This window comes from Triticum urartu, chromosome 6A, assembly GCF_056163025.1.
Source record: "Triticum urartu cultivar PI428250 chromosome 6A, HENAU_Tu73, whole genome shotgun sequence".
Lineage (NCBI taxonomy): Eukaryota > Viridiplantae > Streptophyta > Magnoliopsida > Poales > Poaceae > Triticum > Triticum urartu.
Genome location: NC_141878.1, coordinates 422,259,520 through 422,403,698, shown reverse-complemented (window position 1 = coordinate 422,403,698; position 144,179 = coordinate 422,259,520).

Below are 144,179 nucleotides of genomic sequence, written 5' to 3'. Positions count from 1 at the left end.
TCCCAACTAGATCTGTACGGCTTCTATTGTCTCCTTTTCGATTCCCGACTCTAGCTCACAGGTATCCATAAGAGCGACCATCCCTGAATGCTTAAACCTATCAATCCTCTCCTAAATTTCTTTCTTTTTGTCGTTGGGCAAGGAGCAATCCATTCAGCACTTTCCGATCGGGACCAAAAGCCACTGGGCTACCAAGAAGTCGGATTCAGTTCAGTCCCGTTTTCAAGATCCGGTTCAGTGTTTGGGGATGGCTTGGTCCAAGCCCACATCCATAGTAGATGGACTTTAGCAGGCAAGTATGCCACCTACTGATATGATTGATTATGACAATTATGATATGGACTGGACGGTTGTGCAACCGATTGTACTGACTCGCTTACCCCCGAGAACACCTAAGACATGGGGGTTATTTACGCGAGTAAGCCTAGCAAGGACCAAGATCTCGATCTAGCCTAGTTGGGGCTTTAGAGTCACATGACACAGTACCAAGAACGGGAGAACCAGTAACAATTGATACGGATTTCCAACCAACGGATCTTCTTACCTTTGGACCGGAACCTTTAGCTGTTTCCTACTCGGTCTACAGCTTGGTTTGAAATGAGGGAGCCATACCGTGTGGTTGAAGCAGAGTACCGTTTTGCAGTGGATAGGGCACTATCTCTATTCATAGCAGCATTGCGTATTGCTCTCACTAGGAAAGGGGGACATAACCCCTACTATAGAGCAGGAATGGAAGGGAATGAGCTCGGCTGCTTCTCCCCCACACTTCTTTATTTCTCCGTGCCCCTATTTAGTTAGTACTTTCGAGTTAAGAGCGAGAAAACGAACTATTTCATTTAATAAAAAAAGTGCAACGGCTGTAGAGTGAAAAGGCCATGAGGATGGCTACGGCTTTGAAGCTCCTTTATCTACCATAGATAGAATGGAAGAGATTTTTCTCACTGCACTGATCCACCAAGGCTAGGGATATCCAATGGGATGGAGCTATTTCCCTTGGCACCTTAGAGTCCTCAGACGATGAACAGAGCACTAGATGCCCTAATCTACTCCTATGCTAAGTGTCTTTGTTTGGTTTGATTTCTTGTGAAAGCGGCTAGCCCCATCACTAAAGCATGCCTGTTCCATATGAAAGGTGATGTAGGTAGGGCTGGTAGGGGAAGTAAGAAATAGGTGAGACTCGTTAATGAAACTAGCCTTCAGCCTTAGATTTCTAAGTTCTGTTTCCACCATTACTAGTGTTTCCTTGCTTTCCATAATAGAAAAAGATCAACTAAACTAAACCAGAGATTGTCGTAGAGATTGGCAGGACTGGGTATTATTCTGGGCGATGAAATGGATGGAATTTCTTGAAACATAACTCACTTCACTTATAATCGAATTTGGAAAAGGGAGACTAGCTGCTGCAATAAATCAAGAAGAAAGCAGGCGCAAAAGAGAAGCTCAATGAGAGAGATTCTAGACCGGTCATGGTCGGGGCTGATCGATCGCTCCTTAAAAGGGAGTTAACTGCTTCGAACCATACATGAAACTTATCTCATAGAGTGAGCTAGCCCCAGATAGCGAAGGATAGCTATTGACTTATTGGGAAACCCGCCTCCAATACATGCTTATCCCAGACCCCCTATTCCTTCATTTTAGGTTTTCATGGCCGATTCAATAACATAGTTCGCACACCTCTTTTCAATTCTCTAGAGATAGTTGTCATTTATCTCTTCTTCCGGGTCCCTCCTATTTGGTTGGAAGTTTCCTGCTCCAGTTGGGAAAGCAAGGGCCCTAGTTTCGTTATTGAGTCTCGTTATGGTCGAATATGAATGAATCCTGGAATGGAATAAAAACATGAGTAAAATGCACCGTAGTCCCTCAATCGAACAGTCAACTAGTTCATATCTAACCTTATGTATTCTTTTCCCGCACCTTAGCTTCAAATAATTGAATGAATGAGTGCTATTTCAGAGTTCAAGTTTAGGTATTAGCTCGCTACAGTTTAGTCAATAGTTCTGTCCCTTTGTTCGGTGAACTAGTTCTGGATATAAGCATTAGAATGAGAGTGGCTACGTATTCGGATTACTTGACTCGCTTTCCTGTTTCCGAATCCCTTCTTGCATACAATCCTAATTCACAATCCGATTCTTGCTCGATTCTATAATGAAAAACAGACCTTGTGCCATGGATTTGATGAAGCTTGAAAGGACTCCCCTTGTTCGAAGCCAAAGATAAGAAGCATACGGGTGACAACCCCAATCCTTATATATCAATCCAATTACTGGAGGAACGAAGAACTAAGTTTGCCTGACGCCCGAAAACAACTTGTTTGTTTTGGTGGAAGAGGAAGAAATAGAGAAAGATCACCGCTTTTCATACGCTAATTCGTGATTCAAAGTAGAGCGAGTGAGGGAGCTATACCCGGGACTCAATCAACATATGCCAAGTGTTCCGTAATCTATGGGCAGCACTCCGTAGGAATGTTATAGTCTAGGCATGTCGTAGTAGTCATTAGACAGAAAGAGGAGAAACTTAACATGTCTTATTCCGAATTCTTGCGGTTGTCATTATGTTCCAGCAAGGAAATAGTCATTCTTTCATTCCGAGCATTCGACTAACGGCACAGATTTCTAGTGCTATAACAGAAATTGCCCTTAACGCGCAAATGAAAGCCCTCACAACCAGATGAGTAAACCTCTACTTCTGGACAGCCTTCTTTCTCATGCCAACCAGATGGATGCGGCCCAGAGCTGAGTGAATTCCCTCTGGGTGAGCGCTATGGAGATAGGCCAGGATCAATGAAAATAACCGAGATCGATCGGTATCCATCGCTCAGAGAGCTGCTTTCTCCCCGATATCTGTATCTGCTTTCGGACGGCCAAACAAGCAAGAAGAAGGAAACTTCCATTTCGCATAGCTGCTAAAGTAGTAGTTTTTGTCAAATCATACTTCTGACCAATAGTATCAGTGGCTTTATGCGTCCGCAACCTAGTTTTGTATCTGCATAGTGAAGGAAAGAAATAAGCATGTTAAGGTGACTTGAGGGAAAGACTGATCCTGATAGACAAGAATGGTATGGTTGGATTGCCAGTGAATAAGCAGCAAGGCTAAAGCAGGGATTGGATTTACTTCTTCTATTGTCAGTAGCATCATTTGCCTTCCACCCTCTCAAGAACTTCCTGAAGCCCTGAGACACTTGTTGCCAATAGTCTGCAATGGAACATTTGCAACAGTTCTTGTAGGCCATTTCTGTAACAGCATATCTCTAAACCCTTCTTGCGGATGGTTCAAAACGAAACTTAGTGGCAGCCCCTATCTTCCCCATTTTCTAGAAGTAAAGGACAATGATCTGACCCAGCTTGCAAGAGGGATAGTAAAACTTAGGAAATAAATCCTCATAAGTTGAAGAAACCAGAACTCTATCCAAAACTTCTCTCACTGGCCTGTCTTGTTTGTTAGTCCAGGCCACCAACCCTTCTCAGTTCCTGTAGTTCAGTTTCAGATATGAAAGCATTAAAAGCTTCCATCCTATTAATATGTATTCTGCCATTGTTTCATGAGCAAATCTGATCATGTCCCGCAAAGGTAGATCAACACTCTGCACAAAGTTAGTGAGCTCTGACAAAAACATAGCTCTTAAATTTGGTTGGACCATAAACATCCACCCAAGCACAATTATCACAAAGCCTCTATACTCAAACACCATGGAGAAATTAACCCTCCCCAATGAGGTCTGCATCCATGACATCCAGATTGACTCCAATAAGCATTCCACCTTTACTGCCACTGGCTGGCTTGCAAAACCACTTGAAAAGCTTTCTGCCACCAATTGCCATTAACTCTTTATCTGAGAACTGTTCTCTCTTAGTTTCTTGCACACAAACTATGTCCACCCACTCTATCACTTCAGAAGGTTGCCCCCTTCTACCTGGCCAGGCCCCTCACATTCAAGATTAGTGTCTTCATGGCGGTATCTGTTTTTTGTTATGCCTCCTCTTAGCTCTGCTCGTAGTGTTCTTGTCACCAACTGGTATACAAGTACTGTGATTATCTAACTCTTCAACAATCTGAGTAATATCCTCATTCTCTGAATCAGAGCTTAACTCGACACTGGAAGACTGCTCCTTCTCATGACCAGCTAACTTCTTTTTCTGAGCAGCTTCATAAAGCAATGCTTGAGCAAGTTCTCTTGCTTTAATAGAATTTATAGACCTGTCAATTTCCTCCTGTGTACTGCCCAACACTAGACCACTATCTACAGCAGATTTTACTAGACTAGCAGAATCAATGGAATTGCAAATAGCATATCTGTTAGTAGAAGACATACCTGGTTCATCAAGATTCTTGCGTGAAGCCATCCTTTCTGCACGTTGCTGAATAGGCATGCCCTCCTTCGGGATCCTATCCTAGCACTTGTCCTCGTTGCTTTAATTCTTGCGTTTGCACCTCATTGAACTTCTCTTGTTCTTTGGTCATTCCAGAAAAAACCTCCATACCTTAATAATAGGGGCTTGTGTATAAAGGAAAGCAGCAAACCGGTCAAAGGCGAAGCTGTTCTATCTCAACTCTCTGACTTGAAGGAAGATGTGGCGGATCTCAAGGCTGGCTCTATTCCAAGTACAAGTTCCGAGGTGAAATGCGTTGATGTGGCCAATCGATATACAGTATAGTTGAATGGTTCGACAAGTTCACATGCCGGAGCTACCTGTTCTCTGCGATTCAATTGGTTCTTCTGCCTTGCCTTCTTATCTATCGGTCCCAAGGTCAAAGAAATAGGTTCAGTGGTTCGACCTCCCAAAGGTTAAAGAAAGACATCGGTATTAAGACCACTCCCTCCGGATGATGATATGTCCCAACCATCTATAGCCCATGGTTCGTTACTCGGGAATTCGGAGAGGTCAGATGAGATAGATGGGTGTGTTCAAAATGGAATGATCCCCTTTTCTCATGTTTGCATTTTTGTTGTCCACAAACAAATAAAGAGTCCAAAAAGACGTACGCATAACAGACTCGGTACCTAGGTCAATGGGTTCAGTGGAGAATTGCGTTACTGTAATAGCGAAGGTATCTATGAAATGCAGTACCAAGGTCAATGAAATTGAAAGGCACCTCTGACAACAGAATCAAAAGGAATTTGCCTGACGAGACCATGAAGGCGCACTTCAACGGGTTTAACTTGAGTGCATGTTGCCTTAGGCGGTCGAATACGATTCTGAGATGTTGAAGATGTTCTTCATAGGATACCGCCTTTACAACGAGATCATCTACATAGCACTCGACAATCTTATGTATTATCTCATCGAAGATCTTAGTCATGGCGCGTTGATATGTAGCACCGGCGTTTTTGAGACCTTTGGGCATAACCTTGTAACAATATATGCCTATTGGAGTGCGAAAGGCTGTGCTTTATCAAGGCAAGCTTCTCTTTCTTTCGCCAATGAAGTTCATATAAGTGTATAGAAAGCCTTCTTTTCACAACCATGCACAAACCAAAGTGCTGCTGAAACGTGAAATCCATGCACCAACAAGTTCCAGTTCATAAGCAATGAAAAAGCAGAGTATATGGGAGGATAGTGGCTAAACTGTTCACTTGAGGAGAGTGGGAAGTGACTAGTCCGATAGGAGAAGAGCGGAAGTGCGATCTTTCGATCCAATCTACGTCGACTAAAATCCATGTCTCATGGCACGAGGGCCATTGCGAGTTGATGTTGTTGCTTTACCGTCACAGTCTGTCCTCAAGAGAGGCATCCATTCCTGGCCAGACAAAGTTCCTATTAGTTCTCTTATAGGAAGCTAGTATACCTGAATGGCCTCCGGTAGCTATCCCATGCAGTTCTTGCGCTATCCTGGCTCTTGCATTTCCAGCGGTCCCCACATAAAGCCTCCCTTTTTTCCTTAATACCCCTTCCTCCTCTTCCCAACCATCTTGTCCTCCTCTCGCTTCACTAATGCTCTTCTTAACTTCTTCAGCTAATTTTTATCCTTCGTAGCTTTGTTTCACTTCTCCTATCCAATCTGGCAACAACTTGCTCACAAGGGTGCAACCACTGAATTTGTAACGACACAATGATTTGAAAAACAATCAAAAGATATGTAAAGAACACAGACAGTAAAGGTAGAAGATCATTTCCGGGTAGATAGGAGAGCTATTAAAATCCACAAACATGAATCAGAGTTTCGACTGGGTTCTCCAGATTTAACCAAAAGAAGACTTTTCTACAAATAAGAGAATTTCTCATTTTTTGGTTTATACCGAGCCAAAACATAGAATTTCCATTGAAGAAGGAAGTAAGTATGTTAGCCGGAGAATCAAGAAATAAATACTTCCCATTCCGATTCTTTTTTAGTTCCCAAGATAGAATTTCTTTGTTTTTGGCAAGAGCGGTGGGTGACAACGTGCAAGACTAGATAGGTTTGGCTTTGATCTGATCAATAGGAATAGGAGGAAGCGTTGGAGAGGTACCAAATGACTGAAGAGGGGAACCCATCTGACCACATGTAGAGCCAGCCCATAAGTAAATTCAAGAGAATTTCTTCATCTTCCAAAGTATGTGAGTGAGGTAAAAATTCCATGGATCGATCTCATCACTCACATCCAACAACTAGTGAAAGATGTAATGATGAAGCTATAGGAGAAGAAAAAGCGTTGGTTTTGATTGGTAATCTTGAGTTGTCATCTTTTGAAAGAGAGTAACTTGCTGGATGGAGAGCAGCTAGGAGAATAAAGTTCATCTTTACCCCATCTTTCATTCCAACTCTATTTTCTTGTGTGCGATCCTTCTTTCTGGTTTGGAATCCAAGAAGCTCAATGGGCCAGTTTCAAGTTTGATCAGACACGAAATCTGGTATAGCCACCAGCCTAGATAGAACGGGCGGGGGAAGAAAATCTAGGAGCGAGCCACATTCAAGAGGGTTGTCAAAGGCCCTCTCAATAGAGCTATTTTGTCATTGAATCGATGGAGGGAAGACTCCTTCGGTAGGTGCCCCCGACTCTTCCAGTTTCTGGGTGGGATCTTATGGCTTAATCTCTGATTGCGCAGGATTCATCTTTGTTTGGTAACCTCAGACCCTGAACCAGGAGTTGGAAGCGCCTTTGCCAGACTTTCCAATTGAACACGATGCGGGCGATGCAACTCGGCAAGGAGAAGGCTGAACCCTGGTGCTACACTACAGCAGAAGCTTTGGCAGTTTACCATGGCTTGATGTTCTAGTTGTCATGCTAAAGCCGTTGATAGCTACTTCGCTTGACGAGCTAAGTAGAAAGACTTTGTGGATGAATCCACAACTGATGGTGCTTTAGGTTGATCTGATCCCTAGAAGGAAGAGTTTTGGGCTTAAGGCATAATTGCTCTATTGCGGCTACCCTGGCTATGTCATCCGATGCTGTTCACAAAGCGGCTCTTACTATAGACCCGGCTAACTCCGAGTTGAAATCGAACCCAGCCCCGGGTTTCCGTCCATCAATCCAGAGCTCAAGACAACCGCGATACTTAAATCGCTCAAATAGCCACCTTAGATGGACACAGCCATTAGAAGAAGAAACTGAAACTCGATGGAGTACCCTAAACCAGAGATCCTCGACAAAGAAAGTCTCGATTCGAGGAACGAAATATCAATAGAGGAACGAAAACCGCAGGGTATGAAATTTGGGTAGGGTTGGCAGGGAAAGTCCAACTGAAACTTTCTTTGATTACCTTTTTTCTCCAACTGGCTCAGAGATTGCATTTGCCCTTAACCGGTAACCTCCTTTTAATCCTTCGTTTAGACCCTATCTATTGGTATTGGCATTGGCTCGAGAGCAAGGACCTTATTTGATCGCTTAGAACTTGATGGAGGGAAACTCACTCGCTCGAGATATGCTTAAGCTAGCTCAGGAAGAGTACTAATTTTATATGCCTTAAAGAGGGGATTCAAAGAGTAGCCTTTTACTAGGGCTTAAGTGACTCGTTTCATATTGCTTACTATGGTCTGGACAGTGAGGAAGGTGAGTTGGAAGATATACCTAATGTCAAATGAGACTTTCTCCTCACCAAATTGAAGCGTGAGCTTAGCATCTTTCACATCGATGACAGCCCCTGCAGTAGCTAGAAAAGGTCTCCCCAAAAAAAATAGGAAAGCTCTTATCCTACATCTCCAAGACAACAAAATCAACTGGAAATGCGAAGTTACCAACTATCGCAGGGATATCACCCAAAATGTCTGCCAGATCCTGATCAGCAAGGTGGAGAGTGATGCTAGTCGGCCGTACATCACCCAATGGTAGTGGCTCGTAGACAGTGAAGGGAATCACAGTAGACCCAAGACCACATAAAGCATGGAAAGTTTGACTTCCTATCAAGCATGGAATACTGAAACTGGCAGGCTCATCTAAGTTGAGAGGTAGCTTATTTGAACGAGTGCACTACATTCCTTAGTAAGAGTAACCAGTTCTGGCTCGTTAATGTTTCACTTCTTTGCGAGCTGGTCCTTAAAGAACTGTGTATACATCGGCACCTGTAAGACACCATCAAGGATGGGGGTGGTAATCTGCATATCTGTCATCATATCCAGAAACTTTGCAATCTGCTTGTCTTCAGTTGACTTCACAAACCGTTCTGGAAATGGTAGCTTCGGGTTGACAGGTGAAGCAGATTGATGATGGATCATTAGGAGCAATAGCTGCTGGTGTAGAAGAACTAGGCTGTGCAGCAGAAGTAGTGGACTTTTGAGGTCCCTGCGGAGAAGGTATTGGGCCAGCTAGGGTAGAAGGCAGGTGGTACATACAACGCTGGCATTGGGGAAGAGGATCAGTTGTAGTCTTACCACTCCGACTAGTAAAGGCTCCACGTGGGTGAACTTTAGGTTGAGGTGGAAGTCTCCCTTGTAGATGGTTGTGAGGCTACCATACGAGTGGTCAATGTTTTCATAGAAGAATCCTTACACTCAATATTGTCACTCCTTTTAGAATACCTGTCTACACCTACATCAGCAAGATGTAGTTTTATTAAGTCGGCTTCCATTCCTTATTCGGAAGGCGTTGGATACTTGATATACGCTATGCTATGTACTCGGCCCACCATTGCGCATGCTGTTTTAGGAAGCATATTTGGATCCTTATTCAGGGAAAGCTCATATCCATCAAAAACCAATCGAAGTCCAGCTTTATCCCGAGCATCCGTTGTTTGCCCCGATTGAAGATCCGACACGACACCCTCTCTTCCATCTCCGGCTTCCTAACCAGATCCGTTTACCCCTGCTTGAAAAAGTGTTTCCATTCGTAGTTCGGGGTTTCCTAGTCCCAGGTTTATTCGTAACCGGCTCCCTATCCAGGTCTTCCTCCTCAACAGCTATCTTTGTTTGACGGTGTTCGTTGCCAATGCAATAGTAATATATGCTTGCTTTCTTCCTGTTCGCATATCCATATCGAAAACTCTTCTTTCGTAGGCACATTTACTTCAATTCAACTACTTCATTGATGAATCAATTTGAGGAAATTCAAAAATACCTTTCTCGCCTTCGCAACTGCCTTCTTTTCTGTGCCTTCGTAGTTTGCCAACCCTATGTTTGATTGCGAGTTCCGGCGGGGTGAGTACCTGGACGGACAAGGGGTTCCTTTTCGATTTCCTTTTTAGAGCTTCTCTCTAGTTCGAATATATAGAACTTCCTTCTTAGAAATGGAATACCTTCACCTTAGAAGGGTGTTCTTCCTACTAGTGAAACCAGATCTGCCTTTTTCGGCTAAGCCGATTCCAATGATCGGACGGACAATACTTGCTTAAAACTAGCACCCTGTTGCCTTGCTTTTCCTCCAGCCGTACCTGCCTCGCCGCTCGTGATACCCAGGAAGGGCATCCCTCACTTCCCAGATCGTCTCGCACTTCTTTTGTCACTGGCACACACACTCTCGTGGGTCTATCACTGAGAAATCCCTTTTCGTCGGGCGGTGCGGTAAGTAAGACTAGTCGATGGACAACTGCTGACTGAATAGGGAGAAGATGCATTTTCCTAGGCTCTTTCTACTTTGCTCATTGGGTATAGCCGTCAGTGATCCACAGATACGGCGCTTTTGGATTCCTAAAGGGATAGGATAGTTCTTTCTGGGCTTTAGAGGTCTCCCCTTTAACCTAGTACTCTTAGGAAGGCCGGGTTAACCTTCTACTAGAACTGTTCTATCTACGAAATTGGAAAGTAGGGTCAACTTGCCATAATATATAGCCCAACTTGATCCGTCTTAGAGTAGCCGCCTATGGAACCGCCCCCGAGTCAACAATGCACCCGATCGCGAGCCTTATATGAGTTTCATAGTCAGCCTGCTCTTTCAAGAACGTGCCTTCTAAACTCGTTGTTCCGCTTGCAGATTGGAGTTTCCTACTGACTATCCGGGTTCTTGATACCACCGGCCGGGAATAAGTACCTATCCCTTACGGGAATCGAACCCGTGTCTTCGACATGAAAAGACGATGTCCTAACCTCTGGACGAAAGGGACCAAAAAGCTATTTTTCATATACTTAAGAGAAGAGAAGTGGTTCCTTTTCTTTCTATACGAAATACTTGATGCACTTATTGAATGGAAACTTGAATTGAGAGAAAAGGTGTGCTACGCTTCTTCATTCTCGTAACTCAATCAATATCAAGAACATAAAGAGTTTGTATAGAGATGGATTTCTCTTCAGTTCCAAGACTTTTTTTTGAATGGCTCGTGTTGCGCTAGTGACACGAGGGTAAAACGCTCGAGTTGGCTTGCTGACTCGAGGAGGGAAAGGCTCCATTTTCTTTAGTGAATGGAGGAAGAAACAACCATAGTAACTATCTATGAAATTGATTGATGGATATGAGAGTGGTGCAAGACCGGGACAGAGGAACCATAGGAATGTTATGTCAGGTTCCTTGCTCACTTCTCAAGCCCAATATCATTCCTCCAACTCGGACTTTCATGCTATAATTAAGAACCCCCCTAAACAATGACAGCGTACCGAGCGGGCCCTACATCTATCGGGGAGCTCAAATCCTCACTAGAGTGAGGCATGTCTCGATCAATACATCTCGAATCTAAAGAGAGAATGTTATTGTTATGCTGTCCCCACTCTGGAGTATGATTGACCATATCATCCAGCGAGTGGTCTTAAGCGCTCAGTGCATCCATACTGAACTCGAATGTGCGCGCTTCGGAAGATAAAGTAATGCGAACTACTAACTGTTATGCTGGCTTGGCCCGATCAAGACTTCTATCCCTCAGAAACTGTCTCGCGTCTTATCCGTGTGCGCGGTTGAGGAAATTGGACTTCGTATTCTTCCTGGGTCTGGCTCGTGGGCCGACGTCGTCTTGTGTTGTAATCGGGGCACGAGTATTCGAAGTAGAAGCGCTAACATTCCCCCTTCCTTGAGAAAGCGCTTGACCCCAAGCCGGTGCATAAGGAAAACGAGTCTTCAGGTCGATGAGGTCCTCCCAAGTATTGTCCAGTGCCATCGACTCGGACCAGCGAATCAAGCCTTGTTCCAGGACTTGATCTCCCTTTATTACTTATACCAACGACTCACCAAAACTTGCATAGGGACAGAGGGATTGTCAGTCTCAGATGGTAAATGAGAGGATACCTGAGACAGTGGGCGGGGGAACAACACGTCGAAGCTTAGAGACGTGAAAAATACAGGGTGCACTTGAGAAGTTGAAGGTAGCTCCCGGTGTTAATATGGAACAGCACCAACACGTGCTAGAATCTTGTAAGGCCCAAAGTATCGGAAGGAAGGGTTGTGGCATTCTTCCCCTAAAAGGTGCACATCCATCGATTCCCTCATCTAGTGTAGTGCTCTGTTCAGAGACCAAGGAAGCTATTAGTTTGAGTTCCTGATTTCCCTGTTGCCGACTAGATTGCTTACCGACTTTCATGATGGAAGAAGATACCGACTTGAGGGAAGGCAGTACAGAGCAGCAGCCTAGGGATAAGCAGGAATTCAGGTTAGCTTTTCTGTTTTCTGAATCTTACCCACCTGAGAGTCCTAGTCTCGAAAGGGCGCCTTGGCCATCCAGCCTTATCGCAGAATTGATCCAAAAGTTGTGATCCGATAGAAGTGGAAAGATAGCAGGTTTCAGAAAGGAAATATTCCAATGGTTAGATTACCTCCATCTCGGTCAACGATGGGGATTTTTCCTTAATTGGTTTCTTCTTGGTTTCTTGATTTTCACATCCGTCTTAAAAAAACAGGGGCCGTGCACGGCGCGTCTTCTGGGAATTGTGACCGTTGGTAGCTTGCTTTTAATGAAAGCTGCTGTTGACTTTGGGTCACTCTACTCCCTTTTCGAAGAGCGTCCCCTATTAAGATTGACGGCTTTGTTATACGGAGCCATACAGATCTATATATGCTTGCTGCGGCCAAAAACCGTGAGGGAAGTAGTAATCACATTTCTATTTATTTTTCTATTCGGGGCTATTATGGCTTTCGATATCTTTGTTCACCCCGGGAACAATTTCCAAATCTTTCCACCGAGTTGGTTTATTTTCCTTTTTTCGAATTCCCTGGCTTCTTTTACCTTTTTGTATTTATTCCAAAAGTGGGGTTCGCTACGCGAAATCCACCCATTAATACCAATTTACTTCTCATTACTATCCACCGTTTTAAGTCATTTTCCTGAACTCGCTCCCATCTCAAGATGGATGGAAGGGTTTCAGTTGCTTTTTCTTTTTCTATCTCTTTTCTTATTCTTAGAGGAGAGGTTTGCCAATAGTAAGGCTAGCACCTCTCTGAAAAAGAAGGAGAATCAGGGGGTGACGTCAGTCGCAAAACCACCATGCACCACAGGTTCTTCGCCAAGTAAATGATGTCTTTTTCCACGCGCTACTGTGAGGGTTGGGATGGCAAATACATCACTAAAAGGTGATGGGGTCGCCGGGATCTTGCTATGGGGGTCCTCCCGTCATGAGCGACCAGTAGGATAGGTCGATGTGAGACATTGGTTCGACTCCAATTCATGACGAGTTTCTAAGGACAGCATTCTCTCGAAGATCAAATGCAAAAAAGCAGGTAGGATAAAAGAAGTCATTTAATAGGTTGAGAGAGGCTATCTCTCCTTTCCTTCTATCTACGATATTTTTAAGGTTATCCCCCTTTATAGGTATGGTTAGCCTAATAGCTCATCAATCTAGGATAACTGGGTTTTTAGTAAATCGAATGGATGCGCCTGTTTATCTTAATAGAGCGAAGCGGTTACCAGGGTAGCGTCCTTCCTCACAGTGGGCAGGCTCGATTGCACCCCATAAGGGCCCCATCACCTTTTATTATAAAACAAGCACAGCACATCAACAGAAACTCTTTCTATATGATAATTTGAGAGTGAAAGTAAGAAGTGGAATGGAAACATGGATTTATAGTTTGATCGGGGTGAGGAATTGGACAGGATCGGGCATCAATCAGTGCCCTCCGTCCCAACGAGAAATGCACTCATGAATTGATGATTTATCCGCCACTGCTGTTGATGCCAGCCCTAGTAGGACGTTGATACTTTCTTATTTAACCCATCCATAAAAAAGGGATCTTTGAAAGAAAAAGTTCTTCCCACCTAGTGCTACTTTCTTACTTCCCCCTTTGCCCAATAACTGAGATCTTGCAAATAGTTACTTAATAGCAAGCACTGATCTAACTTATGCTTTCGAGTAACCTGACGAACGCGAACTACCTTCGTACATTCTGTCCAACTGGCAGGCACACCCCCATATTAATAAGTGATATAGATAGGAATAATGTGATTGAATAAGAACTCTTCTTAGTATCGCGTGCGGAACCCGAAACCAATTCCCACTTCCAACTTGAATGCACGGGGACGGGACGGCTCAATGCACAGGGACGGGACACGGGGCTAGCACTATTTTATGCGGCACTAACCCCCATTTGTGCGGCACTAAGCTCCCAATTTCACTTCTTGGATCTTGGCGCCAAAAAGCCATACATAGCTATCACTTCTCGTACCAAAGCGCTCCCCGGAGGGAGACCCATCCACTAATTAATACCTTCTTCGGAGGTCGAAGATGCCATCCCGCTCCCGAAGAAAGGAGACAATCTATGTAACCTTAGCCCACCTTTTCGAGTACAGTAGACTCTATCGTACCATGAAATGAAGAAAACTAACATATAATGGAGAAATGGTTTTTGAGTTGGGCATGATGAAAGCGGGCACAATGGCATTACTTAGAAGCTATTATGTCCTGTCTTGGCTTTAGCAATAAACTTGTGCGACTGATGACTCCCTCCATCCCTGACATCGCCAAGACTAATGGATAAGGTTTTGCCGCATCTTAATCGAACCGCATGCGGAGCTCAGCTCCTATGAAAATAATAAGAAATATCTAGTTTTGTTTCATAAGTGGCGAGCCAAGGAATAAGAATACCGCCCCCTGATCTGTATAGCCATCCTTAACCAAAAGAAAGACAATCAACATTATCTATTTTATTCTTTCAAAAAGAAGCTGAACAACCTACTGCTTGAAAAGCGGATTTGGCTTATTGCTTCCCGTCCTCCTCCGTTTATCCACTTTTCATAGCTACTCAAGGCTTCTCTTCGATAGTAAAGTATTAAATTCCACAGATCGTAGGCTGACGCCCTTTCCTAAACAATTCTTTTTTACAATCTCTACCCCACCTCTGCTTTTTCTTTAAAATTCCTTCTAAAAACCAGCTCCGGGATTAAGGTTTATCCGGGCATTCATTGTAGAGTAGAAGTGGGCTGCGAGCGCGGCTTGGACCAAAAAGAAAGAAACTGAGCAGAAAGAGCGAGTAATTGAATATAGGAATCTGACTTGCTTTGCTGAGAGTTCATAAGCTATTGATACAGGGTTGGCTTCCGCTTTTGTGATCGGATCTCAATATCTATTTTTATATTCGTACTCCAAGGAAAAAGAATGCAGGCCAAAAGAGGAATGAGTGAGGAAAAGTACGATTTACCGGGAGTCGGATTTTCATAGAGGCCGCAGGTTTGTTACCGACAAGTAGTAGTTCGTTCCTCTTTCTCCGTGTAAAGACGGAGCTCCTATTCTCATATATAATGTATGTGTTCCGAGTAAAGGTAACACGTATGCCCGTTTTGAACTGGAAAAGGTAGGATTCCCCGTGTTTTTGTCCTAAAATTGACACCTCCTCTCTATTATGAAATCCCTCTATCCTGGCGCATCGGTGTATGCTGTAAAAAGGGAGCTATATGCCACGTGAACCTCCCCATCGCTATCCCATTCCAATTCAGCTCTTTCCTTTCCCTTCCTGACCTTGAAACTGGCTAATGCCTTTTATGAACTCTTATCCAAAATCTCTCAATCAAAGTATGTTCCTTTTCAAACCTTCTTCTAGCTCTAGCTTTTCCAAATCCCTATCGTCCGGTCACAGCTCGTGCATCTTCATGGATATCTACTACCATGAAAAGTAGATCGTTTGAGGGAGGGTTCGCTGTGATTGTTTTCAAGTGATCTGCCACTGGTTTTCCTGAGAAGGTAGTCCAATGGCTTCTTCTTTTTCTACACCACCTGGGAACTGTCTTCTTTTTCTACACTACCTGGGAACTGAAGGGCTACTCGGGAGGCTTAAGGCAAGGTCAACCCAATCCTTACCACTTTGTCTTGATCATACTTCCGCTTTCTACCTTCTTGTTTGCAAACTCGTAGCTTCTTCAACACTCAGCCTAAAACAACCATCTTGAACAAGAATCTCTTCTTCAAAGCTGAATCTGAAATCAATGAGTCCTGATCTACACCCTTAGACGTCGATGCACTTACTCCTTACTCTATTTGGACTTTATGGCTCATGACTTACTTGAAAGATTCGTGCAGGTACATATACAACTGACTATACTACTAATAATAATAGTGACTCTGGTTCAACTTCTTACTTTTCTTGATTGTACTTGTACTAAATTAGAGTTGATTGAATAAGGAAGGCTGACACGCTTCTCGGTTGTGGAGTCAGTTCTCGGTGGTGGTGCAAATACCTTCCGCGCTTTTAACCCAACTCAAGCTGAAGAAACTTATTCAATGGTCACTGCTAACCGCTTTTGGTCCCAAATCTTTGGTGTTGCTTTTTTTAATAAACGTTGGCTACATTTCTTTATGCTATTTGTACCCGTCACCGATTTATGGATGAGTGCTATTGGCGTAGTTGGCCTGGCTCTGAACCTACGTGCCTATGACTTTGTTTCCTAGGAAATCCGTGTAGCGAAAGATCCTGCATTTTATACTTTCTACACAAAAAAGATTCTTTTAAACGAGGGTATTCGTGCGTGGATGGCAGCTCAGGATCAGCCTCATGAAAATATTATATTCCCTTAGTAGGTTCTACCACGTGGAAACGCTCTTTAATGGAACTTTCGTTTTAGCTGGTCGTGACCAAGAAACCACCGGCTTTACTTGGTGGGCTGGGAATGCCAGACTTATCAATTTGTCCGGTAAACTACTTGGAGCTCACGTAGCCCATGCCGGATTAATCGTATTCTGGGCCGGAGCAATGAACCTATTTGAAGTGGCCCATTTTGTACCAGAAAAGCCCATGTATGAACAAGGGTTTATTTTACTTCCACACTTAGCTACTCTAGGTTGGGGAGTAGGGCCAGGGGGGAAGTTCTAGATACTTTTCCGTACTTTGTATCTGGCGTACTTCACCTAATTTCCTCCGCTGTCTTCTCCCTAAGTTTTGCTAAAACCGGCAACGTAAAGTTTGTCATTTGTTCTTTTTTTTCATTTTCTTAGGTAGTTTCCTCAAAGTTCTGTTCAGTCCATCATAGAAGCCTGTTCGATACCATTGGGAGTGGAATTTCTTCCTTGGGTGGCATTACTTTAGCCCATAGGTTTTCATATATACACATTAACAACACACTAAGGGATGACGGGACGAATGGTGGAATTAGCAGTTTCAAACGGCAATAAAAGAGTACCAGAAACAAAAGAAGGAGACCAGGGAAGTGGTAGACATAGGTAGGTTACATTTAGACAGGAAAGTGAAGTGCAGTAGTAGTTTACGGGCAAGGAACATCGGAGAGCTAGAACAGTAGGCGGCCAAGCAGAAGGAAAGTCTCATCTGTCTGAGTAACCGAGAGAAGGAAGAGTATCAAACTAGCTGAACAACTATACTAGGCCTAGTAATCCTATTTCACGAACGTATATTCATGCATGGGCTTGCTTTTGATTAAGTAAAAGAATAGAAGGAGAAAAGCTATGAGGGCAAATAACGAGTGAAAAGAGAATCCTTTTTATCGGTGTCGAAAGTCTGCTGATAGCTATGAAAAGTGCCTTCCTTCTATGAGCCAACCATCTTAACTCCTCTTCTTTACTCATACTTCTCACTTTTCCCCTCCCGGGCAAAGAGAAAGGGCAAGTAGATAGCGAGTCAAGGCTTCACACTTATAGCAAAAGTGGAGTGTACACACCATCAGCATGAAGGAAAAGAGCTAACCTTGGGTATAGAGTGCTACTAGTTTTATCTCTCACTTTACTATTTGGGAAGAGAAGACTCTTTTATGGGCAGGAACGACCATTGTACCCAACCACTTGACTGTTTGAGATGGATGGTTTTATCGGATGGGCATTATTATCTTGGTTTAACCACCTTTCCTAGTACCTTCGGACACTACAATAGGTAGAGAAATTTCCGTCTTTCTTAACCTTTATTATCAATTTCAAGTCGTCGATTGTTAAGCATTAACTTCCTGCACCTAACCTCACACCAACTCCTTACAGATCGGGTCTTTAGGGCTCACAACAACTGGGAGGATTATTGATCGCGGTTAGTTTTCTTGTATCAAATGACTTGCCCAAGCTACCTTTCCGACTTGATGAACTAATCATCACAAGCAAGGGAAAGAAAACAAGGCATATTTTACCCTAGTTCTAGAGTTCAAGTAGCATAAACCGGTGCTAGCCCTATTACTGGCATTACTTAGTAGCCTAGCTAGCGCCCTTCTGTGCTATTAAGCATATCTTTACCCTTGCAAACCTACTGTACTAAATGCCTTTCAAGATGTATATTTCTAAACTGACTTAACCTATTAAGCCCTTCCCCCTAAACTTAAAAATCCCTATCCAGAAACCTATCCAGATGCCTTTCTTTTGAAACCTAAGACACCGGTGCTTATACCTATACTTGCAAACAAACCCATCCCTTGCTTCTTTACCTATTACGTATAAACCTCTTCCTACCAGGTGCGTCTAATTTATCCTGGGTGTCCCCACCAGAAAGTCCACCGTTACCAGAGCCTCGGTACCTATACCGGAATCTTAACCATTACCATCACCGGTATCACCTCACCATTACCATTATCATCATTGTTTCCACCATCATCAGCATTGTCCTCAGAAACGGGAATATACTTTTTTAAGTCAGAATCCTTAAAACCTAAAGAATTCATACTCTCACATAAACATAAAGTTAAGAGCACCGGGAATTAGCTGAGCAGCTTTCAAGGTGCCTACTAGCAGTTTGTTTATGCATTCTCTATATCAGTTGCCAGTTTTCCACGTTTCATCTATCTAAATTATTCGGGCATGCTCCAAAAACCAAACCAGGGAACACATTCAAAAGTAAGAACATGAACATAAAAAAATAAAAATAACTCAAATATTAATTTGACAAACAACCAATAAGAGCAATTGCGCATCCAGACATCACGTTTTTCGATTCGAGTTTTGGCAGGGCAGGCAATCTGCGAATTTATGGATCCTTAAGCAGTAGAAGAAGGAAAGTCTGCCTTTTCTTCCACCTATACTACTTTCTTCTTTTGCGGATTGGAGGTTACCACAGGTTGCTTAGGAGGATCTATTTCAATGAAACCAATAAAAATAAGAACTAAAGATCTAATCTTTAAGAACTCAACGATCTTCTATCGAAAAAGAACCCGATGGAATTATTAGTATTTGGGATCTCCTACTCATCCCACCTCATCCGGTCTATTAGGTTCGGGAAGCTCGATCAACCCTGAAGAAATATGTGAAGAACAACATCTTCATTTCGAAAAAGGAATATTCTTTTTCTTCTGTTTTTATCTTTCCAAAGAAAACTTCTTTTCTTGCTTGAAATGACACCAGGAACAGGAGGTGGTTCCACAACTCCATTCAATACCTAAGAAAATCTCTAATACTGAGATCAGCCTTTCAGTAGAGGAGCAACCAATGAGTGCGGACGCATACACCCTTGATTAGGACTAGCAATTAGGAGATCGTCCTCGAACAAAGAGCTGAACTGCTTTTGATTTCTTTGGATCAAAGCACTTCTTTGGCGGAGCACTAAAATCAGTACGGACACTGGGATCGACCATCCACTATTCTTTAAGGCACCTGAACCAATTATGAGAATGAACTAATAGCCAAATGTTTATCATATATAGATGGATTCCTTCCACCGATGCCAACATTGAATTCTAGACGACGTGCTTCATACTTCAGACATACTTTACGAAAAAGGGGAAACTCGGTTGAAATTCTTTCCAGTCGAAGTTTAGTTTTAGAGCCCAAAAACCCTCGATGAATTAATAAATCCATCCTAAGAAAGGGCCATTTCCCTCCGTCTTCCTTTGGGCAACGAAGAGTGCATTCTCCATCCAGTATTTGTTTGATGGTTCTCTATGCTTTCTTTCGGCTGGAAAGCTAAGCTATTCTCAGTGCTCTTACTTCAAGGATAAAACAAACTATCTATTAAAAAAATCCTTATCACTACAAGCTCCAATACCACGGGGTAGCGACAGAAATGTGAATTAGTACCCGTATCTGTTGATACCTGAATTGCTTCCACTTTAGAATCAGCTAGGCGAGAGCCCTGTTGTCCTACTGAAATGGATTCTAATAAATTCACAAGCACACGGATAATGAAGGGAAGCAGATAGAACCTATTCAATCAAAAAACGTATTCTAACGCCTGTATTTAGATAAGAAAAGCGAGTTTTCAATGGCTTGGAAGGGAATCTATCATCTGTCGGTCTAACGGGGGTTATAAGATGGATAATCTCACCAATGCTCTATGACACAGCATACCTGCATCCAAAGACCCCACCTATAATGTCAAGATAGCTCTGTCAACCAACGTTGTTTTATAGATCCAACCTTACCAGATGGTGTTTCTCTTATCTTCTCCTGAATGGGTTACTTAACCCTAGCTATACAGGTGGGCCACAAGAGACGGTACCAAGAGCTGGAGAAGCACCTGGCCCTGTACCTGTGCTGATTGAGTTCGAGAGCACCGATATTTATTGCATTAGGACAGGTCTTGCATTGCTAGAGCTTTTAGGAAGACGAGTAGCTCTCGAGTACGTTTCTGTTTCAGCCACTCCAAATGAGCGCGTTTCACCATGCTCCACCAACTGTTCCAAACTGGCATCCTTTCCTAAACTCAATGAACTAATTGAGAATTCTTCCCTGCCTGGGTGTGCCCTTAATGAATTGATCCGTTGGCGGCTATAGCGAGATCTAGGTCAGAGTCTATCTCCCCATCCCTCCGGCGAGGTAGCAATGAGCTATCAAACGCCAATAGAGGACAGATCCTGTTGTCCATTTGTTTCAGCACCACAATCTTTGTTCGTTCCTACAGCATCTAAATCAGCACTGGGAGCGGTTCCAGATGCACTTTCAGGTGAAGTCACATCAGACGTTTTCGAGGATGTTCTTGCACATTGCAGGGGTATCGAAACCCGTGAAACTGGGGCTACTGCCATTACAATCTGATCGAAGGGATGGCATTAGGTAGACAACAACCTCTCTTGAGCGCCGCCTTGATGGCTTTGTGAATGAAATTCGAGTAGATGTTGTTTCATCCCGCGTATGTCTAGAATCTTGTTAGGATTCGTCTATTCCAGGTCAGGAAAGAGCTTCTGTAAACTATCGTGATAAGCATAGCCTTCGCCCCGCAGAGTGCTATATCAATGGTTCACCAGGCTCAATTCATTAATGGCTTAGGGCCGGTCTTCAGTAAGTCAATCACCATCGGGTGGAGGGGAAAGCCCTACGTCAAGGTCAATGGATTCACCTACCCCAGTCTCAGAACTTTCTAGACTTTCTTACCTGTGTTCTTCTCAACTAAGAGAAGGGCGTGCATCTACAGCAGTGGTATTATCTTCCTTTTTCTTTTTGCATCTTTGAATCCTGGTGTGTTGGTTAGTACCGCCTCTTGGCTAGTACAGAGTTGTGGTTTGATATAGCTACTAGAGAACCTGGAGGCACTCTCTGAAAATAAGTATTCTTCATATGACATGTGAATAGACAACTCCTGGTATGCTCATTTCATTCCTCTTGGACCTAGATCTTCACTTTCAAAAGTGCAGAATTGATGTATCAAAGGCATTTCAAAGGAACAGAGGGTCCGTCTTTGAAGTGAGAGACAATTGGTTTCAACTGTGTCGTAGGGGTTGTATTCTTAGACCTGCCAGGCGGGAGGAACCACCGTCCTGGGTATTGAGCATGTGAATCATGTTATTTTGTAGGAATAGAGATTCTCAGCCATCATATCTTGTTCACCCTTGGCCATGTCTCCTTTCGAGAATGAGTTGGTTTGGGGAGATCATTAGGTTACTGAGATCGAAGTAGTGAGGCTGCTTGAGTGCCATCGAAACCCATTTGAAATTGCAATGACATATTGAAGTAGTAGTTCGTTCAGCACCCGATTAGGTATCTGGAAATAGTTCCTTAGCTCTTTTCTAGTTCGTTAATGACCTCAGCGGTTGAAATGGAATTGGATCCCGGCTTGTTAGTTAATAGAATCTAAATGAAGCACGCGCGGGTGATGAAGAGGGTGCTTCCCGCCTGAAATGGTCAGTGCCGCATTCATGCCCGGCCAGAGCGGACGCGACCTCTCACTGGCGCTGGCATTGAAGCGGCCCGCCGGCCGAGAGAGCGTCGCCCGCGCCGCTTCCGGGTACACGCGGCTGCTCCGCGTTCAAAGGTCTCAAGAGCCGGCTACAACATGCATGTAAAAAGTTCTTGGGAGTCCATGTGATACGTCTCCAACGTATCTATAATTTTTTATTGCTCCATGCTATTTTATCTACTGTTTTGGACTATATTGGGCTTTATTTTCCACTTTTATATTATTTTTGGGACTAACCTATTAACCAGAGGCCCAGCCTAGAATTGCTATTTTTTTTGCCTATTTCGGTGTTTCGAAGAAACGGAATATCAAACGGAGACCAAACGGAATAAAATCTTCGGGAACGTGATTTTATCACTGAGGGAGTCCTGGATTAGGGGGTGTTCGGATAGCCGGACTATACCTTCAGCCGGACTCCAGGACTATGAAGATACAAGATTGAAGACTTCGTCCCGTGTCCGGATGGGACTTTCCTTGTCGTGGAAGGCAAGCTTGGCGATGCGGATATTCAAGATCTCCTACCATTGTAACCGACTCTGTGTAACCCTAACTCTATCCGGTGTCTATATAAACCGGAGGGTTCTAGTCCGTAGGACAACTCCATCATACAACAATCATACCATAGGCTAGCTTCTAGGGTTTAGCCTCCTTGATCTCGTGGTAGATCTACTCTTGTACTACCCATATCATCAATATTAATCAAGCAGGAGTAGGGTTTTACCTCCATCGAGAGGGCCCGAACCTGGGTAAAAACATTGTGTCCCTTGTCTCATGTTACCATCCGCCTAGACGCACAGTTCGGGACCCCCTACCCGAGATCCGCCGGTTTTGACACCGACATTGGTGCTTTCATTGAGAGTTCCTCTGTGTCGTCGCAATCAGGAAGGATGCCTCTTCCCGTCTTTAAAGACGGCACCATTGCTAAGGGAGCTTTGGCTGTCGGCCAAAATCTCCGGCTCAGCGGTTTTCTTATGACCGCCTGTTCGGCTGTTGCGCCGACGATGACCTCTCGGGTCATCAAAAGCAATCTTCACGTCAGCTCGGAACTCGCCGAGCAGTTAGATCCAATGGAGCTCTCTTCCGTAAACGAGCTCTTGGATCGCATCGCCGCCCTGGGGGTCACTACGGATTACGACCAGGTTGGGCTTAAACCCGATCTAAGAGAAATTAACTCTCCCCAGGCCGTGGTAGAGGCGCAGTGCGGCGACCCTTCATCTATTTTAAGGACTGGTTACGTCCGAATTCCTGACCCCTCCAAGTCGGATACCCGCGGAGGGGAGGATGTAACTCGAGACCTGAGCTTAAAATCAGGCAACGGGCTAGACTCATTGGACAACATCCAAGAATCCGGACCTCAGAGTTCGGAAGCTCTTCGGCCTCTGAATCTTAGATTGGGCGAGGTTTCAGAATCAATGCCACCCTCCCACCCGAACATAAGCCATCTTTCCCAAATCAGGCAAAAGCCCGAGGAAACAGTACATCATTACTGGGCCAGATTCCTCCTGGTTATGAACAGGATAAAGGATTACCGTGAGGGAGACGCAATATCAATCTTCTGCAGTAATTGCACGGACGAGGGAATCCTTAACGCCATAAGTCGTCGTGATATTACACGCTTCGCTGACTTGGCGTCCATAGTACAAAAGTACTGTGCGATGGAAAGTGCCTGGAAAACCGAAATAAAATTTTGGGATAATCAGGCCTTGAATAGCAATCCCGTCCGAACTAAGAGGGTGCATCATCATAAGACACCCGGGTTAAACACCAAAAAACCAAAACCCTCTACAGAGCATGGAACCATACTGGAAAGATGGCTTGATGGACCCTGTAAAATTCACAGTACAGAGGACGCCACACCAACTCACAGCCTTAGAGCATGTTGGATACTCCGGCAGGTGGCCAAAATTGGCGAGGACCTCTTAATTTTGGAGGCCACAGAAAACCACCCCGGAGAAACCAATACCGTTCTCACAGTCTTCGAGACCTTCACATCAAATAATACGCGAAAAAGAACACTCCGAAGCCTTGCCGAAGTCTATCAAGTAGCAACAATAAACCCATGGAGCGACACGGCTATTACCTTCAACGCAAGTGATGAACCTAAATTCTGAACAGCCCGAGCACCAGCCGCATTGGTCCTCAGTCCGATAGTGGACGTCTTTCGCCTCACCAAGGTACTCATGGATGGAGGCAGCGGATTGAACCTCATTTATGAGGAAACTCTTCAAAATATGGGACTAGACTGGAGCCACGTTGAGCGAAGCAGCACAACCTTTAGAGGAATAATCCCCAGTCGGGAAGCGCGCTGCACAGGAAAAATCACACTAGATGTGGTGTTCAGCACGCCGGATAATTACAGATCCGAAGAGGTCACATTTCAGTTGGCCCCGTTCAGCAGCGGATATCACGCCCTACTAGGGTGGGAAGCATTTACAATTTTCCAAGCAATACCCCATTACGGGTACATGAAGCTCAAGACGCCCGGGCCGAACGGTATTATCACTCTCGCTAGTGATCCAGACATAGCACTCCGTGCCGAAAACAAGACAGCCGCATTAGCCCTGGAGGCACTATCCGAAGCCTTAGCAGCTGAGGAACTGACTGCGCTGCGCTCCACAGTTAACAGGGATGATGTGATACTCGACAAGAGATCCAAGTCCACATCCTTTAAGCCAGCAGACGAAATAGTCAAGTTCCAAGTCCATCCAACGGACCCCAATAAAACAGCACCCATCGGGGCACGATTAAACCCTGATATGGACGCCGCACTGCAAGAATTTCTACGTGAAAATTGGGACATCTTCGCCTGGCACCCTTCAGACATGCCAGGAATCCCACGCAGGCTGGCCGAACATAGCTTAAATATCCTAAAAGGATTCAAACCTGTCAAACAAGCCCTTCAGCGTTTTTCTGAACCCAAGAGACAGGCTATGGGAGAGGAGCTAGCCAAGCTATTGGAGCCCGGATTCATTAGAGACATAAAACATTCGGACTGGCTAGCAAACTTGGTGATGGTACCAAAGAAGGACAAATCCTGGCGCATGTGTGTCGATTTTAAAGACCTTAACAAGGCTTGCCCAAAGGATCCCTTCCCCCTCCCTTGTATCGATCAAATTATCGATGCCACCGCGGGACAAGATTCATTGTGTTTCCTCGACGCATACTCCGGTTACCATCAAATTAAGATGGCAGAATTAGACCAAGCCGCAACAGCATCCATCACACCATACGGCCCATTCTGCTTCAACACAATGCCCTTCGGGCTGAAAAACGCCGGCGCAACATATCAGCGCATGATTCAGACATGTCTGGCAAACCAGGTCAGCAAGACAGTGGAGGCGTACGTGGATGATGTGGTCGTCAAAACAAGACATGTCGAATCTCTAGTAGACGACTTGAGGCTAACATTCGACAACCTCCGAAAATACGACATCAAGCTCAACCCGGAAAAATGCGTCTTCGGCGTTCCAGCCGGAAAGCTTTTGGGCTTCATTGTATCCGGTAGAGGAATTGAAGCAAATCTGGCCAAGATCCGAGCTTTGTCGCAACTGGATATCCCAAAGGAGCTCAAACAAATACAAAAATTAACCGGATGTGTGGCGGCTCTAAGCCGCTTTATCTCTCGCTTGGGAGAAAAGGCACTGCCCCTTTATCACCTCCTTCGGCGCACTGAACACTTCGAGTGGACGGATGCTGCCATGGCCGGACTTGATGAAATAAAAGCCATATTGGCAACAAACCCAGTCCTGGCCGCGCCAAACACCGGCGAACCAATGCTATTGTACATTGCAGCAACCCATCAAGTTGTCAGCGCAGTACTCGTCGTCGAGCGGGAAACGGACGGACACAAGCTCCCCCTTCAAAGGCCGGTCTACTACGTGTCCACTATCCTCACTCCATGCAAATCACGGTACCCGCATTATCAAAAGATTGCATACGCGGTATTCATGGCATCCCGGAAGCTACGACACTACTTTCAAGAGTGTGGCATAACAGTTGCCTCGGAAGTACCACTCAACGATATTATCAACAACCGCGACGCAACAGGCCGGATCGCAAAATGGGCCATCGAGCTCCTCCCGTTCGATATGACCTATAAGCCACGGCGAGCTATTAAATCGCAAGTTTTGGCCGACTTTGTCGCAAAATGGACGGAGGCCGAGCTCCCTAAAGAGTATGGCACATATTCAAACTGGATCATGCATTTCGACGGCTCCAAAATGTTGGCCAAACTAGGGGCTGGCGTCGTCTTGACGTCCCCCACAGGAGACACAGTTCAATATGTGCTCCAGATCACGTACACGGACTCCAACAATGCAGCCGAATATGAGGCCCTCCTACATGGTCTCCGGATGGCAGCATCCATGGGCATTCAACGCCTAGAGGTACGCGGGGACTCAAACCTCGCGATATCCCAAATAAATGGAGACTTCGACGCCAAGGATCCAAAAATGGCAGCTTACCGCAATGCCGTCCTAAAAATGTCAGCTCGGTTCGAAGGTTTGGAGTTTCATCATATAGCCCGAGAAAACAATCAGGCAGCGGACGTCCTGGCACGCATTGGAGCAAAACGCGATGCAGTCCCCCCCAACATCTTTTTAGAAAGACTATTCAAGCCATCCGTAGCATGGGAGGGGGAACCCACAGATAACAGCCCGGACCTAACCGCACCACTCGACGCCGAACAATCTGACATAATTGGAGGCCCTGCCACCGAAATTACACCTTCAGCCCACGTAATAATGGCGGTCATCGCCCCGTGGATAGAACCGTTCCTAGCCTACCTTACTAGGCAGGAACTCCCAGAGGACCAAAACGAGGCACGCTGCATAGTGCGGCGATCTAAAGCCTATAAAGTCCACGAGGGAGAGCTTTATAAGAAAAGCACTACCGGAGTCCTTCAAAGGTGCATCTCCGAAGAGGAAGGGCGGAACTTGCTGGCTGAAATTCATGCCAGACTCGGTGGCCACCACGTTGCAGCTCGGTCCCTTGTAAGCAAGGCTTTCCGTACGGGCTTTTACTGGCCGACGGCCCGAGCAGACGCTCAGGACTTGGTCCAACGATGCGTCGATCGCCAGCTTTTTGCAAACCAAAGCCATATGCCACCCACCGCCCTCCAAACTATCCCCATCACTTGGCCCTTCACGGTCTGGGGGCTTGACATGGTTGGACCCCTTAAAGGCAGAACCCACAAGAAAAAATACTTACTGGTCATGGTGGATAAGTTCACCAAATGGATAGAAGCTAAGCCTGTTAAGACGGCCGAATCAAGACCTGCGATAGACTTCATATCCGGGGTTGTACACCGTTACGGCGTCCCCCACAGCATCATCACCGATAACGGCACAAACTTCACCTCCGACGAGGTAAAACTCTGGTGCAAAAACATGGGCATCAAGCTCGACTATGCTTCCGTCTATCACCCACAAACTAACGGCCAGGTCGAACGTGCAAATGGTCTTATCATGAGTGGCATTAAACCCAGACTAGTGCGGTCCCTCAAGGAATCTAACACGCACTGGGTAGAGGAGCTCGACTCCATACTTTGGGGACTGCGGACCACGCTGAATCGCACCACAGGATACACACCATTCTTTATGGTGTACGGCGCAGAGGTAGTTCTGCCCTGCGACATAATTCATGACTCACCTCGAGTGCGCATGTATGAAGAAAGAGAAGCCGAGCTCGATCGACAGGACAACTTGGACGCCTTGGAGGAGGAGCGTGACGTGGCAAAAGCCCGTTCCACATTTTATCAACAGCAGGCTCGAAGATATCAAAGCAGAGAAGTACGGGCCAAAAATTACAATGTTGGCGAACTAGTTCTACGCCTGCCGGATAAGAAAAAGGACAAACTCAAGCCCAAGTGGGAAGGTCCATTCATAATCGACCAAGTCCTGACTGGTGGAGCGTACCGCCTGCGAGATGCGTCGGATAACCGACTCGAGCCGAACCCATGGAACACCGCCCGTCTCCGAAGATTCTATACCTAGCGCCGGACTCTGTGTTTGTCTCCTTCCTCTGTCCATCTTTTACATTTTCTGTCTTACATTTCTCTCCTTCCCCTCTTTTCTCTTATAGCCCTTAAAGGCTCATTAAGTGACGCGCTACCCGCGCTCATTAAACCTGGGGGCTTCTTTAACAGAAGCTTATTTATATGGGCTTCACGCCCAACACATGCGTCAAACTTCTGCATATACCTTTTCTTCACCATTATATGCATCGATATGACTTTAAGTTTTGGCCAAGCTGGGTTGCTTGGCTCCTGTGCTTACCCCTATGTTCCCGATTGTTCGGCTAGGCGGTAAAGGGAGCACCTCTGCGATTGTTACTACCGGATCAGCCGGATGTGTACCTCAGACTGGGTGAAGCCGCAAGCTAGCGTTCTTAAGGGAATATTCGGTCGGTGAATGTCGGGGATATACCTTGTGGCGTAAACCGGCCGGAAGTATAAACCAGCCGGACTGGATGACTCACTGGTAACCCGCCCGGAGCTTGGCGGTTCACCGGCTACCCGCCCGGTCTTGGCGGTTCATTAGTAACCCGGCGAAAGGGTCAGATGGATGACGAGGCCCATGGCCCAGAAGGCCAGTTCATACTATGGTGGGCCGGTTTAAGAGGAAAGGCATGAGGAATATTTACCTTACAAGGAGTTAAGACCAGGACTTGTATCCGGTTTGTATTAGAGATAGACTAGTCCTAATCCTAATAGGACTCCACATGTAACCCGCCCCTTCAACATATATAAGGAGGGGCAGGGCTCCCCAAAGAGGGAGGGGCGACAAGCAAGAGAAACAATCTTAGGGCTAGACACAAAGAGGAGAGCCGGTTTACGACGACTCCCTCGTGATGATAATGAGACCTAGTCACAAACATCATGTAGGGCTATTCCGGATGATGTTTCCCGGGGCCCGAAGCTGTCTAAATCCTTGTCTTGTGTGTTGATCCGCCCTGCGTCTCTCGTCCCACTCAACCCCTCTCAAGCTACCACATAGATGCGTTGGCCTCGCGACTAAGTCCTGACACTAAGGACATCCGCCGTGACAAATCCACGACAGTTGGCGCCCACCGTGGGGCCTGCGCACAGTGGTGTTGAGTTCTTGAAGGGATCTCGTCTAGGGATCGAAGGGCTCGTGATTTTGTCAGATGAGGAAGAACCGGCAAGATCGTTGTTCCACGATCGGGAATATGATTAACTTTGGGGCTGGAAGTACAAGGTTTGATCTATCTTGTTGCTGTTACTGCGCACTACGTCCAAGCATCAAATCAGAATTAGTACTAAGTACTAGTGGCCGGTTTAGCAAGTAAAGGAGAAGATCAAACACAGGCCGGCTACTCCCGTCAGGATCAATCTAGTAATACTACTATTCGTCAGGAAGCTACGCTGCTGTTCGGATCCACACGCACGCAGTCAAATGCATAATTGGAAATCAGCCACGACTCGGACGGATTGGTCAAGCCAGTCACGACTTGGAGAAGGATCCAGGTATAACTCGGACGACTCTTGCTGCATTGTGGAGTCGCCAGGGCCTGCTCCAAAATCACCATGGTCCGAGCCGCCCTCGCCTCGCATGCCGAAGCTGCTTTACTGCTCAGAGCTTCGCCTCCGCCAGATCGCCATAAACCGGATGCTACTTCGCCAGATCTGCTAACCCGCCATCCGTGCCGTCGCTGAGCCGCTAGATGTTTGACCCGCCTCAGCCGCTCTTCTCACCGTGAGTCGCCACGGCCGCTGCGCCAGTCCGGCAGTTTCGAGGCTCCTCCAGCCGCGTCTACCTCAAGCCACCGGCTGCCAAGTCCGTCTCTAAACCGCCGCTGGTCCATGTCGTCACCTCTGCAATAAAGTCGCCGGCGTGCCTCCGCCTTCGCGGACCCGTCTTCAAGTTGCCAGCCGATTCTGGAAGTGGAAACAATTACGACCTGGAAGTGGATACTGACCTGGCCTTGTTGCGCTGCTGCCTTTGGCCGGCTGCCGTGGCCTCGGGCCTGACCTCGTGTCGCCTGCCGTCATCTCAACCTTGGACAATTCGGCCGCACCCCTCAACAAGTCGCCGTTGCTGGCCCGCGCATCAAGCCACCGCTGATGCGGCCTCGAGCTGTTACCTCCGCAACTTTAACCTCCGTTGACTTCTGTTGCTTGGTTGAGTCGGCCCTGCAGCCTGATTTCAAATCAACTTCACGAATTCATTCACGTTTGCACCTTCGTTCTTGTGCCATCGGACCAAGCCTTTGCGTCTGCTGCCATGGCCTGCCCGCGCCCTCACCCCTTGGCCTGTTTCTGTCATGAGCCGCTGGCGTGAGAGTTTGCTTTTGCAGGAGTAACAAATATGAGATACAGGAAGGAAGTAGTAAATGAGTTTTACAGCAGTTTGGATCTTCGGTAAGTTGAATGTCAAGGGCTTCAGAGATGGTTGTATCTAGGATGGACTGCCGTCGTCTCAAATCTGCTGGCAGAAGCAAATTACAATGGCAGTAAAACTCAGAGGCTGGGCACAAGTCACCGGACCAAGCGCAGAGCCACGTACACAGTGCATATTCCGATGCTGAGTTATCCACGGAACTAAAATGTGCTTATCCAGTATGAGCACCTGAGATATAAAAATACCAGGTGATATTCGTCCGGTTTATTTTAGCGCATATTAATTTGTTTGAAAACAGTTACTCTGTCTTTCAATATATTTTATGCAGGACAAGGTCCACTACAAAAGTGGCATCGTACCATGGACAGGAGGCTCGCACCGGATTAAATATCATGGCGAACTCTCGCACCTGCACCGACTACCGCTGCCGCGCCTGAATTGTCGATCCGCACTGATCTACAAATGCCGCGGCCGACTCTCCCGTCCGCACCGGCTTACAGCACCGCGGGCGACTCATCTGTTTATGCCGCCGCTGAAGTCGTGGCTGTCTTTCATCGTCCATCTATCGCGACCTGGTCTACATCAACTAGCCGGGACTACGCCTGCGATTGACTCGCTCATCCGCACCAGTTTACAACACCGTGGCCGACTCAGTCGTGATTAATTTCAGCTTCACCATGGTGATCATCAACTCCACGGTGGATAACCCATGGCATGATATATCAAGTGAAATCCATCCAATATATTTTATATTACGTATTGCCTTCTTTAAAAGAGCAATTACTCTGGTTTGCAAAGTTGTTTAATGCAGGACCCTAAACCGCCATATTGGTGCAAATTTAAAGGCCGTCAGAAAATTTCCGGCTGAAAATGAAGATTCTGGTTTAATATCCGGTTCAAGGGAAAGATGTCTCCCACAAAGTGTTGAAGCTCTCAATATCCGGTTCAAGATCCCGGTTCAAGAAGAATTTATCTCTTGCAAAAAGTTAAAAATTGCCAAAGAGGACCTGCTGCCATGATGCGCGGTTCAAACATGGGTATCCTGCCTTATTGGCTTATCATATTATTGATCACTTGGGGGCTTGGTTGTATCCGAACCATAGTCACACCTTTTGATCGGCTCAAAGCCAAATCAATCTGGGGCCAAAGAGAGTGTTGTAAAACAACAACTCAAACATAGGCACCCAATGAGCACAGCTCAAAACGTTACTTGGGGATTCTTTGCTATCGAAATGAACTTAGAATCTAAACTTGTAATGGGCTATCAAGCCATGGCTTGGAAGCCTAGTGTATACACCTAAAACCCTGGGTTAACCTGCCTATTTAAGTAAGTCACTCCGCCCAGGTAAACCTGGTATGACCCTTCGAACTTTGACAAGTTACTCTAAAATGAAGACCCTGAACTTGTCAAGTTAAAACGATGATTGGTTAAGGATTGAGGACCGTCTTAAAAGGCTTTGCAAAAATGGTTTAACTCAGTGGCCTGGCAGCCCATGAAAAGCCTCGAATTTGGGGCCTGGCAGCCCGTGAAAAGCCTCGACTACAACGGTTTTATTTGCTTTTTGCTAAGTTTTGCTTACTTTTGATAAGATTTGTGATGCTTTCAAACCGGCGTTTATCAACCCGGTTAGGCTGTCAACTACAAGTTGTCAGTACACGATCAAGTTATAATCCGGAGACTATCAACCCGGTCTGGTTTGACTACGAGTCGCTAGTATTATATGTGGTTAAACCGGTGTTTATCACAACCCGGTACGGTTTTATCTTAAACCGGCACAATATGGAAGGAGTTATCATACTCAAGATTTGGGTTATCACCCTTGCTAAAAAAAGTTGGTAAACCAACAATGTGATACAATGTCACAGGTATGATATATTTCATATTTGATTATTCTTAAGTGCAGCCTTGGTTATAAACCCGGGTTATATGTTGGGCATTATGACCCGTCCGGCGGCAAACCGCCAGGACACTTTAAACTTGTTGTATGCAGAAACAGATTTGTTAAACTGGCCTGGCCTTTGGACTACAAGTCGCCAGTATATATAAATTTGGATTGCGCCATCGAAATTATGCGCTTATAAATCATTGGGTTATATTATTCAAATAGCCAAACTTGGCTGAATTTTCGTTATGATATTGAATGAATAAGGTTTTCACCGGATTATATTCTCTTGAATAGCCAACATGGCTGGATTTTTATGGTTATTAATAACCGGTATTATTTTCAAAGTTGCTATAGCGCAATGTCTACTATTTTATCAAAGGATATGATTTATTCTACAATGGAAGGAATAGTCCCGAGTCACTGCAGGCTTACAACCTAGCACTTGGGGGCTACATTATTCAAATTGAGATTACATGCAAGTCTCATGTCGCTGCAAGCATGCACCATGACACTTGGGGGCTAATGCATAGTCATTTTTACTAGTCTTATTGAAGACCCGACTCATCATATTGTAATGAGCCGGCCCTTGGGGGCAACCAATTGCTCCTGTCAACAATTCAAGATACACAAGTTTTCGTCCATAATATTGAAGGATCCATTGCTCAGTTGGTAAAACACAAAGCTCTTAACCTTGTGGACGTGGATTCAAGCCCTACGATGGAAGCTACATTATCAGATGTTATTTTCATCGAAGTATATATCAAGTCCCGGTTCATTATTATCTTACTAAGCAGGCCCTTGGGGGCTACACATCACTGCTCAAGTCTACATGATTATATTTATAAAGTCCCTGCTAATTATTGCATAATGACCCAGCCCTTGGGGGCTACACTGATTGAAGTTTTTATAAGCAATTGCAAGTCCCAGGTTGCTGCAAGCATGACAACCCGGCACTTGGGGGCTACATATATGGAGTATTCAGTTTATATGATTGAGATGAATAAACCGGATTTCTTCAAGGTTGCAACACTGATTGGAGCAAGTCTTAAGTTATCACTATATTCTCTTCTTAAGACTTGGGGGCTACAGGTATTATGCATGTAAAGGAGGAACATCTTCAAAATTTTCTATTTTGAGCAGATCAGAAAGATCAATTGTGTGACTCGGCGTTGGTAACAATCATAACCCGGTGTCTATAAACGGTCATGACCCGGGATCATCAGTTCTTATAACCCGGCAATTTTGGAAATGATAAACCGGCAAGTTCTATAGTTTCAAACCGACTGATATCAGTTGAATATTTGAAGACCAATATTTTTGTTAAATCAAGAGCATTGAAGGCCGATTCAAATGGATTCTTTATTCTCAATATCTTCTGCAAGCAAATTGAGTATGAAGCTGGCTTATTAAACCAGATTTTCTAGAAGAAGGAAATGACAAGGATGATCAGGTGCCGATTTACAAGAATTTTTAACCCGGAGCATAACCTGTCAAATTTGCTCTTGAGTTTATGTTGCAGATCAGTTTAACATGGATAAATCCAAATTAAACCGGGGGCTAATGTCGGGGATATACCCCGTGGCGTAAACCGGCCGGAAGTATAAACCGGCCGGACTGGATGACTCACTGGTAACCCGCCCGGAGCTTGGCGGTTCACCGGCTACCCGCCCGGTCTTGGTGGTTCATTAGTAACCCGGCGAAAGGGTTAGATGGATGACGAGGCCCATGGCCCAGAAGGCCAGTTCATACTATGGTGGGCCGGTTTAAGAGGAAAGGCATGAGGAATATTTACCTTACAAGGAGTTAAGACCTGGACTTGTATCCGGTTTTTATTAGAGATAGACTAGTCCTAATCCTAATAGGACTCCACATGTAACCCGCCCCTTCAACATATATAAGGAGGGGCAGGGCTCCCCAAAGAGGGAGGAGCGACAAGCAAGAGAAACAATCTTAGGGCTAGACACAAAGAGGAGAGCCGGTTTACGGCGACTCCCTCGTGATGATAATGAGACCTAGCCACAAACAGCATGTAGGGCTATTCCGGATGATGTTTCCCGGGGCCCGAAGCTGTCTAAATCCTTTTCTTGTGTGTTGATCCGCCCTGCGTCTCTCGTCCCACTCAACCCCTCTCAAGCTACCACATAGATGCGTTGGCCTCGCGACTAAGTCCTGACACTAAGGACATCTGCCGTGACAAATCCACGACAGTGAACTAAAAGATGACCTTTTTTACTTATTTATATACATGCCCCCATATGATTTTCCTGCATTTGCAGTCCGGACATGCACTTTAGGGCATGCCTCCCAGAGAAAGGAACCCCTAACGGAACTATTCTCTCTGGAAGATGTTTCTTACTAACCATGTAATATAACATAACTAGTTTGGCACTTGTCTGATAAAGCACTAATGACCCCTACGCCTGGTCTCCATGCATACCCCGGTTCGCACATAACCGGTAGGGTATTTGGACACACTCCAGACCGTCAGGTCCCGAGGTAGAAGCGAAAAGGTTGGCAATGACAAATGATCTACAATCCGGCTAGAAGGCATTATACATGTCAATTAAAAATTACATAGTCACTCTGACTGATTGTATTCCTCTTCTATACCATCTAACAGGCTGTCTAATTTATAGTCCTATTGGGAATACTTTGCGGCCAATTCTACTTGGCCGTATACTAAGCTTACAGGGATCTCCTTCCCATCAGGCCCCACAAGTCCGACTTCGGCCATGTGGTTTGGGTCAGACCTCAAAAACCGGGTCTTTACCATGGCACAGGCCTCCCTAGCACCTTGCCGGCAGGCCGATATCTTCCACAACCGGAAGCACCGCCGAGCTCCCTTAAGCTTCTCCGCAAGCTCTCCAAGGCCCTCGGGCATGGAGTGGGACTGCCATAAGGCTTGGGCAACGCCTCGCATTGCCTGCCGAACTCGCTCGTGCAGTTGCAATAGCTCGGGAAGAAGGTCACCCGTAGAACCGGGCATCTCCTCTGTAGGACAACCTGTTAGCATACCTACATACACTACTCTGTTAGTCGACTTCCTCGCCGAACTCTTTTTTCAAAAGATTCGCTTAAGCACTTACAAAATATGCCGCGTCGAAGCCGCTGATTCTCCTTAGTGGAGTTCGACAGCTGGCCACGAACATCTCTAAGTTCAACGTCCAGCTTGGTGTTGGCATCCTGAAGATCATTATTCTCTCGCCTCACCTTTGTCAGTGTACTCTCACCGGCCTTTAGCCGGCGTAAGAGTTGTTGTCTCTCCGGATCGAGTCCGGCGCCATCTACAATATGATTTGTAAGATTTGCACCCATGCCGCAAAATACTAATCTTTCGAAGTGTATCTTACCAGAGGGGGTCTCTTTGGGCTCCCCTGCCGCGGCTAGTGCGGCCTCCAGTTGGGCTTTGCACTCTTCCAGCTCCTGGGACAGTACGGTATTCTTCTCTGTAAGAACCTGCATAACAAATGATCCTTAAATCAGTTACTCTAACTGTTTCAAGTCTCGGGGGCTACTGGTATATATATATTTGACCAAAATTTTCTTACCCGTATGTCTTTTACATACTGCTCCATGGCTCTGGCTAAACCATTTTGAGCGGCACGGAGGTACGCATCTCCCGAATTGAAGGCATCTAACTCCTCTTGGGAGAAACAAGCGTCGCGAAGAACTGTCCGGCGACGCCTGTGGTTCATGGCACTCTCCACCACAGAATTCGTGGCAGAAAGCCTGTCCGCATCCTTTGTCGGAGGAGCGTTCGGTGCGCGCCTTGTGCTCGCCTCCGCTTCCGGGCCAGACGTTGGAGCCTGGCTGGTGGAGGCGCGATTGGCAACCTCTCCGGATATAGTCCGGCGAGGTTTCTTCGTCCTAAAGATAGCACGAACGTTAATATGCCCTGAAGGAATAATACCAGGGAAAAAGAGGGTGCACTATACCTTTGCGTCGGCATCTCAGTCCGGACCACATTCCTTTTTACCCCACGAGGCCCTGCGGCCCCTCGTTGGCTAGCCGCCGCAGGTTCGGCCTCCCGCCTCGGAAATCTCCCCTGCAAAGCGCGGTTGTCGTTAGAAAAACTGAAATACGTGAGAATGGAATCCTTCTCAAGGGGATGAGGCTCCGGTCTCTGTCACCTGGGAGGCCGGGATTAACCCTGGGTAATCAGCCGTAATGGCCACCAAGGTATTGTCCTTGCTTAGCTGATGGAACACCCCGTCAATAAGCTCCACCGATATGTCTGAATCCTCTTCGGAGTCCGGATCAAGGGACCGTTCTGGATCCTCGGGCTGTGGAGGATGGCTGTTTATATCCTTTACCTCCTGACGCAGTTCCTGCATTGAAGTCGTTAGACTATATATTTAATCATGGGAATATAAAACAAACGGACAAGCACAATTGTCCACTTACCCAACTTGGAGGGTTGTACATAGTAAATTCGCCCTGCGGGTTGACGCGGCGGAATTCCTCCTCTTCTCCCTTGTACAAAGAGGATAAGATCTTTACTAGAGCGGCAGCTGAGGCTGGCCCCTTACGACCGTAACGGGTGGCGTCATCCTCCCCGTTAAAATCCCACATGGGGTGGCCTCTATATTGAAGCGGCTGCACCCCCCCGCATGATGCATGCGGCCATGACTCCAATCATGGTTAGTCCGGAATGAGCCAATAGTCTTATCCGGCCCATCAGGTAAAGGACGTCTCTGTCGCTTTCTCTCTGAGAGCTCCGCGGACGCCAGCTCAAGCGTTTCTTTAATGGAGCATTGCTGAACTCAGGGAGACCGACCCGGATAGGGTCCGGTAGCGGGACATCATCTATATAAAACCATTCCGAAGGCCAGTCCTCGGACGCCTTCTTTGGGGTCCCGGATAGGTATCCGGTCCCGGCGATGAGCCACACTTCGGCTCCGCCCACTTGATATATAGACCCCTCTTGAGAACGGGGCACCAGGCAGAATATCCTCTTCCACAGCGCGAAATGAGCCTCAACACCCAAAAATAGCTCGCAAAGGGCGATGAAGCCCGCGATATGCAATATAGAGGCGGGCGTGAGATTGTGCAGCTGGAGGCCGTAGAACTCCAGAAGGCCACGGAGAAACGGATGAACTGGAAATCCTAGTCCCCTTACTAGATAAGGGACGAAGCACACCCGCTCTCCCTTAGAGGGATTGGGGGTGCTCTCCGCTTGTTTTCCGCCATTATAGGTGGCGAGTCCGGCTCGGACCGGGACCATATAAGCCTGAGGGAGAAATCCCTTGGCCTGAAGCGACACTAACTCGCTGTGCGGGACGAAGCAACTCTCCCAGTCTCCGGGTTTAGGACTGGAAGGGCGAGGGGAGGAGCTGCGATGGCTGGCCATGTTGGAATGGACCTTTGCTGGAGGTGCTTTGATGATCACTCGCGGAGAGGAGAAGGTGTGGTTTGGATCTGAATCCCCATCCCGTTAATTAGGCGGCTCATTTATGCGGCTAGGGGTGTGGATGTAAAAAACGCCCCGGCTTTTCGCATTCGTTTGACACGTGGAAGATGGCCATTATTGGGCGTGGAAGCCAAGGAGCGCTACATTACAAAAATCGGACATTATTCCTATAGGACACAGAATTTGGAGAAGAACCCGCCTTGCAATGCTGAAGACAATCTGCGCGCCGGACTCGTCGTCATTCAAGCCTGGTCCGGACTCGTCGTCATTCTCCTACCATTGTAACCGACTCTGTGTAACCCTAACCCTATGCGGTGTCTATATAAACCGGAGGGTTCTAGTCCGTAGGACAACTCCATCATACAACAATCATACCATAGGCTAGCTTCTAGGGTTTAGCCTCCTTAGTCTCGTGGTAGATCTACTCGTGTACTACCCATATCATCAATATTAATCAAGAAGGAGTAGGGTTTTACCTCCATCGAGAGGGCCCGAACCTGGGTAAAAACATCGTGTCCCTTGTCTCCTGTTACCATCCGCCTAGACGCACAGTTCGGGACCCCCTACCTGAGATCCGCCGGTTTTGACACCGACACTCACCGAACGTGATCTAGGAGACTTGGACCCTGCTCCAAGGAACAAAAGAGGCGGTCACGAGGGTGGGGGGCGCGCCCCCTGCCTCGTGGGCCCCTTGTTGCTCCTCCGGCGTACTTCTTCCTCCTATATATACACACGTACCCCCAAACAATCAGAATAGGAGCCAAAAACCTAATTCCACCGCCGCAACTTTCTGTATCCACGAGATCCCATCTTGGGGCCTGTTCCGGAGCTCCGTCGGAAGAGGGCCGTCATCACGGAGGGCTTCTACATCATCATAGCCTCTCCGATGAAGTGTGAGTAGTTTACCTCAGACCTTCGGGTCCATAGTTAGTAGCTAGATGGCTTCTTCTCTCTCTTTGAATCTCAATACAAAGTTCTCCCCCTCTCTCGTGGAGATCTATTCGATGTAACCTTGTTTTTGCGGTGTGTTTGTTGAGACCGATGAATTTTGGGTTTATGATCAAGTCTATCTATGAATAATATTTGAATCTTCTCTGAATTCTTTTATGTATGATTGGTTATCTTTGCAAGCCTCTTGGAATTATCCGTTTGGTTTGGCCAACTATATTGGTAGTTCTTGCCATGGGAGAAGTGCTTAGCTTTGGGTTCGATCTTGCGGTGTCCTTACCCAGTGACAGAAGGGGTAGCAAGGCACGTATTGTATCGTTGACATCGAGGATAACAAGATGGGGTTTATTTCATATTGCATGAATTTATCTCTCTACATCATGTCATCTTGCTTAAGGCGTTACTCTGTTTTTAACTTAATACTCTAGATGCATGCTGGATTGCGGTCGATGAGTGGAGTAATAGTAGTAGATGCATAATCGTTTCGATCTACTTGTCATGAACGTGATGCCTATATACATGATCATGCCTAGATATTCTCATAATTATGCACAATTCTTTCAATTGCTCAACAGTAATTTGTTCACCCACCGTAGAATACTTATGCTCTTGAGAGAAGCCACTAGTGAAACCTATGGCCCCCGGGTCTATTCTCATCATATCAATCTCCATTACTTTTATATTGTTCTGCTATTTACTTTGCCTTTACTTTTTACTTTGCATCTTTATATCAAAAATACCAAAACTATTCTATCTATCAGATCTCACTCTCGTAAGTGACCGTGAAGGGCTTGACAACCCCTAATCGCGTTGGTTGCGAGTAGCTATCGCTTTGTGCAGGTACGAGGGACTTGAACGTGGGCTCCTACTGGATTGATACCTTGGTTCTCAAAAATTGAGGGAAATACTTACGCTACTCTGCTGCATCATCCCTTCCTCTTCGGGGAAAACCAACACAAGCTCAAGACGTAGCAAGAAGGATTTCTGGCGCCGTTGCCGGGGAGTCTACGCAAAAAGTCAACATACCAAGTACCCATCACAATCCCTATCTCTCGCATTACATTATTTGCCATTTGCCTCTCGTTTTCCTCTCCCCCCAATTCACCCTTGCCGTTTTATTTGCCCTCTCTCTATCCTCCCTCTCTGTTTGCCTCTTTTCCCTCGCCAGGTCAGAACCAAAAAGAGTTGGGGGTTTTCTCCCAAGTTCTAGTGATTTAGACAATCCTGCTATCTTATCTAGATTTATAAATCGGAATGCTATAGAACAACTTGCCAGAGTTATCAATGAGAACCTTAGTAATTTTGATGAAGATGATTCTGGAATTTTCCGTTATTTACTTGATGAATCTTTGAAAGATGCTTGGGATAGGCTATTAAGGATTCGGGCTAGCTATGTACCCCAATATCAAATTGAGGTTTACTTAAAAAGCTTTTATGTTGGGCTGCTCGCTTTGTTCAAACAAGTTTTAGATTCTATTTTCAAGGGGGGTTTTATCGAAGGGGACCCCATAGATACCTATGAGAGGATGAAAACTATATTTGGGCAGCCCATTCATGAGAAAACTGAAATCACATCTCTCTTGCTCTCCTATCAAAACGAATCTATTAAAGAGATAAAACCTAGCCTAGATGCCAATTTCCGCAACATTCTTAATCTTTCTTCTACCATTAATGGACATGTACTCTGTCAAAATAGAAAGATTAATTCCATAGATAACAAGTTTACTCTCTTTTTCCCTAAAACCAAAGATGGCAATACCTAGATCTATCCTTGCTTGTTATGCCTAGCTAGGGGCGTTAAACGATAGCACTTGTTGGGAGGCAACCCAATTTTATATTTATTCCTTGTTATTTTCTCCTTTTTAGTAATAAATAAATTATTTAGCCTATGTTTAGGTTGTTTTTTTTTGTGTTTAATTAGTGTTTGTGCCAATTAGAACTGTTGGGAAGACTTGGGGAAAGTCTTGTTGAACTTGCTGTAAAAACAGAAACTTTAGTGCTCACGAGAAATGCTGTCATTTTTATTTGAAGAGTGATATTTAGTTAATTATTTTTGAAGATGATTAATAGATAAATTCCTCACGTCCAGAAATTTATTTTAGAATTTTTGGGGTTCCAGATCTTGCGCTAGCTACAGATTACTATAGACTGTTCTGTTTTTCACAGATTCTGTTTTCGTGTGTTGTTTGCTTATTTTGATGAATCTATGGCTAGTAAAATAGTTTATAATCCATAGAGAAGTTGGAATACAGTAGGTTTAACACAAAAATAAATAAATAATGAGTTCATTACAGTACCTTGAAGTGGTCTTTTGTTTTCTTTCGCTAACAGAGCTCACGAGTTTTCTATTTTGAGTTTTGGGTTGTGAAGTTTTCAAGTTTTGGGTGAATTCTTTTGATGGATCATGGAACAAGGAGTGGCAAGATCCTAAGCTTGGGTATGCCCATGGCACCCCCAATATAATCCAAGCACACCAAAAAGTTAAAGCTTTGGGATGCCCCGGAAGGCATCCCCTCTTTTCGTCCACTTCCATTGGTAATTTACTTGGAGCTATATTTTTATTCACCAACATGATATGTGTTTTGCTTGGAGCGTCTTGTATTATTTGTGTCTTTGTTTGTTAGTATACCACAATCATCCTTTCTGTACACACCTTTTGAGAGAGCCATACATGAATTAAAATTTGATAGAATACTCTATGTGCTTCACTTATATCTTTTGAGCTAGATAATTTTGCTCTATGTGCTTCACTTATATCTTTCGAGCTAGATAATTTTGCTCTATGTGCTTCACTTATATCTTTTTGAGCTAGATAATAATACTCTATGTGCTTCACTTATATCCTTTTGAGCTAGATAATTTTTCTCTATGTGCTTCAATTATATCTTTCGAGCTAGATAATTTTGCTCTATGTGCTTCACTTATATCCTTTGAGCTAGATAACTTTGCTCTATGTGCTTCACTTAGATCTTTTAGAGCACGGTGGTGAATTCATTTTAAAGAAACTATTGATCTCTCACGCTTCACTTAAATTAATTTGAGAGTCTCTTAATAGCATGGTAATTTGCCTAAATAATAATATACTTGGTATTCAAGATTTGTGAAACTTTCTTTTGAGTGTGTTGAATACTAAGAAAAGATTGAAGCATCATAATTGTTTTGAGATATGGAGGTGATAATATTAAATTCATGCTAGTTGAGTAGTTGTGAATTTAAAGAATACTTGTGTTGAAGTTTGTGATTCACGTAGCATGCACGTATGGTGAACCGTTATGTGATGAAGTCGGAGCATGATTTATTTATTGATTATCTTCCTTACGAGTGGCGGTCGGGGACGAGCGATGGTCTTTTCCTACCAATCTATCCCCCTAGGAGCATGAGCGTAGTACTTTGCTTTGATAACTTCTAGATTTATGCAATAAGTATATGAGTTCTTTATGACTAATGTTGAGTCCATGGATTATACGCACGCTCACCCTTCCACCCTTGCTAGCCTCTCTAATACCGCGCACCTTTCGCCGGTATCATACACCTACCATATACCTTCCTCAAAACAGCCACCATACCTACCTATCATGGAATTTCCATAGCCATTCCGAGATATATTGCCATGCAACTTTCCACCATCTAGTTCATCATGACACATCCATCATTGTCATATTGCATATCCCGGTACACCGCCGGATGCATTCACATAGAGTCATATTTTGTTCTAAGTATCGAGTTGTAATTGTTGAGTTGTAAGAAAAATAAAAGTGTGATGATCATCATTATTAGAGCATTGTCCTGGTGAGGAAATAATGATGGAGACTATGATTCCCCCACAAGTTGGGATGAGACTCCGGACGAAAAAAAAGAGGCCAAAGAAGCCCAAAAAAAGAGAAAGGCCATAAAAAAATAAAAAAATGAGAGAAAAAGAGAGAAGGGACAATGTTACTATCCTTTTACCACACCTGTGCTTCAAAGTAGCACCATGATCTTCATAGTAGAGAGTCTCTCATGTTATCACTTTCATATACTAGTGGGAATCTTTCATTATAGAACTTGGCTTGTATATTCCAATCATGGGCTTCCTCAAATTGCCCTAGGTCTTCATGAGCAAGCAAGTTGGATGCACACCCACTAGTTTCTTTTGTTGAGCTTTCATATATTTATAGCTCTAGTGCATCCATTGCATGGCAATCCCTACTCACTCACATTGATATCTATTAATGGGCATCTCCATAGCCCGTTGATATGCCTAGTTGATGTGAGACTATCTTCTCCCTTTTTGTCTTCTCCACAACCACCATTCTATTCCTCCTATAGTGCTATATCCATGGCTCACGCTCATGTATTGCGTGAAGATTGAAAAATTTAGAGTATGAAACAATTGCTTGGCTTGTCATCGGGGTTGTGCATGATTTAAATACTTTGTGTGGGGAAGATGGAGCATAGCCAGACTATATGATTTTGTAGGGATAACTTTCTTTAGCCATGTTATTTTGAGAAGACATAATTGCTTTGTTAGTATGCTTGAAGTATTATTATTTTCTATGTCAATATAAACCTTTGTCTTGAATCTTTCTAATCTGAATATTCATACCACAATTAAGAAGATTTGCATTGAAATTATGCCAAGTAGCACTCCGCATCAAAAATTCTCTTTTTATCATTTACCTACTTGAGGACGAGCAGGAATTAAGCTTGGGGATGCCTGATACGTCTCCAACATATCTATAATTTTTGATTGCTCCATGCTATATTATCTACTGTTTTGGACTATATTGGGATTTATTTTCCACTTTTATATTATTTTTGGGACTAACCTATTAACCGGAGGCCCAGCCCAGAATTGCTGTTTTTTTTGCCTATTTCAGTGTTTTGAAGAAACGGAATATCAAAAGGAGTCCAAACGGAATAAAATCTTCGGGAACGTGCTTTTCTCACCGAACGTGATCCAGGAGACTTGGACCCTGCTCCAAGGAATAAAAGAGGCAGTCACGAGGGTGGGGGGGCGCCCCCTGCCTCGTGGGCCCCTCATTGCTCCTCCGGCGTACTTCTTCCTCCTATATATACACACGTACCCACAAACTTAATTCCACAGCCGCAACTTTCTGTATCCACGAGATCCCATCTTGGGGCCTGTTCTGGAGCTCCGCCGGAAGAGGGCCGTCATCAAGGAGGGCTTCTACATCATCATAGCCTCTCTGATGAAGTGTGAGTAGTTTACCTCAGACCTTCGGGTCCATAGTTAGTAGCTAGATGGCTTCTTCTCTCTCTTTGAATCTCAATACAAAGTTCTCCCCCTCTCTCGTGGAGATCTATTCGATGTAATCTTTTTGCGGTGTGTTTGTTGAGACCGATGAATTGTGGGTTTATGATCAAGTCTATCTATGAATAATATTTGAATCTTCTCTGAATTCGTTTATGTATGATTGGTTATCTTTGCAAGTCTCTTCGAAATATCTGTTTGGTTTGGCCAACTAGATTGGTAGTTCTTGCCATGGGAGAAGTGCTTAGCTTTGGGTTTGATCTTGCGGTGTCCTTACCCAGTGACAGAAGGGGCAGCAAGGCACGTATTATATCGTTGCCATTGAGGATAAAAAGATGGGGTTTATTTCATATTGCATGAATTTATCTCTCTACATCATGTCATCTTGCTTAAGGCGTTACTCTCTTTTTTAACTTAATACTCTAGATGCATGCTGGATAGCGGTCGATGAGTGGAGTAATAGTAGTAGATGCAGAATCATTTCGATCTACTTTTCACAGACGTGATGCCTATATACATGATCATGCCTAGATATTCTCATAATTATGCACAATTCTATCAATTGCTCAACAGTAATTTGTTCACCCACCGTAGAATACTTATGCTCTTGAGAGAAGCCACTAGTGAAACCTATGGCCCTCGGGTCTATTCTCATCATATCAATCTCCATTACTTTTATATTGTTTTGCTATTTACTTTGCCTTTACTTTTTACTTTGCATCTTTATATCAAAAATACCAAAACTATTCTATCTATCAGATCTCACTCTCGTAAGTGACCGTGAAGGGCTTGACAACCCATAATCGCGTTGGTTGCGAGTAGCTATCGCTTTGTGCAGGTACGAGGGACTTGAGCGTGGGCTCCTACTGGATTGATACCTTGGTTCTCAAAAACTGAGGGAAATACTTATGCTACTCTGCTGCATCATCCCTTCCTCTTCGGGGAAAACCAACGCAAGCTCAAGACGTAGCACCATGCTACAGCTAGCTGTCCTCCCCCAACTCGTCAATCTCTTCTAGTAGTGCTAGTACTCCATGGCGTGATCCATCGGCAAGCAGGCGGGAAAGTAATCGTATACCTGGTCTGCGGTGAGTGGCATGCCGAGCGACCGTGTGGGGTCGAGCCATGGAGTAGGGTGAGACACGAACACGACAGACATGATTTAAACGTTGGTTTCGCTTGATGGCGCGATCCAATGAAATGAAACATTGGTTGCTCTCCGTTTCCATTTTTCTCCGGAAAAACGGAAACTTTCCACTCCATTTTCATTCCTATTCCATGGTTGCCCCGTTACAACATTCCATCAAATACAAAGGAAAACTAACACGCATGCTGATGCATCTCAATGATTCACAGATCATAGCCAATATTTACTTCACAACTAAAGAAAAAAGTTGTGAGAGCGTGTATGAAAGAAAAACTACTGATGGGGTCACTACGACTTAAACCCTAAACCATAAACTTGATTTAATTTCCTGGCTAGGTAGAACCTGTCGAAGGAAAGACGGCTGGCACCCTCGGATCATACGATGCTTTTGTGCAGTTCCACTAAAATCGTCCTGAGCATCCCTGATGGCAAAGATATTGAAGAAGTGTGATTAGAATAATAGTACTGGCACTAGTTCAATAGACATAAACTCATCACAAGTATAAGCCGGTAGAAGTAGAGAAAGATCGACATGGATATGGAGCTACGGAAGTGGAGCAAGCCGACTCTAAAAGGAAGATGGACTACCTGGGACGTCAAGCTGTAGCTAGAAGGGCGGTTGGGATGCCGCATCGGCCCATACCGCGGTGACCCCCGATTGGGACGCACCGACTGTGGGTTTTCTCCCTCGCCGACATTGACCGTGTCTACGCAGAACATTGTTCCCTTCCCCCAGCTGCGGGATTAGGCCCGTCGTTCTATGCTTGTGAAGAGACCAATCTAAGCAAGCATGCTTGTACCTTAGGCTCCTGCTAGTGTATATATAGTGGTTTTCTTTTTCCCTCCATATCAACCATTTTATATTGCGTACGTGTCATTCAAGAGTGAAATGATGGTTGCTTCTTCCGACTAACTTACTGTGTGATTTGACTGCTCCTTAGTGGCCCCTACACGTACTCCCCCTACGTGTATGCAACAGTCACACGTACACATGGACGCAAAAACGCGCACGACGCCCTAATGCATGCATGTCCGAGCACACGACGGAACACACACGGTCACGCTCAAGTGCTCAACCTACACGTGCATGCACACACATACTCAGTCAGGGTGAGGTAGTGACCGTATAAACACCAGAAAATATATATATTGAGCGCAATGAGCGTATTATGAAGTCCACTGACCGTATTTTTACAAATATATAGTGACAGACAGTGTATTTATCTCATTTGAAATTAAGCCATATTAACCGGAGAGGAGGCAGTATGGACTAGCATTACTTTGTTGTGTCCCGTCAACTTGCCGAACGAGGAGAAGGTTGCAGGACGGGAGAAGCTTGCGCACGGTGGCTCGCAGGACAAGGAGAAACTTTTGACTAATGCAAGCTCTCCCTCGCTCAGGTGGTGGACGTGCAACAGTTAATTCAGTGGCAGATTGCCAGAAGCATACACTATACTACTACTAGTGCTATTATTGTTTGACTTCCCGAATAGGCGAACAGCCAAGCGTAAAGTTTACTAGTACTACTACTATAGTCTATAAAGGTACGTACTATACTAGTACTAGGAACCGGATGGAGGTGCGTCTGCACTCTTATTATAATTTTAAAATGTGATAAAACAATCTTCAACACATTTGGTTCTCTTCGAGGGTTCTCGCATGTGATAATGGAAGTTGATTGCATGGAACACTCGCCATAATTCTCGCTTAATTCTGGCTCATATCTTGTTACAAATAGTAGCGCTCGGTAATATTTCCTCTTTTTTTGTTATTCAGCATGTAAACAGGTCAACAAACCTTGCGGCGCATCTTCGTGCGAACCGTGTTTGCTGCACTTTGAATGTGGCCGAGAGCTGGCTTGATGAAACACCTCGCTTCCTACTACTTTTTTTGCGGGGTACCTCGCTTCCTAGTGACCAGTGTCTTGGCTGATCGTCCTAAGAATTCTTATATATGAATAAAGCTCTCTCATTTACCCGTAAAAAATATTAAGCCATATTAACCGAAAAGGAGGGAGTATGGACTAGCACTACTTTTTGGTGTGTCCTGTCAACTCGCAGAACGAGGAGAAGCTTGCAGGACAAGGTGAAGCTCGCTTACGCCTTTTGACTAATGCAACCTACCCTCGGTGTACATGCATCAGTCCATTCGGTGTCAGATTGTCAGAGGCATACACTGTAGTACCCAACATGCGGAGTACCATCATTGTTCGACTTCACGAAGAGGCGAAGAGCCAAGCGCAGTAGTACGAGTAGTAGTACTAATAGAACCACATGGTGGAGCGTCTATACTCTTATTTTTTATCTCTGATGAAGTACACGTTTATTCCCGAGAAGGGCGGAAAATGCCAGCCCAACATGTAATGAATGATATCGATCAACCAACCATGCTCGAATATATCTTGGCCTCCGTGCGAGCTCGTCTGTGTGTTCTCGCTCCTCGTCTCTCTCAAGGAATGGTGGGTTGGCTCTTTGCCGTCAATTGAGATCGGTTTGCTCACACTCCTGTCCCACATGTCAGTGATATGCCAAGAGGACGTGCGTTGACCGACTGGCCATACGTGTACTTGGTTTTGCACCTTCATACTACTCCTCCCTCCGTCATAGTTTACAGGGCGCGCTTCATTATGATGCATTTCTCTCAATGCATTTCCACCACCAGAGAGACTTTAGACGCGTTTGGTTTAATGCTCAATTAATTAGGGCATGGTAACCACAATCAAGTCCACAATTTTCTCTCCATGTACTGTACTACTACGGAGTGGAGTAAGTGCATGCATGTGTGTACCCGGGGTGGAAGCACTGCATGCACGCATTATTCCCTCTAGTAATAGACGCCGTGCTATAACTACCAATGCTATTTTTCAGGCCGATCGCTAGTCGCCTTGGTCCCACTGATTTTTTTCTTTTTTCTGAAGTGCGTTGTATAAACAGTGACAGATGGAGTAGTATGAGCGGATTCAAAGAAGAGCGTATTGATGGTTGCTTCTTCGGAGCAACTTACAGTGGGAAAGGTGGGGCTTATGATTTGACTGCTCATTACTCACTATTAATGCAGCGCAGCGACCGGGCTGAGTCTCCCATGCGGTTGTGCACTACGCCCTCGGTTCTTAAATATACTTCGGAGTATTTGTCTTTCTAGAGATTTCAACGAGTGACTACTCAAATATTTGTCTTTTTAGAGATTTCAAATGGACTGGCACATACGAATGTATATAGACATATTTTACAGTGTAGATTCACTCATTTTGTTCCGTATGTAGTCACTTGTTGAAATCTCTAGAAAGACGAATAGAATATTTAGGAACGGAGGGAGTACACATACGAAGCAAAATGAGTGAATCTACACTCTAAAATATGCCCGTTTGAAATTTGTAAAAAGACAAATATTTAGGAACGAAGGAGTATAATTTAGTGCATGGCACATGGACCTGGATGATGAAGAGGCTTCTGGCAATGCTATCAAGCTTCCATCATTTGTTTACATAATTGACGTACTATACAAATAATTTTCCAGCGACATGAAATTATACAATGGTGTGAGGTTTCAGCTTTTGTTTCACGTGTCTTGCCATCGATGCTCTTTCGGAAACAATAAAAAACTAACTTCCTTGCTAATGCATGTCAATTATTAGCAGATCAGAGCTAATAATTACATCACAACTGAAGACAGAGTTGTGAGAAGGTGTTAAATTAAAATTGATCCATGGTTTCATTGGCAACAACGTCCCCCCAGCTCTATCTAAATCAACAAGGCATGTTGGGAAAAAAGTAGCTGTCTGGAGCATGCAACATTCCGATCATTTTGTGCTGTTCCACTAAAATAGAGCTGAGTGTCCCTGTTCCAAAGATATTAAGTGTTATTACGATAATAGAGGACTGCTGATGAAACAATAAACACACAAATAGAAGCCAGTCACCTTTGCAGTCTCTCTTAAGACTAACTAGTTGGACAAGATTAGGCTTGGAGTTGGATGAGGAAGATAGAGCAAAACCAATCTCCCTTTGTGCAGTCGCACTGAAATGTAGAGACGTTGCCCGTGTGACATTTTAGTACAACCGCACAAAACACTCTTAAGAAAAAAGTGATTTGTGCAGTTCACCAAAAGGTCGCAATAGCAACGAGGTGAAATGGATAGCCCTGTTTGCCAAAAAGAGGTAGAAAGGAAACAATTACTGGCCAATAACAGTTGATGACACATGCGATGACAACACGGTTGTGTTTGTCTAAAACGGTGTGAGGACGAGAATGCAATATGGAAAGTACGTTGGACGAGCTACATTTTGGGCAAAGAACTATGGAAGATCCACATGCAGCGACGTGGGAAGACGGGCAGTGGAGCAAGGCCGGAGGGGATACCTGGAGGTCGTTGGGATGTAACTAGGTGAGCGGCGGCGGGCGGAATCTGCGAGCAGGTGGCGTAGGCCCTGCCGCGCCGGAGCTTGGTCAGAGAGAACGGCGTGTACCGCAGATCGGGACGTGCTGCCTCGGCACCGTCGAACGGAGAAACGATGCACTTCCTCCCTTTCCCCCGGCGGACGGGATGCGGCCGTATCAGTGACCAACGGTGAGAGAGAGAGAGGCCACCGCAGCCTTGTGTGAGATACTCTGAAGAGTGACAAACTAGGCAGGTAGGCTCCATTGTATATAGTGAGCGGACTACCTTTTTCTCCATAAAAATCATTTTATATTCTGTGTACGTGCCATTGAGCGATATAACTTTATTTAAAAATAACGTGGCAACGCGTCAAGTCGAACTTTGTTTCATGCACGCGTGGTACACGACCTTCCTAGGTAAACAACCGCTACATGCGTTCAAATTAGCACGTGGGCTGCCATTTCATAAAGAAATGAGCTCCACCGTGTACCCATGCGGGTGTGGCTGGGCACGAAGCATGAGTACGTGCACGGTGAACCTATTCTCTTCTTGTATATGTACACCACCTACGTGGGGTTGTGTGAGAGAGATACAAACCTAGAGAGATATAGTGTGTGGGTTCTTGAGTGTTTTTTGGGGGGGGGGGTCAATCAAAAAATGTAACATATGCAATGTGTGTGAAATAGGGTCCTGGATATAACATATATATATAGGGGGCGATCCACGAGAAGAGAGTGGACTTGAGGTGTCCATAGAATCGAAGAGAGGGATGATGTGTGTGTGTGTGCGCGCGCGCGATCGATAAAGAGTGCCATCGAATTTGTGTGTGCCCACGTCAAAGATATAGAGTGGCTGGCCTACTGGAACGTGAGATGGGACATGTGCAGTTTGTCTCTGTGGCATGGATACCTACCTGCAGCGCTCGACTATCGGTGTGTGGTGGGGGAAGAGGGAGGCCCAATTAACTATAGAGGTACAATGGCTGGTATATGTGTGGAGGAGGAGAGAGGCCTACCTCAGGTATTAAGGAGATCGATCTGCCTCATGTATTAAGGGAGATCGATCGGCATCCATGCATATGTGTAGGAGAGGAATAAGGTTGGGAGAGAGACAGAGCTAGAGTGTTGGAGGGGGTGGTAGTGGAGTTGCTTCTAACAAACGGAGGGCACGCCCGCAATATCAATAGGAGAGGAGATGGCTGCTTGTTGTCTATGCACGTGCGTGTGAGAGACGGGTCAGGAGGCATGCACGAATGATGAGGAGGGACTATGTGGCTGTGGTAAGCAGACATAACTACATAGGAAGATCAATAGCCCTTTGTTAGAGAAAGGAGAGACATAACTCGTGAGGTACGTCGATCGATGGGGGGGTAGTTAGAGTCGATCTATGTATATGTTGGGAGATCGATCGGTATACATGCATGTGTGTTAGAAGCAAATGAGGCACGAGGAGAAGGATAGAGAGAGAGGGATGCATGTAGGAGGTGGTACAAGAGGCATACTATATTGAGGGGGAGGAGTGTGCGAGTACGAGAATGATGAAAAGGGTGGTGGGAGTGAGGCATGGACGGTGACAAGAGAAGAGGGGAAGCTTGTGTTTGTGCTAGGCACACCTGGCTAGAGAGGCATATCGATCGATGTGTGCCGTAAAGAAGGAGATGGGGGGCCTACACACACCGTGGGTGAACGACCTAAAGTGAAAAGACGAATTTGCGCGATTGAGCTAGAGAATGCTGAGGGAGGGTGAGAGGGATGCGGGCGTGTGCATGCACAAGAGAAAGTTAGTGCTAGCTACAAAGATAAGAGGGTTGTGTGGGTGTAAAAGACGAATAGAGATCATATATACTTCATTATAAAAAGCGAATTCAGATATTTGAAGAATTTATCACAGTGTTTCAAACCGACGCATATGTGAATATATAAGGGTGATACACATGGTGTGGTTATGAACATGTTATACTACATTTAATATATTTTATCTCTACTCTTATAAAAAACGGAGTTGTTGATGATGGTGTGCCTGCCATCCTGCATTATAGGCCGTCCGATTTATATCTGGCGGATAGCAAGGAAACTATGATGGTTGAAGTTGGAAACAATCCTGATTGTAGATTCTTATTGAAATAGAGAAACAAATTCAAATTTTGTTCGAATTGCAGCGGTAGTATAGACATTTGGAATGCACTAAAATGTTGGTATGAGTAGGTTACATGCATTATACAACAAGCGAAAAAATTTAATCGGACATAACATGGATTCATACTCCCTCCTTCCACCTATATAGGGCGTAATGAGATTTTTAAGACCGCCTTTGCCCATTGACAAGATTAATAGTACATGACATGCACAATGTGAAAATTATATCATTGAAAGAACCTTTCACAGACGAATTTAACGGTGTGCTTTGTGTAACTTGCATGTCATATATCCTTGCTCTAATATTGGTCAAAGTTAGCATCGAAAAATGCATTAGGCCCTAGAGAGATGGAAGGAGGGAGTAGCTTTGAATAGCATTTGTATAGTAAAACGGGGCAAGACTCTCTCTTTGTGTGGTGTGAATAGTTTTATTTTTTTCGTTTTCTTTTTGGTTGAGGGAAGTGCGAACTGATTTGGTACGTACAAGTACAATATTACTACATGTTAGGCTTGTCCCTAAAATTCAACCCGCGTCTTGTTATATCCCGAAAATTCAGATGTCGTGCTCCCAAAACTGGCGCCTTCACAACCCATGCCTTGCTATCCCGAAATTACAACGCGCGCGAAAACCCCCTCCAGCTGCCAAATCCCGACACACGAAATCCCCCTTCTAACCCTAAGCCGAAAGGGCCGCTAGTTTAAATCGGTGGGGGGTACTTTTGTAACACACCCTACATTTTGGACAAGCGCGTCCCTATGTCATGCTTCACCCCCTCCCATCGCCCCCTTTTCGCCATTCGAAATCCCAGGCCGCCATAACCTCTCTACTCCAGCCTCGAAACCCCACCCTCCTCCGTCTGCGACATCACCACTGCCCAGCCGGAGCCTCTTCCCCGACGATGTCGTCCACTTCAACAGCTCGACGTCCCTCGTCCACCTCCCCGGATGAGGATTCGTCGTCCATCTCGCCGTCCTGCTGGTTCAGCCGCCCCGTCCGCCACCTCCAAGGAGCTGCTCCGACGATCGCCTCGTCTACCGCGGCTGCTCCATCCCCACAGCGCCACCTTAACCTGCTCAATCGGAACCGCAGCATCCTCACCGACTCCTCGGACGAAGCCGAGGCCTACTCGGCGCCACCAAATAGGTTGTACACTCATCGCATCGCACCTTCTCCTTAACTCGACCTCCCGGCACCGACGATGCTCCATCCCGCACCCCCATGGAGCGGGTACCTTGAAGCCGGCGCCGTGGGCGAGTTCTCCATGGCGGCTCTCCCCCAGTGCGAGGCCCCTTCGGTGGCGGCGTCCATACCAGCCGGATCTGCTGCTGCTACTCCGGATCTCGCTCGATCGCTCGCTCGCCCAGCTGCTGTTGCTGCTCTCCCCCTCGCTCGTGCTGCTGCTCTGCTCCGATTAAGCCACACTTCATTCGACTCAATCGACTTTTGGGTTAGTCGATTTTCAGGGTTTGGGGGGGGGGCTCACCGGAGTTAAGGAAGAACCACCCGCAGCGGGGATGAGGGCTCGCCGGAGAGTTACCCCACTATCTATCTTAGGGTTCAGGGTGGGGGCGGGGGGGCCTAGAGGGCTGGCCGGGGCGGCGGCGGCGAGTTGTTTTGGGGCGGCGAGGCAGCGCTAGGGCCGGCGGTTCGGCCGGTGGTGGCTGGCAGCTCAGGGGGTGCAGGTTGAAGATGAACTGCAGGCCCTCCCTAAACTACATGTGAAGTGCCTCTCAGCTACCATTGTGTCCAGTTTCGACAGTATCATTCAGATTCCACAGTAAATTTCAGTTTCGACAGTTAAGTTCAGAGTCAACAGTTTTTACCTCATTTGTTGTAGTCAGGTGGTTTTTGGTGATGTTAATTTTACATCCATTTTTCATCATCTATTGGATATGCTATTAGAATCCCACTTGAGATTGACGATGTCTGTCTTGTGCTGCTTCAGCCTTGACGTCTTATGGCTCACCGGAGCTGCTCCAACGACAGAACGATCCATCACAACAGAGCAGTGCCCTGGACGCCGTCTACAGATTCCTCATATCTTCCTCCACACCTCCGACAGCCACCTCTGCCTCAACTGCTTCAGCGACCAACCCAATGATGCTGAGGTCAACACGGCTACGGCAAAGAGGTTGTACACTTGTTGCATCACTTATTACTATACATTCACGTCGATCCATTAGGGCTATTTTGGTTCAACGGAAAAACGTCGATCCACTGGTTGTTACCATCACTCTAAATTTCTACATGCTCTCCTTACATAATCTCACCATATTTTTTTCGTATGCATGTCAGATATTGTACACAGTCATGCTGAACATGTAGAGAAAAAGAGAAGATTTTTGCGCGACAATACAATGTCTTGCAGACATCGCTCCATGGTGGGTTCAATGGAAAACCATCCCCACCCCTCTCCAGAATGTAATCCAGAGGAAGATATCTGTTCTGAGGCGGATTCAGACGCTGCTAACCACTCCTATTTACCCCCAAGGTGTTTGCTCTACCTTGGCATGATGATGTTAGTATTATCATGCATATGTTGCCTTGCAGTGCCTACTTTTGACATCATATATGTCATCTGCTTAGTTTAGACATATTCTGTAATGCCACATGTTTAGTTTCTATATCATATATGGGAATTATGCAGTCTCATGTCTTTTAGCCAGCCATAATATATGTGAAATGTGCAATGCCATCCTGTTTAACCAGGAATCATATATTTGAATGATATCCTGCCCATCCTTTTCTTCATTACATTTCTATTTGTCGACAATGTTTGTACATTAAACTACTCTTCCTGTGAATCAGCCATTTGGGTGGGAGATGGAAAAATCGGGAGTGAAAACAAGGCCTTCAGAGCAGACAGTGCTACCTGTCAAAGCAGATCTCTTGTTGGGTCCCCATAGCTCCTCAGAAATGGATTCAGAGACAGATGACCAGTCCTATTCCCCCACTGAGGTGTATGCCCTAACTTGGCACCGTTATACTGCTCATATCATGCATACGGTGTCTTGCATTGCATAGTTTAGACATCATATACACAATATTCAACACCATCTTCTTAGTTCAGACATCATATCGAATGCCCTTTGTTTAGCATATAAATCACATATGTAAATTAAATGATGCGATCCTGATTACTTAGATAACATGTAGGTGAATTATGTCATGCGATCCTGTTTAGTTATTCATCATATCTTTGAATTATGTTATGCTATGCTATCTAGTTTAGATAGACATCATATATGTGAAATTATGTCATGCAATATACATGTCAACTATTTCATGCCCTCTTTTTTCCACACTATCTATTGCATCTGTCTCTCATACAATGTCTGTACATTCAACTATGTTTCCTGTTTATCAGCCATTTGAATTGGAGCGGGTGATGCCTGTATCTAGAGGGCTAAAAACACGGTCTTCAAATAAAAAGTGCTACCTCTTGGTGGAGATAGCACCCCGGTGGTACATGCACAAGAACCAGCCCTACCACACATAACCCAAACTCTCACATATTGTACCCCTACTGCGATGGATAGAGAACCAGCTTCACCCAATCTAACCCCAACCCCAGCCGATAGTAACCCAGTTCCTGTTGACACAACACCATCTCCACCACAGAGCTCCCAAACAAGAGCAGTTAGTAAGGCAGCTCCAGTGCCCAAAGGGGCAGTACTATCACGGCGAACCCCAACTCCACCAGTTAGTACGCCTATTCCTGTGGAGGAAGCTATAGCGACCAGACCTCAAACGGTCCGATCTCTGTGCATCAGAGTCATCCCTGGATTAGTAATGCTGACACAAACAGTACTTGAAGGATTTATAACAGAGTAGCAATCACACACTTATTAAATCGAATGTCTCAAAAGAGAACTTATTACAAAATAATATGGCTTAAGGCCATCTAATAACGATAACAGCGGAAGGCTTGGAAGAAAAGTGAGTCCATCAACTCCAACGGCATCACTGAGTATAGAACAACGACCTAAGGCTCCTTACTCGTTGTCTGAAAAGTCTGCAACATGAACGTTGCAGCCTGAAAATGGGTCAGCACATGGAATATGTTGGCAATGTAACACATAGAGAGTAGTGAACAGAAATAGGCTATACTACATGCATATATGGCGGGTGGAAAGCTCTATGGTTACAGTTTTGCGTAAAGCCAGTTTTTCCCTACTGCAAAGGAATAAATTTTATTTAACTATCATGGTGGTTGTTAAACATTGAGAGCGTAGACACCCTCTCAATCCCAATTAAACATCATCATTAAAACCCAACAAAATTAATTAAAGTCACATGATGAGATTCACATGATAATCCAAGTACTAGATACTCAAGACGTCCATAACCGGGGACACGGCTAACCATGATTAGTTTATACACTCTGCAGAGGTTTGTGCCATTTTCCCCACAAGACTCGATCTCCTCCGTTGGGATTCTCGCATTACATGGTGTTTGAGAAACGGATGACCGAGACATAGTCTTTCAGAAGCGCTAGCACCTTACGATCGGGTAGACCATTACACCTACTTTCCCCTACATCTGCTAGTCTACCACTGTAAGAGTTCACACGACTTAATCAACTATGCTAGAGCCCATAGTAGCTTGTGGTTGCACACGGAAGTTTCTAGTATGAATAATCTCATGATCCCTTGGAGCCTGGGTGGCGGTCCATAAAGAAAAACAACAGGCAATCGTTGGAATACCCAGGTGCCTCAATCCACCCAGATGTGTGTTAAAGTTGCCACCTTAAGTTGAACCATTAATTAACAATCTCACATCTGTCATGGATACACTCAAACCCAATCCACGTCTACAATCATAGCATGGCATAAGCAAACGTAGAAGTAACTCCCAGAGTTTGATAATACAACAGGTAATAGGTACTACGTCATCTACTTCCCAAAAGCCACATATTAATCAGATCCTATTCATGCAATGGCTTGAGGGTTGACCTAATTCAATAAAACTAGGTAGTAAAAGGTATTATCAAAGTGTTACTTGCCTTGCTGATGATCCGCGAAACCTAGAGATTCGAAGTAGCAAGCGGCGCACTCCGGGTACTCTATCGCAAACAAACAAACAAGCATACTATAAGTACTCATCTAATGCACAGGTAAAACTCAAATAAGAGATCTAACCAGAAGGTTCAACTTAAGAACTCCGGTTTGCAAAAGAAACAGAATGAACGAAACAACAGAAGTCAAACGGCGAAAGAAAACAAGCTTTTATTACTAATCTGGACCTAAGTCAAATTTTACAGAAGAAAAAACTTGTTTGAGTTGGTTAAACGGAAAGAGGGTTTCGAGACGAAACTCTAGGCTCTTGAATCGCCTGATTCTGATAACAAGCGAAAAGTTAAACTCAAACAAAAATCGGATCAGAAATCGTGATAAGAAATAATCGTGGAAAATCCAAGAAAAAGAAAACTGACGAACAAATTAACGAAGAACTTTCGTTATATGAAACTAAACGGTGAACTCGTCCGTTAAAACGAACGAACGAGCGAACGCTCACTAGAGAAAAGAACCGATAAAACCGATCTAATAAAAATAAAAAAAACCTAGGGTTTTCAAGGAAAAACCGGATCGGTTTTCTCCAGAAAACCAGCGGCGAACGGCGCGGCTACCTCGTCGGACTCTGGCGGCTCGGGGCTCCGGCGGGGCTGGGCGGCGTCGGTGGCGGGCGACGCGGGTGACGGCGACGGCGACGGCTGCGGGAGGCGGGGTGGGGCTGCGAGGGGCGGGGCGGGGTGGCGGCGGCGGGTATTTATGAGAGGGGGACGAGGTGGCTTGGGGAAGGGGTCGTCTCGGGAGGCGTGCTCCTCCCGGACTCGGGCGGAGGCGGCGGCTTTGCTCAGGACTCCGGTCCCGAGCCAGTGCAGGAGACGGCGGCGGCGCGGGCTTGGCCCGGCTCGGCTGGGCCTTCGGCCCAGTCAGGCGTGCGAACAGTTTTTTTTAAACAATTCCGCCAAAATTGAGAAAAATTCTAGAAAATAAAATAAAATTGTAAAAATGCCAAAATAAATTTTCACCGCCTAAATAAAATATTTAGAACGAGATGAACATTTTCTTGGCCCTGAAATGCAGTTTTGAAAAACGTGCAATTTTTCCTAAATTCAAATAAAACTAGCCAAAAACTCCGAAATAAAATCTTATTTGATTTTTTTATTAAATCCTCAATATTTCTTTATTTTGGGAAATCCATTTTATTCCCTCTCTCATATTTTATAATGGAAATAATTGAAGATAAAATAAATAAAATCAAATGATCCTATCTTCAAAATTTGAGAAAACTCAAATATGAAAATAACGAAACCCCCAACTCTCTCTGTGGGTCCTTGAGTTGCGTAGAATTTCTGGATCAGGCCAAAAGCAATTAAATTATGATATGCAGTGATGATCTAATGTATAACATTCCAAATTGAAAATTTGGGATGTTACAAACCTACCCCCCTTAAGATGAATCTCGCCCTCGAGATTCGGGTTGGCTAGAAAATAGGTTAGTGTGGTCCTTCAGCAGATCTTCCTCTCGCTCCCAGGTGGCTTCATCCTTGGTGTGGTGGCTCCACTGAACTTTGAAAAACTTGATAACCTTGCTGCGGGTGACTCGGCTGGCATACTCGAGAATCTTGATTGGTTTCTCCTCATAGGTCAAATCACTATCCAACTGAATCGCTTCCAGTGGCACTGTATCTCTCAGTGGTATATCCGCCATTTCTGCATGGCACTTCTTCAACTGGGAAACGTGGAGCACGTCGTGAACTCCCGACAATCCCTTAGGTAATTCTAATTTATAAGCAACTTCTCACATGCGTTCCAAAACTCTGTATGGTCCCACAAAACATGGCGCTAACTTTCCCTTAACTCCAAAGCGCTTAACTCCTCGAAGTGGAGATACACGAAGATAAACTCTATCTCCAGTTTTGTAAACTATCTCCTTGCGTTTAGAATCTGCATAGCTCTTCTTCCTGGACTGGGCTACCTTGAGCCCATCGCGAATCGATTTCACCTTCTGTTCAGACTCCTTAATCAAATCTGGTCCATATAACTGGCGGTCTCCAACTTCGTCCCACGACAATGATGTTCTGCACCTTCTTTCGTACAAGGCTTCAAAAGGGGCCATCTTCAAACTGGATTGATAACTGTTTTTGTAAGAGAACTCCGCATATGGCAAGTTGTCATCCCAACTAGATCCATAATCTTGCGCACAAGCTCCCAGCATATCCTCCAAAATGTGATTGACTCTCTCGGTCTGTCCATCGGTCTATGGATGAAAAGCTGTACTGAACTCTAGTCTGGTAGACTGAGTTCCTCTATTTGATACGATGCTCCTCGGAACTCCATGCAGACATACGATCCTGGTCATGTATATCTTTGCCAACTTAGCACTGGTGTAAGTGGTCTTCACTAGGATGAAATGAGCTACCTTCGTCAAGCAATCGACTACAACCCATATCGAGTCATAGCCTGAACGGGTCCTGCGTAATCCCGTGATAAAATCCATGCCTAGCTTATCCCACTTCCATTCGGGTATCGGCAATGGCTGTAGCAATCCTGCTGGCTTCTGATGCTCTGCCTTTACTCTCTGACATACATCACAAACTGCTACATACTCTCCAATATCCTTTTTCATTCCGGTCCACCAGAAAGTGTCTTTCAAATCCAAATACATCTTGGTATTTCCTGGGTGAATCGAGTACAATGAATCATGGGCCTCTTACAGAATTAGCTTCCTGATCTCCGGGTCATTAGGCACATAAACGCGGTCCTCAAACCATAAGGTATCGTGTTCATCCTCACGAAATCCTTTGACTTTTCCCTTGCTCATCTTCTCCTTTATGGTGGCAATCTCCTTGTCGGTCTTCTGAGCTTCTCTGATCTTATCCATCAGAGTAGACTGAATCTCCAATGCTGCTACATAGCCTCTCAGAACTATCTCCAAACATAGCTCACGAAGATCCTCGGCTAACTCCTTTGGTAACTCTCCGTTCATTAGTGTGTTGACATGGCTCTTGCGGCTCAATGCGTCAGCTACTACGTTAGCCTTTCTGGGAAGATAATGTAGTCTCATATCATAATCCTTGATGAGCTCCAACCATCAACTTTGCCTGAGATTCAACTCCTTATGCGTGAAGATGTATTTCAAACTTTTGTGATCCGTGTACACCTCACAATGGTTTCCGATGAGAAAATGTCGCCACATCTTTAATGCATGCACTACGGCTGCTAACTCCAAGTTGCGTGTAACATAATTCAATTCATGGGGCTTAAGCTGTCGTGAGGCATATGAAACAACTCTTCCCTCCTGCATAAGCACTGCTCCAAGTCCTCGACGTGAAGCGTCGCAATATACTTCATAATCCTTGCGCTGATCTGGCAGAATCAACACTGGCGATGTAACCAAACGTTTCTTCAACTCCTGGAAACTGGCCTCACATTCTTCAGTCCATTTGAACTTTGTATCCTTCTTCAACAACTCCATCATAGGTTTTGCAATTTTCGAGAAATTTTCAATGAACCTCCGGTAGTATCCTGCGAGTCCAAGAAAACTCTGGATCTCTCCAACTGTTGTTGGGGCTTCCCAATTTGTCACAGTGACAACCTTGGTGGGATCTACGGCTATTCCTTCTCTGGATATAACATGTCCGAGGAATCCCACTTCCTTCAACCAAAACTCACATTTGCTGAACTTGGCGTATAACTGATGTTCTCTAAGCTTACCAAGTACCAAACGCAAATGTTCTTTATGTTCTTCTTCATTCTTCGAGTAAACCAGTATATCATCAATGAACACTACGACAAACTTATCCAGAAACTCCATAAACACTTTGTTCATCATGTTCATAAAGTAAGCAGGTGCGTTAGTCAGGCCAAATGACATAACGGTATACTTATACAGCCCATACCTTGTGGTAAAAGCTGTCTTAGGTATGTCCTGCTCTTGAATCTTCAACTGGTGGTATCCTGATCGCAAATCGATCTTGGAAAATACCTTAGCTCCTTGCAATTGGTCAAACAAATCATTTATCATCGGCAGTGGGTACTTATTCTTGATCATCACCTCATTCAATCCTCGATAATCAACAACCATCCTTAACGATCCATCCTTCTTTTCCACTAGAAGTACTGGTGATCCCAAAGGTGACGAACTTGGGCGAATATAGCCCTTATCCAGTAACTCCTCAATCTGCTTCTTAATCTCCTCCAAATCCTTTGCAGGCATTCTATACGGTCTCTTAGATATTGGTCCTATGCCTGGCAAAAGCTCAATCAAAAACTCAATGTCTCTATCTGGTGGCATGCCTGGCAACTCTTCTGGAAATACATCCGTAAAATCCTTTACCACTGGTACCTCCTCCTATACAACTCCTGATAAGGAATTTACTTGAGTCCTATTCGACACATGCCGTGATACATACTTGATCCTTCTTCCCTCTGGGGTGGTAAGCAAAATCGACTTACTGGCGCAATCGATGTTTCCTCCATACATCGATAGCCAATCCATACCCAGAATTACATCCAAACCTTGTGATTCCAAAATGATTAAATCCGAGGGAAACACATGCCTACCTATACTCAATGGCACTTGAAAACATCCTTTACTGGCCATATACTCCTGCTCCTGGTGAGCTTACTAACATAGGTGTTCTAAGAACCATGGTGGCCAGCTTATACTTATCCACGAATCCCCTTGATATGTATGAATGCGATGCACCAGTATCAAAAAGAACGATTGCAGTAAATGATTTAACCAAAAACTTACCTATTACTGCATCTGGCTGGGCTTCAACCTCCTCCACGTTAACGTGGTTCACCTGTCCCCTGTTGAAAGGGTTCGGCTTCTTCCCAGAGCTTCCATTTCTATTTCCATTCTGGGCTTCAGGACATTCATTGGCATAATGTCCAGTCTTCTGACACTTATAACAAGTGACTTGGCTTAGGTCTCTCTTGGCTGGGGTTGATGGGTTGGTATGATTCTGACCGTTGCTCCCCCCATTCCCATTACCATTCTTGGGGCCATTATGATTATGCGAACTCCCTCCTCCATGGGTATGCTGACAATGTCCTCCCGTTTTTGGGGTAAAACGTGGCTTCTACTGAGCTCCTGAATTGTATTTCCCTTGTCCATACTTCCTCTTGCAGTTCTCAATCTGTTGCTGCTTCGCTTCAATCATAACAGCACGATCTACCAACTCCTCGTAGTTGTTGAAAGTTGCTACCATCAACTGCATAGGCAACTCATCCTTCAATCCTTCCAGAAACTTCTCCTACTTAGCTGCATCCGTAGCAACGTCATCCGGGGCATAACATGCTAACTTACTAAAGTCATCCACGTATTGGCCAACTGTCTGTCCTCCTTGGCGCAGGTTGCGAAACTCACGCTTCTTCATGGCCATAGCTCCTGCTGAAACATGGGCTGTACAGAAAGCCTGCTGAAATTGGTCCCAAGTCACCGTGGCTATAGGGTAGGTGACAGTGTAATTCTCCCACCATGATGTTGCTGGTCCATCCAACTGATGTGCGGCAAAACGCACCTTCTCAGCGTCAGTACTTCATGTAGTGGTTAACACCCTTCCAATCTTGCGGAGCCAATCATCTGCTACTATAGGCTCGGTGCTACTGGAGAACACCGGCGGACTCAGTCTAAGGAAACGGGTTAAGCGATCAACAGGTGGTGGTGGTGGGTTGTTGTTGTTGTTCCCCAGATTTTGATTCTGGACTAGCAACTGCATCAACACATTCTGCTGCTGGATCAACTGAGTGAGCTCCGGTGGAAATGCAAATCCATTGTCATGTCTCGGAGGCATCTGATGGATTTAGAGGGGAGAGATTAGAATAGAATGAGGTCTAATGAGAAAACACTACCCATATGCACATGAGACAAACACAAACATTTCACTCAATCAATCAATCAAGTCATACAATCGGTCTAACTATCGCAAAAGTGCTCAGACTACTCTATTTACATGGTGGAATACTACTACTGATGTGCTGGTCTACTAGAAATATTCCTCGGTTGCAGACTCCATGATATCTGCTCCAGCTTCGTCTTCATAGTCATCATCCCTCAGCTCAGAGTCGGTGTCATCGATGATGATGTAGTCTTCCAGGTGAATCTCCTTGGGTTCTTCGTCTTCTTCTACTGGTGTGGGGTCTCCCATGAATATTCCGATCTTCTTAATCAGGTCGTCGTTCTTCTCCACTAGAACGATGATTTCCTCCTCATAAGCTTCACGTGTAGCCTTCAGTTCTTCCTCCAGCTCCGTGATTCTTGTCATCGCCTTCTTCAGATCTATCATGCCTGCGCACATCTGGTTCTCCTGACGTCGAATGTGCTGGTTTAATTCCTGGATAAAAGCTGCGATTGATCTATCCTTCCTGGTGCTGATCATATCCCATTCCTCATCTCGGCGGCCACAAATTTGGTAGATAGTATCCTTGAGATCATTGCGGTAAACTTCTCCAATACGTCCCATGGCGATGTGGGCTGCCATGCTCTTTCCTAGACTCCAGGTTGGTGCATCAAAGGAAAACTCTATGAACTCGATGACTGGCGTGAACGTCCTTCATGGGACTTGAACTTGAATCATCCAGCGCTCCTCCTTGGGTAAAGTAGTGTTGTAGGTCCCGGTGAAGCTTGGTACTACGATGTTCAGGTACTTAGTGACTTCCTTCAGGTGGCGTCCAAAGGGTGTATCTTCATGCGGTTGCGTGAACTTGTTCCTTGCATCCGCCATCCTAAAAGAGTAGAAAAGATGAGAAGTCAGAAATGAGAAGAGAATGGTGATCTAGGTCTTTATCTTAGTGGTCGTGTCCTACAGTCAGCGTGTGCTCTGATACCATCTTGTAGCGACCAGACCTCAAATGGTCTGATCTCTGTGCACCAGTGTCATCCCTGGATTAGTAAAGCTGACACGCATAGTACTTGAAGGATTTATAACAGAGTAGCAATCACACACTTATTACATCGAAAGTCTCAAAAGAGAACCTATTACAAAATAATATGGCTTAAGGCCATCTAATAACGATAACAGTGGAAGGCTTGGAAGATAAGTGAGTCCATAAACTCCAACGGCATCACTGAGTATAGAACCACGACCTAAGGCTCCTTACTCATCGTCTGAAAAGTCTGCAACATGAACGTTGCAGCCCGAAAACGGGTCAGCACGTGGAATATGCTGGCAATGTAACACATAGAGAGCAGTGAACAGGAAATAGGCTATACTACATGCATATATGGCTGGTGGAAAGCTCTATGGTTACAGTTTTGCATAAAGCCAGTTTTTCCCTATTGCAAAGGAATAAATTTTATTTAACTATCATGGTGGTTGTTAAACAATGAGAGCGTAGACACCCTCTCAATCCCAATTAAACATCATCATTAAAACCCAACAAAATTAATTAAAGTCACATGATGAGATTCACATGATAATCCAAGTATTAGATACTCAAGATGTCCATAACCGGGGACACGGCTAACCATGATTAGTTTATACACTCTGCAGAGGTTTGTGCACTTTTCCCCACAAGACTCGATCTCCTCCATTGGGATTCTCGCACTACATGGTGTTTGAGAAACGGATGACCGAGACATAGTCTTTCAGAAGCGCTAGCACCTTACGATCGGGTTGACCGTTACACCTACTTTCCCCTACATCTGCTAGTCTACCACTGTAAGAGTTCGCATGACTTAATCAACTATGCTAGAGCCCATAGTAGCTTGTGGCTGCACATGGAAGTTTCTAGTATGAATAATCTCATGATCCCTTGGAGCCTAGGTGGCGGTCCATAAAGAAAAACAACAGGCAATCGCTGGAATACCCAGGTGCCTCAATCCACCCAGATGTGTGTTAAAGTTGCCACCTTAAGTTGAACCATTAATTAACATTCTCACATCTATCATGGATACACTCATACCCAATCCACGTCTACAAGCATAGCATGGCATAAGCAAACGTAGAAGTAACTCCCAGGGTATGATAATAAAATAGGTAATAGGTACTACCTCATCTACTTCCCAAAACCCACATATTTATCAGATCCTATTCATGCAATGGCTTGAGGGTTGATCTAATGCAATAAAACTGGGTAGTAAAAGGTATGATCAAAGTGTTACTTGACTTGTTGATGATCCGCGAAACCTAGAGATTCGAAGTAGCAAGCGACGCACTCCGGGTACTCTATCACAAACAAGCAAACAAGCATACTATAAGTACTCATCTAATGCATAGGTAAAACTCAAATAAGAGATCTAACCAGAAGGTTCAACTTAAGAACTCCGGTTTGCAAAAGAAACAAAACGAACGAAACAACAAAAGTCAAATGGCGAAAGAAAACAAGCTTCGATTACTAATCTGGACCTAAGTCAAATTTTACAGAAGCAAAAACTTATTTGAGTTGGTTAAACGGAAAGAGGGTTTCGAGACGAAACTCTAGGCGCTTTAATCGCCAGATTTCGATAAACGAGGGAAAATTTAAACTTAAACGAAAATTGGATCAAAAATCGCAATCAGAAATAATCGCGGAAAATCCAAGAAAAAGAAAAACTGACGAACAGATTAACGAACGAACGTTCGTTATATGAAACTAAACGGTGAACTCGTCCGTTAAAACGAACGAACGAGGGAACGCTCGCTAGAAAAAAGAACCGATAAAACCGATCTAATAAAAATAATAAAAAGACCTAGGGTTTTCAAGGAAAAAACCGGATCGGTTTTCTCCGAAAAACCGGCGGCGAACGGCGCGGCTACCTCGTCGGACTCCGGTGGCTCGGGGCTCCGGCGGGGCGGGGCGGCGTCGGCGGTGGTGGGCACGGCAAGCGGTGGTGAGCGGCGGCTGCGGGAGGCGTGGAGGGCTGCGAGGGGCGGGGCGGGGTGGCGGCGGCGGGTATTTATGAGAGGGGGGCGAGGTGGCTTGGGGAAGGGGCTGTCTCGGGAGGCGTGCTCCTTCTCGACTCAGGCGGCGGTGGCGGCTTCGCTCGAGACTCCGGTCCCGAGCCAGTGCGGGAGACGGTGGTGGCGCGGGCTTGGCCCGGCTCGGCTGGGCCTTCGGCCCAGTCGGGCGCGCGAACGGTTTTTAACAATTCCGCCGAAACTGAGAAAAATTCTAGAAAATAAAATAAAATTCTGAAAATGCCAAAATAAATTTTCACCGCCTAAATAAAATATTTAGAACGAGGTGAACATTTTCTTGGCCCTGAAATGCAGTTTTGAAAAACATGCAATTTTTCCTAAATTCAAATAAAACTAGCCAAAAACTCTGAAATAAAATTTTATTTGATTTTTTTATTAAATCCTCAATATTTCTTTCTTTTGGGAAAGTCATTTTATTCCCTCTCTCATATTTTTATAATGGAAATAATTGAAGATCAAAATAAATCAAATCAAATGATCCTATCTTCAAAATTTGAGAAAACTCAAATATGAAAATAACGAAACCCCCAACTCTCTCTGTGGGTCCTTGAGTTGCGTAGAATTTTTGGATCAAGCCAAAAGCAATTAAAATATGATATGCAGTGATTATCTAATGTATAACATTCCAAATTGAAAATTTGGGATGTTACAGAAGCACAACCAGCTAGTCGTAGTTTAGCATCTATCGCATTTGATGTTGTTAAATCATATGTGTGTATCTTCCCATCTTGGAAATATTATACTTAAGATGAAGGAAAATGCCAGTTGCGGGTGTTTGTCCAGGAGTTGTGTGTACGTAATATTATTCATGGCAATTACTTTGCTTCGTCCCATACATCCTACCTCCATGATGGTTATAATACAACAAAATTTCCCATTTTTCTCTATAGAGAAGGACCGATTTAGAAACTCAGGATGAGGTAACCTGTGCTAATACCTCTGCTATCTTCAAGAATGCTTGGTGGCAGTATCGGAATTACCTGAAGAAAATGTACTTCACCGGCAAACAAACTCATCAAATTCCCTTACGTTCTCCTGAGACACATTTACTGGACGATGACTGGGAACGCCTTGTTCTCTACTGGTCCCGAACCAAGAATGTGGTAAGGTCTATGAACTCATTTTCTATTTTAAGTATTATATTCTTGCGTCTTACTGTACTCTGTTCATATAGAACAAGTGCCTAAACCTGAAGAGCAAATGTTCTAATTTAAGACTCCATTGCTATCATAGTTCAAAAAAGCGCTAGGCGTTAATTGTGCATTTTACCACCGCCTTGCGCTTTACTGACCAAAGCGCATGCTTATGCGCAGTTATGTACAGATTATGCGTAGTTATGCGCAATGCGTTTTGGCAACGCCTAGAGCCTAGGCGCGCTTAAGCGCTCGCTTAGGCGCGCCTTTTTTTAACTATGATTGCTTTGCTCTTGTATCACTGTATTTACTCATACAAACTTATTTTTAAATTGAAGGATCCAATCAAAACTCCAATGGCACAACAGGTATGTTCACGCATGTTTCTTTAATAGGTTTTCTCTTATCAATAGTTATGTTGATTTTAATTTCAATTGTGTATACAGTTGACATTCTTATCATGCACATTACTAGCATCACAACAGAGCCAATAGTTTTGTTGTACATGTAGACCTGTGGTACCCATCTGAAATCTTGTTGTGCCGTGTAGTTTCCCACGCTTTGTATTCTTTCACTACTACTTTGTCTTAAACTGATATGATTTGAACCGTGTCTCTATTTTGATTTGTCAAGACAATGGAGTGACCATAGGACATAGATATATGTTTGTTTGATGCTTTTATAATGTACTAGTACTTGGCAATAGAAGACTTGGTAGTTTAATCCTGTCCACCTTACTAATGAACTGGTTCACCGAAATGAGTTTCATATACTAGTACATGCTAAACTTGTTATGTGTCTGCTTGTTTCTTCTTTTAGAATGCTAACAGAATATTGGGGAAGAGTGCTTTATTAAGCAATGGTAAAGGAAGTAATGCAGACAAGCTATTCAAACTCACTGTCTGATCAGTTCAGTTTCTCGAGTCTCAACTACAAGCTGAAAGACATTGATCAGCTGTGCTGCGACAAGAAGCGGAAGGACTGCGGAAGTCCCTGGAGCATTCAGATGCATACTTTCTGGTGCAACAGCAAGCGTTGGAGGATTTTAGCGCCAAACAGGACAAAGCTAATCAGCTTGCTAAGCTTATTGCCAGCATGGTGGATACCCAGGATAACGTTTCTTGAGCTCTTCTAAAGTTGTTTCAGTTATGCTCTTGTTTTGCTGCCGCGTTTATTTGCACTGGTGGCCAATTTTGACGGCCAGTGTATGTAATGTGCTGCTTTGTTCCCTATATTTGCACTGGTGGCGAACTTTGATGCCCAGTGGATGTAATATGTGTAATAGCGGTAATAGGCTAGCGTTAATTGCTTGCTTATTTATTTCCTTATTGTCTTGTTTAGTTGTTTGCTTGTAGTCACTGCTGTTCTTTTTCTGTTTTTTCTAGTGGCCACAATAGCCTATTTTTGGTAACTAGGCCAAAATAATCATGGCAACACATGGACTGTTGTAACCATGGGCCTTCGTCCGGCCGTAGGATCCATTGTCCTTCTATGCGGGCCTTAGGTTCCATGGGCCTTCTACTGGCCGTAGGGTCCATGGGCCTTCTACGGGCCATACGATCCATGGGCCTTCTATGGGCCGTACTATCCATGGGCCTTCTACGGGGCGTATCATCATTTCGTCAATCATGGGCCATACTATTCATGGACCATAACGGACCGTTAATAGGCCGTATTTGATAACTCTATGAAAACAGCCCAACGGGTTTTTTTGACATGAAAATGGCCCAATGAATTAACTCTCCGCAAATGGGCCGACTGTAACGACGGGCTGAATTTGGCCCACAAGCAGAAAATGACAGTAACGGGTCGTATGTATCTGAATGCTGCAAATGAGCCCAAGAATCAATGGGCCCTGAGAAGGCCGAAAGATAACTTGGGCAAGAAACGGCCCAATGGAATAACGGGCTGTTAATGGGTATAAAGTGATACACTATTCATTACGGGCCAGTTTCACCACGGGCCGTTAATGGGCCAAGAGTTACAAAGGTCCTCATATGGGCTGAAAGAAGTCATGGGCCACACATGGGCCGGAAGTTAAAACAGGCTGAATCATATTGGACGGCCCAGATGACGCTACTGGGCCTAATTCGGATAGGGCGTAATGGGCCCTAGGTTAGCGGGATGTAAATGGGCTATATGCGAACATGCCGTTAATAGGCTTTCCGTGGGCCGGCCCGCCACCTTTTGACCAAGTCAAACGGGCCGGCCTTTTCACAGGAATGGGCCTCTGTTGGGCCGTGCCACGTGTCGCCGTATCATAGGCGCCTTCGGTCCAATGAGCGGATGACATCTGTCCCAACGGGGCTGTTAACGGGTTATCGGATCCAAAACCCGACCCGATAGCTTAACGGCGTTCCGTTACGGTGGATGCCACATGTTGGTCACCCTTGACGAAAGCACTTCTGTGACGCGCGATTTATCGTCATGGAAGTGGACACTCCCGTGATGATAATTTTGGCAATGTCATGGAACACTTCTACGACAGCACAGGTATGACTATCTTGATTCTGTCATAAATTTGTCATGGATGTACATGCATCACAGAAAACACGACCTACTGTGACAAACACGTATCATCACGAAAGTGTATTTTTTTGTAGTGAGAACCTCTCCCCATCTAGGTGGGAGGCCATGGAGGAGGAAGCACAAGGGGGAGAACCTCTCCTCCTCTCTCTCGGTGGCACCGGAGTGCCATCGGGAGGGGAATCATCGCCATGGTGATCGTCTTCATCAACATCACCATCATCATCACCATCCTCATCTCTTTTACGCGGTCCACTCTCCCGCACCCCACTGTAATCACTATTTTAACATGATGCTTTATGCCACATATTATGATCCAATGATGTGTTTCCATCCTTTGATGTTTTGGGTAGATATCTTTTGTCTTTGGGTTGATTGATGATCTAGATTGGTATGAGTTGTATGTTTTACTTTGATGCTATCCTATGGTGCCCTCCATGTCACGCAAGCATGAGGGGTTCCCTAATAGAGCATTTCCTCATATAATCTTTTTAGCCTTTTTGCATCAAATTGTAATCATGTTCTCACATTATTTACTCGAATGATATTCAAATACTCATACTATGTCACATTTACAACACTACTCCATCTTTTACAGAAAAGGGCGAAAAGGCTCAAATCCTTCTATATTGGAGTGTCTAAGAGGTTGCGGTTGCTGCATTTTTCGGAGGGACTCGAGTGTGAAGAAGAATTAACCCCCAGGGGGCTAGCTGATGAAGAAGGGGACCAACTTGGAAAGAAATAAGAAAACAAGGAGGGCTAAACAAGAAGAATGCAGATCTGATCGAGAGGGGACAAATCCCTAGCCATCTCCTTCGATCCCCTCCGGGCCTGGCTACACCTCTGTCTCTCCCTCACCTCTCCTTCTCCAGCTCCGGCCGCCATGGTGGTGCACCTCCCATCCATCAGCCCCGCAAGACACCACCGTCGCCATCCATCACAAGCGCCATCTATCCACACCTCATCGCCATCCACCCACCACCAGCACCATCACCACATCTCCCCTCGCTGCACCCCTGCCGTCGTCTTCCTGAACCTCTGCTGCTCCTCTCCTCTGATCTGAATTCTTCTGCCATTCCCTGTGAACCTTGCTGCTGCTCCATACCCATCGACTGACCAAGGACCTGAAGCCCTTCTTCCCTTTGTTGCTTCTCAACCCTTCTCTGTTGCTGCCCTCGATCTGCTTCTTCCCTTACCTTGTTGCTGCTCTGAACTTCTCCTTTCTCCTCTGAATCCCCTACTGCTGCTGCTCTCTCTCCAACGCCCCTGCTGCTTCTCCCTTCTCTCTGAACCTCCCTGTGTTGCTCCTGTGTTCCTTGCTGCCGCCCCTCCTCAACGCCTCCTGCTACCTCTGTTTCTTCTCTGAACCTGAACCCTTGCTGCTCTCTCCCTCTCTCTCTCTGAATTTTCTGTAAGTTGAGATGTGTAAAACTTTATAATGTTCAGATTCTAAGATTGCTTGCAACCTGCTATATATTGAGTTGGTACTTGTCATCTTCTGTTAATTAATATTCTGCTAGTGTATGTGTGTGATCTCTTTTGTGGTTGTTTCTTGACTTGTGCTTGTCCAGTACAAATCATTTTATTGATCTTTGAGTACTTCTTGTAAACCCCCATTCGTATACATGTTTTCACTCGTGTAACTTGAACCGTGGTTAACTATGTGCATATGGAATATATATGTTCATGTTGTGATATATTTCTGTCCCAGTATCATATCTTGTTTACCCTTTTTTTAGTGTTGATCCCCTGTGTTAGCATTTTAGTTTCGCAAGTAATATGAAGGCACCAAAAAGATATTGAGTCAAATCTGATTCTCCCATTGTTTATTTTGCATTTTCTTTGGCGACGATCTCCGGGAACAACCTTGTTTAGCGTAGGTTTATTTTCTTGCATTCATAATCTGAGTTGTGTCACCTAGCTTTAGCAGAGCATCGTTGCAGTCGCCTAGTCCCTATGGAGAACACGACACTCATAGAATGGGGCGTTAAAACCCCACTGCACTTTCAATCAATCATTCCCACTGTAGGGTGTTGCAATCGTTCATGATTCACTTATAGTGGGTTGGTGAGTGACTGAAACACAAACCCGAGTAAGGGGGTTGTTGTGTATGGGAATAAAGAGGACTTGATGCTTTAATGCTATGGTTGGGTTTTACCTTAATGATCTTTAGTAGTTGCGGATGCTTGCTAGAGTTCCAATCATAAGTGAATATGATCCAAGTAGAGAAAGTATGCTAGCTTATGCCTCTCCCTCATATGAAACTGCAATAGTGATTATCGGTCTTGTTAATGATTGCCTAGGACAATTCCACACAACGATCCACCATTATTCCACACTCACTATTTATAATATTTAGTAATATATTCTAACTTCATGATAACAACACCTACTTTTATATTTTAGCTCTCCGATATCACACAAAGTTATCCTCTTCATACCCACAACATAGTTTTATTTCTCGTTGCTAGTTGGAAGCAAACGTTCGGTGTACGTAGAGTCGTATCAGTGGAAGATAGGGCTTGAGAGAATATTGATCTTACCTTTAGATCCTTGTGGGTTCGACACTCCATACTTATCACTTCCACCTTTGGAAATTTCTACGATGATTCCTTGCACTTGGGGATTATCAAGCTCTTTTCCGGCGCCGTTACCGGGGAGCAATAGCGTGGGGTTGATATTCTCGTGTGTGCTTGTTTGCTTTCTTCACTAAGTAGATTTTTGTTTTTCCCTTTTTTCTGTTTAGTTGTGGGTGAAACATACAATTTTTTAAAGAATTAAAATACCAAAAAAAATTACTTGGCTCTCACGCCTAAAAAGTTTTTCAAAAAGAGAAGTGATTGGAAAGTTATGCATTGAAGGAGTGAGGGTCGACCTTGAGCACTTGTGTTCATGCTCACGGAAACAATGTAGAATTTTTCATTGAAGTTTCTCTGTAAATAATTATATCCTTATATATATCCATTGTATTATAAAAATAATGTGCCAAGCTTTGGTTTTAGGATGATTAGATTGCTTGTTTACTATGTGCAGAAGAAAAACAGAAACTTTGGCTATAGCGCGTGATTTTACCATTTTTACTGGAAAGTCAAATGGGTCTGAAACTTTTTGAACATTACTTCTGTATAATGTTTTTAAATTTTAAAATTTATTTCATAATTTTTGGAGTTATAGAAGTTTACTAAACCTTCAGATTACTATAGACTATCCTGTTTTAGACAGATTCTGTTTTTCGTGTGTTGTTTGCTTATTTTGATGAATCTATGGGTAGTATCGGGGGGTACGAACCATCGTGAAGTTGGAATACAGTATATATAGTTATAATATGAAATTGGAATAATTTTCAACAGTACCTAAAGGTAGTGATTTGCTTTATTATACTAATGGATCTCACAAAGTTTTTGTTAAAGTTTTTTGTGGATGAAGTGTTCGAAGAACGAGGAGTTACCGATGTGAGAAGAATAAAGAGAGGCAAGAGCTCAATCTTGGGGATTACCAAGGCACCCAAGTAAATATTCTAAGGATACTCAAGCATCTAAGCTTGGGGATGCCCCGGTTGGCATCCCATCTTTCTTCTTCAACAATTATCGGTATACCTCGTTTTTGTTTCATTCACATGATTTGTGTCCTTTGTTTTTTTGGTTCTTCCTTTATGAAACATTCTAGTATGAGATAGCCCTTAATTGATTTATAGAATTCTTCATGTGCTTCACTTATATCTTTTAAGTAGGATCTTATAGAATTGCTCTTTGTGCTTCACTTAAATCTTTTGAGTATGGTTTTATAGAATGCTTCGTGTGCTTCACTTATACATTTTGAGCTTGGACATTGGTTAGTTTATATTAATTGTAGAATGCTCCATGAACTTCACTTATATCTTTTGGATTATGAATAATACTATCATCTAAATCGGGTTTGGAAGAGTGTCAACTCTAGGAACTAGTGATCCCGCTATTCCGAATGAGAAGAATTTTGCTTATGTGGAGAGTAGAAAAATTTCTATGCTTGTAGATCATGAAAAGAATGCTTTATGTGATGGTTATGTTGTTGAATTAATTCATGATGCTACTTAAAATTATTATGAGGGAGGAATATATGCTTGTAGGAGTTGCAATAGTATCAAGTTTCCTCTCTATGAGCTTAAAGTTTTGAAGTTATCATTGTTTTTCCTTCCTATGCTAGTTGATTCTTGTTCCCATAAGTTGTGTACTCACAAAATCCCTAGGCATAGGAAGTGGGTTAGGTTTAAATTTGCTAGTCATATTCTTCATGATGCTCTCTTTATGTTTCAATTCTTATCTTTTATGTGAGCATCATTGAAATCATCATGCCTGGCTAAAAGGCATTAAAGAAAAGTGCTTGTTGGGAGACAAGCCAATATTTACCCTTAATTTTTTTGTGTGTTATCATGATTAAGCTACTGTATTAATCATGTATTATAGCTTTTTTTTCAATAAAGTGCCAAGTAAGACCTTTGGGAAGACTTGGGTGAAAGTTAATGGGATCTTGCTGTAAAAAACAGAAACTTTGTGCTCACGAGATTTGCTGCCATTTTTTATTAGAGAGTGCGATTAGGTTGATTATTTTTGCAGAAGATTAATAGACAAATTCCTCAAGTCCACCAATTTATTTCATAATTGTTTGAGTACTTAGAGTAGTGATTTGCTTTATTATACTAACGGATCTCACAAAGTTTTTGTTAAAGTTTTTTGTGGATGAAGTGTTCAAAGAACGAGGAGTTACCGATGTGAGAAGAATAAAGAGAGTCAAGAGCTCAAGCTTGGGGATTCCCAAGTCACCCCAAGTAAATATTCTAAGGATACTCATGCATCTAAGCTTGGGGATGCCCGGGTTGGCATCCCATCTTTCTTCTTCAACAATTATCGGTATACCTCAGTTTTTGTTTTGTTCACATGATTTGTGTCCTCTGTGTTTTTTGTTCTTCCTTTATGAACCATGCTAGTATTAGATAGCCCTTCATTGATTTATAGAATTCTTCATGTGCTTCACTTATATCTTTTAAGTATGATTTTATAGAATAGCTCTCTGTGCTTCACTTAAATCTTTTGAGTATGGTTTTATAGAATGCTTCGTGTGCTTCACTCATACATTTTAAGCTTGGACATTGGTTAGTTTATATTAATTGTAGAATGCTCCATGAACTTCACTTATATATTTTGGAGTATGAATAATACTATCATCTAAAGCAGGTTTGGCAGAGTGTCAACTTTAGGAACTAGTGATCCCGCTATTCCGAATGGGGAGAATTTCCTTATGTGGAGAGTAGTAAAATTTCTATGCTTGTAGATCATGAAAAGAATGCTTTATGTGATGGTTATGTTGTTGAATTCATTAATGATTCTACTGAAAATTATTATTAGGGAGGAATATATGCTTGTAGGAGTTGCAATAATATCAAGTTTCCTCTCTATGTGCTTAAAGTTGTGAAGTTATACTTGTTTTGCCTTCCTATGCTAGTTGATTCTTGTTCCTATAAATTGTGTGCTCAAAAAATCCCTAGGCATTGGTAGTGGGTTAGGTTTGAATGTGCTAGTCATATTCTTCATGATGCTCTCTTTATGTTTCAACTCTTATCTTTTATGTGAGCATCATTGAAATCATCATGCCTAGCTAAAAGGCATTAAAGAAAAGTGCTTGTTGGGAGACAACCCAATATTTAACCTTACTGTTTTTGTGTGTTCTCATGATTAAGCTACTGTATTAATCATGTATTATAGCTTTTGTTTCAATAAATTTCCAAGTACGACCTTTGGGAAGACTTGGGTGAAAGTTAATGTGATCTTGCTATAAAAAAACAGAAACTTTGCGCTCAGGAGATTTGCTGCCATTTTTTATTGGAGAGTGAGATTAGGTTGATTATTTTTGCAGAAGATTAATAGACAAATTCGTCACTTCCAACAATTTATTTCATAATTGTTTGAGTAGCAGAAGTATGGTTAGTGTTCAGATCATTACAGACTGTTCTGTTTCTGACATATTCTGTTTTCATTGCATAGTTTGCTTGTTTTCTAGTTTCTATGACTTATATTTCTCAATATAAATTGTAGAAATGATATGGTACAGTAGTCATTGTGTGAGAACAATTATGAACCTTGTCTTTGACAGTACCAAAGTGAATGGTTTACTCTTTATCATACTAACCTATCTCACGTAGTTTCGTTAAGTATTGTGTGATTGAAGTTTTCAAGCTTTGGGTGAGATATCAATATGAGGAGAATAAGGAGTGGAAAGACCCTAAGGTTGGGGATTCCCGAAGCACCCCAAGGTAATATTCAAGGAAGACTCAAGCGCCTAAGCTTGGGGATGCCCCGGAAGGCATCCCCTCTTTCGTCTTCAAAACTATCGATATACCTTACTCGGAGCTATATTTTTATTCGTCACATGATATGTGTTTTGCCTAGAGCGTATTTTCAATTCTACTTGCTGTTTGAATAAAATCATTGGATCTGAATTATTAAATGAAAAAGAATCCTCCCATGGCTAGTTAATTATTTGACTACTCAGTGTCCTTCACTATTATCTTTTGGAGTCGTTTGTCATTTACTCAGGTGCTTCACGTATATCCTATGAGAAAATGGTTGAATAATTGAATATCATAAATCTGAATTTATGTATTTTTCATATGCTTATACCATGGGGAGTAATGACTTCACATAGAATAAGTATAGGCAGTAAACTTATAGAAAGTTAGCAAACGTAGAATTGGTCACTTGAACAATTCATGAAAGAATATTGAAGGAAGAGAGATTGCACATATAAATATACTATCTTGGACATCTTTTGTACTTGTGAGAACTCATTAAAATATGACATGCTAAAAGGTTGATGTCGGACAAGGAAGACAACCTAATGGGTTATGTTTTCTTATATCCGAAATAAAGTATATTGTCTTCGATCATCCAACATGTTGAGCTTGCTTTTCCCCCTCATGCTAGCCAAATTCTTTGCACCAAGTAGAGATACTACTTGTGCTTCCAAACATTCCTTAAACTACTTTTGCCATGAGAGTCCACCATACCTACCTATGGATTGAGTAAGATCCTTCAAGTAAGTTGTCATCGGTGCATGCAATTAAAATTGCCCTCTAAATATGTATGATCTATTAATGTGGAGAAAATAAGCTTTATATGATATTGTGATGAGGAAGAAAAAAAAGCGACAGACTGCATAATAAAGGTCCATATCACAAGTGGCAATATAAAGTGACGTTCTTTTGCATTAAGATTTTGTGCATCCAACCATAAAAGCGCATGACAACCTCTGCTTCCCTCTGCGAAGGGCCTATCTTCTACTTTTATCTTCTACCCTTATGCAAGAGTGATGGTGATCTTCACATTTCCTTTTTACATTTTATCCTTTGGCAAGCACATTGTGTTGGAAAGATCCTGATATATATATCCAATTGGATGTAAGTTATCATGAACTATTATTGTTGACATTACCCTTGAGGTAAAAGGTTGGGAGGCGAATCTATAAGCCCCTATCTTTCTCTGTGTCCGATTAAAACTTTGAACCCATAAATATCACGTGAGTGTTAGCAATTGTGAAAGATTAAATGATAGTTGAGTATGTGGAGTTTGCTAAACCAAAGCTCTGACATAGAACCTTCCTGAAAATAAGATGAATTGCAATTGTTTGATGACTGAGAATATAGTTTGTTAGTTTCAAGAAAGTTTATGATCTATACTTTAACATGTGAATAGCTTGTTACTTGATCATGAAAAGTTTTATGAAGATGAGCTACTGTTATGATATATAATGATGTTATAAAAAGTGATTGAAACTATCATTGATGAAACTTATGCACTTGCTAGCATTCACACTTCATAAATTATTTCTTTTATCATTTACCTACTCGAGGACGAGCAGGAATTAAGCTTGGGTATGCTGATACGTCTCCGACGTATCTATAATTTATGAAGTATTCAGGCTATTATATTATCAACCTTGGATGTTTTATATGCATTTATATGCTATTTTATATGATTTTTGGGACTAACCTATTAACCTAGTGCCCAATGCCAGTTTCTATTTTTTCCTCGTTTTTGAGTTTTACAGAAAAGGAATATCAAACGGAGTCCAATTGACGTGCCAATTTTTGATGATTTTTTATGGACCAAAAGAAGACCCCGGAGTAACAGAGTTGGGCCAGGAGAGTCCCGGGGCGTCCACGAGGGTGGGGGCGCGCCCACCCCACCAGGCGTGTGGTCCTGCCTCGTGGACGCCTCGGGCACCTCCTTGACATGAGACCAGTGCCAAAAATTCCTATAAATACAGAAACCTCGGAAAATTAACCTAGATCGGGAGTTTCGCCGCCAGAAGCCTCCATAGCCACCAAAAACCAATCTAGGCCCTCTCTGGCACCCTGCCGGAGGGGGCCATCATCACCGGAGGGCATGGAGGAAGATCCCGGAGTGGCCATCATCACCATGAAGGCCAAGGACCAGAGGGAGAACCTCTCCCCATCTAGGGGGGGAGGCCATGGAGGAGGAAGCACAAGGGGGAGAACCTCTCCTCCTCTCTCTCGGTGGCACCGGAGTGCCATCGGGAGGGGAATCATCGCCGCTGTGATCGTCTTCATCAACATCACCATCATTATCACCATCCTCATCTCTTTTATGCGGTCCACTCTCCCACACCCCGCTGTAATCCCTACTTGAACATGGTGCTTTATGCCACATATTATGATCCAATGATGTGTTGCCATCATATGATGTTTTGAGTAGATATCTTTTGTCTTTGGGTTGATTGATGATCTAGATTGGTATGAGTTGTATGTTTTACGTTGATGATGTCCTATGGTGCCCTCCATGTCACGCAAGCACGAGGGGTTCCCGCTGTAGGGTGTTGCAATGCGTTCATGATTCGCTTATAGTGGGTTGGTGAGTGACTGAAACACAAACCCGAGTAAGGGGGTTGTTGCGTATGGGAATAAAGAGGACTTGATGCTTTAATGCTATGGTTGGATTTTACCTTAATGATCTTTAGTAGTTGTGGATGCTTGCTAGAGTTCCAATCATAAGTGCATATGATCCAAGTAGAGAAAGTATGTTAGCTTATGCCCCTCCCTCATATGAAACTACAATAGTGATTACCGGTCTTGTTAACGATTTCCTAGGACAATTCCGCAGACCTATCCACCATTATTACACACTCGCTATTTATAATATTTAGTAATATATTCTAAATTTATGATAACAGCACCTACTTTTATATTTTATCTCTCTGATATCATATAAAGTTATCCTCTTCATACCCACAACATAGTTTTATTTCTCGTTGCTAGTTGGAAGCAGACGTTCGGTGTACGTAGAGTCGTATCAGTGGCAGATAGGGCTTGAGAGAATATTGATCCTACATTTAGCTCCTTGTGGGTTCGACACTCCATACTTATCACTTCTGCCTTTGAAAATTGCTACGATGATTCCTTGCACTTGGGGATTATCAAGGATGCGATAGACATTGAATCAGATGATGAGAAATTCTACAAAAGGATTGGAAGGAGCAATGCCTTCATTTCCTATGAACCATTTTAGAATTCACTCGAGTCAGACACTGATGATGATGCTTCAAGCGATGGTGAACCGATCGCCTTCTGTCTCATGGCAAAATCATTGAAGGATCGGGTATCAACAAAACACCATAAATCCATGAACAAATATTCTCCTAAATATATTATACTCATTTCTCTGGAAATTACTACAATGCTTATTCATATGATTACTCTCAAAATGCATAGGTGTCTCACAGATCTTGTCGAAATGTAGCGACCCGATCTCAAACGGTCAAGTCTCTGTGTATTCGTGCCATCCCTGGATTGGTATGCTAGCACACACAGTACATCAGTGTATATATCAAAGTTCAATCACATGTATAAATAATGTAAAACTGATATATACCTCATTAATCTCAGCGGAAACAATTGAACGGGCATGGAGTCCCATCAACGCCAACAACAAGTTGAGTGTAGACCGTAACCCTACAATGTAACTCTTACTCATCGTAGAAAATTCCTGCAACATAAGACATTGCAGCCATGTAGGTCAATACATTGAATGTACTGGCAAGTCACATCATAAGAATAATGAACCTATTTGTACATGCAATTTGGCTGGTGGAAAGCTCTAAGTTTAGTTTTTGCATAAAACTAGTTTTTCCCTAGAATAATAGATATTATTCTACCACTATTGTATAACATAGGATGAGTTGGCAAACCCAACTTAACCCATTCCCAAAGTTTCATTTAAAACCCAACTGTTTTAATTAAGAGTGATGAGATCTCCCAGCATTTCCACTACTAGCACTACACCACGGTAGAGCTTAGGTGACACACTTCTGTGGGAAAAGATCAACTAATCTTCACAAACTATCTGTCAGCGTAGCTTTTAACTTTTGTCTTCGTATCAAGTGTCGGCAAAGGTATATCACTGTTGACACACTAAGTGTCGGCAACCACAAAGCGACAACGTGTCTGTCAGCAATTGCTTAATGACGTGCTATGTGTCGGCATATGTGTTGACCTTAACAGTTTTTCAGTCGACGTAGCTACGTATTTAGCAACCTAAAATGTGTCGACGTAGGTAGGGTATACGCATTCAGATTAAGTGTCGGTGTAGGTGGACACGTGTCAATCGTTAGAAGGTTAGAAACCTGGCGCGAGGTTTCCGCGCGTGAGCGAAATTTTCGACTGTTCGTTGGAAAAAAATCCTCAGTGGAAAATACCCTTCCCCAGTGCAAAATACCCCAAATCGAACCCAACCCTAACTCGTGCCTGCTGCCGCCGCCATCGCGCTCGATCCAATCCTCTGCCACCATCGCCGCTGGCCTCGCGCTCCACCCAGTCCTCAATCCCCCGTCCCGGAGCTCGCACTCCCCCGCCGCCGGCCTCGCACTCCACCCCGTCCTCAATCCGCCGTACTCAATCCCCTGAGCTCCAGACCTAGATCGAGGCGCCGTCCTCGCGCTGTCCATCCAGTCGCCGTCCGCGCACAACCCCCCTCCCCCCGACGTCCAGCCGACGTCATCGCCAATCCGACGACATCCATCTCCGGGCTCCCGCTGCTGCCGCACCTACTGCTGCGGGGCTCCATATCCGGGATCTTGCTGCCGCCGGAGCTCCATCTCTGGGCTGCTGCTGCTGTCGGCCCTACTACTGTTTGACTTCTGCCCTGTGCTATCGGGCTCCATCTCCAGGCTCATGAGATCCGTCCCCAAGATCCGTCTGTCCACTGCCCCCAACCCCAATCCCATTCCACGTCCCCGAGTCCTCGACCCCATCCCTTACTCCCTTCCTTGGAGTCACAGCCTCCAACAACTCCGTCCGTCGTCGCCTTGCACCTCAGGCTGGAGGGAGTGGGCGTTGCTAGGTAAGCACTGATGGTGGGATCCCCAATTTGTTTTCTTTGTTCTTGTTTTTCCAACCGTGAGTACCACCATGTGTCTCTAGTAGATCGAACTGCTAGTTTGCTGTAACTTGAGAGTTGTACCATTGGTAGTTGCTATGGAGTGGTTTGGACATGTTGTTGATCTGAAGCATAACCTGATCCTCCCGGCAAAAAAGAAAGAAAGAAGCATAACCTGATCCCTTCTCACTTAATCAGCACCTTTTTGTGTAAGAAGAGCGTGTAGTATTACAGTGGTTATTAGTTGGATACGTATACTACTGACAAGCAAAGCAATCATACCTTGTTTTATTTTCTAATTCTTTGGCCCGATCTATGGCTAGATTAACATGGTACTTTAGTTCCTAAATTCTAAGCATGCAAGTTTCTGAATTCTAGGTATGCATCAGCATCATGAGTTAATCAGATATATGTGTAACCAGCTATACTAACGATGTTGCTATAATAAATAATAATTCTGGAGTACCACCTCTTTTTATAGCTAGCATGTAGGCTATAAGCTCTCATTGATGCTATAGATGGTCGGGTTGGTTTCAAAATTTTGGGTGAAAATTAGATTCTAACCCAGTTTGTAGCAGGTTTGATAGGTATATAACTCACTATAGAAACGTCAGTTGCACAGTCAAAGGTCTGAAGTGAAATATTCTCATTGGAAAATTTTGCAACTATAAATTATCAAATTGTAAGCTTAAAGTTTCATCACTTAGCAGTATGATCTGTATTCCCATCCTATCTGCATTGTGGAATTATGTGTGCTCTATTATACTTCTATTTGTTTCCTTGACTACAAAACAAGAATTGATTTGAATTTTTTCCACCGGTGTTTTTGTTAGATCTCACGACACTGCATCTGTTGTTGATAGAACGCACCACTTGTGGCTGCTATGTTTTCTCCCTCATACATGGCATCAATGGTGTGTCTGCCTGATCCTGCAACAAGTGTTCACTCTTTGATGAGTCTTCTAATCTGCAATTTATGCCTGGTCCATCTTCATGCTGCACATGGTACTTTGACATGGGCATCAGCCTGACAGGAATCCACTCCAATTTTATTCAAGCTTGCTAGGTTGCCAGATGATGGGTGCCGAAATTTCTTATATCTCATAAATTTGGAAGTCTTGAGAAGGTAATGATGCTTCCCTCATTTGTACTCCCTCTGTAAACTTTCATAAGACCGCTCTTTACAGCGGGCATAGTATTTTGAATATTTGTCAGCTAGCCCACTATCTTTACTTGCCCTCCCCAATTATATTTCTGCAATGATTGTCCATTTATCTCATACGTACTATCAACCAGATCATGCAGTTGTTCCAATATGCCGGGGTACTGATCCACGGGCACCTATGGGACCGGCGGACCGGGTCCCTTTCGGTTCGGCGGGGGCGGAGATCGTGCAAAGAGCGGACCGAGGCGATGCACGCGAGCGATTTACCCAGGTTCGGGCCGCACGGATGCGTAAAACCCTACTCCTGCTTTGTGGTTTGTATTGATTTCTTGCTCGGGAGCGCGGAGTGCTACAGTACACACCCGCAGCTAACAAGACCGAGCGTGAGTGTTCGAACCCCCCCCCCTACGTTGCACATGGGCCTCCTTTTATATGCTCAAGGGGTTACCGACAGGTGGTAACGGAGGTAAAGGGCAAAAATGGAAATGTGATGTGGTGGGCACAGCTACCTGCTACAGTGTATCATACCTAACCCTGACGGCAGGGGACAAGGGCCTTAAATGCTTGTCTGTGTCGCCTAAACAGTGCGAAAAGGGACCGCCAGGGACGCCACCGTTCGCCACGATGGCGATCTTGTCAGCGCCGCTTGCCACCGCACGCCGCTGGCTGCACAGCCTCCTGCCACGTACGCCTGGAAGGGCCCCAGAGCGACACGTTGGTGGATGTGCTAGAGCGCGGGCCTAGGGAGGTGGCTTGCCGCGGCAAGCGCCTTGCCGCTGTCGTTGTCTTGTCGCGTCCGGGAGCTTGTCGCTCACCGGGCCTTGCCGGGGCGCGTGGTGCACCGCGGCAAGTTCCTTGCAATGCCTTGGGTGGCCTTCCCGGCAAGCTCCTCTTGCCGGGGTCTTGGGATGCTTTTGTTAGCCTTCCCGGCAAGCTTCGGGGTCTTGTCTTCTTGGCTTGGACACTTTGTTCTTGAATGGCTCCAAAGCAACCACGGAGGACCTTGGCGGTCACCCGGCAAGCCTTGCCGCGGGATGCTGCGACTGCTCGTGCACAAGTTTGGGATACTAGGGTACCCCTACTCTAGTACACCGACAGGAGCCCCCGGGCCTGGGCCATACACGGTGCCGAGCGCTGTTGGGCTAGGCCCAAAACAGGGCACGGGCACGCGCGGCCTAGGTTACGCTGTATCTTACTCCGTATCCAGCGCGCCCTCCCCGAACGGCACGCGTCGAATGCGGCGTCGTGGGAGAGATCGTGGGGGTTTCTTCATTCAGAAGTGCGGAACGTCCGCCCCCTCCCTCTTTATAAGCAGGGGAAACGGGGGCAGTTCGCACATTCGCCCGTTGCTGCTTCCAATCTCAGAAATGTCCGCCGCTCCCTCGTCTTCCCAAAGCTGAAAGAGAGCAGCGCTCCGCCCCCCCATCGCCACCAGTGCCACCAACGCCGTCCATCTCCTCCACCACTTCCGCCATGGCTCCAAAAGCCGACAAGGGGAAGGTCGTGAAGTCGACCGAGGCGCAGCGGCTCGCGGCGCTGCGGAAGGAGCGCGCAGTTTCCCCCCCCCCCCCAAGCTTGCCGCGAAGGAGCTGAGGGAGAACTACTACCTCTTCTGGTCGGCGGAGACACCAGCGCATCCGCGCACAAAGGTACTCCCCGCCGCCGCTTGGAAGAAGGCCCCAAATGGATACCCCTTCTTAGCTTTGTTCTTCTACTGCGGGCTCTGCCCGCCTTTCTCTGAATTCTTCTGTGACATTATGAATACCTATGGATTCCACCTCCTTGACTTCACCCCCAATGCCGTCCTGACCATGGCAGTTTTCGCACATCTCTGCGAAAACTTTGTCGGAGTCCTTCCCAACGTAGCCCTCTTCCGCCACTTCTTCATACCCCGAGTAGAGAGAGGAGAGGCTCTATCCAGCGGAATCGCCTGGATCTCAAGGGCCGGCAAGAAGGAAACGTATCTGGAGGGAGAATTCCACGGCAAGTGGGAGGAGTGGAGGGCAGATTGGTGCTGGATTGACGAGGAGAGCCCGCAGCCATTCACCACCCGGCGCCGAACCCCAGTAGCACGCGGCAGCGATTGGAGCGACGTGGCCCCGGAAGACGACAGGCTGAAGATTGCCGTCACCAGGATCTTGCGCCTCAGGCTTGTCGGGCTTACTGTTGGCGCTGTTGGCGCAGACTTTCTTCGCCGCCGCATCGCCCCTCTGCAGGAACGGGGGAGACCCACTTGGGAGTTCAAGAACGCGGCGGACATACTAAGTGTCGACATAGGTAGGGTGTATGCTAACTTACCATCTGTCGGCATAGGTAGGGTGTACATGGACAGACCATGTGTCGGCGTATGTGGGGTGTACATAGACAGACCATGTGTCGGCGTAGATAGGGTGTATGCCAACTAGAAAAGTGTCGGCAAGTGAACTTCTGTCGGCAATACCTTTGCCCACAGCAAGTCCTTCAACTCTTTTATCTTCTGTCAGCATATGTGCTAGCTTCAAGTTATGTGTCGGCAAAGGTACCATATGCCAACAGATAGATGTGTCGCCAAAACTTGACTGTGGTGTAGTGTAGATGCTCAAGTTGTTCGTAACCGGGGACACGACTATTCGATTAGGTTTTAACACTCTGCAGAGGTTTGCGCACTTCTCCCCACAAGACTCGATCGCCTCCCTTGATGTTCTCGCACTGCCTGGCGTTTGAGAACAGGATGACCGAGACATAGTCTTTCGAAAATGTTTCCCCTTAACCCACAGATAGGCCGGTACACCTACATCATTCTACATCTGCCAGCCCATCCCGGAAGGGGTCACACTAACTACTCAACTAAGCCAGAGCCCATATTGGCTTGTGGCTGCACACATAAGCTTCTAGACATGAGAATACAATTGATCTCTTTGAGCCTGGGCGGCCGACCACTAGTGGTGCACCACCATGGATTAACCATGCATGCTCCCACTGAACTTCGCCACCATTCAAACCAAATACCGCCCAGGTAGTTCATTTACAAGTCTTGGTCCTGATCACTACTTTGTCACTCATGTCTCGTCATGTTCGCTTCCCAAACCACGTCTACATTTAGCGAGGCAAAAATAAACTTACACGGTGGTGACAAGGATGTATAGATCAGACCTACCTCAAATGAACTACTAGGTAACGACATAGCCATCTGGCAACAATAAATCCTACCATGCAATCCTACCACAAAAGGACTAAGTGCATAATATAAAACATAGTTAATTGAAGGAATGATCAAATGTGAACTTCCCTGGATACCGATAGTTGAATTCTAAAGATCGATAGTAATAGGCTTGGCACTCCGGATAGTCTATCGTCAAAGTAAAATAACATACATAAGCAATCATTCCAGAGAGCAATAATATGCAACACAATCGACTCGAAAAAACAAATGGGAAATCCAACACACATAACTTGCATGCAAATAATTCTAGGTGCTAACAATAAGTGACATAAGGTGCAAAACCGTGATGTGATCCATCGTGCATACTTGGCATAGTAATAAAACTATCATGGACAGATACTAATCGTGTGAAATGTATAGTGACAAAGGTCCAGGTGGTAGGGTTTGGCTACGGTGACACGGTGCAAAAAGAATCACATCAATTGGAACTACGGTTTAGGAGATATGGCCAGTTGAAGTTTGAATTAAAACCTGAATAAATTCAAATTTAAAATTGGCCAAAAGTTTTCCAATCTAGTTCTCTGGATAAAGCTATTCAAGACGAACATTTTGCCGCTGGTTTCGTCGAATTTGGACTTACGGTTAAAAAGATACAACCATTGGAAGATTAGGGGCTAAACTGAAAACTCAGGGACTAATCTATAATTCAAACTACAGCAACTAGGTCCCTGGCCATGTGGCACACTGTGAGAGGCCAGAGAGTGTTCACTACGGCAGCTATACGGTGAACGGCCACTAAATAATAAATACAACTACCACGGCTAAATAAAAAGAAAACCGGAGGTCGGTTTTTCACTAAAACTGCACGGTTTAATAAAACCTTGGTTAACCGTTTTAAACAAAAACAAACAAACAGAACGGGGGGCAGCACACAGCGAGCGGCAGCATCAGCATCGGTGAGGTGCAGGGGACGGCGGTGCGGCATTGGGCAGCGACGGGGCGACGGCTACGGCGGCCTCCGGTGGGTTCCGGCGGCGGCGAAGTGGACAGAGGGGTGTGGCGCGGCGCTGGCGGTCCGGTGGTGTAGTCGGCGGGCGGTGGGGTGGCCTAGATGGGCGAGGTAGAGAGCAACAGCTTCGTGCTCCAGCGAGGCTCTCGGTCAGTGGCTGCGTCGCCCCGGCAAGACCTAGGAGCAAAAATGATGTCAAAATGACGCGGTGGTTTGAGGCAACAAGATTAATGAAGACAAAGAGGGCTCGGGTGTACCACCGCGGGCAGAAACAATGGCGGACTGGCTTGGCTCCGGCGAGATCCGAATGGGCGAGGCGGTGGCTACAAGCGACGAGGGATGACGCGAGAGAGCTGAATGGAGAGAGGGGAGTCCTGGGGTTTTATAGGCGCGGCTAGGGGTGCTGGGAAGCTGTGGATAAGGCCTATCCCGAGGGGAAGGCGGCCGGTGGTTGCGGGCGGCGCGTGCGGTGTTTATCCGGTGCTGCGCGGGAGGTTAGAGATGACGAGGTGGGGCGGGTCCCACCTGTCGGCGAGCGCGGAAGGGGCGCGTGAGGGGAAGGAGCTGGCGGTCGCCCAGCTCGAAGCGCTCCATGCGCTAGGGCAGGCCATGGGCCAAAAGCGCGGCTGGGCCGGCTCGCGCGCTCCTGGGCCGAACAGTGTTTCGGTCCAGGCGGTGCGCCTGTTTTTTTAAACACAAAGGAAAACTGTAGTAGAATAAAGTAAATAAAAAATTTACATAGGCATATTATATATCAAAATGCTCAGAAAAATACCAAGAATAAGATGAACTATTTTCCAAGTTCAAATAAATTCCAAAGAAAATCATAAAAGTTAAACAGTTCTACTGTTGCATTTAAAATCAATAAAAATCATTTTTTAAATAGCAAAATGATTTCAAATTTATCTTCTCCTATTTTTCTATTGTAGGGAATCATTTTACCCTTATTTCTATTTATTTATTTTTAGGAGAAAAATAATTTGAATATAAACCCAAATAACTCCCAAATGGATTTGAAATTTGGAAATCCAAATAACTTCAAAGTGACTTTCAAATTATTTCTTTGAAACTTCCAACTCTCTTCCTTCAAATTTGAAGAAATCATTTTATGAAATCATTGAGTTGCTTACTGTTTCTAAATTTGAAATGTTTCAAATGGAATTCAAATCATTTTCAAACCCCTTTTCATTTTTTTAAATGGAAGAAGTCATATTATCTTCACTCTAGGGTTTTGTGATGAAATGAATTTGAATTCAGGAAGATCAAAATGCAAGATGAAAAGTTTTGGCCCTCTCATTCAACTTTCAAAAAGTTTTCAATTTCCAATCATTTTCACACAATCAATCACACAACAATAAAACAAACAATCATAATAATTTATTTAATATAACATTCCAAAATTTAGAATTTTGGGATGTTACACGAAAAAATGCTGCTGCTGAGATGAAGAAAATAAGGTCCTCGTTGCCCACACAAGTGTGGGTTGCGAAGAAGGAATAACCCTCTCTTGCAGGTGATATCTCAGGGATCTTCACCGTTCATCTGTTACCCTGAGATCTATTGTTGGTGCTAGTTCTTTGTGTTTTCATTTGTATCCTTTTATTCATTGTGTTTTGTGTTTTCTTTTGTTTGGCTAAGTATTTTGTGTCGGACTATGTGTTCCCTTTGTTCTTCCTCATCATAAACATGCAAGTTCATTTGAAGAAGATCTCAATCTGATGTCCTTGGTCGCGAATGAAATCAACTTCGCAATTTTATCTGTTTTTGGCATTTGCCCTTCTTCAAACCTTTCGGTCTTCCATTCAGTTTCCGAGAATTTCGCAGGAAATGGTTGACACGTGCCCATGATCTCACGATCGTGATCTTGTCCATTGAATGTGGAACATCCCATGTTTTTCAGCTGTAGATTTCGGAGGAAGCAGTTTTGCCTACGGGCTATATAAAGCCCTCCTCCAGGCGTCTTCTTCTTTTGTTCTCTCTTAGTTCGTCCTCAAACCCCTTCACGCACTCGGCCCGAGCCTGAGCTCGAAGCAACGCCGTCGACCCGCCTCGCCATGTAACTCCGGTGAAGCCTCGCCATTGTTGGTCACACCAGTGCGGTACTTCTTCTTCTACGCATTACCGTAGTCGATCTCTGCTACCAAGTTAGGGCACACAAATCTAGAGCTAACCCTGTGTATTCCTCTATTCTAGGGCTGTTCTTACCGATGCAAATATTCCTTGATTTATTTTATTGTGGTAGATGTTTAGGGCTCTTTAAGTCATGGCGTGTACAGTTTGTAGTTTTTCCCTCGTATGACTCATCTAAGATCTAGGGTTCATGTATTTTTCGAAAGACTATATAAGTTGTTACTCTGCCTTATGGTGTGCGACAATTCTATAGATGATATATTTCAAATATATACCATGGATTCCTTGTTGCTTCTGAAACTTGTTGTTTTTAGTCCAAATGCTTCTTTGCATGTTTATGACCCTTTCTTGTTTTCCCTTGCATTGTTGTTTTTCTCTCAGGAGTGGTCATGGCTCATAGTTCGGAAGAGTAGTCTGGGTCTGAAGAAGAAATACCTCAGATGCCGCATGTGGCTAAAAGAGCAAAGTTGGCTGGTTAAAGAAAAGCTACTAAGCCGCCAAAGGTTCCGAATAAGAAGTCTGAATTTGAATCAGAGGAAGAAGAAGATGATATTCCCTTGGCTCACAGTCAGCCCGAGGATGAATAGATCATCGACTCAAAGACTTTTTTCTCCAATGGAAATCCCAAGAAGGGTGGTCGCGGTAGAGAAAGAAACACCGCAGCTGAGATATCTGATCCCGAGACTTATAAAACTCCACCTGGAGTTGAAACAACAACCAAAAGAAATATCAGGCTGCAAAGGATTCGCCGTCACTGGGTGAAGAAGTGGTTCAACTATGAGAATGTCTATGGAAATATCAGATCTTGTTTGCATTCACCCCACCATGGAATGACTGCATAGCTGAGGGTTGCCTCGGTCTAGATGATGAAAAAGTCATGCCAAATCCTCCCACAAATGCTCATGTTGACTCACTGAAAACAATTGCTGATTTTCCCAAAGAAGTGGATAAGAGAGCCAAGGCCAAAGCCAAGCGTGATGCCAAGGCCGCAAAGAGAAATTAAGTGGAACAGAGAAATCTTGAGTTGACTCAACAAGACGTGCAAGAGAAGAAGGATCGGGCTTTTGCCCGAAAAAGGAAGTTTGTTTCTCCTCAAGCCTCTATAAAGAAATCTGTTGCAAGAGAATCCAAGAAGGCAGCTTCTGCTTCTGAGTCCTCCGATGAGAATGCTCCCAAAGAAATATTGATGTATAACTAGCGAGCTCTTCTTGACAAGCCATATCAAACTCGTTCACCAGCAAAGGTTTCACCTCCGTTGAGAATGTCACCAAGGCTTGCTCCTGCTAGAGTCTCAGACAAACCTTCGGGTTCTGCTGCCCCTTCTGCGAAGATAAAGTTGTTGCCTGAAGAGAAAGCTATTGTTGCTATCAAGAAGGCCAAATCTAGGGTTCCTGCTTCCACAAAGGAACAAAAGCATGACTTTGAGTTCATGATTGATCTTGTTGAATGTGCTGCCTACGATGCCAAATCAGCTGATTTGAGCAGTTTGGATTTGCCCGATGATGTTATCAAATTGGTAGCAAAACATTTCGCGGAGCTGGGAGAGATCACCAAGGAGCTAAACCAAGCTGTTGAGGATATGAAAACCCTCGAGCAAATGAGGAGAGATGCATGCACAGAATCTGAAAGAAAGAGCCTGAACAAGGAGATTCTTGAGCTCACCAAAGCCCTCACTGTTATGAGGAATAATAAGATTGAGTGGCACACTAAGCTAAAAATGGACATTTCCCAGCTGTGTGATCGAAGGCATGAAGAGATTGAACGTCAAGTGGTAATTGCTCGATGCAGGGAAAAGGAAGAAAAGCGTCAAAAAGCCGAGGCAAGAGTGATGTCGCTAGAAGCTACGTCGGTATTTCCCCAAAGAGGAAGGGATGATGCAGCACAACGGCGGTAGGTATTTCCCTCAGATATGAAACCAAGGTTATTGAACCAGCAGGAGAACCAAGCAACACAATGTAAACAGCACCTGCACACAAATAACAAATACTCGCAACCCGACGTGTAAAAGGGGTTGTCAATCCCTTTCGGGTAACGGCGCTAGAAATTGGCAAACGGACGTGAGGGAGTTGTAATATTGATAGATCGAACGCCAAATAAAATAAATTGCAGCAAGGTATTTTTGTATTTTTGGTTTAGTAGATCCAAAAATAAAAGGCAAATAAAATAGATCGCAAAGGTAAATAATATGAGAAAGAGACTCGGGGACCGTAGGTTTCACTAGTGTCTTCTCTCAAGAAAAATAGCAAACGGTGGGTAAACAAATTACTCTTGGGCAATTGATAGACTTCAAATAATCATGACGATATCCAGGCAATGATCATTACATAGGAATCACGTCCAAGATTAGTAGACCGACTCCTGCCTGCATCTACTACTATTACTCCACACATCGACCACTATCCAACATGCATCTAGTGTATTAAGTTCATGGAGAAACGGAGTAATGCAATAAGAATGATGACATGATGTAGACAAGATCTATCTCTGTAGAGATAGACCCCATCGTTTTATCCTTAGTAGCAACGATACATACGTGTCGGTTCCCTTTCTATCACTGGGATCAAGCACCGTGAGATCGAACCCACTACAAAGCACCTCTTCCCATTGCAAGATAGATAGATCAAGTTGGCCAAACAAAACCCAAATATCAGAGAACAAATACGAAGCTATAAGCAATCATGCATATAAGAGATCAAAGAAACTCAAATAACTTACATGGATATAAAAAGATAGATCTGATCATAAACTCAAAGTTCATTCGATCCCAACAAACACACCGCAAAAAGAGTTACATCATATGGATCTCCAAGAGAACATTGTATTGAGAATCAAATGAGAGAGAGAGGAAGCCATCTAGCTACTAACTACGGAACCAAAGGTCTACAAAGGACTACTCACGCATCATTGGAGAGGCACCAATGGAAGTGGTGAACCCCTCCGCGATGGTGTCTATATTGGATCTGGAGGTTCTGGACTCTGCGGCGGCTGGAATTGATTGTCGTCCACTCCCCTAGGGTTTCTGGAATATTGGGGTATTTATAGAGCAAAGAGGCGGTCCGGGGGGCACCCGAGGTGGGCACAACCCACCAGGGCGCGCCTGGGCCTCCAGGCGTGCCCTGGTCGGTTGTGCTCCCCTGGGAGCACCCCCCCCAGGCGCAGCCTTGGCCCATTAAGTGTCTTCTGGTCCATAAAAAATCTCTATAATGTTTCATTGCATTTGGACTCTGTTTGGTATTGATTTTCTACGATGTAAGAAACATGCAAAAAACAGCAACTCACACTTGGTACTATGTCAATAGGTTAGTTCCAGAAATGATATAAAATGACTATAAAATGATTATAAAACATCCAAGATTGATAATATAATAGCATGTAACAATAAAAAATTATAGATACGTTGGAGATGTATCAGCATCCCCAAGCTTAACTCCTACTCGTCCTCGAGTAGGTAAGTGATAAAAACAGAATGTTTGATGTGGAATGATGTCTAAGATGTCATAGCATATTCTTTTCTTTATAGCATGGACATTTGGACTTTTATATTGTTCAAAGCAATAGTCTAGTTTTGACATGATAACTTAAATACTCAAGCATATCAACAAGCAACCATGTCTTTCAAAATATCAACGCTAAAATAAGCTATCCCTAGCCCATCATGCTCAATCATTGATCCATTCATAAAACACACTCGCATATTAACTACATCCAATGCTCAAGTACGATCATAGTGCCTCCTAGTTGGAGCTTTTATAAGAGAAGATGGAGACACAAATTCAAAAATAAAAATTGTATAAAGTAAAAGAAAGGCCCTTCGCGGAGGGAAGTAGGGATTTGTAGAGGTGCCAGAGCTCAAAGCAAAAAACATAGAGATAACAACATTTTGGGAGGTGTGTCATTCCTACCAACGAAAACAACTTAGAGTTCCCAACACTTTCCATGCTAGATATATCATAGGCAGTTCCCAAACATAAAATAAAGTTTATTCCTTTTTCCACCATACTTTCACTTTCCATGGCTAACCATATCCACGGGTGCCTTCCATACCAACACTTTCCATGGAATTTATTATTTGACAACATAAAGTAAATTCATTTTCATTTCGGGATTGTGCATCCCTAATACCTTTGCCTTACTCTTGTGCACTGACAAGTGAATAAACACTCATCGTGAGAATAACCCATCTAGCATGGAAAATATTAGCCACCCCTCACTACTCCGCGAGCGGTACGAACACACAAAAAGAGAAGTTTATTTTGAAAATTAGAGATGGCACATAGAAAATTTCTTAGAACGACAAAAGAATACTGCATATAGGTAGATTTAGTGGACTCATCTGGCAAAACTGGGTTAAAGGTTTTTGGATGCACAAGCAGTGATCATACTTGGTGCAAAATGAAGGCTAGCAAAAGATTGAGAAGCGACCAACCAATAAACGAATAATCTCATAAGCGAGCATTAAGCATAATTAACACCGAATAATGCACCACAAGTAGGATATAATTTCATTGCATAATTATTGAATTCCATGCTTGCATAGGGAATCACAAACCTTAACACCAATATTCTTACTAAAGAATAATTACTCATCAAGTTGACTCACATATTACATCATCATATCTCATAAATATTACTAAGAATTAAGTTTATTTTGTCCAATGATCTTCATGAAAGTTTTTATTACATCCATCTTTGATATCTATAACTTTGGGACTAATTTTCATGTGTTGCTTTTGATAAGCTCAAACAAATATAAACGAAGATCATGAGCATAATTTTTCTTTCTCTCAAATAAATTGAAGTGAAGCAAGAGAGAATTTCTTAAAAAAATTACTAACTCCATAGCTCATAAAAGTTTAAGTGAAGCATAGAGAGCAATTCTAACAAGTTATGACATAATTTTGGCTCTCTCAAATAGGTGTGTCCAGCAAGGAATCAAGACTTAAAACACAAAATGAAACAAGCAAAGACTCATATGATATAAGATGCTCCAAGCAAAACTCATAGTATGTGACGAATAAAAATATAGCTTCGCGTAAAATACCGATGGTTGTTAGAAGAAAGAGGAATGTCACTCGGGGGCATCCCCAAGCTTAGTTGCTTTCTCTCTTTTGTATAATAGCTTGGGATGCCGGGGCATCCCCAAGCTTAGGCTCTTCTTACTCCTTATTCCTTCATCCATCGTAAGATAACCCAAAACTTGAAAACTTCAATCACACAAAACTCAACAAAAGCCTCCGTGAGATCTGTTAGTATAAGAAAACAAATCACTACTATAAGTACTATAGTAAACCAATTCATATTTTGTTCTTGCATTATATATACTGTATTCTAATACGCCATTTTGCATCATGTTTTTATATCGATAATTATCGCATTATGTGCTGTTATTACACATCATATCACAATAATTATATCTATTCTCTCTTATTTTACAAGGCTTACATGAAGAGGGGGAATGCCGGCAGCTGGAATTCTGGGCTGGAAAAGGAGCAAATATTAGAGACCTATTCTGGACATCTCCAAAAGCCCTGAAACACCACGGGAGTTATTTTCAGAATATATAAAAAATACTGAGCAAAGTAAGTACCAGAGGGGGGGCATCCACGAGGGTGGGGGCGTGCCCCCTGCCTCGTGGGCCCCCTGGTGGCCCTCTGATGCCCATCTTTGGCTATATGGAGTCTTTCGTCGAGAAAAAAATCATAAGCAAGCTCACGGGACGAAAATCTACCGCCATGAGGTGGAACCTTGGTGGAACTAATCTTGGGCTCCGGCGGAGCTGTTCTCCCTGGGAAACTTCCCTCCGAGAGGGGGAAATCATCACCATCGTCATCACCAACGATCCTCTCATCGGGAGGGGGTCAATCTCCATCAACATCTTCACCAGCACCATCTCATCTCAAACCCTAGTTCATCTCTTGTATCCAATATTTGTACCCAAACCTCAGATTGGTACATGTGGGTTGCTAGTAGTGTTGATTACTCCTTGTAGTTGATGCTAGTTGGTTTACTTGGTGGAAGATCATATGTGTAACGCCCCAGATACGACTTTCCCTATTTGTATCCAACTCTTGCCGTCTCCGGCGCTAAGTTATATTTATTTCTCGGGTTCGGGTCTTTGTCTCCGTTGTTGTTTTCTTTTTCGTGCATCTCTTATCTTGTCATCTCGTGCATTGCATTTGCATACATATTCATCTCATGCATTTGAGCATTTTCCCCGTTGTCCGTTTTGCATTCCGGCGCTTCGTTCTCCTCCGGTGGCCATTTCCAGCTTTCTTTCGTGTGTGGGGATTAAACATTTCCGGATTGGACCGGGGCTTGTCATGCGGCCTTGGTTTACTACCGGTAGACCGCCTGTCAAGTTTCGTGTCATTTGGACTTCGTTTGATACTCCTACGGTTAACCGAGGGACCGAAAAGGCCTCGTGTGTGTTGCAGCCCAACACCCCCCAAATTTGGCCCAAAACCCACCAAACTCTGCTCCATGTCCTAGATCGTTCGATCAAGATCGCGTGGGCGAAAACCGCACCTCATTTGGACTCTCCTAGCTCCACTTATGCCTATTTAAACACCCCCCATTTCGGATCTCGTCTTCCTCCCCGTCCTCCTCCTAAAAAAAAACAGATCTCCTTCCCCGCGCCGGGCCGGACGTGTCCGCCCGCGCCGGACGTTGTCCGCCCCGCCGCCGCAGCAAATCGCGCGCCGCCACGTGGGCCGCGCCCACATCGCCGCCGCCGGGCCTGCCAGGCCCGCGGGGAGCCCCCCATGGCCCGAGCGCCCCGCGCCCCTGTGCCTCCTCCAGCGCCGCCGCCTTCCCCGGCTCAGGCGGGCGCCGCCGCCGCGGGCCGCCACCGCCGCCGAGCCGGACCTCGCCGCCCGCCGCCCGGTCGCTCCCCGGCACCGGCCGCCGCCCCGGGCGCCGCCGCCCGCGGTCGCCGCCCCGGGCGCCGCCGCCCGCGGTCGCCGCCCCCTCCTCCGGCGCCGCCCGGCCTCGCCCCGGCTTCTTCTTCATCCTCCCCGACCGGCGACCCCGCGTTCTCCGGCGAGCTACAGTAACTCCGGCGCCGCCTCGGGAAGGGTGCCGATCCAGATCTGGATCTGGGCATCGGTTGACTTTTTCCCCAAACCCTAGCTCATGATGCATTCTTTGACTGCCTGTAACTTTGCAACCGTAGCTCCGTTTTGGGCGTATAATATATCAAAATCTTCGTCCCGACATGTAAATCATTTCATTCCATTGCATCATTTGCATTTGAGGTCATCTTGTTGCCCAAAATGCTGTTAGAAGGAGACTTCGTGAGTTAAATTGCAGATCCGTTAGTTCATCATGCACTTTTGTCATTTTTGCCATGTTCAATCCGTGCATGATATGCCTGTGCCCCTTTGGGATGAATTGTTAAGCATTTTGTCTTCTTTCCAGAGGTGCCACCCATGCATTTTTAGGATGTGTGTGTTGTCTTGTGCAAGCTTGCGAAGAGAGGTACCTGAGATTGTTGATTTCAGGGACTTAGTGATTTTCACTAAGTCTGGGATATTTTAGATCGTGATGCTATATGTCCAGCTTGTTTCCTAGTGATCCGTGCCTCTTTTGAGGATGATCAGTAAGGGAGTTTTGATATTTATATTATTCTCTATCCATCCATGTCTTTGTTTGCATATGTGGAGTGCTGTAGGTTGACTCAATCGAGCTCAACTTTTGCTTCGTTGACAATCTGGGCAGATCGTCAACTTGTTTGCGATTTTGCCGACGCTACCGTTAGTGTTCCATGCATGCTATGCCTTTGTTATTGCCATGTGTAGCTAGCATATTGTGTCTTCTTTCTGGATATATGCTTGCCTTGCCATGACTTGCACCGTAGTGAGTGCATCGAGCTCGTTTACATGCCTTCGTGAGTTAAATTTCTGCATGTCTCAGTTTTCACCAAGTCTGAAAACTGATTGTGTTCGAGCTATGTTCGTGAGCTCGGTAGAGTATTTTGTGAACCCTTTTGGCCCCAGGTCACATTGGGTGTTTTGTTAAGATTGTTGAGTAGCTCCATGCCATATTCTTACTTGTCATGTTCAGGTCATTTATCATGTTGTTTTGCTGCTCCAAAGAGAGCATCGTGATCTGAAATTTCAGGCTAGTGTTAATTTCACTAAGTCTGGAATCTGTTTTGCATATTCATTTTTGCCATGCTTGTTTGAACCTCTTAATGGATGAATTTGCCTATGGCTCAGTGCTAGTGTTTTCTTAACCATCTTGTGTGCATCACTGCCATGTAGTTTGTTTTCATGTTTGGTGGCTGTAGCATGTTCATTTCGTTGCATTTAGTTGCCTACTTGCTGTAAATCGCAGACCGGTGTCATATCTTAAAACGCTTGCCATTTCCAAACCGTAACTCCGATTCCAATGATCTTTATATCGTTTTCAAGAGATTTCATCCCCTCTATCACGGTCGATTTTACAGTGGTCTCATTGTGTCTTAAAGAGTCCTTGGCTATGCTGACTCAGGGACGCTTCGTATGTCATGTGCACTGCCTTGTACATGATGGTGCTGTACGATCGAGCCCGTGTAGGTCCCACCACGAAAACTTCGGACGAAATTTCTATCATGTATTTGTTCTGGCTTATTCCGCAAGCCAACCCTTGGTTTTATTTCGAGTTGTGGCATTCGTTTTGCTTCGACGTCATATGATGATTCCATCCCTCGTTGTTGTATCCCTTCTACCTGATTCTTCGTGGCTTCGCAATTTAGGAATATGTGACCACTTCAAGAGAAGTGCATTCGTTCATTTTGTTCGGATGTGAAGACTTTATGTTGCAATTTTCATTCTGTTGGATTCAGCTTCAATATTTGTCTATCAATGTGCTAATGGTGGTCAACCTGTTCAGGATGGCTCCTCCAACGCGCACGACTCCGAATCCTGATCCGCCACTGCCTCCACCTCCTCCAGAGGCATGGCAAGCTGTGATGGCCGCAACCAATGCAAACACTCAGCTAATCATGCAAATTCTCCAAGATCGCAATCAAGGCAGTCAAGGGAATCAAGGCAGCAATCAGAGTCACTTTGCTACACTCAACCAGTTCCTTGCTAACGGGCCAAAGACTTTCAGTAATTGTGTTGAGGCAACCGATGCTGACGATTGGCTTGTGGATCTGTGTAAGCATTTCGAGTGCAGCAACGTCAGGCCTGAGGACTTTGTGAAATTCGCTTCCTTCCAACTCAAAGATCAGGCCGCAGAGTGGTTCCAGCAGTACAAGGATTCCAGAGGTGGACGTGTTATCACTTGGGATGATTTCCGTCAAGATTTCCGCGCTCATCACATTCCTCAAAGTGTGGTTGAAAGTAAGCGTCAGGAATTCCGCAATCTAAAGCAAGGCTCTTTGTCTGTCTATGACTACAACAAGTTGTTCCAGAAGCTCGCCCGATTTGCCAAGCAGGATGTTCCTGATGAGAAGAGCATGATCTATCAGTTCAGGGGTGGTCTTCGTGAAGAAATTCAGCTCGCTCTTGTCCTCTTCGAGCCGTTGAGATACGATGAGTTCTACAACATGGCACTGAAGCAAGAGGCTGCTCAGTTGAGGTGTGATGCTTCCAGGAAGCGAGTCAGAGATGTTACTCCTTCTTCCTCTACTCAAGTGGCCAAGCAGCAGAAGTATTGGCTTCCTCCTCCTCCATTCCGTCAGCCGTATCAGCAGAAGAGCAAAGGTGGCAGTGGTTTCTCCCACCCACCCAACCCAGGCTTTCAGAACAAGTCTTCGTCTCAAGCTCCAAGATCGAGTGCTCCGTATCACCGTCCGCTCTCAGAGGTCACGTGCAACAAGTGCCAACAGAAGGATCACTATGCCAACAAGTGTTTCAACCAGAGGCGTCTTCCTCCTCCTCCTGTGAGATCGGCAAGTACAGCTGTGGTCAAGCATAACCCCAAGCATGCCAAGGTCAATTTGATGAATGCAGCTCAGGCAGAGGACTCGTCAGATGTGATCATGGGTAACCTTCCTGTTAACGATGTTCCTGCAAAAGTTCTTTTTGACACTGGTGCATCGCATTGCTTCATCTCGAAACCTTTTGCATCTAAGCATGAGTTGACTTCCCAAGTTATGCATAAACCGTTAGCAGTCGTCTCTCCGGGTAAATGTTTGCTTGCTAATCACGTGGTTCCGGATATTTCTATCTTGATGGGTGATTTCAAGTTTCTAGCTTCTCCAATGGTTCTTGGTAACTCGGATATTGATCTTATTCTTGGGATGGATTGGCTTTCTAAGCATAAAGCTCAGCTTGATTGTGCAGCCAGGCAGATTCAACTGACTCATTCGTCTGAGGATGTCATTGTCTTTGCCGCTCGGGATAATACCATCCGGTTGTTTTCTCTCAATGAGAAGGGTGAATTGGATGCTATTTCGCAGATTCCGGTTGTTTGTGAGTATCAAGACGTTTTTCCAGAAGAACTCCCAGGGATGCCTCCAAACCGGCCGGTTGAATTTGTTATTGAACTTGAGCCCGGTACGGAACCTGTGTGCAAACGTCCCTACAAGCTCGGCCCCGAAGAGTTGAAGGAGTTGAAGAAACAACTCGATGAGCAAGAAAGATTGGGTCTCATCCGGCCTAGTACTTCTCCGTGGGGTTGTGGTGTTCTTTTTGTGAAGAAGAAGGATGGTTCGAGCCGACTTTGTGTTGATTACCGTCCAGTGAACAAGAAGACCATCAAGAACAAATACCCACTTCCCAACATCAATGAGCTGTTCGAACAACTCAAGGGTGCCCAAGTATTCTCCAAGCTTGATCTGCGTATGGGTTATCATCAGATTCGTATTCGTGAGCAAGATATTCCCAAGACGGCGTTCAGAACAAGCTTTGGTTCATATGAATACACCGTCATGTCTTTTGGCCTCGCCAACGCTCCTCCGACGTTCTCTCGCATGATGAATTTCATCTTCAACGCCTACACCAATGACTTCGTTTTGGTCTATCTCGATGACATTCTGGTTTTCTCGAAGAACAAGGAAGATCATGCCAAGCACTTGCGTTTGGTTCTTGACAAGCTCAGGGAACATCAGTTCTATGCCAAGTTCTCCAAGTGTGTATTTTGGCTCGATGAGGTTCTTTATCTTGGTCATATCATCTCTGCCAAGGACATTTCCGTGAATCCCGAGAAGGTATCCGCAATTGTGAATTGGGAACCTCCTCAGAATGTGAAGCAACTCCGCAGTTTTCTCGGACTCGCAAGCTATTGCCGAAGATTCATTGAAAACTTTTCCAAGATCGCGAAGCCTCTCTCAAATCTTCTTCAGAAGCACGTCAAGTACGTTTGGTCTCCGGAGTGTGATATTGCTTTCAACACTTTGAAAGAGAAGTTGATCACTGCTCCAGTTCTGACTCCACCTGATGAATCCAAGCCGTACGAGGTCTTTTGTGATGCCTCTCTCCAAGGTCTTGGCGCAGTTTTGATGCAAGATAAGAAAGTTGTTGCTTATACATCTCGCCAGTTGAAGCCTAATGAGAAGAACTACCCCACTCATGATCTCGAGTTGGCGGCAGTTGTGCATGCTCTTTTGACTTGGAGACATCTTCTATTGGGAAGAAAAGTGGACATTTTCACTGATCACAAGAGTCTCAAGTACATCTTCACTCAGCCTAATCTCAACCTAAGGCAAACTCGATGGGTCGAAATGATTCAAGAGTATAATCCGAGTATTGAGTATACTCCAGGCAAGGCCAATGTGATTGCTGACGCTTTGAGCAGAAAGGCCTATTGCAACAGTCTGATTCTCAAGCCTTATCAACCCGAGCTTTGTGAAGCTTTCCGCAAGCTGAATCTGCAAGTTGTTCCTCAAGGTTTCCTCGCCAACCTTCAAGTCTCTCCTACCTTAGAAGACCAGATTCGCCAAGCACAGCTTCTTGATGCTATGGTGAAAAAGGTGAAGATTGGGATTGCCAAGAGTCAGTCCAAGTACAAGTGCTACCACCTTGATGACAAGGACACTCTCTTCTTCGAGGATCGTATTATTGTGCCCAAAGGTGAACTTCGTAAAGTGATCATGAACGAGGCTCACAACTCTCTCCTCTCCATCCACCCTGGTAGTACGAAGATGTATCAGGATCTCAAGCAAGCTTATTGGTGGACTCGAATGAAGCGCGAGATCGCTCAATTCGTGAATGAATGTGATGTCTGCAGAAGAGTGAAGGCAGAACACCAAAGGCCAGCTAGTCTCCTCCAACCTCTTGCCATTCCAGAATGGAAGTTTGACCACATTGAAATGGACTTCGTGACTGGGTTTCCAAAGTCCAAGCGTGGCAATGATGCTATATTCGTCGTCATCGACAAGCTCACCAAAGTGGCTCACTTTCTGGCTATCAAAGAGTCGATCACTGCAGCTTAATTGGCGGAACTCTATACCTCTCGCATTGTCTCTCTGCACGGTATTCCTCAAGTGATATCTTCAGACCGTGGCAGCATCTTTACCTCCAAGTTTTGGGATTCTTTTCAGAAGGCCATGGGCACCAACATCCGCTTCAGCACTGCTTTCCATCCTCAAACAAGCGGTCAAGTCGAGCGTGTCAACCAGATTCTTGAAGATATGCTCAGGGCTTGTGTGATCTCCTTCGGCATGAAGTGGGAGGACTGCCTTCCTTATGCTGAATTCTCATACAACAACAGTTTTCAAGCAAGTTCGGGCAAGGCCCCATTTGAAATTCTGTATGGCAGGAAGTGCCGTACCCCTCTCAACTGGTCTGAAACCGGTGAACGTCAGCTGCTGGGTAATGACTTAATCACAGAAGCAGAAGAAATGTGCAAAGTCATTCGTGATAACCTTAAAGCAGCCCAATCCCGCCAGAAGAGCTACTATGATAGTAAGCACCGTGATCTGGCTTTCGAGATCGGAGATCATGTTTACCTCCACGTCTCTCCTATGAAAGGTACTCGTCGCTTCGGTATCAAAGGGAAGCTTGCCCCTAGATACGTGGGACCTTTCAAGATTGTCAGCAAGAGAGGCGACCTCGCCTATCAGCTCGAGCTTCCTTCAAACTTTGCAAATGTTCATGATGTGTTCCATGTCTCCCAACTCCGAAAGTGCTTCAAGACGCCTGAACGCACCGTCAACTTCAAGGACATTGAGCTCCAAGAAGATCTTTCTTATCGTGAGCACCTAGTTGCTATTCTTGAAGAGACTGAATGCAAGACTCGCAACAAGTCAATCAAATTTCTCAAAGTCAAGTGGTCTCACCATTCCGACCGTGAAGCTACCTGGGAACGCGAGGATCACCTCCGTTCCGAGTACCCGGAGTTCTTTCAGTCCTAGATCTCGGGACGAGATCTTTTCGTAGTGGTGGAGTGTTGTAACGCCCCAGATACGACTTTCCCTATTTGTATCCAACTCTTGCCGTCTCCGGCGCTAAGTTATATTTATTTCTCGGGTTCGGGTCTTTGTCTCCGTGTGTTGTTTTCTTTTTCGTGCATCTCTTATCATGTCATCTCGTGCATTGCATTTGCATACATATTCATCTCATGCATTTGAGCATTTTCCCCGTTGTCCGTTTTGCATTCCGGCGCTTCGTTCTCCTCCGGTGGCCATTTCCAGCTTTCTTTCGTGTGTGGGGATTAAACATTTCCGGATTGGACCGGGGCTTGTCATGCGGCCTTGGTTTACTACCGGTAGACCGCCTGTCAAGTTTCGTGTCATTTGGACTTCGTTTGATACTCCTACGGTTAACCGAGGGACCGAAAAGGCCTCGTGTGTGTTGCAGCCCAACACCCCCCAAATTTGGCCCAAAACCCACCAAACTCTGCTCCATGTCCTAGATCGTTCGATCACGATCGCGTGGGCGAAAACCGCACCTCATTTGGACTCTCCTAGCTCCACTTATGCCTATTTAAACACCCCCCATTTCGGATCTCGTCTTCCTCCCCGTCCTCCTCCTAAAAAAAACAGATCTCCTTCCCCGCGCCGGGCCGGACGTGTCCGCCCGCGCCGGACGTTGTCCGCCCCGCCGCCGCAGAAAATCGCGCGCCGCCACGTGGGCCGCGCCCACATCGCCGCCGCCGGGCCCGCGGGGAGCCCCCCCGGCCCGAGCGCCCCGCGCCCCTGTGCCTCCTCCAGCGCCGCCGCCTTCCCCGGCTCAGGCGGGCGCCGCCGCCGCGGGCCGCCACCGCCGCCGAGCCGGACCTCGCCGCCCGCCGCCCGGCCGCTCCCCGGCACCGGCCGCCGCCCCGGGCGCCGCCGCCCGCGGTCGCCGCCCCCTCCTCCGGCGCCGCCCGGCCTCGCCCCGGCTTCTTCTTCATCCTCCCCGACCGGCGACCCCGCATTCTCCGGCGAGCTACAGTAACTCCGGCGCCACCTCGGGAAGCGTGCCGATCCAGATCTGGATCTGGGCATCGGTTGACTTTTTCCCCAAACCCTAGCTCATGCTGCATTCTTTGACTGACCGTAACTTTGCAACCGTAGCTCCGTTTTGGGCGTATAATATATCAAAATCTTCGCCTCGACATCTACATCATTTCATTCCATTGCATCATTTGCATTTGAGGTCATCTTGTTTCCCAAAATGCTTTTAGAAGGAGACTTCATGAGTTAAATTGCAGATCCGTTAGTTCATCATGCACTTTTGTCATTTTTGCCATGTTCAATCCGTGCATGATATGCCTGTGCCCCTTTGGGATGAATTGTTAAGCATTTTGTCTTCTTTCCAGAGGTGCCACCCATGCGTTTTTAGCATGTGTGTGTTGTCTTGTGCAAGCTTGCGAAGAGAGGTACCTGAGATTGTTGATTTCAGGGACTTAGTCATTTTCACTAAGTCTGGGATATTTTAGATCGTGATGCTATATGTTCAGCTTGTTTCCTAGTGATCCGTGCCTCTTTTGAGGATGATCAGTAAGGGAGTTTTGATATTTATGTTATGCTCTATCCATCCATGTCTTTGTTTGCATATGTGGAGTGCTCTAGGTTGACTCAATCGAGCTCAACTTTTGCTTCGTTGTCAATCTGGGCAGATCGTCAACTTGTTTGCGATTTTGCCGACGCTACCGTTAGTGTTCCATGCATGCTATGCCTTTGTTCTTGCCATGTGTAGCTAGCATATTGTGTCTTCTTTCTGGATATATGCTTGCCTTGCCATGACTTGCACCGTAGTGAGTGCATCGAGCTCGTTTACATGCCTTCGTGAGTTAAATTTCTGCATGTCTCAGTTTTCACCAAGTCTGAAAACTGATTGTGTTCGAGCTATGTTCGTGAGCTCGGTAGAGTATTTTGTGAACCCTTTTGGCCCCAGGTCACTTTGGGTGTTTTGTTAAGATTGTTGAGTAGCTCCATGCCATATTCTTACTTGTCATGTTCAGGTCATTTATCATGTTGTTTTTCTGCTCCAAACAGAGCATCGTGATCTGAAATTTCAGGCTAGTGTTAATTTCACAAAGTCTGGAATCTGTTTTGCATATTCATTTTTGCGATGCTTGTTTGAGCCTCTTAATGGATGAATTTGCCTATGGCTCAGTGCTAGTGTTTTGTTAACCATCTTGTGTCCATCACTGCCATGTAGTTTGTTTTAATGTTTGGTGGCTGTAGCATGTTCATTTCGTTGCATTTAGTTGCCTACTTGCTGTAAATCGCAGACCGGTGTCATATCTTAAAACGCTCGCCATTTCCAAACCGTAACTCCGATTCCAATGATCTTTATATCGTTTTCAAGCGATTTCATCCCCTCTATCCAGTGGCACCCTTGGAATTCCAATTTGAGGCCAGGTTCATGCATTTCCTGCCATATCTTGCATTTTGCATCCCGCATCGCATCCCGCATAGCATGTCATCATTTCATCATATTGCTTGGTCTTGCACGTGGTTGATTGTATCCTTGTTGCTTGTTTGTCTTGTTGGGTAGAGCCGGGAGACGAGTTCGCTACCGAGGAGCCCATTGAGTTTGCTTGTGAGGATCCAATCAACTCTGACAACTGTGCAGGCAAGATGATCATACCCTCGAAATCACTACTATCTTTGCTATGCTAGTTTGCTCGCTCTTTTGCTTTGCCACTGCTACGATGCCTACCATTTGCTTGTCAGCCTCCCAATTGCCATGTTGAACCTATAACCCACCATGTCCTAGCAAACCGTTGATTGGCTATGTTACCGCTTTGCTCAGCCCCTCTTATAGCGTTGCTAGTTGCAGGTGAAGATTGGAGGCCGTTCCTTGTTGGAACATTTATTTACTTGTTGGGATATCATTATATTGCCATGTTATCTTAATGCATCTATATACTTGGTAAAGGGTGGAAGGCTCGGCCTCTCGCCTAGTGTTTTGTTCCACTCTCGCCGCCCTAGTTTCCGTCATATCGGTGTTATGTTCCCGGATTTTGCGTTCCTTACGCGGTTGGGTTATAATGGGAACCCCTTGATAGTTCGCCTTGATTAAAGCTTTTCCAGCAATGCCCAACCTTGGTTTTACCATTTGCCACCTAGCCTTTACTTTCCCTTGGGTTCTGCAGACTCAAGGGTCATCTTATTTTAACCCCCCCCCCCCCGGGCCAGTGCTCCTCTGAGTGTTGGTCCAACCGTCAGCCGCCGGTGGCTACCAGGGGCAACTCTGGGCTGGCCTACCGGAAGTTTGGACAATCTGAGTGTGCCCTGAGAAAGAGATATGTGCAGCTCCTATCGGGATTTGTCGGCACATTCGGGCGGTGTTGCTGGTCTTGTTTTAACCTGTCGAATTGTCTTGTTGTACCGGGTTACCGAGTCTGATCGGTGTGACTCGGGTGGAGGTCTATTCCTTCGTTGACCGTGAGAGCTTGTCATGGGCTAAGTTGGGACTCCCCTGCAGGGATTGAACTTTCGAAAGCCGTGCCCGCGGTTATGGGCAGATGGGAATTTGTTAATGTCCGGTTGTAGATAACTTTAACCAAACTTAATTAAAATGAATCAACCGTGTGTGTTACCGTGATGGCCCCTTCTCGACGGAGTCCGGGAAGTGGACACGGTGTTGGAGTAATGCTTGCGCAGATTGTTCCTCTAGATTCTCGCTCGCGCCTTGCCTCCTCTTCTCGCTCTCTTTTGCGTATAAGTTAGCCACCACATATGCTAGTCGCTTGCTGCAGCTCCACATACTTGCCTCATCCTTCCTATTAGCTTAAATAGTTTTGATCGCGAGGGTGCGAGATTGCTGAGTCCCTTTGGCTCACAGATACTATAATTCCAGATGCAGGTCCAGGTGATTCCGCTCCAGGTGACGAGTACGAGCTCAAGTGGGAGTTCGACGAGGACTCTCAGCGTTATTATGTTTCCTTTCCCGATGATCAGTAGTGGTGCCTAGTTGGGGTTCGATTCAGGGCCTTGTCGCATGTTGGGTTCTTTTTCATTTTGGCGCCGTAGTCGGGCCATGAGTGTTTGATTGATGGATGTTATTTATGTACTCTGATGTGACGTGGCGAGTGTAAGCCAACTATGTTATCTCCCCCTTTTATTATGTATTACATGGATGTTGTAATGATTGCCTGACTTGCGACATTGCTTTCAATGCGGTTATGTCTCTAAGTCGTGCCTCGACACGTGGGAGCTATAGCCACATCGAGGGCGTTACAATATGTTCAGATCCATTATGCATATTAATACCCCTCTGATTATGAACATGAATACGCTTTGTGAGTAGTTACGTTTGTTCCTGAGGACATGGGAGAAGTCTTGCTATAAGTAGTCATGTGAATTTGGTATTCGTTCGATATTTTGATGAGATGTATGTTGTCTTTCCTCTAGTGGTGTCATGTGAACGTCGACTACATGACACTTCACCATTGTTTGGGCCTAGAGGAGGTCATTGGGAAGTAATAAGTAGATGATGGGTTGCTAGAGTAACAGAAGCTTAAACCCTAGTTTATGCGTTGCTTCGTAAGGGGCTGATTTGGATCCATATGTTTCATGCTATGGTTAGGTTTACCTTAATACTTCTATTGTAGTTGCAGATGTTTGCAATAGGGGTTAATCTTAAGTGGGATGCTTGTCCAAGTAAGGACAGCACCCAAGCACCGGTCCACCCACATATCAAATTATCAAAGTACTGAACGCGAATCATATGAGCGTGATGAAAACTAGCTTGACGATAATCCCCATGTGTCCTCATGAGCGCTTTCCTTCATATAAGTGTTTGTCTAGGCTTGTCCTTTGCTACAACAAGGATTGGGCCATCTTGCTACACCCTATTTACTTTCATTACTTGTTGCTTGTTACAATTTATCTTATCACACAACTATCTGTTACCGATAATTTCAGTGCATGCAGAGAATACCTTGCTGGAAACCGCTTATCATTTCCTTCTGCTCCTCGTTGGGTTCGACACTCTTACTTATCGAAAAGGCTACATTATATCCCCTACACTTGTGGGTCATAAAGACTCTTTTCTGGTGCCGTTGCCGGGGAGTGAAGCGCCTTTGATAGGTGGAATTTGGTAAGGAAAAATTTATATAGTGTGTTGAAATTTACTGTCTGAAAGTGCGTTATATCGACTAGAGGGGGGGTGAATAGGCGATTTTTATGAAAGTCTTCAAAACGTGGGAGTTATGAAGACAAACAGTGAAGATTATGCCTATTACTATGCAGCGGAAGTTAGATTACACTAGGCCAGCCATGGTCATGTATTCAATAGAGTGAAACCACAATGACAAACAGCTTCAGTGTAATAAGGATCAGGTAGGAAGAAGTTATGAAGCCAAACAGATCATGCATTCACGTTGTGAAGACAAATGATAAAGCAAGCATGCAATGGCTTCACAATGAGTAACAGTAAGAAAAGGAAGTAAAGATGAAACCAGTGACTTGTTGAAGACAATGATATGTTGGACCAGTTCCAGTTGCTGTGACAACTGTACATCTGGTTGGAGCGGCTAGGTATTTAAACTTTAGGACACACAGTCCCGGACACCCAGTCCTGAACACACAGTTCAGGACACCAAGTCCTCACCGTATTCTCCTTGAGCTAAGGTCACTTAGTCCTCGCCCAATCACTCTGGTAAGTCTTCAAGGTAGACTCCCAAACCTTCACAGACTTCGTTCACTGGCAATCCACAATGTCTCTTGGATGCTCTGAACGCGACGCCTAACCGTCTAGAGGATTCACAGTCCTCAAGTGTAATAAGTCTTCAGATCACACAGACAAGAAGACTTAAGTGATTCCCAATTTACTCTGGCTCTGGGTGGTTAGGGCTTTTCTCCTCGCTAGGAATTTTCTCTCAAAGGCTTCGAGGTGGGTTGCTCTCAAACTGCAAAAGCTGTGCACTGAAATCTGAGTAGCCAACCATTTATGGTTGTGGGGGTGGGCTATTTATAGCCACTTGGTAACCCGACCTGATATGTCCGAAATGACCCTGGGTCACTAAGGAACTGACACGTGTCTCAATGGTCAGATTTCGAACTCTCATGGCAACTTTACTTGGGCTACAAGCAAAGCTGACTTGTCCGGCTCTGGACAAGATTCGCTCTCATTGTCTTCACTCAAAGACATAGGTTTTTTGATTTAGGCATCACTTCAGTCATTCTGACTGGTTCTCCTGGACCCTATGACTCAACACAAAATAAAAAGAACTACGAAAGATCTAAGTCTTCGAGCTCCATAGGCTTCATAACGTGTCTTCTTTTGTCATAGTCTTCAATGTGAATATCTTCATATACCACCTTTGTCTTCAATGTCTTCATACATTTTTAGGGGTCATCTCTGGTAGTAAAACCGAATCAATGAGGGACTTCTACCTGTGTTTTCCTGCAATTCTCACAAACACATTAGTCCCTCAACTAGGTTTTTCATCAATACTCCAAAACCAACTAGGGGTGGCACTAGATGCACTTACAATCTCCCCCTTTTTGGTGATTGATGACAAACTAGTTGAAGTTTTCAACGGGGAATATAAAGTGTGAAGTTTGTAAAGGATAGGGAATTGTCTTCATAAGTTGCAAGGGCTCCCCCTGAAGATGTGCATATAAGTTAATTTGCTTTTGGAATGCAAATGCACATGGCAGGTTGTACTTGTGGAGATCCACTTTAGCTTATGATGACAATCCACTATGCATGTGAAAGTATATGAAGATAATGACATGCATAATGGAAAATGGACGTCTGCAGAATGAGATAAGTGCGGAATTTATCGTCGCACATGCGGAATTTATCTTCGCAAATAGAGTGGCAAACAAGTAGCAGAAGACCATCGAGTTTTAGTGTTTACAACTCAAAGAACCAAATGAAGCAAAAACAAGAGTTGTAAACACGAAGCAAAATATAACAAAACATAAGGCACCCGCCCATATTGACCCGCTTGAAGACTATAAACATCATATGCTTCTCCCCCTTTTGTCAGTAATGACCAAAAAGGTTTGAAGACATAGAGTTTTCTACGCGTTCCCAGGCGCAGCAGGGTCGGTGGAGTTGTTTGGCGGTGTAGAGCTTGGATGTGCTAAAGCAGGTGGTGGTGATGTAGCATCGTCGTCTTCATCAATGATCCTTGGAGTAACTGTGGCAGCAGATGAAGAAAACTCAGAGTCTTCAAGTGATGGTGTGTTGCGCATCACAGCCCTTCTAGGAGGTGTGGTGTCAAACTTGAAACGCTCTGTGAAGCCATCCTCTTCAAGTTCAGCTTCAGTACATATCATTGAGAGCCCTTTCCATGTACGACGGCAGGTTTCGTGTGTAACGAAGGCATTCTTGGTGGCAAGGTTTCGAAGACGATTGACATCCACCAAGAGGCTCTTCATCTGACATTTTAGCCAGTCGTGATGCCTATCCTGCTTTTGGTGAAGGGCCACAAGAAGCTCTCGGTCAGTGAGGACACGAGAACGCTTCTTGGGTCTTGGAGCATTTGTGCTGTCTGTGGCTTCAGTAGATGCTGGTGCACGTGTAGTGCCAGCCAACGGATATACCCTGGATATGGCTTCAACACCTTCAACATTCTGCGTGAAGCTCTGGTGTTCTGCATTCTGAAGACTTATCGGTTGCTTGTCAGGCTCAGGATATATTGCTTCAGCAGAGGTATCCACATCTGGCAAGAAGATCTGATGGTTTCGGGCAGAGGGCTGATACGAGATCGCAGAGTGCAGTTTGATCAGCCTCATCACCCAAGGAGCATAGAACTTCAAACCAAATAATTCTGAGCCTGACGCTGCAAGTTGGCGTATGAAGAGATCCTGTGCGTTGAAGCATTTGCCATGCAGGATATAGAATATGAGAGTCTTCATTGCACCCTCAATCTTGGCATGTGGTGAGTGTCCCTTAATGGGCCAGAGAGTCCGCCGGATGATGTGATATATGGTCCTGGGCAGATACTCAAAGTCTTCAACGAAGAACTTAGTTGGATAGGGTGCATCCTGAGGCAATGGCTTCATCATTGAGAGCATCTGACTCATATTTGGTTCAGGCCTCTGGAATATCCTCTCAATAGCTTCAGAATGTAGTTGACAGCCTTCCTCGAAGAATTCGCCAGGAGTGGGCAGGCCGGTGAGCTCAATGATATCAAATGCATTGGCTTCATGATGGACATTGCCGGTCATCCACTCTAGGACCCAAGTCTTCGGATCTCTGTTGTATCCTTTTATATGGAGAGTGGCATAGAACTGAAGCAGAAGCTCTTCATTCCAGTGCTCTTCATCAGTCCAAAACGGCAGCAGACCCACTTGCTTGAAGCAATCCAAGGCTTCCTCAAGGTAGGGCAGACCAGCAATGGCTTCAACCTCAAGGCGCTTGTGCGGGAAGATGCGACCTTGGTTGTATAAGATGCATGAATAATAGCTGCGCTGAGAATAGCTCCAGAACCTGTCTGATACAATCCTTTCCCTTGAATAGGGGTTCTTGGAGCTGTTGAAAAATGTATTGTCTGCCTTGAAGCTGTTAATATCAAAGGAGCCAGGTGCTGATGCAGGACCTGGGAACCTTGGAAGCCTTGGGACTGGCTTCTGGACATGAGGCCTGTGTTCAATATGATAATCAAATTGAGGGTCAGCAGCAGACTCGGGAACAGAAGTGTCTGGCTCAGTAGCTTCGCTGTCTGCTGAAGCATTTGGTGGGGCGGGCTCCACATTTGCTTCAGTGTTTGTGGTGGCAGCCGCAACATTTTCTTCCTCCTCTTGTGTAGTTGGAGGGACAACCTCAGGCACGTTCTCCTGGAGAACTGCATCTTGATGGAGCGGGGGAGTGGGTTCTGGTGGTGCTTCTTCATTGTCTTCGGCTGATGCAGCCGGAATTTCTGCAGTATGGACTTGAGGTCTTGGACCTTTGCGAAGCCTACGGAACCCAGACGACGCTTGTGGGGTTGGAGTGGGCTGGGCCTCAAAGTCTTCTTCCTCCTGAGGGCGATCCACCCATGACTCATCTTGTGCCATTGGCGTCAGAGGACGACCAATACTGATGAGTTCACTTGTTTCAAGCGGAGGAAGGGCTACATCATCTTGTACATTGTCTTGGTGACCAATGTCTTCAGCAGCTGTGGGGTCGGCTGCTGGAATATCTTCAGCTTCAGGAGCCTCTGTGGGAGCAGGCTCATGAACTGTCAGTCGTCTTTCTGCATTGGGGTGAATGACAGAGAGGGGTTCAACCATCAAGGGCTCTGTGGGAGCAGCCCGAGATTTCTTGACCTTGCGCTTCTTCTTGCTGGGGTCAGAAGGAGAGGCTTCAGAGAGTTTTCTCTTCCTAGCTTCAGCCTCTGCATTCCGTGTCTTCTTAAGCTCTGAAGCTGTTGACCGGCTCTTTGGCTTCGAGCCAGTCGTGGCGGTTGGGAAGACAATCGGAGCTTCTTGTCTTGGTGCCTCTGGTTCATTCACAGCAGGCTTCTTCTTCTTCTTCGCGGCCATCTTGGGGTCGATGCCAGGACGCCCAAGTGCCTTGCGCTTCTCGGCCTCATTGTAGGCCTGCACACATCGTTCTTCCAGAGACTTCATCCGCTCATGTGAGCCCTGAGCTTCAGCATGCTTCCTTGAGCTCATGCAGCATGGTTTTGAAGCTCTTCACTTCCTGCACGCTGAGCCTGGCCATGTGCTTCTTGAACTGAGCCTTTTCATGATCAATTTTCTGCTTCAGCTCAACAATGCGCTCAACGGTCAGATTTCGAACTCTCATGGCAACTTTACTTGGGCTACAAGCAAAGCTGACTTGTCCGGCTCTGGACAAGATTCGCTCTCATTGTCTTCACTCGAAGACATAGATTTTTTGATTTAGGCATCACTTCAGTCATTCTGACTGGTTCTCCTGGACCCCACTTAACAGTACGGTGGTTCCTATGACTCAACACATAATAAAAAGAACTACGAAAGATCTAAGTCTTCGAGCTCAATAAGCTTCATAACATGTCTTCTTTTGTCATAGTCTTCAATGTGAATATCTTCATATACCACCTTTGTCTTCAATGTCTTCATACATTTTTAGGGGTCATCTCTGGTAGTAAAACCGAATCAATGAGGGACTTCTACCTGTGTTTTCCTGCAATTCTCACAAACACATTAGTCCCTCAACTAGGTTTGTCGTCAATACTCCAAAACCAACTAGGGGTGGCACTAGATGCACTTACACTGTCACTTGTTACTATGGAACATAATCCTTTGAGGGGCTTGTTCGGGGTATCTTCACCCTGACCAATAGAGCAAATAGTTTCTCCTCAACCTACTGAACCTACTGAATTTTTTCACTTTGAAATCCCTTCGGGTATGATAGAGAAACTACTAGCTAATCCTTTCACAGGTGATGGAACATTACATCCCGATTTGCACCTAATCTATGTGGATGAAGTTTGTGGATTATTTAAGCTTGCAGGTATGCCCGAGGATGTTATCAAGAAGAAGGTCTTCTCTTTATCTTTGAAGGGAGAGGCATTGACATGGTTTAGGCTATGTGATGATATGGGATCATGGAACTACAAACGATTGAAATTGGAATTTCGTCAGAAGTTTTATCCTATGCATCTTGTTCATCGTGATCGTAATTATATATATATATATATAATTTTTGGCCTGGCGAAGGAGAAAGCATCTCTCAAGCTTGGGGAGGCTTAAGTTAATGTTATATTCATGCCCCAATCATGAGATCTCAAGAGAAATGATTATTCAAAAAAATTATGCTCGGCTTTCTCTTAGTAATCGCTCCATGCTCGATACTTTTGTACATGTTCTTTTATGATGAAGACTATTAAATTCAAATGGGATTTATTGGAGAGAATTAAACGCAACTCTGAAGATTGGGACCTCGATGAAGGTAAGGAGTTAGGTACAACACCTAAGTTTGATTGTGTTAAATCTTTTGTGGATACCGATGCTTTTCATGAATTTAGCACTAAATATGGACTTGACTCTAAGATAGTAGCTTCTTTCAGTGAATCCTTTGCTACTCATGTTGATCTCCCTAAGGAGAAGTTGTTTATATATAATCCTCCCATTGAAATAAAAGTAGTTGCACCTATTAAAGTTGAAGAAAAGACTATCACTTATAATGATCCTGTTCTTCCTACTGCTTATATTGAGAAACCACCTTTCCCTCTTAGAATAAAGGATCATGCTAAAGCTTCAACTGTGGTTAACAAAAGCAATATTAAGACACCCAAACCCCCTGCGAAAATTAAAGTTGAACCTAGTGTTGCTATGGTTAAGGATCTCTTGGTCAATATTATTGATGGGCATGTTATTTACTTCTGCAATGAATCTGCTAGAATTGCTAGAACCGATACTAAAAATAAACATAGACCTGTTGTAGGCATGCCTGTTATTTCTGTTAGAATAGGAGATGATTGCTATCATGGTTTATGTGATATGGGTGCTAGTGCAAGTGCAATACCTCATTCCTTATACAAAGAAATTCTGCATGATATTGCACCTGCTGAGATAGAAGAGATAGATGTACAATCAAGCTTGCCAATAGAGACACTATTTCACCAGTTGGGATTGTTAGAGATGTTGAAGTCTTGTGTGGGAAAGTTAAATATCCTGCTGATTTTCTTGTTCTTGGTTCCCCACAAGATGACTTTTGTCCCATTATATTTGGTAGACCATTCTTGAATACTGTTAATGCTAAGATGGACTGCAATAAAGATATTGTTTCTGTTGGTTTGGGGGATATGTCTCATGAGTTTAATTTTGCTAAGTTTGGTAGACAACCCCATGATAAAGAATTTCCTAGTAGAGATGAAATTATTGGTCTTGCTTCTATTGCCGTGCCTCCTACTGATTCTTTAGAACAATATTTGCTAGACCATGAAAATGGTATGTTCATGAATGAAAGAAGGGAAATAGATGAAGTATTCTTTAAACAGGGACCTATTTTGAAACACAACTTGCCTGTTGAAATTCTAGGGGATCCTCCTCCACCCAATGGTGATCCCGTGTTTGAGCTTAAACCTTTACCTGATACTCTCAAATATGATTATCTAGATGAGAAGAGATATATCCTGTTATTATTAGTGCTAACCTTTTAGAGCATGAGGAAAAGAAATTATTGAAAAATCTAAAGAGGCAACGTGCTGCTATTGGATATACTCTTGATGATCTTAAGGGCATTAGTCCCACTTTATGCCAGCACAAAATAAAATTGGAGAAGGATGCTAAACAAGTTGTTGATCACCAACAACGGTTAAATCCTAAGATGAAAGAAGTGGTAAGAAAAGAAATACTAAAGCTTCTGGAGGCAGGTATAATTTATCCCGTTGCTGATAGTCAGTGTGTAAGTCCTGTCCATTGTGCCCCTAAGAAGGGAGGCATTACTGTTGTTCCTAATGATAAAGATGAATTGATCCCACAGAGAATTGTTACAGGTTATAGAATGGTAATTGATTTCCGCAAATTAAATAAAGCTACTAAAAAGGATCATTACCCGTTACCTTTTATTGATCAAATGCAAGAAAGATTATCCAAATATACACATTTTTGCTTCCTAGATGGTTATTCCGATTTCTCTCAAATACCCGTGTCAAAAGAGGATCAATAAAAGACAACTTTTACTTTCCCTTTCGGTACCTTTGCTTATAGACCTATGCCTTTTGGTTTATGTAATGCACCTGCTACCTTTCAAAGATGTATGACTGCTATATTCTCTGACTTTTGTGAAAAGATTGTTGAGGTATTCATGGATGATTTCTCTATTTATGGGACTTCTTTTGATGATTGCTTAAGAAATCTTGATCAATTTTTGCAGAGATAGGAACAAACCAATCTTGTTTTGAATTGGGAGAAGTGCCACTTTATGGTTAATGAAGGTATTGTCTTGGGGCATAAAATTTCTGAAAGAGGTATTGAGGTTGATAAAGCTAAAGTTGATGCTATTGAAAAGATGTTTTTATAGGAGGTATAAGAAGTTTCCTTGGTCATGCCGGTTTTTATAGGAGGTTCATTAAGGACTTCTCTAAAATTTCTCGGCCGCTGACTAATCTCTTACAAAAAGATGTTCCTTTTGTTATTGATGATGACTCTATAGAAGCATTTGAAATACTTAAGAAAGCTTTGATTTCTGCACCTATTGTTCAACCTCCTGATTGGAATTTACCATTTGAAATCATGTGTGATGCTAGTGATTATGTTGTAGGTGCTGTTCTAGGACAAAGGTTTGATAAGAAACTAAATGTTATTCAATATGCTAGTAAAACTCAAGACAGTGCCCAGAGAAATTATGCCACTACTGAAAAAGAATTTTTAGCAGTTGTATTTGCTTGTGATAAGTTCAGACCTTATATTGTTGATTCTAAAGTAACTGTTCACACTTATCATGCTGCTATTACATATCTTATGGAAAAGAAATATGCTAAACCTAGACTTATTAGATGGGTCCTCTCGCTACAAGAATTTGATTTGCATATTATTGATAGAAAGGGAGCTGAGAACCCCATTACAGATAACTTGTCTAGGTTAGAGAATATTCTTGATGACCCACTACCTATTGATGATAGTTTTCCTGATGAACAACTAGCTGTCATAAATGCTTCTCATACTTCTCCATGGTATGCTCATTATGCTAATTACATTGTTGATAAATTTATACCACCTAGTTTCACATACCAGCAAAAGAAAAAGTTCTTCTATGATTTAAGACATTATTTCTGGGATGACCCACATCTTTACAAAGGAGTAGATGGTGTTATTAGACGTTGTGTACCTGAGCATGAACAGGAACAGATCCTACATAAGTGTCACCTCAAGGCTTATGGAGGACACCATGCTGGAGATAGAACTGCACACAAGGTATTGCAATCCGGTTTTCATTGGCCTACTCTCTTCAAGGATGCCCGTAAGTTTGTTTTGTCCTGTGATGAATGTCAAAGAATTGGTAATATTAGTAGACATCAGGAAATGCCTATGAATTATTCACTTGTTATTGAACCATTTGATGTTTGGGGCTTTGATTATATGGGACCGTTTCCTTCTTCTAATGGATACACACATATTTTAGTTGCTGTTGATTACGTTACTAAGTGGGTAGAAGCTATTCCAACTAGTAGTGCTGATCATAACACCTCTATTAAGATGCTTAAAGAAGTTATTTTTCCGAGGTTTGGAGTCCCTAGATACTTAATGACTGATGGTGGTTCACATTTTATTCATGGTGCCTTTCGTAAAACACTTGCTAAGTATGATGTTAATCATAGAATTGCATCTCCTTATCACCCATAGTCTAGTGGCCAAGTAGAATTAAGTAATAGGGAGCTTAAATTAGTTTTTCAAAAGACTGTTAATAGATCTAGAAAGAATTGGTCCAAGAAACTTGATGATGCATTATGGGCTTATAGAATTGCATACAAAAATGATCACTTACCTCTTGAACTAGAACATAAGGCATATTGGGCCATTAAAGAGATCAATTATGATTTCAAACTTGCCGGTGAGAAGAGGCTTTTTGACATTAGCTCACTTGATGAATGGAGAACCCAGGCCTATGAAAATGCCAAGCTATTTAAAGAAAAAGTTAAAACATGGCATGATAAAAGGATACAAAAGCATGAGTTTAATGTAGGTGATTATGTATGGCTATACAACTCTCGTTTGAGATTTTTTGCAGGCAAACTCCTCTCTAAATGGGAAGGTCCTTACGTCATCGAGGAGGTCTATCGTTTCTGTGCCATAAAAATCAACAACTTCGAAGGCACAAATCCGAGAGTGGTGAACGGACAAAGAATCAAACATTATATCTCAGGTAATACCATAAATGTTGAAACTAATGTTATTGAAACCGTAACCCTGGAGGAATACATAAGGGGCACTTTCCGGAACGTTTCAGACTCCGAAAAGGAATAGGTATGTGGTACGGCAAGTAAACCAACTCCAAAACAATTCTAATGGCAATTTTTCTCCGGTTTGGAATATTTAAGAAAGTAGGAAAGTAAGAAGCAGTCTGGAAAGGACACGAGGCTTCCGCAAGGGTGGAAGGAACGCCCTACCCCCTGGGCGCACTGCCTGCCTCGCGGGCACCTCGTGTGCCCTCCGGACCTCGTGTGCCTTCTTTTGGTCGATAAAAATTCATTACATAATCTCCCGAAGGTTTTGACCATCGTATCACGCAAATATGTCCTGTCTTTGTTTCGAGCTGTTTTTCTGACAGATCTAGATCGCCATGGCGTCTTCAAGTGCCCCCAAGGACAAGTTCTTCGAGAAGGTCATCAACCCCTGCCTTATGGAGGTGCTGCAACACCCTCAAACCATTGAGATGCGTGAGGGGTTGCTGCACATCCGCGGTGTTGAGGGACCAAGGAGGACCGAAAGCATGGAGACAAGGCTCAAGGCATTCGAGCAACAGGTTTTCAAGTGCCAGGAGATGGTGGAACGTGGACTCGACTCCAATCATATAATGATCATGGAGTTCACCAACAACTACAAGCTGGATGACAAGAACATTGGGGAGGCCATCTTCAAGCTTCATGAGAAAATCGAGCGCCTCCAAGCCCAGATCTATGACTTGCAAAAGCAAAACTGTGAGTACGAATATAGATTCAAGAGGATAAGTTTGGCTGCAGATTTGAGGATCCCGGAGACTCGATCATCCTTCTATGATGGTGAGCCTATGCCTTGGAACATGGACGATATGCCTACATCATCAACAACTCCTTCAGCACCACCTGCGAGGAAGGAAACATAAACACATGGGTATGGGCACTCCCCTTGGCAACTGCCAAGCTTGGGGGAGTGCCCCGGTATCGTATCACCATCACTTTTATCTTTACTGTTTTTCTTAGTTCGGTCCTTTTGGTAATATCTTGATCTAGTAGAATAAAGTTTTAGTATGATCTAGTTTTGAGTTTTGCTCTATGATCCTTCTATATAATCGAGTCCGTGAGCTCTATAATAAAGATTAGTGTTGAGTCAAGGGCTTGATTATCTTGCTATGATCTCGAGGGAATAAAATAAAAGAAAAATAAATAAAAAGAAATAAAGATATCATAAGGATCTTAGGGAGAGTAATGAATTCACATATAAAAGTATGATGAATAAAAGTTGTTCAAAGTTGACAAACATAGTTTTGGTCATCGTTGCAATTAATAGGAAGTAATAAAGAAAGAGAGGTTTTCACATATAAATATACTATCTTGGACATCTTTTATGATTGTGAGAACTCATTAAAATATGACATGCTAAAGAGGTGACGTTGGACAAGGAAGACAATGTAATGGGTTATGTTTTCTTACATCTGATATAAATAATATTGTCATGGATCGTCCAACATGTTGAGCTTGCCTTTCCCTCTCATGCTAGCCAATTTATTTGCACCAAGTAGATATACTACTTGTGCTTCCAAATATCCCTAAACCTATTTTTGCCATGAGAGTCCACCATACCTACCTATGGATTGAGTAAGATCCTTCAAGTAAGTTGTCATCGGTGCACACAACAAAAATTGCTCTCTAAATATGTATGATCTATTAATGTGGAGAAAATAAGCTTTATACGATCTTGCGATGTGGAAGAAAAAAAGCGATGGACTGCATAATAAAGGTCCATATCACAAGTGGCAATATAAAGTGACGTTCTTTTGCATTAAGATTTTGTGCATCCAACCATAAAAGCGCATGACAACCTCTGCTTCCCTCTGCGAAGGGCCTATCTTTTACTTTTATCTTCTACCTTATATAAGAGTCATGGTGATCTTCACCTTTTCTTTTTACATTTTATCGTTTGGCAAGCACAATGTGTTGGAAAGATCCAGATACATATAGCTAATTGGGCGTGAGTTTTCATGAACTATTATTGTTGACATTACCCTTGAGGTAAAAAGTTGGGAGGCAAACTATAAGCCCCTATCTTTCTCTGTGTCCGGCTAAAACTTCATAACCATACATATTGCATGAGTGTTAGCAATTGTGGAAGACTAAATGATAGTTGAGTATGTGGACTTGCTGAAAAGCTCTTATTGACTCTTTCCGATGTTATGATAAATTGCAATTTACTACAAAAAAAGACACATCCGTGACATTTTGGGCCGAACGAATTTTTTTTGTCATACATATGACACTTCTATGACGATAATTGTGACAAAACCCAGTATAATCATAGATGTGGTGGGCTCCTACTTCTATGAAAAAAAATCATGACAGAAAATGGGCTTTTTGTCCTGGGCGGGACGGAGACGCAGCTGCATGACATTCTTTGGGCCGTCCATGACGGGAAAAACCGTGGTAGAAGCAAGGGCGAGGAAAATTTCGGGGAGTTCCCGGTTACGGTGGGAGGTCAGGGGCCGAGCGATGCGCGTTTCTCTCATACACGTACGCGCGTGTGTGTGAGGCGTTGGCTCTAACTGATCCCGAGCGAGGCGTTGGGCTCTAACTGAATCCGAGCGATTGCACTGCAGGCTACGCGTTACTGAACCCGAGCGATTGATCGATGGCTGTTAACTGAACCCAATCGAGCGATTCCTTTGCTACTGCTGCTAACTGAAGCCGGTCGGTGCTGCCTCTGGGATGAACAGTGAGCGTTGCGGGAGGGTTTGGATGAACAGTGAGCGGTGGCGTTGCCTCTGGATGAACAGGACCCTGTGGTGTGGTGGAGGGCTGGATGAACAGTAGACGGTGGAGGGGTGCCCGTGGAGGCGTGGTTGAATAGGACCCCGTGGTGTGGAGTGTTGGATGAACAGTAGACGATGGAGGGGTGCCCATGGAGGGGTGGTTGAATAGTAGCCGGTGGAGTAGCGCACGGTGGAGGCTGGATGGACAGGAGCCCGTGGAGGCTGGAGGAGGTCAACGGTAGCCCGTGGAGGCTGGAGGAGGTCGATGGTGGAGATGAACAGTATCCCGTGGAGTCCCGTTTTGCGGTACGCCACACCCCTCCCGATGAACAGGACCCCCGTTTCGACCGTAGCACTCCAACACAAGTCCGTTTCGTCCGTTTTGCGGTACGCCACACCCCTCCCGATGAACAGGACCCCCGTTTCGACCGTAGCAGGTCCGTTTCCTCCGTTTTGCGGTACGCCAGACCCCTCCCGATCAACAGGACACCGTTCAGGCCTCATTTCCATCGCCTGTTCCGTCCAAGCCCTCCCGATGAACACGACCACGCATTCTGTTTCGACCTAGCCGGTTGGCTCCCACGCGTTCCGTTGCCTCCTGATGAACACAACGCATTCCGTTGCCTCCCCATGAACACGACGCATTCCATTGCCTCCCCATGAACACGACGACGAGGCTGTTTCTCTGTTCCGACCCAGCCATGTACACGAGCCCTGGCCGTACGTATGCGCGAGTAGGCGTTCGAGACCCCACCCGTATGTACACATACGTGGTTGTATTTTCTTTCTTGCACCCTGGCTGCTGTACGTACGTGTACATGCTACGTGCGTGCCTCTACTACGACACGTACACGCCTCTACTACGACACGTGCGCGCCTCTACATCCACCAATATATATGTACGTACACATTCGTGACCAGAATGACAACGCTACGTACGCTTCGACCAGGTGGGTCCCGACTGTCAGGCACTTCCTTGCCTACGAAGATGTAGCTGGTGGGTCCCAGCAGTCAGGGGGCGAATCGTTTTTTTGCCCGGACGCACTTCCTTGCGTGCGAAGATGTAGCTGGTGGGTCCCAGCAGTCAGGGGCAAATGTTTTTTCGCGAAATACGGTGGCCCGTCTGGTGGGTCCCCGCTGTCAGGTGGAGGAATAATTATTTTGCACGTAATAAGGAGGCACTTCCTTGCTGCGGCCGTGGACCCAGCTGTCAGCCTCTCCATGACCGAGAGCACCAGGGCGGTGGACGACGGCGAGGCCTAGGAAGGGGACGATGCGGAGCCGGGGAAGACGTGACAGTGGATGCCCACGCATAGAGGAGTACGAGGGTTCACTGGTTCGCTGTGGTGTGAGGCTGCCGTCGCCGCAGAATAACAAGGGGTGTGGATGAGTAGAGGGATGTCCTGGCCAGCGGTGGGAGTAGTAGGGGGCGGTGAGGCCTCCGCCGCATCGCAGCCAGCCACGGGAGGCAGGAGCACGAGGCACGACCGACGCTGGTTTGGGCGGCTGGAGCAAGAATACCAGAGGTTGAAGAAGCACTACGGCCGTTGGATGGACATCGTACGGTCACTGGAGCTAGAATCGTGCATATTGACTAAGTTGACAAAGCCCTCCGTCCCCGTCAACTTAGTAGGCTCACACGTCAGCCTGCCACTATACTAGGTCCTAGCTAACAGGGGGAGTATTCATTTTTTTATGCGTAATAAGGAGGAACTTCCTTGCGTGCGAAGATATAGCTTGTGGGTCCGAGCTGTCAGCGGCGGTAACGTTTTTTGCAAAATACAGAGGCCCTTTCGGTGGGTCCCTGATGTCAGGTGGAGGAACCATTATTTTGCGCGTAATAAGGAGGCATTTCCTTGCATGCGGACGTGGACCCAGCTGTCGGCCTCTCCACGTACAGTCCACTTCAGATGCATGTTGGTCGTTGACCATGTTGACCAGGCCGTGCCGAGAGCACCAGGGCGGTGGACGACGACGAGGCCTAGGAAGGGAACGACACGGAGGCAGGGAAGACTCGGCAGTTGTTTCCCATGCAGAGGGGAGTACGACTGTACGAGGGTTTACTGGTTCGTCTGCCGTCGCCGGAGAATAACAGCAGGTGTGGGTGAGTAGAGGGATGGCTAGGCCAGCGATGGGAGCACGGTGGGGCGGTGAGGCCTGCGCGGCAGCAGAGTAGGCCGCGAGGAGGAGGGAGCAGGCATTCCTGCCGGCGCTTGTTTGAGCGGCTGGAGCAAGAAGAGCAGAGATTGAAGAAGCATGACGGCCGTTGGATGACCATCCAACGGTCACTGCTTGTGCGTCAACCTTTTTTTAGGAAAGCCTCAAATCTGTGGAAAACAGCATACAACCCATCTGCCATTATTTCTAATAATTTACAGCCCATTTTCTAATTATTAAGGTTTTTTTGGAGCCCATATTCTTTTTGGTAGCATTACAACCCATATTGTGGCCACAGTTAAAAAACTTTTACGAAATTTTGCATATTTCAGTACGGTCCGAACTGTTTTTAATCCCAAAATTTCGACTCACATTCAAACTGATTTTAAAAATAAATGTGTATCAATATAAAATCCAACAAATTCTCCACGCATAAAAATTAATGTAATTTAAAATATCGAAATGAAAAAAAAGATATTTGAAACTAATTGCCGGTTTGATGTGTTTTAAAAATGTACAGCCCATTTCTCATTACTGATGGGCCATTTTCTCGGCTAGCCGAATGAAAGCTCTCCTCGTCTTGAGAGATTTGCAGCCCAACAGGCCTGACAAAGCGACTTACTTGGCAAATCACAAAAAAAACTGGGCTGTGGCCGTGGACCCAGCTGTCAGCCTCTCCACGTACAGTACTCTTCCGATGGAATGTCGTTGACCACGTTGACCACGCCGCGCTGAGAGCACCAAGGCGGTGGACGACGGGGAGGCCTAGGAAGGGGACGACGCAGAGCCAGGGAAGACGCGATAGTGGATGCCTGATACGTCTCCAACATATCTACTTTTCCAAACACTTTTGCCCTTGTTTTGTACTCTAACTTGCATGATTTGAATGGAATTAACCCGGACTGACGCTGTTTTCAGCAGAATTACCATGGTGTTATTTATGTGTAGGAGCAAACGTTCTCAGAATGACCTGAAACTTCACGAAGACACTTTCAGAAAATAAGAAAAATACCTGCCAAAGATGAAGGCCAGGGGGGCCACTACCTTGCCACGAGGGTGGGGGGCGCGCCTGCCCCCCTAGGGCACGCCCCCCTACCTCGTGGGCTCCCTGTTGCCTCTCCGACTCCAACTCCACCTCCATATATTGAGTTTCGGGGAGAAAAAGTCAGAGAGAAGAAATCATCATGTTTTACGATACGGAGCTGCCGCCAAGCCCTAAAACTTCTCGGGAGGGCTGATCTGGAGTCCGTTCGGGGCTCCGGAGAGGGGAATCCGTTGCCATCGTCATCATCAACCATCCTCCATCACCAATTTCATGATGCTCACCTCCGTGCGTGAGTAATTCCATTGTAGGCTTGCTGGACGGTGATGGGTTGGATGGGATCTATCATGTAATCGAGTTAGTTTTTGTTAGGGTTTGATCCCCAGTGTCCACTATGTTCTGAGATTGATGTTGCTATGGCTTTGATATGCTTAATGCTTGTCACTAGGGCCCGAGTGCCATGATTTCAGATCTGAACCTATTATGTTTTCATCAATATATGAGTGTTCTTGATCCTATCTTGCAAGTCTATAGTCACTTATTATGTGTTATGATCCATTAACCCCAAAGTGACAATAATCGGGATACTTACCGGTGACGACCGTAGTTTGAGGAGTTCATGTATTCACTATGTGTTAATGCTTTGTTCTGGTTCTCTATTAAAAGGAGACCTTAATATCCCTTAGTTTCTATAAGGACCCCGGTGCCACGGGAGGGTAGGAAAAAAGATGTCATGCAAGTTCTTTTCCATAAGCACATATGACTATATTCGGAATACATGCCTACATTATATCAATGAACTGGAGCTAGTTCTATGTCACCATAGGTTATGACTGTTACATGACGAACCGCATCTGGCATAATTCTCCATCACCGATCCATTGCCTACGAGCTTTCCATATATTGTTCTTCGCTTATTTACTTTCCCGTTGCTATTGCTATCACCACTACAAAAATACCAAAAACACTGCTTTTACTACTGTTACCTTTTGCTACCGTCATCACTACTATCATATTACTTTGCTACTAAACACTTTGCTGCGGATATTAAGTTTCCTGGTGTGGTTGAATTGACAACTCAGCTGCTAATACTTGAGAATATTTTTGGCTCCCCTTGTGTCGAATCAATAAATTTGGGTTGAATACTCTACCCTCGAAAACTGTTGCGATCCCCTATACTTGTGGTTATCAAGACTATTTTCTGGCGCCGTTGCTGGGGAGCATAGCTATATTCTTTGAGTCACTTGGGATATTTATCTGCTTATCATTATGAAGAACTTGAGAGATCCAAAAACCAAGATCTATCCCTCAACTACGAGGGGAGGTAAGGAACTGCCATCTAGCTCTAAACTTGATTCACCTTCTGTTTTGAGTAAGCTTGCGACACCTACACCTTCTTCTGCTATTCGTTCTGATATGTCGCATGTTATTGATGATGCCACTTCTGCTTTGCCTGATCATCCTCTTAGGAAAAATGAAATACTTGATATCTTGTATAATGGACTAACCGATGCCTCCAGAGATTACCTGGATAGTTGTGCTGGTTCTGTTTTCAGGGAAAGAACACCGGATGAAGCTGAAATTCTATTTAATAATATGTTGACAAATGAAAATAATTGGACACCTGTGGAGCCAATTCCTGAGCCTATTCCCTAAACCATCTCCAAAGAAGAGGGGTATTCTATTTCTCATTCCTGAAGATATGCAAGAGGCAAATAAATCTATGAAAGAAAAAGGTATTAAAGCTGAAGATGTTAAGAATTTATCTCCTATTAAAGAAATACATGGTCTTAATTTACCGCCTGTTGAAGAAACATATAATCTTAATCCTTTACCTATTAAAGAAACTCATGGTCTTGATAACCCAACACAGGTAGTAAAGGTAAATTCTCTCTATAGATATGATAAAGCTGTAATCCCATTTACTAAAATTGCTAGCCCATGCTTAGATGAGTTTGATAAATTTATGGCTAAGCAAGAAGACTTTAATGCTTATTTTGGTAGACAACTGAAATATAATTCAAATATTCTTGGACACTTGGGTGATTATATGGCTAATGTCAAAGGTGAACTTAAACTTATTAGTAAACATGCTTCTATGGTTACCACTCAAGTAGAACAAGTACTTAAAGCTCAAAATGATTTGCTCAATGAATTGAATAGTAAAGATAATGATTATGTTGTTAGAGTGGCTACTACAACTGGTAGAATGACTCAGGAACCTTTGTATCCTGAAGGCCATCCTAAGATAATTGAGCAAGATTCTTAGAGAAATAATTTAGATGCACCTAGTTCTTCTAAAAAGAAGAAAAAGAAAAATGATAAGACATTGCATGCTTCTAGTGATCCTATTGTTGAAACACCTGAGAATCCAAATGATATTTCTATTTCTGATGCTGAAACTCAATCTGGTAATAAACCTGAAACTAGTGATAATGCTAATAATAATGTTCATAATAATGCTCAACCTGGTAATGATAATGATATAGAAACTGAACCTGCTGTTGATCTTGATAACCCACAATCAAAGAATCAATGTTATGATAAGAAAGACTTTGTTGCTAGGAAACACAGTAAAGAAAGAGAGCCTTGGGTTCAGAAACCCATGCCCTTTCCTCCCAAACCATCCAAGAAAAAGGATGATGAGGATTTTGAGCGCTTTGCTGAAATGATTAGACCTATCTTTTTGCGTATGCGATTAACTGATATGCTCAAAACAAATCCTTATGCTAAGTACATGAAATATATTATTACAAATAAAAGAAAGATACCGGAAGCTAAGATTTCCACCATGCTTGCTAATTATACTTTTAAGGGTGGAATACCAAAGAAACTTGGAGATCCAGGAGTACCCACTATACCATGCTCCATTAAAAGAAACTATGTTAAAACTGCTTTATGTGATCTTGGAGCCGGTGTTAGTGTTATGCCCCTCTCTTTATATCGTAGACTTGATTTGAATAAGTTGACACCTACTGAAATATCTTTGCAAATGGCTGATAAATCAACTGCTATACCTGTCGGTATTTGTGAGGACGTGCCTGTTGTAGTTGCAAACGTTACTATTTTAACGGACTTTGTTATTCTTGATATTCACGAGGACGATAGTATGTCTATTATTCTTGGAAGACCCGTTTTGAATACTACAGGGGCTGTTATTGATTGCACTAAAGGTAATGTCACTTTTCATGTTCATGGTAATGAGCACACGGTACACTTTCCGAGGAAACAACCTCAAGTTCATAGTATCAACTCTATTGGAAAAATTCCATCGATTATATTTGGAGGTTTTGAATTTCCTCTTCCTACTGTCAAGAAGAAATATGATATTCTTATTATTGGGGATGTGCATATCCCCGTTGAGGTAACATAGTGTTATTTGAAATTTCTCCAGTTCCATGTTATTCGGAATGAGTTCATTAACAAGACTTGATCAACCTTATTAGTGGATTCCTTTTGATGACCATGAGATGGATGAAACTAGAAGGCACAACCTTCTGTATCCCACTTTTACTTTCTGTTATTTATATTAAATAAAATAAAAATAAACATTTGTCTGTCTGTTATCTGATTATCCGTGCAATATAAAAATACCTCGAAAATAAAAGTTCTCCAAATGCCCTGAAAATTAAATATGATTTTTTCTAGAATATTTGAGGATTTATGGAGCTGAGAACACACCAGGGGGCCAACCACCTGCCCACGAGGGTGGAGGGCGCGCCCACTCCTCTAGGGCGCGCCCCCCTACCTCGTGGGCCCACGATGGCCCTCCTCCACTTATCCTTTCACCCATACACTCCTTCTTCCTCCCCCAAACATGAATAACCAGCTCAAACCCGAGTCCAAGCTCGTTTTGCTGCCATTTTCGATCTCCTTGCTCAAAGCACCTCTCCCAAAACTGCTTGGGGAGATTGTTCCTTGGTATGTGACTCCTCCATTTGTCCAATTAGTTTTTGTTCTAGTGCTTTATTCATTGCAAATTTTTGCTGCATAGGTGACCCTGTTCTTGAGCCTGCATGTCAAATTTATATGTTCAAAAGTAGTTTTGATGCATGATATAGGCTCTAGGCACTTGTATGAGTAGTTTCTATCAATTTTGTTGAGTTTGGTTCACTTTTATTTTGAAGTTACTAAAAATTTCAGAATTTTTCAGAGGAAGAAATATTCTTAGGAAAATGTACCAAGGTGGTTCTTCAAGGAAGCAAGGGCCCAGGATTGCAATGCGTGATGCTGATGAAGAGCCACCAAGAGACGCTCCAGTGCGTCCTTGTGAGTGGCCTTCTGAAAATTTTATGGATTGAGCGGGAATAAAAGAAGAACTCAACACATATTTGCGTAACGCTGATCTCGTGAGCTTTGAGGAAGAGAAGTGCAGTCAGTATCATAATCTCACTAGTTCCTTTGTGAGGAGGTTTGAATTTTCAACTTCACGTAATTCTCCAACTGTCCTGTTTGATCTTTATGATAAATCTTATACCATGGACTTAGAGGATTTTACCACTGCTTGCAAACTTCCACAATGGGGTAGTATAAGGGATCCTCGCAAATCTGAATTTAGAGATTTTCTTGCTAATATAACCGTGGGAGAATCTAGAGATATTACACAAGCTACCATAGCGAGCATTCACTTTCCTGCTATACATTATTTTGCTCTCTTAATAGGTAGATGCATAAATGGTAAAGATGAGGCATGTCACATGTGTGTCCCTGACCTCAGTATTCTTGGGAGTGCTGTGATAGGAGACAAATCTTATAATTTGGGAGCCATTGTTGCACGTAGGTTGCATCTTAATAGATGTAATGGAGATTTCTTTGGTGGAATTTATGCAACCCGCGTAGTTAATTTTCTTGGTATAGATGTACGAGAAGATGATATTGAATTACCCCCTGCCTATCTAGATTTTAATGCTATGGTTCACCACCAGTTTGTCGAGAGGAACGAATCACCTCTCCAGTATCGACTAATCTTTGACAGACGTCGTGCTGTCCGTATTACTCTCCCTGCTCTTGATTTCTTTGATTATCAGGAAAGAGGAGGATATACTATTACCAGAGAGGAGGCAGATGAGTACGAGAGGAGAGAGGAGGCCGCTCGTCGCCACGCTGCAGCTCAGCGGGCGATAGCTGCTGCATCACACTACGACCCCAGCTACTATTATGGATATCAGCCAGGCCAGCCGTGGCCATAGACCAACTTAGGCCAAAAGCCTAAGCTTGGGGGAGTACGTATTTCCCACTGACATTACATTTATGTTCACACACTCATTGCTAGATGTCGGTGCTCATACTTTTTCATTGTATCATCCATGCTAGTTTATTTTTCCTTTTTATGCTTTCTTCTTGTGTGTTTAATAAACCTTAAGAAAAACCAAAAATTAGTTGTAGCTTTTAATTAGTTTACTTTCCATGCTTGTAGTAGTAATTAAAAAGAAAACCCAAAAAGATTTCATGTTCTTCTTTTGCTTGTTGGGAGCTTTCCCGTGTAAATAGTTTTATTTCTTTTCTTTGGGGGTCGATAGGAGAAGACCATGATTAAATTGTTGAAGTGGCTCTTATATGCATTATTGTTGATCTGACAAAAGAGCCCATATTGCCTTGTCTTCTCCTGTTTATTGAATGCCTGCAGATTCCAGCTTAGTCCAATGCACGTGCACTATTATTGTTATTCACATCATTCGATCGTGCAAGTGAAAGGCAATTATGATGATATATGATGGACTGACTGAGATGAGAAAAGCTGGAATGAACTCGACCTCTTTTGTTTTTGTAAATATGATTAGCTCGTTGTTCCTGATTCATCCTATTATGAATAAACATGTTTGGAATCACAACTAGAGATCATAGTTTCTTGTGCCATGCTTGATTAGCTATGAGTTATAATGGTTTACCTTGAGTGCCAACATTCTATTAAAATGATTATGATGTGGTATGATAGGGTGGTATCCTCCTCTGAATGATTTAAGTGACTTGACTTGGCACATGTTCACGCATGTAGTTGAAACAAAATCAACATAGCCTTCACGGTATTTATGTTCATGGTGGATTATATCCTACTCATGTTTGCATTCAGTGTTGATTAATTTTAATGCATGTTCATGACTGTTGTCGCTCTCTAGCTGGTCGCTTCCCAGTCTTTTGCTAGCCTTCACCTGTACTAAGCGGGAATACTGCTTGTGCATCCAATCCCTTAAACCCCAAAGTTATTCCACATGAGTCCACTATACCTACCTATATATGGTATCTACCTGCCGTTCCAAGTAAATTTGTATGTGCCAAACTCTAAACCTTCAAATAAATATCCTGTTTTGTATGCTCGAATAGCTCATGTATCAACTAGGGCTGTCCGTATCTTCCATGTTAGGCGGGTTATTCTCAAGAGGAGTGGACTCCGCTCCTCACTCATGAGATAAATGGCTGGTCACCGGGATGCCCAGTCCCATGCTTTATGCAAACTAAATCAAAATAATTGCAAACAAAACTCCCCCTGGGACTCTTGTTAGTTGGAGGCACTCGTTGTTTCGAGCAAGCCATGGATTGATGCTTGTGGTGGAAGGGGGAGTATAAACTTTATCATTCTGTTTGGGAACTCCCTATAATGTGTGTAGCATGGAAGATATCGCCATCTCTTAGTTGTTATGTTGACAGTGAAAGTATACTGCTCAAAATATTATTCACCTCTATTTCAAAACCAAGCTCTGGCACCTCTACAAATTCTTGCTTCCCTCTGCGAAGGGCCTATCTATTTACTTATATGCTGAGTCATCATCCTCTTATTAAAAAGCACCAGTTGGAGAGCACTGTTGTCATTTGCATTCATTATTGTTAGTTTACATTGAGTATGACTTGACTGGATCTCTTTTACCATGAATTACAATGTCTAGTCAGTCCTTGGTCTTTAAAGGTGCTCCGCATTTATGTTTTGCAGTCTCAGAATGGGCTAGCGAGATACCATCCTGTTATATCATATTATGATTGCTTTGAGAAAGTGTTGTCATCCGAGTTTTATTATTATGGCTCGCTAGTTGATTATGCTATTGATATGAGTAAACTTGAGACCTATGCGTTATTGCAAATGTGGTTAGTTATAATCTTTGCTGAAAACTTGAATGCTGGCTTTACATATTTACAACAACAAGAGCAAACAGAGTTTGTAAAAGTTTTTCTTTATCACTTTCAGTTTGTCAACTGAATTGCTTGAGGACAAGCAAAGGTTTAAGCTTGGGGGAGTTGATACGTCTCCAACGTATCTACTTTTCCAAACACTTCTGCCCTTGTTTTGGACTCTAACTTGCATGATTTGAATGGAACTAACCGGACTGACGCTGTTTTCAGCAGAATTACCATGGTGTTATTTATGTGCAGGAGCAAACGTTCTCGGAATGTCCTGAAACTTCACGGAGACACTTTTCATAAAATAAGAAAAATACCTGCCAAAGATGAAGGCCAGGGGGGCCACCACCTTGCCACGAGGGTGGGGGCGCGCCCCCTACCTCGTGGGCCCCCTGTTGCCTCTCCGACTCCAACTCCACCTCCATATATTGAGTTTCAGGGAGAAAAAAATCAGAGAGAAGAAATCATCATGTTTTACGATACGGAGCCGCCGCCAAGCCCTAAAACCTCTCGGGAGGGCTGATCTGGAGTCCATTCGGGGCTTCGGAGAGGGGAATCCGTCGCCATCGTCATCATCAACCATCCTCCATCACCAATTTCATGATGCTCACCGCCGTGCGTGAGTAATTCCATCATAGGCTTGCTGGACGGTGATGGGTTGGATGGGATCTATCATGTAATCGAGTTAGTTTTGTTAGGGTTTGATCCCTAGTGTCCACTATGTTCTGAGATTGATGTTGCTATAACTTTGCTATGCTTAATGCTTATCACTAGGGCCCGAGTACAATGAGTTCAGATCTGAACCTATTAAGTTTTCATCAATATATGAGTGTTCTTGATCCTATCTTGCAAGTCTATAGTCACTTATTATGTGTTATGATCCGTTAACCCCGAAGTGACAATAATCGGGATACTTACCGGTGATGAACGTAGTTTGAGGAGTTCATGTATTCACTATGTGTTAATGCTTAGTTCCGATTCTCTATTAAAAGGAGACCTTAATATCCCTTAGCTTCTATAAGGACCCCGGTGCCACGGGAGGGTAGGACAAAAGATGTCATGCAAGTTCTTTTCCATAAGCACATATGACTATATTCGGAATACATGCCTACATTATATCAATGAACTGGAGCTAGTTCTATGTCACCCTAGGTTATGACTGTTACATGACGAACCGCATCCGGCATAATTCTCCATCACCGATCCATTGCCTACGAGCTTTCCATATATTGTTCTTCGCTTATTTACTTTCCCGTTGCTATTGCTATCACCACTACAAAAATACCAAAAACACTGCTTTTACTACTGTTACCTTTTGCTACCGTTATCACTACTATCATAGAGAAAATTCCTTATTTGACACTATCTTAAAATCTGCTTCCTTATTTGACACTGAAAAAAATTCTTCCCTATTTGACACAAGTTCTAAATTTTATTCCCTATATGACATTTCCGTTCATTTTGAGCCTAAATGACACCTGAAAAGACTCTTTTGCCCCTCATGTGGTATGTGTGTGGGGGGCAATAGCGCACACACGCATCACCAGTGCGAGGGCAGGAGCACACACGCAGCAACACATACACATGCACCAACACACACGCACACGCACACACACGCAACAACACGCACGCGCACACACAGGCAACTACATGCACGCGCGCACACACACACGCACACACACACGCAGCAACACACATGCACGCGCACGCACACACGCACGCTGCACACACACACATACACACACACGCAGCAGCAGCAGCACACACGTAGGCAGCACATAGGCACGCAACAGCACACACACACGCGCGCACGTACACACGCAGCGGCGCACATGCACACACACATGCAGCAGCACACATGTGCGCTCGCACCCACACACGCAACAGCACACGCGCGCGCACACACATACCACATGACGGGCAAATTCGTCTTTTCAAGAGTCATTTAGGCTCAAAATGGACGGAAGTGTCGTATAGGGAATAAAATTTAGGACTAGTGTCAAATAGGGAAGAAAAACTTTTCTAGTGTCAAATAAGGAACCAGATTTTAAGACAGTGTCAAATAAGAAATTTTCTCACTATCATATTACTTTGCTACTAAACACTTTGCTGCAGATATTAAGTTTCCAGGTGTGGTTGAATTGACAACTCAGCTGCTAATACTTGAGAATATTCTTTGGCTCACTTTGTGTCGAATCAATAAATTTGGGTTGAATACTCTACCCTCGAAAACTGTTGTGATCCCCTATACTTGTGGGTTATCAATGCCCATGCGGAGCGGAGTACGAGGGTTCACTGGTTCGGCTGTGGTGTGAGGCTGCCGCCGCCGTAGGGCCTGGCTAGCGGTGGGAGTAGTAGGGGGCGATGAGGCCTCAACGGCAGCATAGCCGGCCACTAGAGGCAGGAGCAGGCGGTCTCCCCGGCGCTGGTTTGGGCGGCTGGTGCAAGAAGAGCAGCGATTGAAGAAGCAGCAGGACCGTTCAATTCAAATCCAACGGTTACTGTTGCTAGAATCGTTTGTTGACTAAGTTGACAAGCCCTACGTACGTGTCAACTTAGTAGGCCCACAGGTCAGCCTCCCAACCGGTGTGCCCCAGATGTCAGTGGGAGGAATATTTTTTCGCGTAATAAGGAGGCAGTTGATTGCGTGCGGCCAGGCCAGCAGAGGGAGTAGGGTGGGCCGGGGAAGCCTGCGCGGCATCACAGCGGGCCACAAGAGGAGGGAGCAGGCAGTCCCGCGGGCGCTAGTTTAGGCGGCTGGAGCAGGAAGATCAGAGATTGAAGAAGCACCTCAGCCGTTGGATGGACATCCAACAGTCACTGTTGCTAGAATTGTGTGTTCACTGATAAAGCCTTGCGTAAACAAGTCAGCCTCGAAATCTGTGGCGTGTACAACGCATTTGCTATTATTTTTATATTTTTTACTCATTTTCTAATTCATATGGAATTTATTGCAGCCCATTTTCCATTTTTAGAATTGCTGGCCATTTTCTGGTCAGTACTAGGGTCAAAAAATTAACTAAATTTGTGGAAAATTTTGAAAATTCGCAAAGTTTTGCTGGGGAACGAAATACTCTTAATCCAAAAATTAATAGCCATACTAAAACAAATTTAAAAATAAATTAGTACTATGTAATGGTAAATCCAATGAAATACGTATAAGATATCAGTGAAGAACAAAAACAAAAAACGAAACTTATATCCCATTTGCTATAATTTTTTTAGAATTTTCAACCCCTTTTGATATTACTTTTAATAGACATTGACCATAGTCTTAAGCCAGGCCGGAATGCATCCCTCCTCGTCTTGAAAGATTTGTAGCCCAGTAATTCGGAGAAAACAAATAGGCTTAGCTTGGGTATTCTTCAAAAAGAAATACTGGGCTACCTATTTTCCCAAAGAACTGGTGCATGAGCATTTAGCTTTATTTATTTATTTATTTACTTATTTATGTTTAGGGGACCATGAGCATGTACCTCGGCCGGATTCATGTGAGAGCCTCCCTTCCAGTTAATTATGGGCTTCTCTATTGGGCCTTCATCAGTGGGCTGAATGTTATCAACAAGTGGAAAATGTGTTCCGTACGAAAAATAGTATGCGCTACGTACGGTACGGGGCACTAAAGGATCGAACCGTGCAATGACTTCCAAAACATTGTGTTTGTCGTTCTAACAACACATTTATTCAACCAACAGACGAAATATACTACTGATTGTACAATGAAAACAGCAGCAGCAACAACCAGGGCTGGGGGTGCAACAGAAGCAGTAAGCAGGCCAGAAGAGTGAAGACGCAGCTCTCTCTTCCAAACCAAACATCAGCCATCATTACAAAAGGGCTACCAAAAAAGAATGAGTGTATGCATCAAACTAAATAAAGATCCTACTACACCAAGTGTACGCATCTAACTTACTGGCTCAGTTAGACGTTACTATTTATTAAGCTGTGGAGATTGGCTGACGGCTTGAACCAGATGGGTGCCTGACGAGGGAAACTCCAGCCAGTAGGTCGAAGTCTGATACATGCGACCCTCTCTCCTACTTTGGGCTATAGAGCGTGGTGGCACATATCAGGGTATGGTGCATGCAGAGACGCATGGTATGCTGTGTACACACAGTTTTGCCTGATGAACAAAACCGCGCTGCCATCATGACCCTTGCATGGTACTGAGATTGTCCACACGTGAAACAATGAGCTTGATTACCTCTGTGGGGAGCGAATTCCAGCCACTCTTTCGGCGGACGGTGCTTGGTTCTGCCATTGTTAGTGCTTGGGTTTCGGACGAGGGGGGAGGCGCCTTAGCAGGGATGGAAGATTGGACGAGATTATTTGCGGACAAAGATGGAGAAGCAAATATGTGCTGCGGAAAGTGGACAGGTGATGATGACTACATCACGCCGCTTGACTTATGAGACACATACCAGCAGCGTAGGGTCATGTCGATGCCAGACAACTTGCTTGAGTGATCACAGTACTGGTACTCCATATAGTGCTATGCCCTAACTTGCTTGAGTAGAGTAGTAGAGTAGGACTCTGCTCTACTACTAGCACCGGAGGAGTAGTATATTCTAATCTAAAATAGTTACAAACTTCAATGCCCGAGCGTGGAATGACTACGAACCGTGCTGAAAGACCATGAAGGCGTCTTGTCCTCTTCCTCCCTCCCTCTCGCACCGCTCATTTATTTGGGCTTCTAAACTACTACTATGTCCTGGTTTATTCCTCACCATTGTAATTTGTGCTAAATTTTGACCAACGATTTAACTGGTTTATTCCTCACCATTGTAATCCCTCCGTCTAGGTGTGTAAGTCATCTTACGAAAACCAAATAATCCTAAAACACTTAGGTGCGGTGCATTAACTTCTACCTCGTTTCTTGGTTCTCGACATATCAACCAATAAGAGATAAATAGTGTGCATGCTTTTAATGACTTGAGATATCAAACACGACATGCAGTGGTTAGTTCATTGCATGCAATACTATTAATTAGCAAATAAACATTAACGTTTCTCGTTTTCTCCTCCTCCTTGGTCACGGTGCATAGCCTAAGAGCAAGTACAATAGAGACTAGTCAGCAGGCTATAGCATCTTCCACATCAACAAAATCATAGCTGGAGGAGAGAGAAGTGAGAAGAAAGGACCAAGCGGGCGCTTCGCGAGTCGTCGGGCGATAGCACAAGCAACGAGGAAAAGGAGCATGCATGCAGCCCATGCGAGTGCTATGGTCGGCGTTCAGCTCCCCCCGGCCAATCCTGTCACTTTCCTTTGCCTAGCACAGCATGCATGCATTAAATGTATAGCCAACACTACAGCCATTCTACTGTATGAACTTTTTCAAATACAGGCTACAGGTGACATGGCTCTACTATAGAGCCGACAGCAGGCTTTACTATTAACCTTGCTCTAAGATGACTTACTCACCTAGACGGATGGAGTAGTGCATGTGACATGCACTAAGATTTCATTAGTTAAATTTATGATCAAAATTTTACACAGATTACAATGGGGACCAATAAACCAGGACGGAGGTAGTAGTTATGTGATTACTAATCTAGAAGCCTAAAAGAACTGGCCCCTGGTACTCCTACTAGTAGTAGTACTCAAGTTGGAATTCCAATTGCACGGCACAACTTGTTAGGCAAAAAATTTGATACAGGGTGTAGGAAGTGGTTTAGGAATTTGCATGCCTTTCCAACCAGTGAGATACTCCATACAAAGTACGACAGAGAAATAACCACAGAGAAGGAAGCTAAAAGTAAACAATCAAACTAGCATTTTTGCATTTGTTTTGCATTGAATCGTTTCACAAGCTTGACTAATGTTGTTTTTCTACTTTTACAAAAACCGCATCGTAATGTTAAAACGTGCATTTGCACGTACATAAGTAATAGTAGTACTCCCTCCGTCTAGGTGTATAAGTCTTCCCTCCTTCTTGGTCACGGTGCACTACAAAAGATGACTTATTGACCTGGACGGAGGGAGTAGCACACTCTGCAAGCATATATCGAGAGAGATGTGTAGTGCGATAGTATATAGTAAAGTTTGTGCTATATGCACGTACTTGCAAAATGCGTACGAATACACAAGGTTTCCAAACTTTCCATTTTACATACTTAATTAAGGATGCTAAAAATTCCTGAACGTTCGGGATTTATCATTTGCATCCCAAAACTAATGAGATCGCCTTACAAAACAAAAATTATACTCCTAAAAGCCACGACGCTCGCAGGAGCGCTTGCGGCGCGCCACGAGTGCCCTGGTGCACGGCCATTTCCCATCGCACCGACACAACGCCTCTTCCTCAGCCTCGCAACTCGCGAGGTGCTGATTGGCGGCTTGCCGACGGGCGAGCGCGATCTCACCGGTGTGGTGATCCGGCGCCAATAGGTACTCCTCCTTGTTGGAAGCATGCACCCGATCCACGTACCGCCAAGTGTAGATGAGGTGCTTGGGCCCGACTGCACTCAGGGCGTCGGCACGGGCGTCCTCCGCCACCCTCACGGCCCTCGCACGAGCCTTCTGCCAAAGAGCCAATCGCCTGACTCTCTCGGACGCGACATAGGCCTCCCAGGCAGCTTGTTCCACGGTGCGCTTCTCTTCCTCGGCCTTCTTCTCCGCCTCTATTTTGGCGCACTCTGCTGGAGGCAAAGCCTCCCACAAGGCGACATCCATTTCTTTCCAAAGCTCCTCAAGGCTGGGGGCCTCGGCGGGCGGCGCGGCGTTCCTCATAGTGGGGAGCCGACGCGTCCTTCGGCGCGCGTGCTGGCAAGATTGGGAACGCCGACGCGTCCACCTCGACACGGCGTGGCAAGGAGCGGAACACCGACGTGTCCTCCTCGACTAGTGGCGGCGAGGAACGGAACGGCGATGCGTCGCGTCGCGGCGAGGATCGGAACGCCGATGCGTCCTCCTTGACTAGTGGCGGCGAGGAACGGAACGACGACGCGTCGCATAGCGGCGAGGAGCGGAACACCGACGCGTCCTCCTCGACTAGTGGCGGTGAGGAACGGAACAACGACGCGTGACTGTCCGCGCGGTGCAGTGAGGGCCTCCTAGGGCTTGGGAGGGGCGATGCCATGGTGGTCGACGTGAGAGAGAGGGGGAGGAGATAGCGATGAACGTGAACGTGAGGGGGAGGAGATAGCGATGTCGTGGGAGGCACATTATTTATAGCGAGCAATGGCACACCTACGTAAGATATGGACTGAGCTGCACTGACTTAACTGTAGATCCAGTTGCGTCACTGACATGTGGGCCAGACCCCTGTTGGGCCCATATGTCAGTGACCCAATGCGCCTGCAGTTAAGTAACAGCTACGTGGGCATATTTGTTGGAGTAAATTACGGGGGAGCGAAGGGGTGGAAATATTGCTGGTCACAACGGATTGGACGAGCGTGGGGGGAGGAGAGTCATGCATGCAGATTTTTTCACACGGGGTGGAGTGGTGGGACCGCCGGAGGGAGAAGGATAGTTTGGCAGGCATATTGTTTCCACACATGGAGAGGAAAAGATTTGGAGACGAACGGGCTTCCTGCAGGTATGGGGAACAGTGCATAATAAGTCATCTTGCATGCCGGGCTAGGTATAGTCTCAAGTCATTAAAAACATACACGCCCCACACATGTTCATATTTCAAGGTGCACTAAATTATTGCATGCGATGATTAAGTCTGGCCATAATGGTGGTATCTTAGCTAGTATCATGCACACGGGAATAGCAAACATGCTGATGTGGCATAGAATTAAAGAAGAGAGGGGGTTAGAGGGGGGTTAGAGTAACTAGTGTTCATGCATGCATCTCGTTTTCCATTCACATTTTACAACTAAAATTCGTGGACAAACTTTGACCCAAAGTACGATGGGGACTAGTAAACTAGAATGGAGGTAGTAGTTTTTTTAATCAAAGAAGGGTTTCCCCTTCCGATTTTCATTTCTCAAACCAGCATCTAAATCTAAACCATAGTATTTGCCCTAGAACTACCAGGTTCAACATATTGCAACATAAACCCATACAACCTCCATCGCAAAAAAAAGAAAACCATACAACCATACACCAAGGAGGTACGTAGTACTATGAATTCCATTTTCGCTCCATACCAATCATTCTAAAAACTACTTACTACTTATAACGCGCCATTGAAAATCGGAACTCTTAACCCCGCTAAAAACCGATATTTTAAACGTGGCTACTCGATCTGTGGCAACTGGCGAGCCACCGCGCTCCAAGTCGTTCACCTGTGGTCCCGACCATCAAATCCTTCGGACCAAATTATCACGCGAGCTGACTATTCCTACAAAGGTGCTCCACCACGTACCTGGTACCTGTGAATGCAGCAATTGTGCACCTAGGGTTTTAGGGTTTATTTGTTAACGTCGCCTTTACGTAACACTCATGTGTGCGAGACAGGGAGAGGCCGACTGCGTGCGTGCGCCTCTTCTCTTCGTACATGTACTCCACCGTTTGTCTGGTGTCCAAAAAGTTATAATAACTACTAGCAATGTGCCAATGCGTTGCCACACGATCAAAGTAGATTAATACATATTCACCGATTTGATAGAAAAAAAAGTCTAGTTTTGAAATACGTATATCACTAAAAATATGTTATGTTTCACTCAAAATATATTCCTTTGGCGGTTTTGATGAGATAAGGGAGGAATGTTGTTGGTTTCAAGATTCGAGAAGTGGTATGTTTCTAATTTCTACTCTTACTAGCAAGATGCCCGTGCGTTGCACGGAACATCAAGATCTTGTGGGAGAAAAGGATGAACGAGGGAAGGCCTTATCTGAAATGTGGTGAAGAGTGCGGGTAAATTGCCATATTTTCCTTCCTATCCGTCAGATATAAATCGGACGACCTACATTGCAGGATGGCATGCCCACCATCATCAACAACTCTATTTTTATCCCTACTCTTATAAAAAGCATTGTCGGCGATTGATCGTGTGCCTGCCGTCCTGCAATATAGGCCCTCCGATCTATAACTGACGGATAGGAAGGAAACTATGGCAATTTTGCAAAAAGATACCCACACCCCTCTCCACATTTGCAAATGAGGCCTTCCCTCGTTCATCCTTTTCCCCCACAAGATAAACTACTCATACAAATGCATCTTGATGTTTCGTGCAACGCATGGGCATCTTGCTGGTTGTTGCAAAAAGCCCATGTGTGTGTGAGAGAGAGGGAGAGTGGAGGAGGACGGAGTGCATGTGTGACAAAGACACAAGGAGTGTGTGTGTGATAGGTATCAGCTTAAAATGAGGCGATAGTGTGTGTGCACGATCGAGAGGGCGTGTCTCAAGAATGGAAGAAAAATCTACATAGATACAAGGAGCGGGAGAGAGACATGCATGCGATGGTGGAAGCACGAGTGTGTGGGTGTATAAACCTATCTAGAGGCTAGATAGTCGATAAATGTTTGTGAGAGAAATACGAGTCGGGGTGCGAAAGCGAGAGTTTTGTGTGTGAGAGAGAGAGACAGTAGTCGGGAAGGGGAGTGGAAGCATGAGTTGTGTGTGTGTGTCTGTGAGAGAGAGAGAGAGAGGAGACGGTAGTCGGGGTTGTCTGATCGGTAAACAAATGAATAATGCCAGTCTGGGATGGAGATGAAAAGGAGACCACAACAAATGTTGTGTCTACAAGAGAGAGAGAGAGAGAGAGAGAGAGAGAGAGTAATTTTAGTGGTATGATTCATATGTAGGGACATATAGGCTGTGTGAGAGAATCCCATAGAGAGAAAGACAAATTGAAAGACGAGTGGATACTGAGTGTGTGGCGGTGAAAAAGAAAGCTTAGGTACCGAGTGATACCAGAGAACAGTAGAGACGTGAGAGATAATGAAAACCGTGTAATGTATAATGATAGGGAGAGTGTGACACTTATCAAGGGAGATGTCGAGAGACCATGTTTGCGAGGATAGGAGAAACATGAAGTGAGCGTGCGGGTGAGCTCGAGAAAAGAGAGTGATAGCTACCTGAAGGAGCATGCATGCGAGAGAGATGGGCGTGAAAGGAGTGAACAAAAAAGGGATTCAAATATTTGAATTTGAGATGATGATACATGTAATCGATACTCGAACCAAAATTGATCTATCAAACATGCATACTCATGAATTCACGCACATCTATGTTATTTAATATGTAGATATTACTGATCCATACATTTTAGTAGAACATAATTTGGTTAATTTTTTCGAATTCAACCTTAAGATTTTGAGATCGTTGTATTTGTAAATCATATTATACATATAAAGGAGCAGAATTCTTTGTTGTGCTTTTGAAAGTATATATAAGAAAATGATGTATATAGAATATAATTCCAATTGAAAATGGATCCCGCTCAAAAAAATAGAATACAAATGGGATTCGAATTGAGTTGGCACGGTAAATGTGCACTCTGCAAAATTTGAACGAAGCGGGGAAAGTCGTAGTAACCGCGCAAAACCAAAATCTGCGAGATGGAAATCACTACTGCCTATCCCTGCCACGCAAAGCCTATCTGCTGGATTTCTATAGGTTTCGATTGGGGTAGGTTTGTAATTTCACCCAAACGTGACGTAACCGCCTCTCACCCGGATTCATACACGGTGGGCGCCAAAACACAGTGTGTCCTCGGCCGAAATCGACTCCCTCCCCGATTCATATTCATACACGGTGGGCGCCAAAAACAAACTCTCGTCGGCAAATATTCGATGTATGCGAGATTACTGTCCTATCCCCAACCGACTAATGTTGTTGTGATGTAGTAGAAATTTGAAACGGGGGCTAAGTTTGTAAATTTCCTCATATTTGAGACAAGCACGCCCTGAATACATGGTTCCCCCCTTCCTCTCTACCTCCCTTTTCCCCATTCGTACTCCGTGGGCGCCAAAACACCCTCTCCACCCCACCCTCCTCCGTCCGCCGCCGTTCGCCACCCCATCCACCGCCGTCCTCCTCCACCATGCCGGAGCTGATACCCCGCCGCCGCCGTCCATTACAAGAGATCGACCTCTCTCATCCACGGCTTCGGACCGGGATCCTTGCTTCCCGTCCTCTCGCTTCATCCCCGCCGTCGTCCACCTTGTCGGCGCCGCTCCTACGACCGTCTCGTCCACTGTGCCCCGCCACCACCGTCTACCCTCCTAGATCTGCTTCCACGCCGCCGACAGCCATCGCTACTGCTGCACCATCAAATTCTCAGCAGATGCGTACACGGCGCCGCACCAGAGGCGGTACTCTTTCGTATCTGCTCAACTTATTTATCGCATCAAGAAAATAGATCTCCACTGCTTTACTCTGATTTCTTCTCTTGGTTGCAAAGTTTCCTTTGTCCGGTTTGCACCTTCGGATCCGCCATGGCACGCTCAACACTATACTCCCAATGCTTATGGTTTTCCCCTTTTATATTCCACACTAGTTAAATCACAGTAGACTAAATTTCAAAATTGGGTCAGTCGATTTTTCAAAGCTCGCCGGAGTTCGCTGGTGCGATCGAAGGGGCTCGGGTGGTTGTGGGGCCTCGCCGAACGAAGAAAACTCGATGCGGGTGGGGGTTGGGGCGGGGGTGGGGGTAGCGGAGGAACACAGGCGGTGGGGGCCGGTGGCACGTGCGGTGTTCTATATGGCAAGAATCAGAGACGAGGAAGAAGAAGGGTTAGGAGACGTAGGATCTTCATCCAACCGCCTGAAATGGTCAAGAGACAGCTGGGAGTTGCATTCTTAATGCGCTCTGGTTCATCATGTGTGGGCACTGCGCAACCAACATTTTATTATCCAATATCTCCTTCTTTACCATGTTCCTCTTCCGTTCTTCTTTAACATGTACTCCCTCAGTTCCTAAATACAAGTCTTTGTATAGATTCCACCATGGACTACATATGGAGCAAAATGAGTGAATCTACACTCTAAAATGTATCTGGATACATCTGTATGTGATCCATAGTGGAAATCTCTACCAAGACTTATATTTTGGAACGGAGGGAGTATGATAGTAGTACAGTATGTTCCTTGTACTGAAGATGAGCAGGGACATTTGGAATGTAGAGGTCTATACGGTCGGTTGTGATGGACACTTTGAGCCTCTTTGATTCGTAGGATCTTGTAAACATAGGAATGGGATTTGTAGTGGCCTGCCCACTTGAATCCTATAAGAATAGCAAGGAAATGCGGGGAGCTGTGTCGCCTTTGAGAGTTACACTGATATTAACAGTACCGCACCTTCACTTGAAGAGAGCTGATATACGAAGCCTTTCTAGCCGTACCGGCAATACTAGCACAAATATTCCAACAAGTTCCACTTTGTTGATTTTACTCTGATGCTTAAGGTTTTCCCGTTATATCTACACTATGATCTGTGTAGCTACTTTGTGTTGCACTAGCAGCAGTCCACTCTTGAAGCTAAACACTGCAATGACTTACAAAATTGGCACCAAGGCATTGAGTGCCATTCTGAATGCAATGAAACTCATATGCTCCCCACCTGTTGATTCTTGTTTAGAATATGATCCTAATGACTATTCTAACCTCGAGGAGTCAAAGGCAGATGGCCTGTCCTGTTCACCCATCAAGGTGCCTGTTCTAATTTGGCAATGTTTTATTGATTGCGGGTATCTTGCATATGTTGTCTTGCATTTCTTCTACTTTGTTGCACCGCCATCTGCTTAGTTTACTCATTATATATGTCGAGATGCCATGCCCATCCATTATCAATACATATTCCATCTGTCATCATACCATGTTTTTCCACTCAAATGTTGTTCTTGTGCATCAGACATCAAAAAGGAAGAGGGTGATTGCCGAACCTGAAGGAGCACCGGCAAAGTCCTTGAAAAACGTGGTGGTGTCGGAGAAATCAGACATCACCCCACTTATATTGGTTGTACAACCAGTGACACAAAACGTAGGACCGACTCCAGCAAACTGTACCCATACTTCACTGGGCACACCACTAGCCCCACCACATAGGACCTGCACTCCAGCAAAAGGTATACCGATTTCATTTGCCATAGCACCAGCTGTACCACAGAAAAATCCCACTCCAGCAAAAAGTACAACAAGTCCACCGGCCAAAGACCTATCCTAACTGCAGAGACGGCCAATTCCTGCATATTGGAACCCCATTCCATTTATTCCCAGTTTAAAAGACAATGCTTTCAATGTTGTTAGGGACTACGTGCATATATTCCCATCATGGGAAGTTTATTGTGAAGACAAACACCATTTTCACATCTTCCTGTCCAACTTACGTGTAAGTGCTATTATTCAGGGTTATTATTTTCCTGTTTTCTGTTGATTGAACACATCAATGATTTACATTACATTGTTGTAACTAGGCGAGGGTCAATCTAGATAGTCATGACGAGCAAAGCTTGCTTGTGCTTTTCAAGGAAGCATTGAAGTAGTATCGGTGTTACCTGAGGAAATCACACTTTGATGGCAAGTCTATAAACGAATTTCTGGTGAAGTCTCCTGTGCTAAATTTAGAAGACATTGAATGGAAAAACCTTGTTATAAGGTACTGTCTATGAAATCACATGACAATTTGAACTTCTACTTTTCCGCATGTGCCTTACGGATCTTTTTTGCAGGAAATCTGCGCGAAGAAGAATTCTGGTTTGACAAGAACGACATGATATCGCAAATATGCTGCCCGCTGCTTTGCTCTTGTTAGTACCTATTGTCCTGTATCACTGTACTTGCATACATACCTGGTTCATTATGTGACAGCAGTATGCATGATAGCTTGCTTATCAATTGTTCGCTCCAAATTATCTGATCTGTATGAATGATTACATTAGTAAAGAATATATCCAATGCCAATGTTTTTTAGCTCTACATTGTTCTTGTAAGTACATGATGTCCTTTATCAGTGTACTTATAATAACATGTAGTTGTTCATGTACCATCACTCTGCAGCTTATTTTCCTTTGCCCTCCATTTTCTACACATCAGATCTATATTTACTCTTACCATAAGGTTGGTACTGAAGAAGTTTAGCTGTGCATTGCTCTTGATTGTACCTTTTGCCTGTATCACTGCACTTACATTTATAGCTACTTGGTTATGTAGCATCACTCTTCATCTTATCTTAAATATTCTCCATTTTTTTGTATATTATCACATCTATATTTACTCTTAACAAAATGTAGAATAAAGGCAATGCTTTTGAAGAAGATTCTGTGGTAAACTTCTTGAATTGCCCCCCCCCATCAGCATGGACCAGGCCTTTATAGAGCCTGTCTTCACCAATAATGTAAGTTTGTCCATGTCAAGCCTTCAAACTTTGTTGTATATATTTGGTTAGGCATGACTGCAACAGCTGTTTATTTTTGGTGTTTGCATCAAATTGCTTGTTTGAAGTTTATTATGTAGTTCATAAACAAAAGTTTGTCCTTTCCCAATTTAAGTTTTCAGTTGTACAACCAAGTTCCTTCTTCATACCATGTAAATTAAACTATACAGAGCAAGTGATCTTCTTTTGCACTGCATGTATGCTTCTGTTCTTCATCCGTAATCCAGTGGTGTGGTGAACCTACCCAGTACAGCATAATGTCATATTCTGTAATGTCTTAACTATGAACAATGTCATATCATTCTACTATTATTTAAACCGTCTCTTTATTTGCCAATATGAAATGGTATAAATTGATAGCACACTAACCATTGATACTTATGAGTTCTTGATCTGTAATCCAGTGGTGTTGTGAAGCTGCCAACTCCTTCACAATGTCATTTCCTTCCATGTCTTCACCTAAACAATACCATATTGTGTTAATGAAATTTTAAACAGTGTCACTTTATTCGTCAGTAAGAAATGCGATGAATTGTCAACACTGATACTTTTATGTGCAAAACCTGTCATCTGTCTGCTTGTTTATCTTTCAGAGTGAGGAAGATATAAGTGTTGAACAACCGCAGTCTCATCATCTTGCTCAACTGCTTGCGCTGCAGCTCCCCAGCAGGGCTAACCTTTCTTGAACTCTATTGAAGTGCTATCGGTTTTGTATATTATTTTGTCGGCGTGTTTATTTGCATTGATGGCAATCTTTGATGCCCAGTGTATGTAATCGGTTGCCTTCTTGTGCTTTATTATCATAGTGGCGAACTTTGATGCCTAGTGGATGTAATATGCCGTAATTTCTTTATTGTATAGTCTAGGTTTTTTCTTATTCACGATGATGCAGTTATTTTACTATATATATCCTGTCTTCGCAGTAAACCGGCCAAACCGTAAAATTACGGTACATAATCGGG